The sequence below is a fragment of the Pyxicephalus adspersus genome, chromosome 5 (assembly GCF_032062135.1).
Source record: "Pyxicephalus adspersus chromosome 5, UCB_Pads_2.0, whole genome shotgun sequence".
NCBI lineage: Eukaryota > Metazoa > Chordata > Amphibia > Anura > Pyxicephalidae > Pyxicephalus > Pyxicephalus adspersus.
The window spans coordinates 130,829,422-130,973,600 of record NC_092862.1 but is presented as its reverse complement, the minus strand read 5'-3'; the positions used below and the strand labels follow the sequence as shown (position 1 = coordinate 130,973,600).

The window sequence follows — 144,179 nt, the reverse complement described above, 5'->3', positions numbered from 1 at the left end:
GCATGCATTTTGAGATGAATGTCTAAATGTAACACAGTAGTGTGCACACCAGGATGCAGGAGGGACTTCAATATCTGTATTGTCCATTAAAAATTGCAATGTGGTTTCCCGATGGAAGCCAGATTTATTGGGACTTTCAAGGTCATACAAGGTCATATGGCAGATACAGATTTATTGGGACTTTTCAAGATAATACAAAATATAAAAACAACACTTGCTACATAGGAGAAGCATGTATAATCTTTGTATTATCTTTTAAAATGTTGGTAAATAAAATGTGATATGTTTTATATTTTGATAGTTATAACATCTGACCTTAAGAGACCCAATAAATCTGGCTTCCTTCGGGAAACAGCATCGCAATTTTTAATTTACGATATTCTGGGATGTGGTCAGAGTAAATTTAAAGTCCTGAAGGGTAATAATGTTCTGTATTGTCTTTGTGGGAGATTATTGGCCAGGTGACCAAAAAACGAAATGCTCCTTTGGATCTATGCACGCCCCTTGAAGGCAGCCTTTTCAAATTATTGGGCTGTTGATGCACCCCAATGTGCAAAAAGGAAAAAGCACAAGACACTTTTTTTCTAATTTAACAAGCTACTGTGCACTGCTATACATTTTGTGTGTTGCAAAACAGGTACATGACCTTAGTGCATTGTGCCATTTGAAATGAATGGGTGTGCAAGTGGCAATGCAACGTATTAGCTGCAGTAACATTTGGCTAATATAAAGACCTTAATGGCCCTTAAAGCTTAGTACATACACTCAAATCATCTTCCAATTAGCTGGTGGCTGTGCATGGTGGAGTCCTCATTTGAGTCATTCATGCTGTATACCTTATTAACAGGATCTAGGCTGATGTTTCACTGCCGGTATACAGTGGGAAACCTTTGCCAACTTGAATTTCTGCATAATTTTACAGAAACTAAAGTTTAAATTGAATCTATTGTGGGATTGAACTTGAACCTCATCCATACTTTCCTAATGGTGTATTATAAAGTATATTATACCCTAATAATGTCAAATATAACATCAGATTTTTTTTAATATAAGACTGCACTTATATATTTACATATACCAGGGTCACCAATCAGAATTAATGTTTCTGTAATCTAATTGATCTTCAAAGTGCCTTTTTCTTTTTTCTAACTATGTGTACCTTTATGGTAAATTGTTATAATAATAAGCTTGTTCCAGGAAGCTGTATGGTATAAATTAACTCACATTCAAATCTTCTTATATGTGTTTATTACCTGGCATTCATCTGTTCGTATAAACCATGGATTTAGAGTCATATTTCTTTGGATGTACTACAGCCAAGATAAAGCAAACAGTTGGCTGAAGACAACGCTACTGTATCTGCACCATATAAATAAGCATTTAAACTGTCTCTAAAATGGTCTGAACAACCAACATTCACCTGTGTCCCCATATCTGTTGGACATGCCTATCAGTGAGGCCAGCCAAATCAGTTACTTGAAGCCAAGAGTTTGGACCCTATAGTAAACTGTTCTGACCAGAATGTAATGCCAATGAATTAGGATCAGTATGCTGAGTGCATAGAATTATTATAAAGGTGCTACGTGGGGTGGAATCGTGTTTAGAATGATGTGTGCAGTAAGGAAAAATGGGATTTAACTTATTGTGTGCAGTGGCTAGAACTTTACTCATGGTGCTGTTTGTAAGATTGTGACCAATATGCAGTGTAAAATGGCTAGTATTGCACTCAGGTACTGTGTATGATTGGTAGGATTGTATTCAGTATTGTTTGCAGTGGGTATAATTGTGTGTGCAGAATTTTGGTTAGGGTCCTAGACCCAGCCACACATAGCCCTAATAAACTGCACCAGACCCAGCCACAGGACAGCACGTGACGCAACCACAGGGCAGAACCAGGACCAGCTACAGCTCATCACTGAATGCAACCACAAGACAGCATCAGAACCAGCCAAGGCTCAGCACCAGACCCAACCACAGCACAGCACATCCCTAAATCCAACCACAGGAAAACACCTAACCCAGCCATAGCACAAAAGACTCAGAGCCCTGGATTTATTAAAGCTCTCCAAGGCTCGAGGGAATACACCTTCATCAGTGAAGTTTGGTGATTCAGCAAACCTGGAATTGAATTGCAAACATTTGCTTACAAATAGTCAATGACTTTTAGGAAATGAATTCCAGGTTTGCTGGATCATCCAGCTTCACCAATGAAAATGTATTCTCTCCAGACTTGAAGCGCTTTAATAAATCAGGGCCAGACACAGGACAGCATTAGACCCAACCACATGGCAGCACTCAGCTACAGCTCAGCACCAGTACCAGACCCAGCCACAGGACAGCATCAGAACCACCTATAGCTCAGCACCAGACCCAACTACAGAACATCATCAGAGCCACCCAAAGCACTGCAACCAGTCACAGGATAGCACCAGACTTATCCACATAGAAGCACCATTCCCAGCCACATTTCATTCATTTCAGGAACAGGACAGCACTAGCCCAAACCACAGCATAGCACCAGACCCAGGCACAAGGCAGCACCACAGTCAGTCATAGGTCAGAACTAGACCCAGCCATATGGCAGAACCAGACCAGCCAGAGGACATCACCAAACCCAGCCATAACTCAGAACTAGGCTCCCAGCTGCCACTGGGCAGCACTAGATGCAGCCACAGCATAGAAAAAAACCCAACTATAGCACAGAACCAGACCCATACAGACGACAGCACCACAATCAGTCATATTTCAGCACCTGACCCAGACACAGGGCAGGACCAGACCCAGCAATAACACAACACCAAACCCAAACTCATTTAAGCACCGGACCCAGACACAGGGCAGAACCAGCCCTAGCCACAAGACAGCACCAGACCCAGTGATAATACAGCACTAAACCCAAACTCATTTCATCACCAGACCCAGTAATAACACAGCACCAAACCCAAACTCATTTCACCACCGGGCCCAGACACAGGGCAGAACCAGACCCAGCCACAAGACAGCACCAAACCCAGTAACAACACAGCACTAAACCCAAACTCATTTCAGCACCAGACCCTGTCATTAGACCCAGGCATTGCATAGCACCAGCCCTAGCCCCAAAACAGCACTGGACCTAGCTATAGCAGAACACCAGAAACAGCACAATACTGGACCTAGCCAAAGCTCAGCACTTGTCCCAGCCTTAGTTTAGCCTCCAAAGACCCCTCCACTTCCCCAGCTAATAATACCAAGTTCAACTGTGACTTTTTGGAGTTGAGCTAAACTCTAATTCGATTTCTCCATACATTAGGCTCTCATTAAACACAGTAAGCCGCTTCTGTACAACTGCTTCCATCAGGCATGAAATCTCATTACACTCATTACAAAGTCAAATGTTACTTTGTTGGAGTTCATCACTCTACACGGAGGTGTTTCCCTGTGTATAAATCAGCTGGCTGAACCTCCCTTTCCCCAGCTGGCCTGAATAGTGCCCATCCCAGCACAGACAGACTCTGGGACTCACAATGGTTCTGCAATCTCCAGTATATATCAGCAGACTCACATTTCATGTTATATTGTAATAGCTATTGTAAAAGTACAAAATTAGGGGTGCCATGCATGCTGTTATTTGTAGTTCATCAGCAGCTGGAGTGCTACAGATCCCCCTCCCTAAAGTCTAAGTACAGCTGCAACATAAAAATATTATACAGTGTGCACATATTACTTGCTGCATTTCATATAAAGATAATGTAGATTTCCTTTATATTAGACAATGCATTAAACATCCTCACTGAACAACAAAATGAAATCAATGACAGACAAAGCATTCATTTTGTCCTGGTTGAATATTTTTGCCACCCAATGTCTCTGACACGAGGCTATGGTTGAATGCCCTGCTATGCCTCAAGGACAATTGTCTTCACAGCTCACCTAAGGCATGCATGCAAAATGACAGGCTGCTTTACATATTGAATAATAAACTGATACTCAGTATTACTTGTTATTAGCTATTCATGACCAATTCTTACCCAACTAGCCAAATCATTGCTCCAATTAAACACCTGACCAGTCATATAATTGCATAGATGACAGAAAGCACTGGGCACAATTACTTTGATATAAATTGGTATGTATGAATGCCCCTAAAATGCACATTAATAATAAATATACACATAAAAAAGGCCTGAATAAAAATGAATACTGTAATAAAGCCATTTATATTAGACTGATTATATTCTCATATATACATTCACATTTTAGAAAGCTATATATTTCCTATATATAGAATAAGATGGGAATTAATATGAGATTGTATTATATCTTCCCTGCCTGCCCCCAGCAAGCCAGCTATCTCAGGAGCATATGTCATAGCTTGCCATTTGCCAGTTGGTATGTTCTCCTGGGCACAGCCAGGCTGGCTTGGGTGTCAACACTATGCTATTCAATTATCCCTAATCACACTGCCAACAGAAAATATTCCTCTAGTAGGGCATTAAAAGATCAGTCACAGGGCATTCTGCTGCCACACCACAATACAAACCCTAACACTCTGCAGAGGCACCAAGTACAATCATTGTGATTACATTACAAATGTTACTGATAATGTACACTAATAATACATTGCACACAGTTTATCAAGCTGTTTCTCTTCCCATAGTAATACAATTAATAATTGTATTAAAATATATATTTATGCAATCATAAAATGAAATATATTTGTAAAAAAAGAAAAAACTGCAATGTAAAAAAATCATGCAATTAATATTTTAATGCACTAACATTTTAATTGCACATTTTGCTATTATGCACTAACATTTTAATTGCACATTCTGATATTATGCGCTAACATTTTAATTGCACATTCAGCTATTTCTTTTAGCATAGGTCATCTTGAGCTATAAACCATATAACAGTCTGCAATGGGAGCACCATATCAAGTGTTATCATAATAAACTGCTAGGTATTAGTTGGATATAATACCATGGGCAATGAATGTTTGATTCAATCTGGCTGCATTATGGAACCCTACCCCCACTCCACTTAAATCATGATGCTGCCTATAGTAACCAATAATGTTGGGGTTTACACACTGGAAATATGACAGATGGCATCTCACTGGATGCTGTTGGCAACAAGTGTAATACACAAGCTTTATAACCCACGTTAAAAAAATGAAGAATTTAAGAAAAACTAAGAAGCCACATGCAATCACCTTTAGTAGCTGTTAGTTTGTAGCTATACATAGGATTAACCCTTACATTGCATTTAAATAGCACCCTATAAATGTTTACTGCAAGAACATAAATTGGAACAACTCCATGACCTCCAATTATGGTCACTTAAGGGGCGCAGGGACTTGCATCATGTACAAAACTGCCGCACCCTCCAACATAAGGTGACCCATTCATATTATGTCACCAACAACAGCAGTGGCAATGCACTGTCCATGATTTGGCAGAGCCCTTGGCGCGGAGCTGTCAGTGCAGTGAGAAGCTGCCCCATTCTGCTTCCCATGCCTTCTAATCTGCCAATAGTGGAGGATTAATCATATAGGGTGTGAAACCTGCTAATTCCATGAACTCATCCTATTTTCATTAATGTATCGTTGTGTGGCACCGACTACCAGCTGCCAACTTGAACAAACACCAGTTGAATCCACTCTAGGAGAGAGAGGGAAAGGACAACAAGCTTTGGAGGGTAAATCTCTTCTATCCAAATGGCTTTTTCTGCTGGGGAGGGCTCTAAATAATTCTACTCTGGATATCTGGAATCAGAGGGGGTGAACCATTCCCACGGCGGTTTGTGATGTCTGGCCAACAGGTGTTCGGATCTGGCTGAACAAGATTGAGCCTGGTAGGGGCAGAGCCAGACTGGGGTGCCAGAATCACCCTACCCAGGCGCTTGTGTGCCTTTTACATGGCGTGCAATCCCTACACAATCAAAATGATATCTTTATAGCTAGGTTCATGTCCTGGGCTATAACATATCAATCCCTGTCTTTGCTGCTCTGGGATGCACCTGGTATTTCAAACTTGTCCTTTTTGTTTTATTTTCTGGATCCTGGACTGCAGCTGCCTAACAGAAAAGGGGGCCCTTACAATGTCTCCAAGAAGTGTTGGCATGGGCTGCTCCTCTTTAATGTACCATCCACCATTGTCTTGGACACAATATGGGAACTGTAAAGCATAGCGTGCGTTATAATAAAACACATTTTCAATGATACACTTAGACTGGGAGCCTGGGTAGCAAGCAAACAAACAGAGCTCCAAAAAAAGCCAAATGTTTTTTTTTTTGTCTGGCTTTGCAGCAATTAAACTTCAGAGCCTGATCAGCCAATTAAATTTTATGTGCCTTTTAATTTTTCACATAGTAAAAAAAAAAGTCTGGGTGTTTTGGAAATAGACACACATTGATTTTCCTCTGCTATCACCTGCCGTTCAGAATGTACTTCCATTTATCAAGAGCAGCAATGTCAGACGTTACTTGGAGGGACTCAACAGCAAACATAAGGCTCTCTCCATTGTCTGACCTTGTTAATAACTCATTACCAGGATTTAACAAATCAACCATTACATATGTTTTCTGTCTACATATTTTGATCCGTACGATTAAGCAGATGTTACGATTGAGATTTTGAAAAGTCCAAGGCTGTTCCAAGCTCAGAGAAGAAAAGGGAGGGCAGACTTAACAGCCAAGCTCATAATGACAAGCAAGGGGGAGAGCTCCAGAACATTTACTACCCATAAAAAAACCGACTCCAACCTGCTCCATTTCAAGCATTGTGTTGTTTTTGAATAATTAAGTTTAATAGGAAAAAAGAGGTTGGTAGACTTTGAATGTCAAGACCACAGGTGCAGGGTTGACATGCTGAATGATTCTCTTGATTTTTGCCAAGCTCAAGGGTCCTTCTCTTGGACTTTCAAGCAGATAGAAAATATTGTCATTTCTCTAATTCACAGCATTACTTTCAGCCAGAACAAAGCCAGCTGATGAAAAGCTTATGCTGTAATGAAACACACTATGTGGTGGCTAGTGGGGGCTTCCCAAAGAAAGAGCCAACTCAATGGCACAAGCGCGCTGCGTTCATGCGCAAGTACTCTCTCTTAAACCACACAAAAGTCCCCTTTCTAGCCTTTAAAGACTTCATTTTTTATCTTTTCAAGCCCATACAGCTTTATTCATGGAGCATACGGTGCTCCAGCAGCTTTCATTTGCATTGCCAAAGGCTGCAGCCCTGCTAGATGCCCGGTGAAAAAGTTTGTTGAGTTTGGCCAACTTTTCGCACCTTCTTCTGGCACAGGAGGGAACAGGAGTGCGCGCACGCGCTAGGCACTTGTTTGGCAGCCAAAAAAGGGGCTCATTTGGATATTTCATGGCTCTGACAGGGGGCCCAGGGGGTGGTTGTGACCCTTCAGGAAAATCTGACCCGGCTATTGAAAGTTTAACTGCGAACTGGTGCTTGCAGTGTCCCGAGACAAGTGTCCTGTGCAAAGTGTGCTGATTACGCATGGATAGGCTACAGGCACTTGTAGCTGCAGAGACTGGAGAGCCCTTGGGAAGAGGCAGGTAATGCTGGAACTTTAAGGGTTAACTGTTGTTGTATACTTCTCTTGTATCCTTAGGTCTCCAAAACTTTATGAAGCTATTGACCCCTTCACATACACTTAAAATTATACTTTTATTATGTGGCATGCAAAATGTATGAAAAAATATTAGCACGCATTGATCACTGATCAAACCTGCTGATATCTTGTTTCCAAATAAAAAATACACTTTTGTGTACAGGGTGGCTACATTTTATCCATCACCAGGCATAATTCTATTACAAAGGCTTGAGGAAAACTATTATATTACATTTATATTCATATTGATAAAGCATCCTGGCTCTCACTGCTTATGTAAAGAATACGTGCACCAAAATCGGTTCCTAGAAACATGTTGACTTTCTCTTTCCTATTAGGATAGCTCTAATAAACCCACTTAGCTTCATATGGCTTCTTTATTTAATACGTGCAGATAGCTATAAGGCAGTGCAAACAGCTGTAACCAATGGCAACTTTTGTCTAATAGGTGTAATGTAATGTATTAATATCTACTCAGTTGATATGGGTTGTTGCACATTGGGACCCTCATGGCTTTTTGCGCTGCTTTTCTGAATACCACTGGAAATTCTCAATTAACCCTCTGCACACTGCCATACATCCTTACCTGTTTCTTACAAGCTTTTGCATTACAACATGGACTCTTGGTTCACTTTATGGAATTAGCACCTTTGTTTTATGTTCATGAATAGCATGTATATATTAAACCATATTCATTTTTTTAAATTCATCATATATTGGTTCCAATTGCTAAATGTAAAATAGGTTGTGGTAATCTGTAATCTGAGGACAATAGCACTTCTAATAATATGAAATGCCCATTTTATAGGTGTATTTAGGCGAAAAAAAAATTATAATGTGCATTTAATGGGCTTGGTAAGCAGCACCCACTTAGATGAACTGTGTTGTTACTGTGATTTAAAGGGTTAATTTCTGCAACTTTGCTGATATTTTAATGCACATTTCAAAGCACATTTTTGTTTTTATCAAAGAAGTGTGAAGAACCACAGGGATGCCTGGAGCATAGCAAGTGTGCTGACCTTAAATGATAATCCCAATCATAAGCATCACTTGTATATATTGGGCACTTTAGGGACATCTAGGTGGCATTATCGAGCACTTGTGGTGGTCGGAGGCCCTTATTATTAAAAAAGGAATTTTTAAAATATTTTATAGTGAATGACAATCAGAAGCGCCAGGTCAAATTACAAGTGATTGAAGCAGTGATATACTTACTGTACCCACCTACATATCAGCTCAACTATGGCCACCCTAACCCATCAAACACTTGGATTTCAGGTTAACTGCAGTACTATCAGACATAAATAATATCATATCCGGGAAGGTAAGGTTTACATTTGGTTGCCAAGCCTAGAGTTGAAATCTATGTATATGGAAAGAAGGAACAAAGAGCGGTTTTTTGGAGGCAACATTCAAAACAAAGGTTTTTTTAATTGGTGAAAATGGACTCCTAACTAGACAAAGTCCACCTGTGCTAAACAGCAAGTCTTTAGGTGGAGTGATACAGAATAATAAAACATAAATCTATGCACAGCGATTTATGTTTCATTATTCTGTATCACTCCACTTAAAGACTTGCTGTTTAGCACAGGTGGACTTTGTCTAGATAGGAGTCCATTTTCACCAATTAAAAACACGTTGTTTTAACTGCAGAACTACTTTATGTGAAAAAACTCTGAAAAAATGAAAGTTGAGGTTTTGTCCATTTTGTCCAGCCAATCAAATCATTAGATTACAGGCCACACGTTTTCAGTGTAAATCACAAACAGCCAAGAGTAAATTGAAGGGGTCGGCAACTCCACATTATATTTCTATATTTTCAATATATCACCTATTTGAGTGAACATTGTCTAATATAAATTATATCTAATATATATTTATGGTATACTTCTTCCAGAATTTATCTCACTTTTATTTGAATTTTTAATGTAAAATATGAAGGATTACACAAATTTGGGTACAGTTTTTTATAGGAATAACTATTTTAAAGTAAATCTGTTATAGGAAAAAACTATAAAAGCTATAAAGCTATTAAATTTTCCATAAAATTCCTAGCCAAGTAAAGCCCCCTTCATAAAAAAAAAAAAAAACAATCATCTCTAGCTAATTGACCCAATTTGTGGAGGAACCAAGCCAAATGGTTAAATTCTTTTTGGGTTATTCATATCACTGGTTGGGACACATCCCATTGGGTACATTGGTAAGGTGCATTATGATGTCAAAGAGAACCAATGGCAAGACTAGTTGGCAACAGGTAACTAAGGGTTCCTTGGGCTGTAGCTGATGTCCTCCCATACCATAGCGCCTGCATAATTACCACCACTCCGCAGCCAGTTGCAAGAAACCATGGACCTTTATAGCTGTCTGTAAAGATGGCATTCTTCCCACTGGGATCCAATGCATATAACATTTTCCCATTGTTTGTAGCAGCGGTATCTCAACTTCTGAAATCTAATCTAAGAGTTCCTCAGGGGTAAAAAAAAGTTAAAATAGGCTGGTCTGGAATAACACTTTAGCCCAGTGTTTCTTATCCAGGGTTCCTCCAAAGGGTACTAGGAGCTCCTTGAGCAATTAGCAACCTGCGCCTTCCAGGTCAATTACCACTTTATGTAAGGATGGCCATTCTCCTCTCTAACTAACAATGTAAGAGGCATCTTCACACTGACCATCACAATACTATACTATGAGCTGTGGATACTTTTAATATTGTCGGGGTTCATTAAGACCGCACGTTATTTTATAGGTTCCTCAATGATAAAAAGTATAAGAAAGTCTGATCTAATCACTGAAGCCGGGCTAAGCACCCAATAGGCCTGATTTATTAAAGCTCTCCAAGGCTAGAGAGGATACACTTTCATCAGTGAAGCTGGGTGATCCAGCAAACCTGGAATGAATCTGGTCCAGGATTCAAAACATTTGGTAGCAAACAGCAAGTTACTTTGAAGAAATCCATTTCAGGTTTGCTGGAGCACCCAGCTTCCCTGATGAAAGTGTATCCTCTACAGCAGGGGTGCCCAACAGGTCGATCGCGATCTACCGGTAGATCGTAAAGGCAACGCGAGTAGATCCCAGAGCCCTGCATTTCAAAATAAACTCTACCGCACACAGGAGTTAAGTCCAAGTTTTTATTGTTGGTAGATCATTTTGACTTGGTCATTTTAAAAGTAGCTTGCAAACCAAAAAAGTGTGGGAACCCCTGTTCTACAGTCTTGAGAACTTTAATAAATCAGATCCAATGTGTTGCTCTCATGACAAGCTTCCTTTGCATGAAACTTTTTGCATAATTTTTTTCCTTTCTGTTTAGCTTTCTCAATTAATCATTTATTGCTACATTTTGTAAAGCAAACTGTATTTAAAATCAAACATTTGGCTATCCATCAGGAATTTACCAGTACACATAATGTCAGAAACCAATAAAAATAAATGTAATTTATTATTTCTTATATTTCTTGCTTACCCTCCATTTGTCTAGTTTAATAGGTTATTGGGTGAATTTGGAGATTATATCCTACCTAGTTATGCTCCTGAATACTAAGCTGGGTCTTGGAACAGAAGTAGCTGACCAGTGACAGTTCGAACATAATATCCTGCTGTGGAATGGATGAAAAACAGTAAAAGAGAAAAATTCCTACCATACTGTTCTATGTAATTTATAATGACCAGTCCTACATGATCTGAACAATTATACTGACTGAGTTGAGATCCCACTTTAGGCTGGGTGGCTGCTAAAAGTAAATGATCTGATCCTTTAAAATCTCAGAATAACCTGTCTGTGACATCCCTATGATTGGCAGTCAGCAGGTTGTGTATGTGCCCGGCCCACCACTAACAGCCATGGCATACTGAAATGTTAAAGACACATACAGCTTCTGATTAAATTCCACATGATTTAATGCCTGTTAGAGGCATCAGGAATCCATAGAAGGTAATATTTGTTTCTTCACCTAAAAACAAAGATTTGTATATAAGATATTATTTGCTCATGTCTCACCTTTTATCATGTATTATTTTATATTGACAACAAAGTACATATAGTATATATAGAGTTAACTATTTTTAATTTTTTTTTAAATCATAATATTCCCTATGGAGAAGCTCATTTATATATATTTATATATATGCAGAGGTCTCAAACAAGACATAGCCCCTGATTCCACTACTTGGTTTCCTCCTACTGGTTCTGCATTATATGAATCCATCTGTCAGAACCAGGCAGAGGAAGATAGAAGACTTCTGGTTCTTTTTTCAATGACGAGAGGCCAGTGAAGTTACCCTTGGCGAGCTGCTGAGGGTCTTCTCTAACAGAGGTCTGGGGGACCCCTGATGTGAATGTATGACTTTGATGTAATGGGAGGACTCAGATATGAAGATGGAACGATGTTGTAAAGAGGTCTAATGTAAAGGGAAGCTCTCATTTTTGTAAAGTTCGTGGGAATGTGAAAGGAAGTATCTGACATGAAAAGTCCCAAATGTTTAGTGTGAGGAGGAGAACACAGATGTAAAGAGACTCTCCAAAACTGAAGAATGTTGTTCTATATGGTAGGGGTCAAAACGTAGCCCTGGGGTCCATAGATCTGTACTGGTGCAGAGTTGTCATGGATCTGCCCAGATCTAAACTCCCCATCAGTGCCTATAGGTCTGTACTGTATTGTGATAATCAAGCCACGTACATTTATCAGAGAATATTCAAACACACTTTTCATGAGATGTTAGAGAACCCCTGCATGGATGGGAGCTAGTTACTCTCTTATCTATGAAAACAAGGGATGCCAGATTTTTGTTGCTTGAATGATCTTGCCTGATTCCAGTGATTGGAGAAGGAACAAGTGCTGTACACAGAGCACTGTTTGGTTCTATGGAGAGACGAAGATGAACAAGAGGCACCTGACTGTGCTCTCCCCTACAGAAGTACAGCAGTTGTTTCATTTATCAATCAGCAACAATGTCATGGGACTGCTGTACACATGCTAGATTTTTCCTAGAGACAATGGGTGAAACTGGGTGATGCCAATCGAAGGGGTGTTACCAAAATGACTGTCTAATGAGTGTAATTCAAGGACTTACCATGTGACCAGTGGGCTGTATATGTTTTATTAGCTCTGTCTATGTGCCACTTCCTGGGTCCACAACCCGTTGGGCACTGTGGCAGCCGTATGCAGCATGGTAGCTCCCCAGCAGTAAATTGGAAGCAGTATTATTGTGCAGAGAACACTATAGAAATATTTTCTCAGAATTATCTGGAAAATGGTACAGGACCAGCTGAATGGGGTTAAATAACCCTCCTATTAGACATCAGGGTGGGGTAGTGTGAGATCAATGCATTGCCATTGGTGTGGATGTGTATGTGGGGGGATTGTAAGTACTAGCCCCTATTTGTACTGGTGAGTGTTATTAACAAAGTGTTGTGCAATTCAGAATTTTAAAGTTTTCAGCAGAAAAGAGAAAAAAAAATGTTTAAATGTAAACAGCCATTCCAGTGACAAATGTGATATTTTATTCACATCATACTTTACTTTAGGGCAAGATGTAAAAGACAGCATAAATGAAATATAGAGAATGAAGTTGGTAATCATTCCATACTTAAAAAAAGACTCCAGATACACTATACTGTGTCCATAGTCTACTTTATCTGGATGTTTCCAGGTTGGGTTGGTCTGGAATGAGATCCAGTACATATAGTACAATCTGAGCCTCAGATGAATGTTGTCATGGAATAAAATGAAGGTTATAATAACTGGTTTATATGTTATGTTTTAGCCAAAATAAGGGCCCCCTTCTTCCTACCTCACAGTAACTTTTTGAGGGCAAAACTGTGTTCCCAGATATGTAAGAAAACTAGGTTGTGGAAAGGCACGCACCATCAGATGGCTACCCATACTTTTCTAAAAAACATAATTTCTCCTTACTGTGCCCCATATCTGAAAGTAAATTCCGACTTTTAAAAAGTCATTGCTCAGGCATTCTTTGATTCCCACACTTTTAGAAGAGGAGGTGATTGGGTTCAATACAGAAAAAGATTGAACACTATAGTTGGTAAATGGTGAATATTCTCCCCTTGCAGTGCTTGGGTTCCAAGTGTTCCTGGCCAAGTCATTCTCTGCATGGCGTCTGTATGTATCTGTGTGAGTTTTCTTCCACATAAAACATGTCTGTAGGTTGGAAAGTCACAGCTATACTACCTTGTATTTATGTAGAATCTTGAAAGGTAAGCAAGGTTGTATCTGTAAAGTACTCGCATGGCAGACCACCTGGGAATGTGCTGTAGGGTATGTGCTAGGGCAAAAAGCATTTCTTTTTCCAAGTGCAAAGTCTACAGAGTTTGAAGAACAAATTGTTAAAAATAGGAAAAAAACACTAACATATGGAGCCACCTAAATTTCACTGCATTCAATGCAGATTACTTTTATCATTTTAAAAAAGTCCTTAGAGACATAAAATAGTCATTGAACTTTCCAGGAATTTTGGGCTGCATTAGGTGAGAAAAATATTGTTTCCACCTAAAATAACCTGGTATTTTCTGGTTGCTTTACCTCCTACCCCTATAAAACATTACCATTAGCAGTATGATCAGACATTCTTGGGGGTTATATATTTTTTCATTTTTTTTTGCTCATCAATTTGATTTTTTTTATTTATTTTATTTTTTATAAGATTCACTTTTCCCCATTCCTTCAGTTTCCTTTTTTTTGTTTAGCCCTCCAAATTCCCCCATTGAACCTTCCTAAAGTAGATTAGTTTGGATTCATTCTGGAGGTATTTTCACTCTTTTAGACTATAGACTCCATAGACAGGTGTGCAGGTGTTTGCAAATGCTTGTGAAGGTGTTTATGGGCGTTTTTAATGCATAAAGCTTTAAAAAGAAAAAAAAAGAAAAAGCCCTCTAATAGGCTTGGGACCTTTTTTGAATAGCGAATGGGGCGGCAAGCATGTGTGCCCCCTACACTATCCCTAAAAAGGTCCTCTGGAATTTGGGTTGACAAAGAAGGAAGGGGCCAAAGAACATGAAACCTCCTTCCCTTTTGACAAAAACCAGACCCCCACCTGCCCAAACAGTGGCAAGGGCTACAGTTCGAGGGGAGAGCCTCATCCCCACAGCGTAATCCCTGTGTTGTGGGTGGCCTAGGGGTTAGGAGTTTATTGGGAAATTAAAAGCACCAATCCATTAGAAGCCCCCCAAATTTCCACTTCCTCACCCTGCAGAATGAGTACAGGGGTGTAAAATATCTATTTCTAGAAAGGATTAAGTGAGCACAATGACACACAAATGAAATAAAATCTTTATTGTTCTTTTGACAACTAATACGTACCTTTGCAGGGACCGGTGATGTGTATAGCACGTCAGCCCACAACAAATCATTCCAGCACTGAGCTGCTCCATATCCGGTGACCTTGTCCTGCTCCGTATATGCTGTTATTCAGACTGTGACAAAACCCTACCTTGTTCGAGGCTTTTGTCATATTGGCTAAATGAATCTGAACAATGATGATGTGATTTCATGTATTGCACATATGTGACGTGCAGAATACTGCTGGACTTTGCACATAGTGTAAACAAGGCATAACATTGGCAGCAACCAATTGGGAGGATCTGCCCAATTGGATATGAATGAAGGAGTTGTTAGGACAGGCTCTCCTACTACATTGTTGGTAAATCTACAGATCAGGTTGATTTGGTAATCTGATGATCAGGTTGATTAGTCTTACTTGTGATCCTTAGAGAAATGTATTGGCTATCATGTGATGTTGCTGTGCATTGAAACATGCTGCATTGTGTTGTAGATTCCATTTGGTAGATCTGAACGGCCAAATGCAGGTTGAGAACAGTTATCAAGGTAAACTGAAATCCCTGCAGTAAGTATTCCTATTGGTTGGTGGTTTTTAGGGGTGGATCGTGACATGGGCTACAGATTTTGGTTCATTTGCTCCGACAACAAGTATTTTACAGCTATCCGTGTTACATAGTTACATAGTAGGTTAGGTTGAAAAAAGACATAAGTTCATCAAGTTCAACCACTAGGGAAATAAACATATTCCAGATATAAAACCCTATAAGACATAGTTGGTCCAGAGGAAGGCAAATAAAAACCCTGGTACAATTTGCTCCAACAGGGGAAAAAATTCCTTCCTGATTCCATGAGGCAATCGGATGTTCCCTGGATCAACAGTCACTGTTATTTTTACTTTAAAGCCTTAATCCCCAGTTATATTCTGTGCTTCTGGAAAAACATCCAGCTTTTCTTTTTCATTTCAGCTTTTTCTGATTCCACATTTTCACAGACCTTACAGTGGAGAATCCTTTCCTTATCCTGAGCCTAAACGTCTTTTCCTCCAGACGCAAAGAGTGTCCTCTTGTTCTTTGTAATGATCTCACAGTGAATAATGGGGAAGAGAGTTCTCTATATGGACCTTTTATATATTTATACAGGGTGATCATATCCCCCCTTATACGTTTCTTCTCAAGGGAGAATAGATTCAGTTCAGCTAATCTCTCCTCATAGCTGAGCTCCTCCATTCCTTTTATTAATTTAGTTGCCATTCTCTGCACTCTCTCCAATTCTACAATATCCTTTCTGTGAACTGGTGCCCAAAACTGGACTGCATATTCCAGATGTGGTCTGACCAATGCTTTGTACAGGGGAAGGATTATGTGTCCATCTCTGCAGTGTATTCCTCTTTTAATACAAGAAAGTACTTTACTAGCTTTAGATATTGCAGCTTGGCATTGCATGCTGGTATTAAGTTTTGCTTTTTGGAGCTAAATCTTGCTCGAAAGCCTATGCTGCAAGCCTAGGGGTATTGCTCTACTGAACACCAGCAGAATATTCACACTGCTCTGAAGAAGCCCAACCAGGCGAAGTGCGTCAGCACTGAGGCAGTCATGTTCTGCTCTCCTTTATGTAATGCACTTGAAGAATATGTTTCTCTATAAATGTTCTCATGTGTCATACTTTATGGCAGTCTTCCTATTATGTGAGCTGTTGCCAATCATCACCTTTCTCAAATTTTGAACCTCTGAAAAAAACTTCTTTCAATATGGCACAATATACAAGTCTTATAGTTTTTTTGGCAAAAAAAAGATAATCAGTTTTATTTAGATGTTCAAAGTACACCGCAAAATAAAGCAAAGAAGTAAAGAATATTTATTTAACATATTGAATAAGACAAGACTATGTTTATGTCAATTATCTTTTCACGCAAGAAAATTTCTGCAAATTCTAATAAACTATTGATTATCCAAAACAAGCATAGCTTCACCGTATTCACTAAATTAAGTGCATATTTGTTACCCTTTGTCAGTGACAAAATTCATCAAAGCAGTAATGCACAATTTTGCTCATTACAGCAGAACTCCAGCTTTTTGATACCTTTATCATACACCTCCATCCACTAAGGCCTCCCAGTAATCTTTTATATAAAAATCATTAAAACATACTTACCTGCCTGAATCGACGATGAGCTGTGCAGGGGTTGGCTGAGGATCAGGAAACTAGGAAGAGAAGAAGAAAAGATGGCAGCATTCACAATGAAACAAAGACAGGTAAGTGTGTTTAAAAAATTGCAAACAGGTAGCTAAGTATATTTTATTGTAGAAGGGATATTGCCTGTCCATTTTCCAATAAAGGATCCACCTCGTCACAATGTTTTTATAGTTACATTTAGTTCTGCTTTAAATAAAATAAAATAAATAAAAAATCTATGGCTTATTTTAAGTAACTATATTTTAGTTTGGGAGTGTAGTTAGGATAGTGTAGTTTGTTTTCATTTAGTATTCTGTGTTATGTTGTGTATGTGATCATTATTAATGTACTTAGCTTTAGTTTTTGTGTATTTTACTTTTACTTTTTGGTTTTCTTACAAGTCCAGGATAATTGTAAGATACTTTTATAACTCCCGGAGCCATCTAAAGCCCATTTCACTTTTTAAAAAAACACCAAATCCATCATCCTCGTTTTTATTTCTCCTTGTCCTTTGATTCCAGTTCTGCTAAAATGGCAAACGTTACAGATATTTGACATTTATGAAAGTTTTTCTGGGCTTAAAAAATTTTTTGACAAAAGTGATATACTGTCTCTGGCCAGATCTTCGGAGATGGCAGAAAGATGGAGGGCACATGTGCCATTTAAAGTGGCGGCACACTCTATAGTATATCTTGGACTACGCATTGGTCGTCTGCCGTCCTCACTATATACATTAAATTACCCGCCTCTGTTAGCCAAAATACAAAAAGAGTTGAAAATGTGGGAAAAATTGCCTTTGTCATTCCTCGGCCGATGTCACCTAGTGAAAATGATGTCTTTCTCCAAATTACTTTACCTATGCAGACTTTACCTTTGTTGCTGACCCACGCGGATGTCAATATGTTGAATAAGGCCTTCGCAAAATTTCTCTGGTCCAGTAGGCGCCCAAGGATCTCTTTGTCCAAATTGTATTTACCTAAAACGGCAGGGGGTGTAAGTTTTCCTAATGTTAGACTTTATAATTTGGCTTGTCTGTTACGGCATGTGGTAGACTGGCTTAAGGGGACATTCTGCTATTCCAATGTGTACCTTGAGACTGCTATGTCGTACCCATGGGACCCTTGTGCCTTGTTACACTGTAAATTTTCAGGGATTCCAGCTCCTTTGCGTCACAATATATTAATCAGAGATACTGTGGTCACATGGAAGGTGGTTAGACAACGTTTTACGTTACCAGCCCGTCTATCTCCATATTTGCCCATTTGTGGGAACCCTATGTTTCCACAAGCGCAAGAGCATGCAGCTTTTCGATTGTGGAAAAATAAAGGTCTACTATACTTGAAAGATCTTTTCCGTACGGAGGATCTAACCAAACGGGGGGGGGGGGGACTTTTTAGAAACTGGTATTATTTGCAGGTGTAAAGAGCAAGTTAACAGGCATTGAGAGCCTTGTGCCCCCAATGGTGACAGTGTGACAGGGACAGCTGGCTGAAGGTTTTCTGTGAAAACCCCCCCTTGGTGGACCAAACATAACAACACTGACCTTTCTGCAGGGGAATGAGGGATGTGCTGTGGACTGAATTAGGCACAAAGACGTCTTGCTATGACTTTTGTTCCTCTCTAAAGTGAAGAAATATTGCGTTTAATATGAGAAGTATTGTTCCCAGCCTTGCAGTGCCCCCCAAGAAATATTACAGTGGCCATGCTTCACAGTCACTTCTCTGCAGCGGTGGCTGTAATACTCCCAATGTATCCAAAGTTAAAGTGTACTTAAACCCTAACAATGACATTCTCTTATATCCTCTATTTGGTCTGCTAAATTTACCATAGAAAGTGTTTTGCTAACGTTCAAAAACGATGATCTTGTTAAAAAACTTTTCAAATGATAACTCTTGTACTGCCTCCTCTGCATTCCTACCAGTTACATTGCTGAAAACACTACAGACAGGGAAGGCCTTTGTAGCCATGCCTTATAATAGAAATGTCATTCTTCCATAGATACAGCACAGTGATTGAGCATGGTCATACTAGGGCATTACTGGTGAATCGCCAGGTGAAAATAAAAAGACTGAGAAAGGGAAAGCCATCATATCTAAGGAACGACAAAATGCAATATGTTACATTTTCTTAGGTTTAGATTTGCTTGAATGCAAACCTGTGCTGCTGATACCCTCCATTATTTTAAATGTAATGAAACAAAGCAAAAGTGTTACTGGTAGTAGATTTTCAAAGACGGGATTGATCTAAAAACAAAATGTAGCCTGTTCACAAGGCAAAGTGAATTATCCTTTACCAAGAGTATATGTAAATGAGATGAAGATCTGTGAACTTAATAATTTTTTGTTTTTTTCCTTTTTTTCGCATGTGATTGGGTATTTTTTGGTGCAAACTGACTTTTCACCACATTCACCAAACTTAAAGATTTATTTCTTACACAATGATAATTATTCTTGGAATGTGAATAGCCTATATCCCTTCAGTAAATCAGCCTTCAAATATCAGTAATCTATTACATGTTGATAGATCTAGCCTGATTGATAAAGGCTCCATTCACTTCTGTAAACCTCCTGAGTGCTGTTTATACTCTAAATGAGAGTAGAAGGGGATTCTCAGTGTTCACAATATATTCTTAAAACTGGTGTCCTTTGGGTCCTATCATCCAATGTATTAAAAATTATTTGAGATTGTTCTAGACATGATTAGGACTGCACATTTTTCTAAAGTACAAAGATTTGCACAGCTTAGTGTATGATGCCAGGTATCCCAGTGTACTAATGGCTGGTGGGAATATATGAACATCCATAGGAATTAAATCATTCCATTCTGGCCAATCAAAATGGCCAAAGATCTAGAACCTGGAAGAGGACCGAGTGAAGATGGTAGTGCTTGTTATGCAGAAAGAACAGGTGAGTCAATCAGGCAGGTATGGTTATTTTATGGAAGGAGTGACATTGCCTGGCCTGTCTAAAAAAAACCACCTGGATTTTTTACCTATTACATTTAGACTACAGATCTATACTCATCTGTTCCCATTCCATCATGGGCTCGCCATCTTCTTTTTTTTTCTTAGTTAAAAGTATACCTAAAGGCAAACCTTTGTTTTCATTTTGATAGCATGTGATAGGTTAAGGTGCGTACACACTTCCAATTTTTATCGTTCCAATCGAACGACGAACGATCGATTGGGCAAAAAATCGTTCGTAAAAAAGTAACCAACGACGCCGACGAACGAGGAAAGTCGCTGGAAACGAACGACCGGACCGGCGGATCGGATGACGATCGTTGAACATCGTTCGTGTGTACGGTCGTTCGTTGATCGTCCATGGTCAGAGCATGCGTGATGAACGAACGTCCGTTCACTTTCCTGTCGTGCACATAGTTCCTCTATCGCTTAAACGATCGTATCTATTGTGTGTACAATATCTACGAACGATCGTGTCGTTACCTCTATGTGCAGGATCGGTGCTATACGATCGTTCGTGTATATCATGCAGGAACGTTCGTCGTTCGTTTTCCGACGATAATAATTGGAAGTGTGTACGTAGCTTTAGACCTACAGTCCGGTTTTTATTGTTGTCTTGAATGTCCCCTCACTCTTTTATTGTCCTCATCACCAAGAATGAAAGTTAGGATAAATCCAAAAATTTGAGTTACAAGAATTGAGTGAAAGTAGTCCAATGAAGACAATTGTTCCTGTGACAACTGTAAAGGAGGGGATTTCTCCTACATATGAATGCTAAATGAAATCTGACACAGATATATTTTAACACCCCCCCCCCCCTTCCCAACTGCACACACTTTCTAAAATTATAATAAACAAAAGTTTTAGTTTTAGATAAATTTTAATAGCCGGCTAATTGCATGCCTGTCCCCAGCTGCTTTCAGGACCCTGGCTAACATCAAGGCTAGGGAGGGGAATTGTTGCCTATTGCTAATATTTACATAAAAGTACCATTTTAAGGACAGAGGAATGTCAAGGAAAGGTAGACATTCTTACTGCTGTGTGAATACACTTTTCTGCTATGTATGACTTGTGTCCTTCATTTGGCAAATTTCCTTTTACATCCTGGAAATGAGTGGAGGGATTTCCCTCTTGGACAGTCATCACTAGAACAGGTGTACAGGTGCATTTCTTGGGTGACAACTGAAAAATTTAGAATTTTTATTTACTCTCTTAATTAGTGATAATTGTCACCAGAACCAGTAATGGGAGGTGAATTTCCCCAGGGGGTAGACGAATATAAAAACTTTAACAAGGCTCTAATGGCTCTCTACAATATCCCAAACTAATACAAATGCATGGGGCCCTTCTTCAAATGTGCTCCAATGGTGGGGTCTTCTCATCACTGGCCATCATTGTAAGAGTGGATGATGAAGATGATTTTTATTCTCCTGATGTATAAAACATGAAAATTGAAAGGGTTATACTTTTCTCACATGTTTCTCATATGATTGTATAGCCAAACCTTGAGAGACACCAGAATATCACATTCCCCCTAAATGGCCAAAAGATTGTGGACATGACTAAAATCTATTAACTACATTATTAAACTACAACTACAACAAGTTTAGACAATTGTGTGCTTTCAAAATTCTTTTTCAATTCAGGCATCACTCCAATACCGAACACAAAGTTATCAACATATGGGTTGATAAGTTTGGTGTGGAAGAACTTTAATAGCTCTGACATTAACTCCATTGAACAACTTTTGGATTTATTTGGAATGTAGATTGCAAGTCAGGTCTTCTCCTCCAACATCAGTACTTGCAGTACAAATGCTTTTTTTTGGCTAAATGAACAAACTTCAATTGCCAAACTCTAAAATCTTTTACCAAGCCCTCATCGAAGAGTGCAAAATGTGGGAATGTGGCCCCATAATAATACCAATGGTTGTTACATAGGATGTCCAACAAGCTCATATTGGTGTGATGGTCAGGTGTCAACAAACCTTTGTACATATAGCACACAAACACTTTGAAAAGCTCCTTTGATGCTTATTTAAACCTCTTCCTATAACACTAAAGGACCTAAAAACTCTGTGAGTGAGAAAAATTAAGTAAGTAGGAACTTTTTCCTTTGGGACAATTGCCCTTTTGGATTTTTTCTTAACATTTTTTAAGTAGAACTTCATAGGCATGTCGGTTATTTAGCTGAAATAAGCAAGCCACTCTGAGCACATTTAACCATTTTTGTGCAGCATTATCTCTTAATATGTATTTATAATATACTTATACTTATAATATACTTATCATAAATCAACTGGGTTAATAATACTCAGATTTACCAAAAAAAAGAAAGAGTAACAATAAGCCTCTTTAAATGAAAAAAGTAACTTTGAGAAGCATTTACTCCATTGATAAATTCATCAGAACTCTCCACAAAGACAGACTCGCCCCGTATCCTAGGTTTCTTTTTTTTGTAAACTTTTATTTACACAGCAAAAAATGATGAAGACAAATGTGATAAATTACAGATATGCAAATTTCTTTCAAGTGTGAATCTCACTGGAGCTGAATGAGACCATGCAAGTGAATGTGTGCTCACTCTGGACCCCAGGGAGCTGATCAAAGCACCCTTTCTCTTTCATGCCTAGAGTCCAAACTATCTCAATACAATATGTTTCCATCATGCACTTAATGTGCTCAGACATAGAACTGATTGCCATCGTCCTAGTCCCCCCCGACCCTCCTTTTGTTCCTGGGCTTGAAGTTAGAAAGGAGCGAGCTTTTCCTTGCTGCTGGCTTTCTCAAATGCTAAAACATGCGTCATTTTTCACCAGCTTCCTTCTTGATATTTTCAAAAGCCAAACTATAAAAACCAACCTCACATCTCTCTTTAGCATTAATTACTTTGCTGTCCAGCCAATCCTCTTTTTTTTTTTTGTCCATTATAGGCAGTTCACAGCAGGGACTTTTATACTTGCAAGCCCATTGCAGCTGGGAATGAGGGCATTTTATAACTGGAAAATTACTTGAAAATGGAACACAAGTGGAGAATTCAGGCACTTCGTCTTATCCTATAGATTGCCATAAGGCACAATGGCTATAGACATTGCATTGTGTCTGTGCATACTAAGTGATGCCTTTGGTTTAAAAAGTTTTTCAACTAGAATAAAACTTTTGCATTAGGTTGCAAAATGGGACTAAAATATATGGGAGAAGGTCATGGCGCACATCATTGCTACTGTCCACACCTAAGTTAATGCAGGTGATAAGGAATCCACTATATAGACCAGTTGTAGGTTTAGGCCATTATTGGCTATGGCTTGACGCCAGTTCTGGGAAAGATTCCAGAACTGACTCCTATTAACCCTCTCTGGTATAACTCTGCTGGAATCCGCCTCACCAGCAACTGCCATTAATCTACTTACTAATTAAGCCAATTCATTACTAAAGGGGGAAAATTCCTCTCTTTGGAAAGAAATTTGAAAGAAGTGCCAAACTGTGTAACTGTAATTAAACCAGAGACTACGAGAACAAGGTGTTGATATATAGCAGTTTGTTTAGGGGAATTTAACAGGTTTCTAGGGCAACACTGCTATGGAGATTGGGAAAGAGAGTGGAGATCTGCAAGGCTCTTCTTTCTAGGCATTCAACAATGGCTCGATGCAAGTTACATAGAACAGAAGGACTGCTTACTACCCACTACAATATAGGAAATACCCAAACTAACGTGTAGCAGAAATTTCAATCAGTAAGCTTTTTTATTGAAGCAGAATTCTAGTATTTAATAAAAATACAACAATACAAATAAACAAATAATGTGTCCACAGCATTCTTCTTCTGGGTTGGATGACAGTCAGTCAACCCACTTGCCGTGAGTCCAGACTGTTATATCTATATATTATAGTGATATAGTTATAGATATATATATATATCACTATATGAACACCCAAGACTGTTCTGCATTTATTTTAAAAGCCATATGCAAGCAGGGAAAATCTGACAAACGAGTATTTGAAGGAAATGTAGCAATTCAAAAATAAGATAATATGTTAGCACCAAGTGTGCTAGTATCTGGGTCTCTGAGTCCTAAATTACACTTAGAATGGTCCATATCATGAGATCCTAACAGTTTTCAGGATTTTGGTATGGAGAAAGTCATGAAAGTACATGAAAATCAATATAGGTAGACTAAACCAGACACCATTTCAAGGAGTTTCATTGCATGGCTAGGGTACAGCTTTAGGACTTTAGGGAGAACTACTGAGGCTGCGCTCCTTGAAGGGTTGCATGTATTCCTACAAGAGAATGCTACCTTGTCTATTATACATTAGTGAATAGTAATAGTGAATCATTGAACACAACCTTCATAAGCAGCAGTGACATATTTCTGAAAGCCATGAAAATTCTTGGTACAAACTATTAAACAAATGTTTAATGAGGAGAAGTTTGGGTATCCTTTAACTTGTCTTCTCACAAATCTTACTTGAGGTACTGAGCCTTGGCTGAGCTTCTCTAATCAGTTGAATTTGGATCTCTAAATGAGCAACTAATTTTACCAGGCAAAGAAAATGAAAAAGCACATACATTTTCTTCTATTACACTATACAGAATGTGTCAATAAGTAAGTAAATAAAAGTGATTGTAGCTGTATTAAGCTGCATACACACGTTCAATTTTTGTCGTTGGAAAGGATCTTTCACGATCCTTTCCAACGACAAAGGACTGCACAATGCATGAACGGTGCTGTACATACAGCACCTTTAATGCTCTATGGAGAGAGGAGGGGGAGAGCGACGGAGCGGCACCCTGCTGCGTGCTCTCCCCCTTCCCTTTCATTAGGATCGGTTGTCGTCCATCGTCCGTGGATCCGGCAGGTCGGTCGTCCGGACGATGGACGACACCGACTGTACACACGGCAGATTTTCGCCCGATATCTGGCCGATGACGATTATCGGGCGATAAAAATCTGACGTGTGTACGCAGCTTTAGTGTATTTGCAACAACAACAACAACAACAATAGTGTTATGCATTGTCTGTGATACTTTTGCTCTATCAGGTACATTTTCAGGACCAACATTTGTGGGTTCTACACACTTCTTAATCTAAGTAGTATGAGAGGTTATGAGGCAGTGTTAAATTGGGTAAAAACACTGTCATTTTTCCTATGCCAATTCACCAAGGTTGTTATATTTACTAGTGGCCAACTTCCAGATGCAGAAGACCATTTAAAGTGAGTTCTTGTGTCAGGTGCTGTTGAACGAAGCCAGTCTAAGCTAATCCACTGACTGTCACTTCACAGTACAGTAAAAATGCAGCTTTCCTATGCCTATTGCAGTCCTTTGCAATCTCAGTTGATGGGACCTTACCTAGGGTCCCGTTCTGCCCTAATTTATCTCTGGAGTTGGAGCTTACCAAGGTGAATATCCCCACTGTGCCCTATGGCTCCCACCATCGACCCTCTCATCAATACTTGTCTTGCACAGTGGGGACACAGGAAATTGAGACTTCTGAAAACATAATTTTCTAATGGAACTTGGTGATGGTTCCTTACCATAGCAGCGTTCAGTCCCACAGGAGAGGCATTCACTGTGTTCCTTACAGATATACATACCTGTAACTTATTTTATGTGACAGAGTCACTTTAAGAACTTATTTCAAATTTTTTGCAATGTTCCATAAACAAATTAAAGGAGCATAGTTACTTGATATACACAATTCTTCAATGTTTAATAAAGCGAAAACAAAGAATTACATTTTTAGGCAAAGAAAACAAACTTCAATGTGTTAGATTTTTTCCGACAGGCCTAAAAGTTTTTTCAACCTCGTTGTCTTTGATCATGTCAGAAGGTGGAGGCGGCAGAGGCAGAACTCCTTCCATGTCCTCATCAGTGTCTGACACCACCTGCAATTCTGAAATAACAGACAACAGTTACAAGTTGCTGCCACTGAATAATCCAACTGTCAATCTCGCTGTGCTGGGCTCTGGCGCTTTATCTGATTAGTAAAATCTCTTGTTGTGCCGGCTTTAAGTGGACATGCTCTCTCTGCATGCCTTAGTACCGGCTAAAAGGATTAACGATTTTTACACTGGGCAGAAATAAAAACTGAATAAATGATGGTCTCCTAACTGAAAGTAATCTGTAATAACACTGCTATGATTGTCACTGGTGTCTTGTTAGCGCAAGAAGTATTTGCATGTGAAACAGTCAAAAGTTCTCAATGACTGCATGTGAGGGCTCACTTCTATACAGATAACTAAGCAGGTCTTGGCTTTCAATCTCTTAACAGCAAAAGAAAATTATAAACAACAGCAAATTGTGATTGGTTGTCCATGCAGAACATACTATCACAAGAGCAAGTGCAAACTATCTCACAGACAAAAGTTCTAAGTGATGTAGTACACAGATTTTATTTATTTTATTTGATTTTTTTAATGCTGGAAACAAGTTTATAAACATTAGAAATCTTCTAATTGTAAAATGGCTGACTAGAACAGGCAATGAGTTTATGTGGCTATGTGCAGCCACAATAAACTGACATGAGCTGGTAATATGTATTTATTTCTCTATTTTTAATATTTATTATTATTATTATTCATAAACAGTATTTATATAGCGCCAACAAATTACACAGTGCTGTACATTAAATTGGGGTTGGAACAGACAGACACAGAAAGAGGAGGGGACTCTGCCCAGAAAAGCTTACAATCTAAGAGTTTGGTGAAGTGTCACACAATAGGAGGGGGGATATGGATTAGTAGGTAAGTAGTGAAGGTTTTAAGAGACAGAATAGGGGTAGCCAAGTTTGAAAAGATGGGTTTTGAGTGCTCTTTTAAATGTGCATAAAGTAGAAGCAAACCAAATAGGACAAGGAAGACCATTCCACAGAGTCTGGGCAGCTCTAGAAAATGGACAAATTTGGATTTCCCCTTAATTCTCACTACAATTTTTACTGGGTCAAATAACAAGGAATTATCCCCACACAGTTCATGTAGAACAACCCAACAATTTAAATGATCTGGAGGCTTTTATCCAAGAATAATATGGAGTTGTACCACCTGCGAAAGTCAAGGGCCTCATTCCAAAGCTATCACAAAAGTTTGCATGCAATCATTGATGCATACTGCATGCAAACTTTTGAAAAGGGGCCATTTCAATATTTTTCTTACTGCTATGTTTTGCCTAATGATTGTAAGCCTATGAGCAGAACTTTATATATTGGGGATTTATGAAAACATTGTGAGAGAAGAATGGAGGATGACATCACTGACATCTCCTTTGGGATTTGCTTGACCTACTTGTTTAGTATTGATCTGCAAGACCTAAACTCTGAAGCCAGTGGGTCAGCATATTAGTCTTATTGCTGGGGCTGAAATTCTTCACAGTCAACATGGGCCATGGCCCAGGGTTACCTGAATTGGACAAATGCAAACAGAGATAATATAACTGTTCATGAAATGCTACCGTCTATAATGAAATGTTTTCACTGCTGCTTGTTTGACACTGCCTTCTGTCAGTGTCCTCATTGTTGGTGGCACTTCATACCTCCTTGTGGAGTAGTGCACTGTGTACAGTTCCCAACACCAACAACAAGAACCATACTGTTACCAGAGAATGGCAACAGCTTACATTGCCCTTATCATTAGTAACTGATCTATGTCTCAGGGTGATGAATCTTATATTCATAATGAAAAGCCTTTATCTGGTGCATTGTTTCTTACCCAGGGTTCCCACAGAGTTTGCAAGGGTTTCCTTGAGCAATGGTATCCAAAAAACTGGTACACTTTAAGACATAGATTGGTACCCTGTAAGGCTGACATTCTTCCCAATGGCCAGCAATGTAGGGGGCATTCTTCTGATCACCACACTAATGTACTGTGAGCTGTGGCTATAGTAATTATAGCAGGGGTTCCCTTACCACCTAAAATGTAATTCAAGGGGTTTGCCCATGCTAAAAAGGTATAGAAACATTAGTCTTGAGGAAAGAGGAAATGTACTTACCTCTCTGGCAGCCAGTGCGTCCTACATTTTTTTTCCAGCGTTGAAGCCTCCCCAATGTCTTCGCCATTTGCCACAGGCGGTTTTAGATACCTGTGTGTCCTGCCGCACACCATGATTCTTTCCTACAGTGCCATCGGGACAGACTCACTAGTGATGTAGAAGTTGAAAGAAGGAGTCAAGAAAGGCACCTGACACTTTTGGAAATGAATGATGAATGCTGAAGATGTTGATGTAGGTTGCAGATATTCAACAAAGAGGAGATAGGACACATGGACTGCAAGACAGGCCCCTGCTATTCAAACTGCTCCTTTAAAAACCTTACAGGGTCTCTTTAAACTCTCAAGAAGTTGCATGGGAATTTTAGAGAGACATTGGGAAATACCCTGTCACACAAATGAATGTCTGAACGACCACAGGTTCTCTGGACAATCTTAAAAATGACTCTTTTACCAGATCACTCTTCTTTAGGTTTTTCATCTATATAGGTCAATGTGGTATTTTAAGTTAGGTCAAGGCTTCAGAACTGGCCACTACTTCACACAGATCCTAAAGAACTGGAGCAACTGATTCAAATGGTCACTAAGCAGGCGTAAAAACCTTTGATGAATTCTCTCTGAGCTTGCTTTATTGACTTAGCACTAAGGGACAATAAGCTAGCGTCTAGACATGTCTCTTGTTGTGACCAACAGGAATTGTCCAATAGATGGGGAAGAAAAAAAAGGAGAAAGAAAAATGTTTATATACACAATAAGGTAATACATATATTCATATGACAAGTAAATAAAGAAGCACCAAACAACAGTATTATTGCAGTATGTGAGCACTATTCATGTTATTTATTTTTTCAATTTGCACATATTGTCAATGTTTGTAGACACGTTTTATGCATGCTACAAGGTCACAGCAGTATTAATCCAAGGAAGTAAAACATCCTGTCAATGCCTGAGTGTTGAATTCATATAGATCTCATTGGGACCCTCTTGAGGCTGAAAATGCTTAGGGGTCCTAAAAAAGACTATTGGGAACTGCTGTGAAAGGACAGCCAAGAAACTGCGGCAACAAATCCTAACAAAATTGCCACAGTCATTAGATCAAGGTAATGTGGTAAGGTGTAATGCTGCTTGTACTTCCATTGCTGTGCAAGGTCAGCTTATTCTAAAAGGAAAGGGGCTGCCTTAATGCATTCAAAAAACACTGCACATTGACGTCTGATGGGGACCAAAAGTGTTTGTTTTAGCTTACATTACAAAGCCACTGCCCACTAATGTAACCACCAGAAAACTCATCTTATGAAATGCCACGCAATCCCTTAAGTTCTAACGTTCATACATAAAGACAAACAGATGAAAGAAAAAAGCTGCAGAAGAACAGATGCAACAAAGGATATAAAAGAACATGAAATTAGTATTTTATTTTTTTTAAATGCAAATGATCATAACAAATGTTGTGTAGCAAATTTAATGTAATTCACTTTATTTTAATGTGAATTATATGAATTGTGTGTTGAAACCTCTGCACCAGGAACAAACAAAATTATTTATTTTATATTTCATGATATAATTGCAGAACACATCTCATTCAAAGGCTGTGTTTATAATATAGAAAAGTTATTAAAGTGAACTGAGTGATGCTCAAGAAGTCTAATGACATTTCACAGGTAATGCAATTTGGGATGAAACACTCCCATGTTTTCTGTGCTAACAATGTGAATTTTTGTAAACTACTATAAATTGCAATTGAAAAGCACTAATCTTCCCGTCCCCAGTCATTTTTTATATGGATGAAATGAATGCAGATACTCCCCTTTGGGAGGGGCGACATGACACTTAGCTGGCCTCTTCTAAACAGGTCAGGGACCGTAGGAGGGAGCTCTTTGCTAAAGCGTGTAACCAAATCAAGCCAATGGTTAGCTCTTTTCAATACCACTGGAATGGCCTTCACAATGCTCATTCACATAGCAGCACACTGGCAATGAAAGGATGGTCAAGCTTATATCTAACTCCCTATTCAAAGAACTGGCTTCCAGTAGTCATTTCAAGTCTAACGTTCAAACAGACTTCAACAAACCCTAAAAAAAAGTGAAATTAAACAAATCTAAAATGCACTGATCACAATAAAAGTCAAGAGATTATTAATAATTGGAATCTTGAGAAATTGTGCTCATTATATTGCTGCAAGTGTCTTTGTTTGAATCTCAAGACACAAAGACCCAACAAGCCTGCCCTGGAGATGACCTATTGCTTTCAAGTCGCTTAAGCACATCAGAAATTCCATTGTTAGGGTTGATTAATTGAAACTGATAAGTTACCATGAATAAAGATTGTTTTTCTGTTTAATGTGCTGGGGCTGATTTGGTAAATGCTTATTCATGTAACTATGCAGTGCAGCATATGGACCAAGTGTATTCAGCATTGCAAACATATACAATTTATTATGCTTGTATGGCCACGGCCAAAAGGCCTTTTCTGCCTTTTAATGGTAAAGTGTGAATAAAAAAAAACCCATTTAAAGAGTCACTAGTATTATTACATGGACAACAATGTAGGCTTGACTGTGTCTGCGTCCCCTATGAATAAGGGACAGGGAAAGGGGTGGACAAAACCCTTAAAGTACATGTCAACAAAGAGGCCCTTGTGGATTTTAATACAGCAGACAAAGAAATTTTAAGTCAAGGGGTTCCATGGTTTATTGAGCGAAGATATGTAGGCAAACTCATGTCAAGTGTCAGATTAGTCTGATTAACTCATCGTTTATATGAAAGGAAATATTTAATTTAGGAGAGGGGTGAGTGTTAGGCCACAGATATATTTAATTATACTTTAACTACACTAATGTCTTTGGTCACACTTTGGGTTATTACTGAAGCACAGCTGGAAAGCTGGATTAGACTTCTGAAGAATATAGAGCTTGTGTTTTCTTTTCTGGTTTCTCCTGCAAGTGGACATGAAACGATATAAAATGTATAAAAATACAGCATCCATACTAAGAGGTATATTCATTTATTAGAATATGATTCCAGTTTGTCTACCACAAAGAAGTGTAGAAAGTACAGATGCTAATTTTTTGTGCAGATTTCCCCTAAAGTTGTTCAGTGATCCATTCTATTGTATGTCTAAACAACCAACAGGAATAGAGAGGATGCAGCAGGAAGCCTCTCACCCACCTACATTAAAAAACAGCAATGTTCTGTACAGCCCTCCACTTCTTCTGTCACTGTAAAGGATCATTAATGATTATTTCAAGCAATTATCATTTAGCTTCTGTAGACAGTTTAAGGACAAGTCAGGCAGCCTCACGTAATGAATAAATCCTAAATGAATTTTGCTATTTAAACCAACTTAACACATTTTAGGTTCAGCAAATCAAAAGCTGTGAAAAGTAATACCATTTTTGTTTAGAAAGAAGCCACAGTCCAAATAGAAAAGTATGTTTACTACCAGCATGCTATAGAGAAGGACCAAGCAAGAAGTGATATTCCTCTGCTGGAAACAAACGACTATCGACCGTTCGTCAGATAATTGTTAACAAAAAAAGTGCATAATGACACCGTTGAATGAGGAATGTCGCTGGAAACAAACGACTGTCCCGGCAGATCTGATTGGGCGACAATTATTCTAATACAGTATTTATATACAAAGTCCATAGTCAAGTCACTAACTGTCCCTCAAAGGAGCTCACAATATAACGTCCCTACCATAATCATATGTCATTAATGTAGTCTAAGGTCAATTTTTTTTTAGGGAGAAGCCATTCACTGCATGTTCACTGCATGTTTTTGGGATGTGGGAGGAAACCCACGCAGACACAAGTAGAACCTGCAAACTCCATGCAGATAATGTCCTGGCTGGGAATCAAAGCTGGGACCTAACGCTGCAAAGGCCGGAGTGCTAACCCCTGAGCCACCATGTTCGCTATCTATGGTGTGTACGGTCGTTCAGTTATCATGGATTGTTCTGTGATACACTTTCTCCCGCACGTCACTTCCTGCATCGTTCAAACGATCGTATCTAGCGTGTGTACATTATTGGTGGATTATATTTGAACGATCGTACCGTTTCAGCATGTACAGAATCGTGCACTATACGATTGTTCAAATTATCGTGAATAATCGTTGATTGGTTGTTAATCGTTCATTTTCAGTTATAGCTTTAAAACTACAAATTTTTTAGCAGCTGAAAGAGCTCCACAATGTTTTTGTTCAGTTTTGCTTGTACATATTTAAATAAAGAAGTCCATTGAACTGAATGCAAAGAATATCTTCACCATATGTATAGCAAACACATGTAACAGCATCTAAAATTTTTTTTCACTCTGTTCTTGATTTATTTGCAACACTGAATTATTATTACACAGTATTTATAAAGCTCTGGCATATTATGCAGTGCTGCACAAAGCCCATAGTCATGTCACTAGCTGTCCCTCAAAGGAGTTCACAATGTCCCTACCATAGTCATAGCCAATTAACCTAACTGCATGTTTCTGGAATGTGGGAGGAAACCAGAGTACCCTGGGGAAACCCACACAAACACAGGAGAACCTGCCAACTCCATGCAGATGTTCTGGATGAGATTTGAACCTGGGACCAAGCACTGCAAAGACCAGAATGCCACTGAGCCACCGTGCTTCCCAATCACAGTGGACTGATGAGGAAGGATAGAAAACTTGTCCTATTCCTTACTGTTCCTTCTCTGGTTCTCCAGGTAAAATTAAATAAATAAAAAGAAGAAATAAGGGCTTTGTAGGCTAAAAATATTGCATATATTATTTTTTAATAGTGAGTCACAAAATATTAAATTAAAGTGTTAGATCCAAACCCCATTATTAACGTCATCGGGTATGGACTGCTGAACTATACAGCAATCATCTAGCTTAGGTTTACTGTGGAATGTTTTGTAACCTGACGCGTTTCCCCTTTTGGCTTCCTCAGGGGTATGTATAAGATGTTACTTTGGAGGTTAAGCTGGATAGATAACCATCGGTGAAAATTGCAGTTTTGCATGTCCAGATACATTGAAACAGAGAGTTGGATATTAGAGTTGCTCTAGTTTAGATAGGAACAGAATCAATGGTGAGATTGCAGCAGGCACCAAGGATTAAACATGACTGACAAAGAGGGTTGTGCAGACAGCTTTCACACAGGAATGACAGCCAGAGGATTTCTAGGTAAAACCTTCTACTACCCAACACTTTTACTCATAGGAAGCACTTGAAAGTCATGTCAAGCAGTATTTATAGATCAATGGATCACTCTACCTAGACAGTTGTCCTTCTGTTTCCCCAGTGTAAACAGAAGACTCACATGGAAGCTCCATCTTAAGTGCTTATACAGACAACTTCAGGGCCAACAATGCAACAATATAATTGTCAAGAGCCTTGCAGTCATGCCTACCAGTACCTGAGTTAAAGTTCACTTGGAGATCATTTTTATGTATATTTTATTTCTTGTTATGCTTTGCAAAGCTGAAAGATTATGTTGATAGTGATGCAGGTAGCCAGAGATACCTGGGAGTGTTTTGATCGTGTAACGGAAAGCTTCAAATTTTGGAGGGCTGTTTATCTATGGTCAGTTATCAGCAAAGAACATTTTAAAGTTGTCAAAACTATGGCCACCTTAACATTCCTTCTTTTTCTTGACCTGGCCATCCACCAGATACTGATATGTGGTGCAGCTGAACTCCTATACTAAAGCAGGTGACATAGAAGGACCGCATATAAACACAGTGCAAATGCATTTTTCAACCAGGTCATATATTGTATGCGTCTATCAAATATACCTTTTGAGGGGAGCTCATCTATTATCAGGCATCAGGATAGACTATAATAGCGTGTCCACAAATTGAAATATTTTATACAGATAGAGGTTATTTACTTTAAACTATAGACTCTCTGTCCCAATGATTGGTCAAAACATAGCCATTAGCATTTGAGTGTGTAAGTTATCCCTTCTGATATCAAAGAATTGTAATAAAGATGACATCCAATGAAGGTTGCAGTAGTCATATCTACTGCTCTTCACAAAGTATGGCAGTAGCACCTAAATATATTGGATTTCCCCCCACTGTGGATATACAAAGCTGGAGAAGATTGGGCTGCTTGTGATGGAGAAGTGTCAGGCAGTCTGATTTCCCTGTGTTTTAAAAGATATGAACATTTTTGTAGCTGATAATAGCTTGCATATAGACTCCTTTAACATTTATGGCTAGCAACAGAAATGCCTTCTTCAAGACAAGTATTGTACTGCAGAACCAGTTATCTAGTTAAACTTAAGTCTATGTATTCAAGAGGACCTTTCTCACAGTCCTGTAATTTGGCACTGTTGACACAGGGATCATTAAGACTTGTCTTAATGAGCAGGGAAGACATAAATGCTTAAGATAAAGCTCCAAAGTCACAGCAATCCTTTACCTGCTTGTCAACAAAAGAAAGCTCAAACATAGGTATCTGATGCACAGAAGTCACGCATATTATCCTAACAGATTACATTGTTTTCCCTTTTCTTAGCACATTCCCTCTGATAATATGTGTGAGGCTGGGACAAACTTAGGAAACAGCAGCTGCCCAAAATGCAAGCAAACTTTTATATTTGATCATCTCTTGCAGATATCAGATTTTTTTAAATTTTCAAAATTTTCAAAAAGAGATTTTTAGGGTGGCTGTTAAATTTCACTATAAGCAGGAGTATCTGAAGGTCTGAAATTATGATCTGTCAATTAAGGACTGCAGTGGGTCAGGGTGTTGAGTAGATTGGCTGCATGACAGCTTCATGGAATTATTTGCCTGTCTATAGATATCCCAATGGTGGTTATACAGAGTCCGAACCTGGACCGATCTCAGCAATGATTGTGATGGTCAGGCAACAACATTTTCAAGACAATAATAGAGTGCATTATATGAGACATATGACAATAATAGAGTGCACTTGCATTATAATGTGCAAACAGCTATTTCATCTAGCTGATAAATCTCTGTAAAAGCAGGTGGCAATCCTTTTTTTTAGTAAATTATTTGTGATAATTGTGATTTTCTCCCTAATTTCTTCTAGTGACAACCTGGGTCACTCTATAACAGCAATCATCAACCACATCAGATATGGTCTCATTGTAGCCAGCTTTCTTCACCTTTTTATTGACTCTTGGGCCACATGTTACACTATGTGGGCAACAGGGGACTAAAGCTACATACACACTTCCAATTATTATCGTTGGAAAACGAACGACGAACGTTCATGCACGATATATACGAACGATCGTATAGCACCGATCCTGCACATAGAGTTAACGACACAATCGTTCGTAGATATTGTACACACAATAGATACGATCGTTTGAGCGATAGAGGAACTATGTGCACGACAGGAAAGTGAACGGACGTTCGTTCATCACGCATGCTCTGAACATGGACGATCAACGAACGACCGTACACACGAACGATGTTCAACGATCGTCGTCCAATCCGATCCGTCGGTCCGGTCGTTCGTTTCCAGCGACTTTCCTCGTTCGTCGGCGTCGTTGGTTACTTTTTTACGAACGATTTTTTGCCCAATCGATCGTTCGTCGTTCGATTGGAACGATAAAAATTGGAAGTGTGTACGCACCTTTAGATCATGCTAGACATTAAGCCAAATGCACGTGACAACACCTGGAACTGTCTGTAGTAATGACCTGCAGTTGTTTCAGAGCCCCGCCATAGAATTTCTTTAAACTGGAAAGGTTAATCTACATTTGAAAGAGCAAGAAAAATGTTTCCCAGTAGAAAATTGGAAATAAAGTTGTTTTGCATTCTGTGAAGTATTTGCAACATTTAATATATGCCTCTGGTGATAACTGCCACAGTTGTCAGTGTGTTTGTATCAGCTGAATTTTCCTGTCCTTGAATGGCTGTTGTCATAATCCCCCTGTGTTATTGGTGAATGCATCAATAAAATATATAATAGTTACAGTATCCAGACTGTATAGGTGTAGATTTACAATAAACATTTATATATAGAAGAGAGCTGCAAGGCACATTATTATATAATTATGAAAGCTATATCCGGTGATTAACAGTAGCAAGAGGGAATCCTTGCAGTAAGGTTACTATAATACAAAAGCACATATTCTCATACATAACTCTATTTGCATAATCTCTAGATCCCTGACAATGGCGCTCTCAAAAATCCCTGATGATGCTGCTAACAACAAATCCGAATCATCTGTATTACAGAATGTTATTGTGGGGGCTAATTGCTCAGTGAAGCAAAGAGAATTCATAAATTATTCTGCTCTAGTGCACAGTTGTTCTTTTACAGGGATACACGATATTTATTATTGCAATGTTAATGTATTATGCCAATATATTGACTAAGGTATAGTTACATAATTTAGTGCATTCCAGGAAAACTATCTAACGCGTCAATTTATAGTTAAGTAATATTACAACCAAAAGTGATATTTTAGTTTTGTTTTTTGTTTGAGAGATTCTAATATATCTAATATATTATACTTCTAATATTAATCCAATATTAACTAAAATTCTATTCCAATATTATTTTTAAATCTCTTCAATTTAATAATAAAATAATAAAACCACACATAAATAATAGCAAAAAGAACACTACAGGCTAAATATATGAGGTTTATATAAGACAGGTTTCACCTGCATAATTGAATTAAATTCCTATCATTGACATGTAAACTGTAACACCTGACTGTAATTACATGACAAATATGCATTTTATGGTAATTTATGTTATGAGAAATAATCCATTACAGAATAATCAAAGATTACTCAAATATGCTAATACTACATAAAAAAATATGGCAAAAGGCCAAACAGTAGGGTTAACTTTGTCATAGCCTTCAGACTGCATAAAAAGCACATTGTCATTTCACAACATATATTAAGTGCTAAACTTACCATTCTCTATGTATAAGTCTTGTTCAGGAGAGCCCAGGTGATCTTCAGAATTCATATGCATAGAAGAGCGTGGCTTAGTTCCTATCTGGGGCTATAAATGGTAGTTAGGTTATGTTTCACTCTAATAAATATTAGTCAAGCAATATTGATCATATGTACCTACCAGGGGCATGCTAAGGGGGTTGAAGTTATTCCGTACAGGTAGATCAGGAGGCAGTGATCCCAATGAACCATCTGTCTGTATACAAGGTGAAAACATATTATGTACTATGGATCAATACACTAAAGTTAACATCACACAGAAAGTCACAGTGAGAGATCATTCTACTTTCATAAGTTTATAATACATAGTAAAATGTAATGATGAGCTTTAAGTTAAAGGGTTAGTCCTCTGATATTTACAGTTTTGGTTCATCTTGAAAAATTACCATATTTATAGCATGAAACTATGTATTATGGTACTAGTAGTAGTATGTAAATACCAGGGAACATTCAGTGTGTCAAAGATGCTGGAAATATACTGAGGAGATCCCAACTCTGGTGTTCTTAAGAGATCTAATATCACTTTTGGCTTGACAGACTCTTTAATTCCAGTTTGAAAAACTGCCCTACTTGTATTTCTGTCTACAATTAGTTGGTTAAACTTCCTAATAAATCCCCAAAGTACATTGGATGTTTAAATTTATGCAATTTAAAAATAGATAAAATCTAAATTATTTGATTTTAACTATGGTCCTTGTAACTCACCATACTTAAGCTAGCACTGAAAAGAGCTTGTACCTACCGCTGCAAGAGATTCCCCATAACCAATATAAAACTCAGAATAATATATCACCCCCCTCCCAATAAATAAACATCTCCAAATAAAACCAAAACCAAGTAAACTCCTTCACCAAATTCCAAAATTAATGGCTTTCCCCACACATGTAAAGCAAGACCGGGCAGCATATGTTTTAGGTAAACTAAAAAACCCCCTATTGGGCAGAGCTCTTAAAAAATGGAATAGATAAATGCAGTACATACCATATAACTGACAGACACTTTATGCAGGTTTATTGCCTGGCGATGGAGGGTTTGCCTTAGAAACATCTCATCCTTAATGGCATGAAAGCTTAATGATAAACAAACACAGAAATTTGTATGCACTGCTTAGGTAACAATTTACCGTCAAATTGTAATATCTCAAACACAAAATGATCTCCAAATAACATTTTCATAAATAAATCTGGGCAACTTAAAAATAAGTAAATTAGGATGTTTAAAATAGATAAATAAAATGAAAATGTATTAGAAGTGGTTACTCAGAAAACAGAAGATTAAAATAATTAATATATCCAATTTCAGGCAGCTGAAGTCATATTAATACCACGTGGTTTCCAATAAAAGAATAGCTTTCTACCCATAGGGCTTCTGAATTGGTTGGCGAGGTTGCTCATAACATCAAAAGATCAGTGAACAGGTTTTGGAAGCAGAAAGGGGCAGGGCCAATCTCAACATTTACAGGAATTTGAGATTTGCTTTGATATTCAAGAGCAACTCCTTTGGTACGCAATTTTACTATAGACAACCTCTTCTTACCCACCATTTCATGATATGCTCAATTTGAATTGTGACATATTTATTTTAAAGTGGACCTAAACTCAAACAATGAAGATTTGCTATGGTAAAAATGCGAATTTTGCCTAATCAATGTGTTGCAAATTTTACTTGATATGTAAGGGTTCCTACAGCCTTTATAACTGCAGTGTAAGATCTAAAGCTCTGATGTTTCTGACTGATGGGAGAACTGAACCTCCTAGTCTCAGGAGATTTGGTGATGCCACTTTGATGATGCTGGAACTGAACTGAATGTATCTCCCTACATCTGCTTCAACTTGTGAATTTGTGCTTCCTCCACCTCTCCTGTGTCTTCTTGGAATTTGCCCCATCCGATCCCCACTAGGTGTCAGATGTCTAGTCATCAGAGGGGCAGCTCTGACATAAAGAAGCAAAGTCCTGCCTGTACCTTTACAGGGTAGATCAAAAAATATAAGAAAAGAGTATTACCCCCCCTTTTTCCTTTTTAGGCCATTTTTGGCGCAATAACACTAACATTACAGATACATTTTTATGTAAACCTGCACTTTATGCATACAAGGTTACAGGTTTTATTAGCCTACAACCTGTCCACCCAGCTGCTTGAATTAACCTTCTCCATCTTCCCCACTGCAGCAAAGAAAATTAAAACCCTGTGTATGATCCAAATTGGACAGGTTCAATCTTTTACGCGACTAAAGTGGCATTTGGCTGCATTGTGGGTGAAAGAGAAGAGTTGCATATTCCCCAATACCCTAAAACGTGTTGAGATAAACAAACCCTTAACTGCACTCCAAAGATGTGCCAACTCTAAAAGTAAATCCATATTACCTAGACTGCCCAACTTTTTTGTTTCTGGCACTACCAGACGCCATGGTGGACAGAGGTGACCTTAGACTTTAATGTAGAGTTATACATTATAACATTGGTTGACCACCAACCTTTGGCCATAAGTGGTCTAAAATAATGAATGATAATGTCAAATAAATAGTAAAACCTAAAATTGCTTAATTAAATTAGTAGCCGTTTTTCATAACTTAATTTTTGTAATGTTTATTGTTACATTTACAGGTTGAGATATGTAGAGATAGATTATTTAAAGCAGCGAAAAAAACAGAACCTAAAAAAAGGAGTAAAAACCGGTATTCCAGAAGCGGCATCCTTGAGTTGACACAACCAAACAATGTTTATTAAAGTCAAAGATAGTGAAAGGGAAAATATGACTCAAACGCAAACAGGCAAATCGCAGCCTATGAAATGAGAAGCAGATAAAGGACAAGTACACTCTCTCCCTTATCACACAGCAGCCACAAATCATAAACCTGTCTCTACTTATCTTTCCTCTCTCCTACTAGCTGAGGCCATACCATAAGGATGCAATTGTGGTTAATAAGCAGTCGCATTAGGCCCAAGTGTAATAATGAGTCAGTCATTTCTAATCTGAAAAAGGTCTGGGTGAGATATTAAACAATAATAAAAATGAGGCCTTACATTTAGCCTATTCATCCCTAAGGCAAACAAGTGGTTGTAAGCTTTATAACAATGCCACTTGTGTTGTAGAGCAGGCCCCTCTAGATGGGGGTATGTAGGATCTAATTGTTTGTGGAGCACCCTGGAAAAGCATGATTTGATATTTAACCATCTTTTTTTCTTACAAGTTTTGCTTCCCAATGCTGCACTGGCTCTTCTGCCCTGAAGTGTAGGATGGAAAATAGAGCAAGCAAAATGAACTACATTTGTACATATTGTACACTATTTTCCTTTATTTAGTTATCTTGCTGGCACAAAAACATACACAGATGTTGTGATGCAAAATATGTTGGTGCAATAAAAAAACAAGTTAAAATGATATTTAGTTAGATCTGATCCAGACATGTTTTCTGCTTTGAATTTGCTTACCACCAACCCTCCTTAAAAAACAAAGTGTGTTCCTGCAACCCTCCTTGAAATCTGCCTATGTTCTGTGGCAAAGCCAGCTGGATTGATCTTTTAATTTACTTTTTTATTTTTATGTAAGGTAAAATTATTCTGCTCATCTATGATATCAGAAACCAGCAGAATTATTGGCTTTTGGTTGGCTAGCATTACCATCAGTATAACTCCAGAAGAATCAAATGCTTCGACTCTTGTGGGAGGAACAGTAATGGTGCAGTAAAATAAAAGAGTTTGTGATTGTATAAATTAGTCTGCCCTTTTCTATCTGTGTTCAATATTGTAGGCCTGTAATTCTTAGGAATAACCCCTGGGTATGATAAAGTTTGAAACACAAATCATAAATTTTAATAGAATAAATATTTATAAATAATATTTATAAAAAAATAATGAAATATTATAATAACAATAAATTCAATTTATTAATTTTATTAAAAATTAAAACATTTTTAAAATTTGTCTAAACAAGGGTACAATAATAGATACACTTTTGGATTTATTATTTATTATTTGGATTTATTTTTATGACTTTAAAACTGTGATTTCCCTCCCAGCGTACTGATGCTTCACGCATCACATCGATCCAGCCAAGGCCCCTAGGCCACATTCGGGAATAGTGCCAGGGGGGTTAAGAAATCTATTCCAGGTTTGCTGGATCACTCAGGTTTATTGTTTGAAGTGTATCCTCTTCAGCCTTGGAGAGCTTTAATAAATCGACCCATACAGTAAACCAACCTGGCCTGCATTTTAATAAGGGAGTACCACCCCAGATCACTGGCAACAGATTTTTGAACTTTAAAGCGTTCTGGTAAACTACACTGTGCTTGGGAAAAAGAAAAAATGTAGACATCTAATTTCCAGTTCCTCATATGTTTAAAAAAGCCTTTTAATAAATATTTTTAATCATATATGCACATGTAGGTAGCCATAATAGCTTTAAACATGTATACTGTATTTTTTGCTTGGAAGGTAAAATGAACCTGTCAGTCATTTAAATGAACTTTATGTTTACATGGTGCCTTCTCTTACTTTTATTAGATAGAAAGACTTTATCTACATGCCTCCCTGAAATGACTTTGATATGAGGGACCTAACTTCCATGAATTCAAACCCCACTGGCAGCCATTTCCCATACTAACAAATGTGGGAAGGATAAGAGAATTTCATTTGCCAAGGCTTAGTTCAAATGTCTGAAGTTTCAGGCCCTGTGAATAATACAGCTAGTTTCAGAACGGCACAGAAAGAATCGTGTGGTGTATGCTGTTAGGATTTGCTTTATTATAAAAAGCTAAAAATGGCAGACTGTTAAAACTTAGTTAAAAGGCAGAGGTTAAAACTAGAGACTTAACTAGCTCTCTAAACAAATCAAAATGCTAGTTATACTCACCTCTAGCACTTTCCATATTTCTCACCTCTAGCACTTTCCATATTTCAAACCTCTTCTATATTCCTGTGCTGCAGCTTCCATTTATAGGCTTGGTTTAATAAAGCTCTTCAAGACTGGAGAGGATACACTTTCATCAGTGGAGCTGGGTGATCCAGAAAACCTGGAATGGATCCGGTCCAAAATCAAAAAACATTTGCTAACAAATAGCAAATGACTTCCAGGTTTAATTCCAGAAATTAATTATTGTTACATCAATACTTCTGTTACTAAAGATTTTTTAAAGGTCCCAGGAAGAAACCACAGTGTGTCGTTGAGGCATCCAATACTTCTCTTAGCTTGTAAACTCTTTTGGGCTAAATTCTCTCCTCCTCCTGTGTCATTGTTTGTAGCTTTCTGTCATTTGAAACACTTATTAAATGGTTAGAGCTGTATATTTTGTTGATGCTTTAAAAATAAAGTTTATTAATAATGGTAATAATAATATTAATAATAATAATAATAATAATAATATAAAAATAATAATAATAATGTGTTGAATATAATAAAGACTGATGGAGGTTGCAGTGATGGAACTAAGCACAGGCAGAAAGCACAGGCTGCCAGGGAAGTCATTGTAATATCCCTTCTATTGCAAGAAAATGCTTTTTTGATGTAGTTAGAGAACATACTGGATGCTTTATAACAGGTAAAGACCCACTGCTCAGTCAAGTTTATCAATCTGCTCAGACTGACAAGAATAGTACAGTTTCTAGGTGGCTTGTCTAATCTCTACATAAATTCATTTTTTAATGTTTTGGCAATTTTCCTCTAAGGTGCAAGCTACACTGTCTGACAAAGTTATAACCTGTTTAGGAGGAAACTACAAATTTGTACTACAAACAACATTATAAAGATAAAGGACAGCAAGGAAAATATAATTTATACTTCCAGGTAAGTTCTAGATAGGGAGTTAACACTTTTACTTTAAAATTAGGTAAAAAATAAGAGGGGACCGCAGAAGGACCAAATCTCATACCTTTGTTTGAGAATTTCAAACTTCTTTTCCCATGTTTTATTGAGCCGATCAAGCTCCCTCTGTAATCTAAAATATATAGTTAGTGGCAAATCATAAATGTAAAGGAATCAGAATACTTTCTTTAAGGGGTACATAGGTTTGTACCTCTCTATAGTCTTCAGATCTTCTTCTCTTACGGATAAGAGTTTTTTAATCTGGGCTTGAAGATTTTCCTTATCTGCATTTACATTCTGCAATAAATGTTGAATTTGGATGAATACCACAGGCAACACATTTTCAGGAAACATGACAACAATATGTTAAACATTTCTGCACTTATTACTGCCCCTGTTGAATGCAATAACATATGCCTACCTATTGTCTTCCTAGTCCTGTATTTATTATATTATCTTTCCTACTAACAAGTCTGGCCAAGCATGCATTATTTAGCTAAAGTTACTTATTAGGGCCCTCCGTTTTCTTGTGGTGCATAAGCTTGACACTGTTAGGTCCCTAATAAAATCAAACTGAATGCACTGCACTTCCAGCACTGCAGCCTCCATTAGAGTCCTCAGCTTTTAACAATTTATGTGCCTCATGCCAGTGTCTCCTGTCATACACCATAGTTTCTTTCACCAATGTCACTACTGTGTTCTGTAGGGTCTCAGGAAAGAACTGCTACTGAACGTATTAAATGCTGAAGACTGATAAAGGGTGCAGAGCTGGAACAGAAAGGTGGTAGAAGACATGATCAGCAGAGGTGAGTATACTAAACCACCTATGCAGAGGGGTGTTAAAGTAGTAAATAAAAAGTCTTGTCTTCACTTACCTCTATGTCCAGTTTTGTTGTCCTAGCTTTCTCATTTATTCTCCTCAGCTGCTCAGCTTCTTCCTTCAATTTATTCATCTTCTCTGTTTCTAACATCAGTTGCTCTTTTTGTCTCTGAAGCTCTCCACGCAACTTTACTTCTTGTTCTTGTTGTATGCGGGTTTGCTATAAAATTTCATAAATTTTTCTTTAATTTACATCAACAGTTAAAACAACATGGTAAAATAAATCAAATTTGTAAGATTAAAAACAATAGAAAACAATTACACAAGTACTTCTAAAACTATTTTACATTCCTACAGCAATTTTTAAAATGAAAGTTGAGTATTTCTGTTGTAGCAGAGTGGTGGATACTTTGTGTTGTGAAGAGTACACTCAATTGACTTATTCCAGTGACAAATACTCTCAGTCTACTGATGCACGAGGTGAACAAACTCCCTGCAGGATGAAACTTAATGTTTGTCTTAGAGACTACTAGAGCAGGAGGGAAAAAGATGAGGCGAGGACTGAGTCACTTAACTGAGAAGTGGGAAGATGGTGGGGTTTAGGAAAGACATAGTGGGCCTGATTTATGAAAGCTCTCCAAGACTGGAGAGGATAGGTTATCAAAGGGGGAACCTGGGTGATCCAGCAAACCTGAAATGAATCTGCTCAGAAGACAGAATTGGCCTGATTTATTAAAGCTCTCCAGGGCTGGAGAGTTGACACTTTCATCAGTGAAGCTGGGTGATCCAGCACACCTGGAATTGATTTATTAAAAGTAATTTCTCTATTTCTTGACAAATGTTTTCAATCCTGGACCAGATCCATTCCAGGTTTGCTGAATCACCCAGCTTCACTGATGAAAGTATCACCTCTCCAGCCCAGGAGAGCTGTAATAAATCAGGCCCAATAACTCAACCAATAACTAGCATGGTGAACAACCCTTCCTTAGGGGTATTGTCATATATAGTTACATTGCATATAAATGACAATGAAAAGGTAATAAAAAATAAACTATTTTTAAACCTAAATAAAATTTTTACGTTTTAAAGAATAAGTGGATTCAACAGGAATATTGTTTTAATGTTTAACAAAATAAAAGCTATAGCTAGTATCTGCCAGCAGTTTACATAGATGGGTAATTATCTATAAAATATACCTGTCAGTCATTTAAATAAGTGAACTTTATGTTTACATGGTGCCTAATCTTACTTTTATTAGATAGAAATACTTTATCTACATGCCTCCCTGAAATGACTTTAACTTTGATATTAGGGACCTAACTTCCATGAATTCTGCAACAATTTAACAAATGTGGGGAGGGATAAGAGAATTTCATTTGCCAAAGCTTAGTTCAAATGTCCTAAGATTCAGGCCCTGTGAATAATAAAGCTAGTTTCAGAAGGGCACAGAAAGAATCGTTTAACAAAATGTTTAACAAAATAAAAGCTATAGCTAGTAACTTCCAGTACAGTTTACATAGATGGGTAATTATCTATAAAATGTGATTGATGGGTAATTATCTTAACTGTAATTTTAAAGTTCTAAGGTGCTAATGATGACAGTTAGACAGACAATGTGAATGTGATAGCTATAAGCTAATACAAATAGATTTGCTTTAGACTCCAACAAGATGATTAAAAAAAAAGCACTGGTGGTACTTAAGAAGTTTTTCTGTTTCCTTTCTATTAATTATGATAATTTTAAAATCAGACCTAAGTCATTCACAAATCATAGAATTCTGCCATTAGGCTACTCTGGAGTTTGAATGTCATAAAGAATGTTGAAGAATAATAGATACAGTTTGATGGTCCTCTTCCAGCTATTACACGCGGTGGCTATGCATGTATTGCTAAAAAGAAATATGACATGTAAGGAATAGAACAGAGGGGGGTCTAGCTTGGCTTTAAGCACACTGCCCACGCTTTGCTTTTATGCAGCGGATCACATTAAGCCGTATTCCTCCAAACTGTCACTTCCCTCATCAACTGCTGACATGTCCACATTCAGGACGACACCATCCCCTGTCTATAGAGCCATCACCTTCACACGTTCAAATGCTTCACAATTAACATCATTAGGTTTAACTGCATCAGCTACAGCTGACTTGTGCTGTGAACTCTGCAGCAGGATACCATACATATTTATATTGGTCCTTGTCCCAGGCCTTAGGGTAACAAGCATTTTCAACTAATTAAAATAATAATAATAAAGTGTCTTTATAGTCAGAGTATTGTTATTAAAGGAACACTAACTAAGTACAAAAGCTCCACATCGGATATAGATTCATTATGCCTAATTCATGACCTTTACAAAGGGAAAAGGATCTCTATTTTTGATTCTCTGACAATGATTTTCAAATCTCAATGGACTCAGCTAAAAATACCTGAATCATTTTTTTTTTAATAAGGATCCTCATCCTGGTGTTTCAGCTGATTTAAATTTTAAATTGTGCTACAGCTGTTCTTTACATTAACTTCCTGTTATTTATTCTTCTTACACACTGACCTAAATCTCAAATAAGGTTTAAAGTAGGAATTCCTGCTGTAAGGAGGGCAGGAGGCCATTTAATATCTGCCCATTTTCTGCAGCAATGACAATGATTTCATAAAGTTTCATGTTTTATGTATGTATGAGAGGAAGGGGTGTTAAGGAAGTGCACAAAGTTCTGGCATATATATGTAGTGGGACGTTAACTATGTATAAAATAATTTTAGACTTTAGGACTAAAAAAAATAATATGTTCTCAAACTTTAGGCAAGGTTGAATTTTTACTCTTCAGCCAAGGTAAACTTTGGGAAAACATCTGAATTGATAGGTAAAATACAGGTACAGTTTATGAAATGATTCAACTACCAAATGGTCTGTAATCTGTAAGTCAGTCTTATTATCCAGCCAACAGGTGGAGCCCTGGGTTCATTTTCACGTTTGCCCCGCAATTATAGCATGTGTGGCTGATAAAGCCTGTTGTTTACAGAGCTCAATAGCAATAGATTATATTATACACACAGTGGAACGATCAAACGAGTGAATAACATCTCCTTCCATTCTTTACCACATAAAGTTTAAATGAGAGAAAGAAAAAAATAATAATCACAGCCACTCTGTCATGAATACACATACATACAATATAGTACTGCTGAAATGTCTTAGGCAATTTTTTTCCAAGAGGATTATTTTAAATCTTCTAAGTTTGTGTAGCAATAAAAAAGTGTGTATAGTTCCAAACACTGATTTTGTAAAAAGTGATCCAAAATAACAACAAGTATGAATAAGTATAAAATATGAGAATAAAATTAAGCTTGGGACAATCATTCTAAAAAGTTGAGGTTGCAGTAGATGTGGCATATAGTTCAACATTGCAAGTGAATCACGAGGTGTATATCTTGCATCATCAACATTTCTCCAAAGCAGAAATTTCAGGTGTTGTCAAAAAAAAAGTCAAGCTCCTTGGAAAGGCAAAAATACAAAAGAGTAAAGATTAGTTCTGTAAAAAATGTTATCAGAATAAGTCCCACAGCATTTATAGTTCAGGACGGGCAAAAACCTCTGGGATCCCGATGCATCCATCTAAAGTCCAGAGATAACTCTGAGATCCTGGTACAATAAACTAGTGCACAGGTGTCAAACACAAGGCCCATGGGCCGAATCCAGCCCATTTGGCCGTTGTCTGTGGCCTGCGGTGACTGTGCCACATCCAAGCGCCTGACATTTGCAGGCAGGAGCACCCAGTCCCACAAAAGCTAAGAGTGAAGCAGGGCGGTCTACACAAGTGCCTGACCACACTTCAGGCAGAAGGCCCCATCCCAGAAAGCTAAAGAAAGCTAGGTAGTAGCAGGGTTGTCCACACAAGTGCCTGACCTCGCTGCAGGCAGAAGGACTTCAGCTGCTTCTTCACACTCCTGCTGAGACCCAGCACTAAGCACGACTATGCCAGAGTCCCAATCCTACTGCCAGTACTATGCTGCTGCTTCAGGTATAGAATCTCAGTGGGATGCTACATTAGCAATGTCTCCAGACTCAGAGACAGGGGCCTCCACTTCAGCACAGTCAGTGGCTCTATTCCTCTGACATAGACAGGTTAGGGCAAGCCAAGATAAGTCAAGTACACCTACCTCACAAAAAGCTGCTAAGAACAAAAAAAGCAATCACTCCCAAAATGTCCAACAAGAAAAAAAGTCGATGCAGAAGGGAGACAATTTATTGAAAGATGGGAAAGCAAATATATGTTCATACTTCACGAAGACAAGCATGTTATTATTTTCAGAACATAGGTAATGGTATGTGATACGGTGTCTCAGGGTGAGGAAAAGATCTATACTTCTACTACAACTATGTATCTTAATAAAAAGTTTGGCACAAGACTTTTAAATTTCGGACCCTTTTGTGATTTGAGTTTGACACCCCTGAATTAGAGTCTATGAAACCTCTGGGATTCTGGCACATCCAACTATAGTCCAAGAAAACCTCTGGGATCTTGGTACATTCATTCACAGACCAAAGAAACATCCGGGATCCTGGTACATTAATTTACAGTGCAGAGAAACCTCTGGGATCCTGGTACATTAATTTACAGTCCAGAGAAACCTCTGGGATCCTGGTACATTAATTTACAGTCCAGAGAAACCTCTGGGATCCTGGTACATTAATTTACAGTCCAGAGAAACCTCTGGGATCCTGGTACATTTGTCTACAGTCCATAGAAACCTCTGGGATCCTAATAAGTTCACCTACAGTACAAAGAAACATCTGGGATCCTGGTACATCCATCTACAGTCCAGAGAAGTATTACCAGAAGAAAGTCAACTGAAAGCTATTCAACTGGCTTCAACAGGCTGAAACAAAGCTAAACGAATAACCCTTACATTTAAAAAATAAAAAAATGAAAAAATGAAAGAGTGAAAAACAAGGGGCAACTTTGGGCCAATAAGTTAGAATTGCAAAGGAAGTTGCTAAAATGGGCTGGAGAAGAGTCAGTGGATGAATGTCTGCTAACAGCAGTAAAACACTGGTTAGATTAGATGTTCCTTGCAAATTTTAAGGCTGGAATATAGAAAATAATTTTATCAAAAGTATTGCCCCATTTACTGAATATAGACAGACTTTTATCCCGAATGCAATATTTATTATTTTTGAAGGCATTTGATCAGTCCCTTGTTCATTCTGCTGCATTGAAATTACCCTGACAAAGCCAAAATCTTAAAAATTATTTGCAGCAAAAAAGAGGAACAGGGAATCTAGCAACAGATGGTATGGCCCCCACAAAGCCTTTATCTCAATCATTAAGCCTGCCGGGGATTACTTTGAAACAGCCTCTCAGAGGGGGTATGGTAAGTTCCCCAAAAGGATGAGGGAAAACCTACCAAGTGAGTACCTATGTGCATGCATGTTTACCTAAAAGAATTGATGCTGTGACAAACAGTTACTGTCAGTTTGTACATTAAGGGTGTTTGCCGAATACTTTACATCCCCAGCATGGATTTTACTAATCCACACTACACAGTGTCAGATGGAGCTTATTAAGGTGGATGGCATCATTGCTTATTGACTACTCAAGCTTGTGCACTGTCACATGGGGGAGGATGCATGTTCCTTATTCCTAGAAGCCGGATTCTTATAGAGCAAAGGCACAAGGACTACAACAGAGTGGCAAAGAAGTGTAAATTGTCAGGTATAAATTGGATGTAAGGGTGGGCTACTGGCAGAAACTGTTACCAAACATAACATCAGTGAATTGTGGATAGTATCCAGACCACATCATGGTTTGTACATTAGAATTTTTAGGGGAGTGGGAAAATACAACAACAAATGTACTAGCAGAAACTGTCAAATTGCTCTGCATAAAGAAAATGACATGTATATTTAAAGCAAAGGCTGTCACATTAAATACTATTTTTCAGTTAAATACATTTATGGGATGTTTTTTTAAATAATATTATTAGAAAAAATATATTATATTCATGGCATTTTTTAAAGCATTCTGCAATGTGCCTTAGACTGTTGGACAATACTGTATATAGAGAATATTTCTAATAAAGGCAAAAAAATGAAACCTTGTTGTAGTGTGTGGGGAAAGGATATGTTATCCAATGATGTTTTACCGCTGTGCTTAAATTTGGAAAATTACTACAAAGGAGAGAAGATTGCTCCCACATGGGGTACAGCATTATGAACACTTCACAAGTTCTAAGATTTCCCTGTTAAAAATGAACAAACCAATAAATGTTTTAAATGAAGCTTCATTTAGAAAAGCAGCTGTAAAACCACAAGACGAGTTTGTGGATTTTGCATGAATAAAACATTTTCTTTCTGTCTTATCAATAATAATAAAAACTTTTGTGGAATGACATGATCCTCAGTAACCCATGCCCATAACAAGGAACTATCTAGATAGAAGGGTCATTCTAAAGCTGTATTATACCACAAAATTGCACTGTGTGGTTAAGATGAAGCTTTATCCTTTACTACATCACAACAGACATCCTATTATTCAATGTATACATTTCATGTGACAACAAAAACGTGGACAGCCGCAATCCAACTCACATAAGTTAACATACACAATAGAAAAGTGATCTCTTTGTCATCCTCCTTGTAGCTTCTTTCACACACACATGGCTATTGTCTTTGACTTTATTTGTACTCCTTTTGACTTCTTCTCGGCCCATCTGCCAGCAATAAGGTGACAGGAAATTTAAGAACACTTTCCCTGTTGTTAAGGATTGGACCTAGCTCAACATTTCGCAAAAAGTCGCGGATGTGCAAATGCCTCATTGACGTTGTTTGTCAACATAAACATATAAAGATAAAGAGAGATAAATCAACAAACTGATATCAAGTATCTCCTAAGCTAGGTACACACTTGCAATAATTGTTGTTAGAAAATGAACAACTAACGATTATGCACGATTATTTTGAATGATCGTATTGTGCACAATTCTGTACATGCTGTATCGATATGATCGTTCAAATATAATCCATCAATAATGTACACACGCTAGATGCGATCATTTGACTGTACACACAATAGATTGCGAACAATCGTCACCCAATCAGATCCGCCGAGGTCGTTCGTTTCCAGCGACAATCCTCGTTCATCGGCGTGGTTGTGCACGTTTTTTGTTAACGATTATCGGATGAACGATCGTTAGTCGTACTTGTGAATGCAGTTTTAGGGACACTGGCAAAAAAATTTCCCTTCCGGATTAAGCCTACTGATGGGTGATTGGTGTAAGGCTACGTACACACGTCAGATGATTCTCATTCGATAATCGCCTCAGGGCTGATTTCAGATGAGAATCTGGTGTGTGTATAGCACTCATCGTTCAGGCCAATCCATGAACAAGCGTAATAAAAGTGAAGGGAGGAGAGCGCAGCAGGGTGCCCCTCTGTCATTCCCCCCCCTCCCCTTTCCATAGAGTAGAATGTATATTTGTCGTTGGAAAGGATCGTGAAAGAATCCTATCCAATGACAATTATTGCATGTGTGTACCCAGCCTAAGAGCAGGGAAGCCCCTGATGGGGCCTGATTGCTCTTTTTGCCTGGAAGAACAACATTTTATCAACTTTTCTCTATTATAAAGTTGGTCAGACATAGAGTAGATGGAGGAAATGTGTAATAAATATTTTTTTAGCAAGAGTCCAGTAATGTCACCTTGCAGAGGGCACTAATAATGATAACAAAGTGCTCAGAGAGCCCTGCTGTTCTCTAAGGTGATTCACTGGGTTGGAAAATTTGACACGTACTGCTGCTGTTCTGTGTCAGTTAAGCATAGCGAAAATGTTGCTGATACTTCCAAAGAGGAGGGTGGGTTAAACATTGTACATGAATGTTGCATGATAAAGGGATCTTTTGGGGCTATTACCAGGAACAGGCAATTTCCTTTATGGCTGACCCAAAAAGGGATATAATTGTAAAAGAGTGTAATCCATTCACATATAACCACATCATTTTTTTCTACTTTTAGAATAAAGATCAATGTTATAAATACACTAAACTTGTATCAACCACTCGGAACCCATTTTTTACAGTTTGGAATGCCGGCTTTTACTTATTAATATGAAATACTACACTTTATACCACACCACTGCACCCTGCACTCCTCTATTAAATAATGCCACACATTAGATTATAGCTGAAATGAGTGCTCCTAAACCCAAGGATTACCAATCTGGAGGCTTGTCTAGTATACAATAGAATAATATAAACTCCCCATCATGTAGCACCTATGATGTTTGGTAGATTCTGGATAAATGTAGTTTCTGGTTGCCTGAGAGCTTCTAATAAAATAGTACTAAAAACATTAAAATACTATTATTAAAAATCACTAGAGGCACAAAAGCGATGCAGTACAGTATATACAGAGAAGGAACAGCTACACATCCACTTACAGTCAAATAAATATAACTGTACTGTTTAATAGGAATTTCCTGCAAAAAGCACAGGACAGTATAAGGGCAGCTGTGGAAAGAAAGTCCATCCCTAATTGTGACCAGCCAGGAAAGTAGTAGAGGTCTTAAATTTGGACTCTTTAGGGTGCTGAGAACACATTGTTCTCTTTATGAGCCATTGGTTCTTCAACATATACTTCAGCATATAATAATTTAAAAACTGTCATAACTAAAAAGCTAAATATTTAGTTAAAATACATACCCAGGAAACATTTACTGTACCTACCAAAGGATCAGTAATCTGTAATTCTAACCAGTCAGTCAGGTGATTCACAGGTGAGATGAGGTCCCTCGCAGACTTTTAAAGTGGAACTGTCATCACATAAAAAAAAAAAAATACCACCTTTATCCTGACCTGGATTTTTTATTCGTGATCGGGTATGCTCAGTAGAAGCAGCCTGAAGCTCCTGGGATATATGGCGTAGGTATCCCGGGGGGCTCTGCGCTTCCATTTGGTTCAGCCAATCAGTTCAGCCGTCTTTGACAGTTTAGCACAGTGGTTCTAGACAATTGTCCTCCAGAGGTTGCTTGAGGTTCCTTAGGAAATGAGAAATCTGTTCTTCTCCAGTCAGTTTATCCTCAATGATTCTTTTGGATATCTATAAGGATAACATTCGTCCAACTGGCCAGTTTTGTAACAGGCTTTCTTCCTACTGTCCACCACACTAAAATACTGTGAAATGTGGATGAAATAACTAAAGCAGGGGTTCTATAAGACCTGAAATTTATTCTATAAGACCTGAAATTTAATTCAAGGGATCCCCATGTTAAAAAGGTTAAGAAAGTCTTGTTTAGCAGGTCTTTAAATGTGTTGTGATAAAACTGTTTGTCTGGAGTTCCATTTTTTCCTGCATGTTGATAAGAACACTTACAATAAGGTGATCTAATTTTAGTACAACTAGTCAAACACTTTACGGCAACATGGCTTTCCATTAAAAGGGACCCATTTACAGACAGGAAAATATACAAATTATACAAGTGTTTAATATCAACCATTTCTTGTCTGGCTGAGGTCTGATATTTGTATGAACAAACAGGATTGTTTTAATGCCGTCCCTTTCCTGTATAATGGACCTTATTAATCTACAATGAAGCACTGCTACTTCAATTGCCATTGAGTCAACACAACCGCTCATCACCGTAACACAAAAATGCTATTATTGCTCACACATCATGCTTTGGAGCACTGAGCAAATAAGCTTGGTAAAAATAAATATCAATCTTTACGGTGGCTCTGAATTAGCTGCAGGTGTCCAGGGCTTTTTATGTGTTTATATATGAAAACCAATTGGTGCCACAATGCAAACAGTGAACAAAATGTGCGTTAATAGTATGTGAGGATGTTTTAATGGTCAATGTGGTGGCTTCTTTATGATTATATTTATTTAATGTATCAGACCAGGAACAGGAATATTGTTAAACAAATCCTTTTGGAGTGCTGTGTTTAAACAAAGAGAGGAGTAAGATTGGTGGTCAAGATAGGAGTAGTAAGAACAATTAGAATGTAGCAGGTTATGAAATAAAAGTACACACATACACAAGTCACATTTATAAAAATGAGAAAATATGCCATTGGTTAAAGCATATATACAAGAAAAGATTGGAATTTAGAATCCTTGGTAAAAGGAACCTCATCATAGGTCACTATATTTTTAAAAGAAAGTGAGAAAAGTCAGTTGTTAAAAAGCTGTACAATGGCCAGATGCTTACTATGCCTACCTTGTCATCTATTCTGCAAGAACTGTGCAGTTGCAGGGTGGGAGCCGTATTAGTGGAGGTTCAGGTTATTGCCGGGTTGCATTTCCTGTGTCTAGACTATGCCCTTTGATGATAAAGTCCTGAAATACGCTCCTGTGAGGGTAAAAGAATATAGGAAGCCTATGCACTGTCATATGTGTTAAAGAGCTTTGGTGATTTTAATCAGGAATTATATATAAATATATATATATATATATATATATTCCAATTCCTTTCCACATTTTATCCTTTCATCACAATTAATTATGATGCTCCCAAGAAGGTAGCTGCTAGAAGGCTCTGAGAATTCCAAAACCCACAAATCTTTTTTGCCCCCACCATAATTTCACCACTAATTCCTTATAAAAAGGAGACTTAATGACAAATAGTGAAGCATGGGAGGGGGCAGGCCCTTGAATCCCCCTATGTTTCAAAACATCTGGGATAATTATCTGACTTTTTAATGTAATATAAAGACAGAGGTCTCAGTTGTGATATATGTAATACCACATGCCACATCAATAAAGGCACTGAAAGTAGGCTTATGTGAAAGCAACTTCCTTCTTTCTATTGAGAAAATGACATATGAGACCCATACTCTCACAAAGCAAATGATGTGGAAATTACCCTGTTTCTAATGTATATATGGCCATATATGTGTCAGCGTTTGTACTTTAATGGATTGGAGAAGGACCACAACACAGAGGCACCTAGACACAGCATGTGACTTCCCCATGTTGCCTATATTTGCATGCAATCAAAACTTGCATTTGTTAGAAGTTAAAAATAGGTGTAACGCATTTCCTGGCTTGGAGAATCCTGTACTATGTCCTGGGAACTTACTATGTCCAACTGTTCACCTCCCAGGCTAACAATAATTTGGCTGAATGTGCTATTCTTTTCATTTCTACTGTTGCACACATACACAATATTTATATATAAGTATTTACACAGGTATATGCATTGTTGTTGTTTTGTATAAAGTAGTGAGCAGTGTACTCTCATTGGGTAGAATCCCCTCCTCAATTTATCCTGGTGACTTTATCAGTGGGACAAAAATTGACGGGAAATCCAAATTGTTTAGGTTGTCACTGGATCAGGAAAATATAAATAGGGTTTTCAGTCTTTCCCTGCACGATTCATAACTAAAAAAGGAAATTCAACTTTCCATATACTATAAAACCAATGATAAATAATGGCGTAGGACAAGTTTTACAGAATGGCCCACATGAGATACCTTTCATAGATGTTTCAGTCCCTCAAATGTGGCCATTATTTTGCTTACATTATACCAGTTACTACATTATGCATTTCCAAGCAATGATAACCACCCTATATTTGTTCAGTCTTATCTGTCACACAGATACAATCATTGCACAATTACTGTACATTAATACTCATCACTCAAGCATCTACAAATGTTTCTTGCTGACCAAAGTAAACACCCCACACCTGTTTTGTGTGAAAGACACAATCTCGGGAAAAGAGAAAGCAACGATAAAACAATCAAAAGGAAAAGAAATAATAATGAGAGTGGGAGTTCACAATAGCACCACTTAGAGCCTATGAAAATAAAATATAAGGCACTTGGGTTTTATTGAAGTGCGGCTGCCCACACTTGTCCTAATTCCCAGCCACAGTGAAGTGGTTGGGTCTCAGCACTGCTAGCTGGTATTACCATATTCATTAGGCTGGTAGTCTGTGGAAAACAGGAGGTGTCAATGGCTGCTTCATTCTTTTAAAGGGTGTTTGATCCTGTCCCCAATTTAGCCACAATAAATTGTATTGACAAGCAGGTTGAAATCAGGCAATGACTAAGGTTTCAAAGCCAGCATGGCATGCCTGGAGATGAGAATGGAAGAATAATACCATCAAGAGTATACAATCCAAATGATTTACAAACACAACAAATCCAAAACAAGAGGATTAGGATGAATATATTAGTGGGAGATTAAGGGACAACTTAGCACCTGTGAATGTGTGAACGACTATTGCTTCCCCTGGCCCTAAATGATATTAGAATACCCTGATCTATGTTTAAAAAGGAACTCCAACTATGTACTATGACAGCCATGGCAGTCCTATGCACAATACCAGCTTACGCACCAACACTATTCCACAATAATCAAGTCTGTAATTCAATTCCATTTTTAGTGTTTACTATATTTTATGAATTTCATCCTATATCTTCCATTTAAGGTTCTTCACATAGTATAAAGCCACCCCTAACAAAGTTAGGATGAATCTTTAGTATATCTGAAAGGACACTTAGAAAGTGGTACAGGAACATTTCACTGGACAGCACAACAGTTTAACCCCACTGGTTGTCCTACAAGGAACTATGTGAACATCCCTCTAAGTAGCTCCCTGCTGTACCTTCCGTTTTTTGGCCCAGAGACTGATTGCTCAAAACTCAACTGACAGCAAACACAGCAAAACCTATTCTTATCATTAAAACAAAATTAAAGAAAAGAACATTTTAAAGTGTTCTTGAAAAAACAAATCAGTGAAATATTTAGTGTTTTCTACTAGTTCAATAAAAAGAAATTCATGTTGTTGTAATGTGTTATTTTGGGAACATTTGTTTTTATATGTACATAGGGGCAGCCATATTAGCTGATTGCAGACTCCTGTTTTGTAGTGCTATATAATGTTTTTTTTAAAAAAGTAAAATGTAAAGATTTGATTGTTAAAGTAATTTTTATATGCTAAGGATTATATCAGGTTGGTCCCAAAATTAAACCCCCCACTTTCATTAACTTAAGCCCATTCCTGGCAGAATCCTGACTGCTTGTGTGAAAACTGTGAAGAAACATAAGTGACATAGAATTGGTAGTTAGATTAGGTAGAATAAACAGTAATCAAGTTTTTTTTCCCATAATATATTTCTCACCAATATTTTATCAGTTTTTGTACTGATTTCTGCACCATTGCTGCTAAATGTCTCTTTCAGAAGGTTCCTGTTTATATACATATATGTTCAGCATGATTCTGGAACATCTTTTTGAATGCAGCAATGATAGCCTATGCCACCAGGAAAGCATAGGATAACAATACAGAAACAAAACTGGAAGATGGCTGACACCAGGCACTGGAAGTGCTTGGACTCCATTGCAGAATCACTAGATATTCGTTTAATGAAAGTTGCAGAAATGTTAAAGTGTATATTGGATTTGGTTGTTAATAGGCATTATAAACCTTAGTTTTCCAAATCCTATTGGTGATGTCTGAAAAGGTATTCATGTTTAGTTTGAATATATCTGTTTCACCAAGATTTTCAACTCTTCCCAAATATACCCATTCCCTGCCTGAGAATATTGCTTGCAACCAAACTACTAAAGTATCTTTTAAATCATTTCAGCAGATTCATAAAATTACCCCATGTGTTACATCGCTCAGCACAGGCAGAACACGCTCACCCAATATTGTTACCGATGTGTGAAGTGTGGGCTCCAGAAGGTGTAAACCACTCCTGACTAAGGATACCAAAATGCCTAACAGTATTTTTACTGTTAAGCTGTCATTGCAATAAAACAAATATATACAAAAAAGGCTTAACAAAATTAGCAAAAAAACATACATTAGCACTATCAATCTGGTTATTTATTCAGGCCCAAGGACATCTTGCTTTCTCAGCACCCTATCAGCAATCAGGGAATGCATTGTGAAATTGGGTGTTTGTTGTATCAAGTGAAAACATGCTTGTTTGACTGGAGGAGGTTTACATAAATTGCAGGGACAGTTGCTTTACACCCTGATGTATTAGCTCAGCAAATGATCAGCATATGGAAACAATTAGGCACTAAGCAGGAACAGCAAAAAAGAAAAAAAGTGTTGTTTTTAAAAAAACAAAAAACTAAATCTTAGCTAAGCTGTTATAGCCCATTCAGTGAAAAATTACAGTCTTTTGTTAGACCCCTCCCTAATTTTACTGAACCTTTTCCTTGCTCCCCCTCAAATCCATAAAGCTTTGACAAATTTTAGATTTTCCAGATGTAAAGGAGCAAGTGATTGGGGTAACCCCATGATGCATTGCCTAAAGTACAGAGCAGGTGGGATTTTTATTGCAGGTAATGTTCCTTCTGCAGTAAACATGCTTATCTGCCTGTTCACAATCTTCTTTTCTATGTACATATCAAGATGGCCGAAAATATGACACTTAGAAGAAGATGGTGGTGTCTGGGACAGGTGAATGTAAATAAAAATTTTTGATTAGGCAGGCATGTTTATAGTACAGCAGAAGAGACACTGCCTGTTACTTCTGCAATAAAGGATTTGCCTGGTCACCATCCTTTTTTTTTACATTTAGTTATGCTTTAATCCTGATTGGTCAATAACTCTGCTAAACACTGGAATGATAGGAAGGTGGTGCCTACATTACCATTGTGTAAGCTCTAACTTCATCAAATCAGAGTTCACAGTGTTTGATGCCCAGTCCTGAAGAAACAACAAAGAAGTGGGGGAAGAATGAGGAAAGTGAGTATAAATGCACTAGTGGTGTGTTAGCAAAAGACTCATTGCTCTTAGTGATGACTGAGAGTGATCAGATACACTAAAGCTGCGTACACACTTCCAATTTTTATCGTTGGTAAACGAACGACGAAGGATCCTGCACGATATCTGCGAACGATCGTATGGCACCGATCCTGTACATACAGATAACGACACGATCGTTCAAAGATATTGTACACACGATAGATGCGATCGTTTGAACGATACAGGAAGTGACGTGCACCACAGGAAGTGAGCGAACGTTCGTTCATCGCGCATGCTCAGACCATGGGCGATCACTGAACGACCGTACACACGATAGATGGTCAACGATCGTCGTCCAATCCGATCCGCCGGTCCGGTCGTTCATTTCCAACGACTATCCTTGTTCGTCGGGGTCGTTGGTTACTTTTTTTACGAACGAATTTTGGCCAATCGGTCGTTCGTCGTTCTTTTCCAACGATAAAAATTGGAAGTGTGTACGCAGCTTAAGAAGCAAAAAGGATAAAAAAGAGATAAAAACTGAAACTATTTCAAAATCTTTCCCTGTACATACAAAAAATCCAGAGGTCCTCTGGTCGGGCAGACCCTGTGTTTCTCTTTACCTTACTCTAGTGATAGAGTTGGGCAAGCTTCTATATTGAATAGCACACTTCTGACAATATAGCATCAGCGTGGTTTACGGCAGGGTTATACCTTGAATATACCAAAATATTGTCGTTCCCCCAGAAGGCAGAACAGCCTAGGTTCTCAGGAAGTGGTTGACCTTCAATCAACCCAGAAAATGACTGGCCTTCACTGTCTGGAGTAGTGAATTTGCAGGGGGCAGCACTGCTGGTAAGGTAAGTAGGTCTAATGGGCCTGATTTATTAAAAGTCTCCAAGACTGGAGAGGATACACTTTGGTCTGTGAAGCTGGGTGATCCAGCAAACCTGGAATAGATCTAATCCAGGATTCAAAACATTTGCTAGCAAATAATATGTACTGAAAGAAATGTTCCAGTAGTCAACTAAAGTTTCACAAGTACAACAAACACGTTGTATGGCAGTGCATTTACTGAATACTAATTAAAATAAACCCAGAACAAAAATGCTTCTTAAAAATGTTTTTTTTTAGTAATTGGAAATTGTCATTCAATTCTAGGTTTGCTGGTTTACCCAGGTTCTCCCAGGATAGTCTGTCTTTGCCAGTCTTGGAGAACATTATTAAATCAGACCCATTGGGGCTACTAGATTGTAAGCTTTTCGGGGCAGGGTCCTCTCCTCCTGTATCACTGTCTGTATTAGTCTCTCATTTGCAACCCCTATTTCATGTACAGCTGCGTAATATGTTGGTGCTATATAAATCCTGTTTATTATTATTAATAATAATAATAATAATAATAATAATAATAAGGCTGGAGAGGATACACTTTCATCGGTGAAGCTGAATGATCCAGCAAACCTGGACTGTATTTCTTAAAAGTAATTTGCTATTTGTTAGCAAATGTTTTCAATTCTTGACCAGATCCATTCCAAGTTTGCTGGATCACTCAGCTTCACTGATGAAAGTGTATACTCTCCAGCCTTGAAAAGCTTTAATAAATCAGGCCCAATGTAAGAATGGAATAATGCAGCTGGCCACTTTCTGCTCCGGCGTCTGTTTAAATCATAAAACTTGGAGTGAGTGCAAGATACTATTTTTATCAATTATCATCTCTAATGGGTGAATGTTTGGAATGTGTTCCCACATTTTATCAAGCTCATTAGCCTGTGAACCGGTCTCACTTTAAAGTCCAGCATTTATACGCCCACAGTCACCCTATATAAAAAAGAATGCCCCCTTCTGCTAACAAACATGCCATTTTCCTTGTACCCACTCTGACTGCACCTTACAAAAAGAAAACCTTTACATGACCTCTTGTCTCTTATAAACTTCCACCTCCACTCACCATTTCCACTTATCCTGAGCTCTGTCAATGGCTTGTTTACAGCTGATTGACCCTCTTTTCTCCTTCAATTGTCCACATGACCTCTTACAATCTGTTTTACGCCCACAGCATTCTCCTGGAACGATGCTCACAAAATTGGCCACTGACTTTCTCAAAGCTCCGCAGCCAAATTTATATTAGGCCAGCAGCCATTGAAAGGAATCAAGGACATTTTTGGCACATTTGTCCCCTTGTTCATACATACAATGATACATAAGTTCAGAATCTATTCACAACAAATTGGTCAAATGATCAAAAAATTATAATATTCTTTAGAAAGGAATGATTACAGTTACAGTTGCAGAATCTAAGTGAAATTAACCAACACTAAATATTTTTCTTGTTGTATCATTCAATGGAATCTGTGAACTCTTTTATATGGAACATGGAAATAATTATTTAGATTTTAGCCGGTATTCTGACACTGTCTTGTGTTGGGTTAAGCATGGCATTAGTGAAGTCTATTTATTTTGCAAACCACATCACTATCTAACTATACATAAAATTAATAGACCCTTACAAGCATCAGGTCAAATTTTAAATAAGCCATGCTGAGAATTTTTCCACTGAACCATTGTACAGGACTACAGAAAAAAAGACAAGATCAATACATCTACATATTTACTTCTTTATAATACAACTAAATAAAAGGTGATGCCGATGCTAATCAAACTGTGTACTCATCTAGAATTGGACCCACAATTGGACAACCTTTCTCAGCCTTTTTAACATGAGGAAACCCTTGAATTAACTTTCAGGTCTTTGGGCAAACCCTTGTATATTTACTATATCCACAGCTCACAGTATATGAGTTTGGTGGTTGATAGGAAGAAAGCCTTGCATCGCTGGTCAGTGGAAAGAATGTCACCCTTATAAATAGCCAAACAGATTATTGATGTCATTTAAACTGACCTGAGAGGCACAAATTTCTCATTTCTCAAGGAACCCCTAACAACCGTTGGAGGAATCCTAGAGCTGAGGAACACTGCACTGGTGTGTTCTGTTAAAATTGAACCCATGAATATCTGTAGAGAGAATTGGACCTGCCATTGTGTTTAAAGGGAACTGGTCCAGCCAGTGGTTTCTGGAAGCTGGATGTGTGTCAGCATTAGACCCACCAGTGTTAGAACTTCACCTACTAGTGTGTTTTGTGAAAATAATCACTGATCATTTGTTAGGATTGTGAGATCTGGACACACTAGTAGGTATTCTGAGAATTGGACCCTTTAGTAAATTTTGTAGGAACACCAATGCTGCAATGTTTTCTGTTGGGTCTGAACCTGCCAGTAAGTTTTGCTGGAACTAGACTTACCTGTGTTTCGTGCTGGAACTTGACCTGCCAGTGTGTTTTGTGGGAACTATATCCACCAGTATTCTCTGTGGGAACTGAACCTACAAGTACTTTCTGTGGGAAATGGACCCAGGTATGGGAAGACAATGAGGATACCACTATTATTGTGACCCAAGTTACATTCATAGCAGCTAAAAAAAAATACCAATTTAATTTCAAGAGCCAGCTGAATGCAAACTGTTCATCTATTAAACAGTGAATGGCTTATCCTCACATACACATCGTAGATTCTCATTAGCTGTACTCCTGCAGTTGCTGCTAGGCAAAGGATGTTTCCCTAGGAGAATGGGAAAGGGAGTCAAGGCGTACAGGTATAATACAAGGTGTCCCAACATCTAGTGGAACTAGCCATGCACTGACATAAATGTAGTCAAATGCAAGAATGTAAAATTGCATGACATTAAAAATATTGTAATATTAAATAGTATTATGTTGTATTATTATCAAATCACCTGTACATAAGAGAGACGTGCAGCAGATGTGTAGATGTATAGCTTTGACAAACATTTACAAATATTCGGCAAAATATATTTTTGTCCTTAAGATTTCTTCAAACCCCCCAAAACATAATGGGCCTAATGTATTCAAGCTCTCCAAGGCTGGAGAGGATACGCTTTCATCAGTGAAGCTGGGTGATCCTGCAAACCTAGAATGGATCTGGTCCATGATTCAAAAAATTTGCTAGCAAATAGCAAATAACTTTGAAGAAATCCATTCCAGGTTTGGTTGATCACCTAGCTTTATTGATGAAAGTGTATCCTGTCCAGCCTTGAAGAGCTTTAATAAATCAGCCTCAATGGGTCTGATTTAATAATGTTCTCCAAGACTGGCAAAGATAGACTATCATAGGAGAACAGCAAACCTAGAATGGACTGACAACATTTGCCAACTAATAGCAAATGATTTTTAAGAAACCCATTAGGTATGTTGGATCACCCAGAACAGCATGGTTACCATAGGATAGGAGTGTGTTATTGGCAGACTCATCATGTGAAAAATAAATAACACAAAAAAGGGGATATTACATCCAAGGACTGGCAAGCAATATATTGCATTTTTGTTCTGGGTTTACATTATTTTAGTATTTTGTAAATGCACTGCCACTTAACTAGTTTATTGTAGCTTTGAAAATTCAGTTGACTACTGGAGCGATTCTTTTGGTACATAATACAGGTTTCCAACTGGCTCTTAAACTATATGTTTAGTAAATGTTGCATTTGCAGAGTATAAAGCTTGCATTTAATGTTCTACGCAATGACTGTTTAAATCCTATTGGCTTTTATGCATCAACAGTATTTTAAAAGCCAGTGGATTTATAACCTCAAGTCTATCATTTGAAAAACAAATATTATCACTGTTTAGTAAATAGGACTACCAGGTGCAAACATGTAATTCTAGTGTCCTTCTGATAAGGGGCTTTTGAAGGGATACAATTTTGCCCTCCTACCTCCACCCACTAACACTTTTCTTCCCCGCAGAGCTCATGGTGTAAAAAACTGTCAATGTATTGTGATCTGATCTTGATGTCCCTTAAGCTACGTACACACTTCCAATTATTATCGTCCGAAAACGAACGACGAACGTTCCTGCACGATATACACGAACGATCGTATAGCACCGATCCTGCACATAGAGGTAACGACACGATCGTTCGTAGATATTGTACACACAATAGATACGATCGTTTAAGCGATAGAGGAACTATGTGCACGACAGGAAAGTGAACGGACGTTCGTTCATCACGCATGCTCTGAACATGGACGATCAACGAACGACCGTACACACGAACGATGTTCAACGATCGTCGCCCAATCCGATCCGCCGGTCCGGTCGTTCGTTTCCAACAATTTTCCTCGTTCGTCGGCGTCGTTGGTTACTTTTTTACGAACGATTTTTTGCCCAATCGATCGTTCGTCGTTCGATTGGAACGATAAAAATTGGAAGTGTGTACGCACCTTTAGGCTTAGTCTGCACGGACATTTTCCCCAGCGTTTAACCCGAGGCTTTAAAAGCCCATGTTTGAAATTCCCATGCATTCTAATGGCCTAATCTATACCAGGTTGTTTCCTTGAGGCATGTTTATGAGCATTATCTATAAAGTTGCTTGCAACATTTAAAAAATTAAAATGCAGGGTTAAAGCTGGAAAACGCGGGTAAACGCTTCCATTGATTTCATTGATTTAGAGGGTTTAAAAGCACTTGAAATGTATGTTAAAAACACAGGAAAATGCGGTAAAAACGAGGGAAACCCCGGTATAGACGTTTTCCAGCATTTTAAAGGTAAGCTTTAAAATGCTAATAAAAGTGCAAAAAACGCATATAAATGCAGTAGGTACGTATACATGTGTTTTTAAAAATGTCCGTGTAGACCCAGCCTTAGTGTTTTAACAGGGATTGGCCTGGTCCATTTCTATTCTGCATGTTCATGTAGCAAATGTACCAGTCCTTGTGCTAGGGAATTACTGGATTTAACACAGATAACATCTAAGACATACTTTTTAAACTGAATTTAGTTGGAAAGTTGGGTGAATCCTGGGTAAAAGTTGGGTGACTCTTAGGTGAAAATAATTATAAAAAGACTCATAAAAAACTCCAACCTGAACATAAATTTTGGATAGTTGCAGATACTTGCTAGAGATGTGGTACAGGACAGGGGAGTTTAAGACATATTTTTGTGTCATGCCAGATCCTTAAGCAGTTCTGAGTTAAGGTTAGGGACATAACAACAGTGCATGGAGTACCAAGTTCCAAATGACTCAGCCTTTTTTCTTTTACATCACAGTAGTTTTTCATTGAAAATCTATAAACGCTCAGTGGTAAGACACCTGGAAAATGCTGCTAGAGCCTGCATACCCCTTCTCTGGAGAAGTAAACCCCCCCTAACTCTAGGTCTCTGGATCAGATAGAATAATGATATTATGCACATGGAAGATCCTAAATCTTCAGTCCACAATACCAAAGAGTAATTATTTTCTATGTGGTTCTACTAGAAACAATGCCAAAGTTCTCCAGAATATGGACACCGTCTACCCTGTATTAAAACTAGAAACCTGGCAAAAGGTGCCATTTACTGTCCTATGTAACTTTTTAGCCCTCGTTTCCCTCCTCGTTCCTTCCCATCCCTTGTTTTCCTATCACTTTTTTATTAATTGGGAATGTTTTTCTAAGTCATGAAGTATCTGACACATACATTTAGTCTATGTTAACACTTGGTTACCTTGCTTACTTTTGGATATTTGTAACCCCCCTTTTTTTCCATTCATAATTTTATATTGGGCAGCACAGTGGCTGAGAGGTTATCATCCTGGTCTTTGCAGCACTATCTGCATAGAGTTTGCAGGTTCTCCCTATGTTTGCGTGGGTTTCCCCCAGGTACTCTGGTTTCCAAAATCCACATTTCAAAAACATGCAGTTAGGTTAATTGGCTTTGTGCAAAATTGGCCTTAGACTGTATTAAAGACATATGACTAGGGTAGGGTAGCCCCTTTGAGGGACAGCTAGTGACATGACTTTGGACTCTGTACAGCGCTGAGTAATATGTTGGTGCTATATAAATACTGTATAAAAATAATTATTTGTTACCTTTTCTATAAATAAAAAATTGAATTAAAAAAAATTGGTTGAATGGCAGCCAGCATAATATAACATCATTAGGAGGTTCCAGTCTGTAATTCATACCCCCTTTTCCTGAAAATGTCATCATGCCAGCCTGGGCTCATATTACTGATATACACATGTTAATTATGATTCAGTGCTTTAAGGGGCACTGTGAGCTATGCTAGAAAAAAAAGACAGTCATAAGGTAAAGGACTAATCACCAGGATTTCCTGTGGTCTCCCTAAAGTAATCACTCTTTATTCTTGATTTAATGCCTTCTTTTGCACTGTTTTTGCAAAGACGTGGTGACCTTGGTAAAAGACAGGTTTTGATTCCTAAATTCTCCAAATACCCTGAGACTATCAGTCAGAGGCAGAAGTGCTTTAGATATTAAATAACAGATACGGCGCTATGAAACTGTAGGTACAGGAGTGCCTAGGCATCCCTACATACAAGTGCTGTTTTCAGGTGAATTTCCAGACAAAAAGTGAGGTTTAGACACAAATACATTTCTAAATTTTCCCCCCTATAGTGTAGCAAATCTTCACTTTCTATGTTCTTTTGCATTTTAGGTAAGGTCCATTTACAACAGACAAAAATAAGGACCTATGACATCAAAGGTCAGGGGGAATGAAGGTATGCATTTACGCAATGAAGTAAAATATTATGGGGAAGTAAGATAATGTGTGAGAAGACTTGTGGGGTGTAGAGGAAATAGAGATGGAGCACCCATCAGCAGCAGTAAGCGAACCTAAACAAAATTTTTACCTTATATAAAAGGGTAAACAACCATTTTATATAACGTAAAAATCATCTTCTCTTTTGGGGAGGGGTTTAAAACCCTTTTAAAAAAAAAAAGAAAAAAAGGGGCAAAGCCCCTACCTTTCCTGTCTTGATTGCCACAGCAATCAAGACAGAATAAGAGCGCAGAGGCTGCTTTTTCTTCAAAGAGATACACAAAAAATGTTGATCTAACAGATGCGCTGTGAGATTAGCACTCTTTTTTTCACCATCTACGTCACCCAATCTCGCGCCTGCGCAGTGCGAGGTCACGTGATGTATGAAGACAGGCAAAGAAGAAGGCGGAGCGAAGGAAGACACCAGGACGATGTGGGCCCCAATCCAGGAGAGATCGATGGATCTGCAAAGTAAAGGTGAGTGAGTTTTTTTTCCCAGTTTACTTCTGCTTTAATGCGCTGCTTTTAGGGATTAAATACTTGCTACTTCTGAAAGGCTCTAACAATTCTGGGTAGTGCTGGAACTTGAATTCATACTGTGACACACATTTTAATTGGTCCATTACTATGATAGTCAGCCTCATTAGCCTGTAATAACATGCAGAAATTAAGAAGGAGCAAGGACAATTAAACCTTAAAAAGTACCAAAGACAGTTTTTAAAAGCTTGTTGCAAGTACTGTATGTGCACTTCTAGACCCTTTCACTCCACAGTTGACTCTCTGAGTCTCTTAGTAGCTGTATTGTTCCCTGGCTATGAAATGTTGCCCACACTTGCAACTCCTGGTTCCATTTCAACTTTGGGCTAAGTTTTCCCCCCTCAGTTTTCCTGGGTTGTTTTATGTTCCCCTGAAAATGTCTCTTATGTAATATGCATATTGCCTACATTTGAGTAAAAGTCTCAGGTTTATCCAAAACAATAACGCTGGAGTTCCACTTAAGCTGTAAGAAATTATATATTTTGCCATCTCAGTTTTTAATAAAAAATGTACATCATTTTATGCCCCCCCCCAAATCCTCCCACAATAGAAATAAGTTAAAAGGTAGTATTCCAGGATTTCCGACACACTTTAAATCCGAAATATATCTTTGGAACTGTGAATTAGTCATGAGATGACTGCTTGGATGAAACAAATTATCATAATGAGCATGAAGTGTTTTTCAAAAATATCTGTTCTAGTAACATATTTACCCGGTTATAAGTCTATTATTTGTTAGGGAAACAGTTACACGTTTGTCTTATCGCACCATGTGTCTGGTTCTCACCAAGTGTCAGGAGTTCTGGAAATAAGTGTGATTGATACAAAGAGTAAACAGCTCTACAATAAAGTACAAGTTCTAACAAACTAGAGGAATCATTCTTTTATATGCAATATGTAAATATATATGGCCAAAAGTTTGTGGACACCTCACAATTATATCTATATGAACTTATGGATCATTAAGCTCCAAAGCTATGGCCACTAATAGGAAGTTGACTTCCCCTTTGTTGCTATAATAGTCTCTAATCTTATTAGAAAGCTTTTCACAAGATTTTGGAGTGTGTCTATAGGAATTTGTGCCAATTAGGCCAAGGGAGCATGTGGGAGGTCAGACACAGATGATAGACAAGAAGACTTGGCTCACAATAATTCAAATGTAATTCAACCAAAGGTGTTCATTAGGGTTAAGCTCAGACTTCTGAATGGCCTTTGATGACTGAAGTCATCAAAACATGTCTTTATGGACTGAAGAAGCAATATTTTGACCTGGTGACGTGGTATATAAATATATATGTATGTGTGTATAAATATATATAATTTTATATATGCGCATTGTTATATATATTTGCACTTTTTATTAATGTACCTCTTTTTCTTTTTCCTTTAGCTTCGATTTCAGAACATTTTCCATTTCTTCCTTTTGCTGCTGTAGCTGTAAATGAAAATATTGGTTTCATGAATAGTTGAATAAATGATATCCTTTAAATTAATCAGACCATGGGTCTGATGTACCAAAGGAATTTAGACTGTTCCCTTACCAAGGTTCGTTTATAGGATACCCAATCACGTGCAAGGAAATCTAGGAAACTGTAAATTTTACTTGCACGTGATTGGATGGTTAAAGTAAGAAGAGCTTCATCTCATTAGCTGAGCTAAGTCATATTTCCCTGCATGAAATTATTTGACTTTGCTAAGCGAACAGCCTATATTCCTTTGGCAAAGTGGCCCCACTAATTGGAAATGCGATTTGAATGATTGTGGCACTAACCATATTTAAGGTATATTTAAGCCACTCTGTTTTATTTTGTTTTAAATAAATTGATGAAGGATTAAAGCCCTTATTGAGGAATATGACCATGCTAAGGAAATATGTCCTTTTGTTGTTTGTGATTTCTGTTACTTTCTGGCCTAAGGTAAGCAGTGACCAAGACAGAAAATTCAATAGAATTAAAAAAAAAAAGAATAAATAATTTGTACTGGTGAAAACTATCTAGAATAGGACCCTTAATATAGGAATGTAGCATAAGATTCACTTTTTGTTAAAACAATCAAAAACTTAAAAACACTATTTTATTACAATCAATTTCTGAAATATGCTAAAAAAAACTATTGTATGGAATGGAATCATTTTTTTGTGTCACAGTCAATACTTCAGTTTGATATATTGGTAAAAACAATCGTAAAACTGACTGAATATCAAACTGGATGGTACACCAAATACTTGAAATCCATGAGAAAAAATAATTAAAATTGATCATAAATACCATTGGGAGAAAATTAAAAACTTTACAAAGGGCTACTTTTTTAAAACAGGGAACCAGATATTCCCTCGTGGGAATTCTCTGTGTTTATGTGTTTCAATGGCAGTAATTTATTCCCACCTGGGAATGTTTGAGGCAATGTCAGATTCTCTGTTTTATAACAACAGCCCAAAGTTTATGCTTTGGCCAAAGTGTACCTAGCTTTCATAACCAAAATACTGATGCAATTAGGACCAGCATAAATGAGAAATATTAAAGCAAAACAATCTAAGCATTTGCTTCAGAAATTATGATATAATATGATTATAAAATAACTATAATTTAAAATGCAGATTTTCATATTTATAACGAGTTGTAACACAGTTTCTGAAAACATATTGCTTATTTCTTTGCCAACAAAAGAATTTAAGCTTCTGCAAGGATTCAACATGCCAACAGCCTTCTCATTATTGAGCTCAATAAGATGTTACAGAACCATTTATGCTTGCTGGTATGCCCTCACCAGTTTCATATAAAAGCCCTATTGTAGTGGTGAAGTGTCGTTTTTCATGAATTTCTAAACCTGACAATGCACAAGGCAGAGTCTAGCAGAATCAAATAGTTGCTATGACTTGGCACAGAGTTTGACAAGTGGCAGGGAAGTAACTCTTTACATATCTAAAGACGTTGGGATTTGCTGACAACGGTGTCATATTCTTATGCCGAACATGCATGAATGTTGGGACCAAGCTGTGTTTTATTCCATGATAAACAAGGCAGGCTGCTCATGTAACAAAAGCAGTTTTATTGATGCTGTAAGGAAAAGCGAGATGCAGACTGCCCAGATAATGGAGCAGTAGGATGGGAAGCTGTGATATCAATAGGCACATTGCTTTCTCCTTGTGAAAAGTTATGAATTATTACTCTGAGCTCACCCGCTCTAACTGGGACAAGCTGACTGCATAAAACAAGGATCTCTTGTTCATGTAGAGACTAAAACACATGGCAGTCAAAACAGTGTGCTTGGACTCTTTTTTACAGCCCCTGATGATTGTTCTATGTCTCCAGGGGCAGAAAAAGATTGGACGGACTATTACATTATACAGGAATGTGGGTGCTGTATAAAGGTGCCTTGGTGCTTTAATTTTAAATCATTTCAAAGTTGGCTTGAATGGGCCACCCAAACACTAATGCATGCTTGCATGAGCCCATCAATCAAACCTGTATTTTGGTAATGAATGAAGCAAAGGGCTTACCTTAATGACACCCACAGCTAGTTACAGTATACTTGCTATATCTTCAATACTACACTGCTTTATTTATTTGCAAGGTGAAAAAGCCCTGTGTAAGCTCTTGGGCTGATGATTCTATCCCCACTTCCACATGTAACAGTGCTGGGTGGGTAAGTGGTCATTTGCGGCATTCTCCAATACCTAAAATTACTAGGTATGTCACTTTGCTTGGAGATCGAAGGGAGTAAATGGAATGTAAGGGAAAGTTAGCTCTGTGAAACAGGTTTTAAGTGTGAACTTAGCTTTGTAATATATAAACAAGTTCACCTTAAAGCAGAACTTTTTTCTCTAAACTGTATTCAGCTAAAACAATCTTACCTTAATGCTAAATATGACAAATATTTTTGCAATTAAAAACCAGCAGAGCATCCTGTGCAACTGCTGAGAAAATACAGCCCTTAACATTATGTATGCACCTTGAACTGTTAATTTTCTGAAAAGTCAGAATCAGGAAAGCAATATAAGCTGACATTAGTACAAAATACAGAAGGATAAGCCTAACAAATGAGGCACATAAGAATGTCATTACATTTAGGTGGAAAAAGGTCTAAAATTTTACGAAAAAGAAAGCAAGAAACATTCTTATATGGCATGCGCTAAGACGGTGATCGAAGCAGGAAGTGGAGCACAATGACCATAGGGTGCAAAATTCTGAATGTTAGGTGTTGAAGTGGAAAATTAGGGAGGGTTTTCCTAAAAAAAGGTCTAACTATGAGGACTTTGGAACCATGAATGCAGTTCCACTTTTAAGATCTTTGTTAAGGCAAGATATCTAGAATTCAATCTTTTTTTAGATACAGTTGTATTGAAGACCCTCCTCACTATCACATCACTAACTAGACACATATTATTAGGAACAGTATAGTACATTCATGAGCCTGTAAATTATATAGGCATGCTTGAACTAATAGTCTCTTAATCATTCCAGGCAAAGAGAGAAAGAGAAACATATAAAGGGTTTAGAACATACAAACATAGACAAGTAAAGCACAAAATGTACATGTCTTACCAAAGCAATAGCAGCAGATTTTTCATTTTCCAGCTCAATTTTCAATTGCTCCTGAGAAAGAGACAGCTGTAAAATAAAAAGAAAAAAAAACATTATTATATTTTACAATAGCAATAAAGAAATACTGTAAAATAACTGACTGATGAATGCACCAATGTCTCCAATCAGGGCTGTTTTTTACTATTGGGCCCTCATGGGGCAGGGTCTTGGATTGGAGGGGGTAGCAGCAAACCTAAAGATTTACAAACTGTAATAATTTGTTCCTGTTTTCTCACCATTGGACATTGTGGACTAAAATCTGCAAATGCTTAAAGTAAACCTAAAACATATTTCTAAGAAACAACATGGTAGAATGTTGCTCCAAGAAGTATCTGAACTTCAGCAGGTCATCTTGAAAATGTCTACATGCCTAAGTGAATTACGAGAAAATCCAATCTCTAAAATTACATATAAGCTTTAAAATGTAAAGCTAATATCAAAAGGCTAGTTTCCAAACTTTTTAAAGCTGTAACTTTTTATTTCTTTAATATCTTGTAATACTGTTATAGTATGACAACTTTCTGTCCCCAATGGTGTTCCTGCATTGTTACCCTGTCCTTGTGCACTCACAATAGGGACTACAAAGGACACACATATTACAGGTAAAGTCCAATGTTGCCATCTCCGAGAATGCCCCTTAAAAAATGCCATGAAGCCATCGCTGGATTGAATATAGCCTTCTCCAGTTCCTTCCTCCCTGTTATCAACATGTGAAGTAAAACCTTTCTGTTTTCACTACATACCTTTTACTACTTTACTACTTTTACTACCACACCTGTTTTTACTACATTACCATGGCTGGTAGGAGGGACTTGCAGAGTTCTTTACATAGCTTCCTTAATACATCACAGCACCTTGCCTAAGCCCTAATACAAAGACTGGGCTAGCTCCTGAGTGTAGTGTCAGTCTGGAGGAATGAGTTTTCCTAGGCAAACTGTATTTGCACGTAGGCTGTCATAACTAATGCCCAAATGTGATGATGATTCCCTATGATTGTAATAACTGAAAACCAATAAATGGATATTGGAGGTCAGGGACAGACAGTCAGGGAAGAAAAAAGCTAAATAATGCTACATATCCTACAGCCTGAGAATAAGGTGTCCTGATGTGGCTGCAGTAATATAATCAGGATAGGAGACTGTACTACCATGCAGGACTAGTGGCGAAGCTGGTGTTTAGTTTTAAAAAAAGACATTTATTTCAGACACAAAGTGATTTATGAATATTGTGGTCAACATTTGTGTGTACTTTAGTTTTGTGTGTAGTTTAGTTTTAAAAATAAAATATCAGTTTCAGTGGAGTAACCTTTAGGTAAAATAAATGAATAGTTAAACAAAATATACTGTTTGGATTCAACATATAGCTGCCAATAAATATATGGCTGACACATTCTAATTGCTTTAGAAGTTTTAAATCAGAACATTTCAAGCTAGCTAGCTAGCCTAAAAATTGAGCGCCAGGCATGTTTTTAGCTTCTGTACTTTGTAGTTAATTGCCCCTTCCTGCTTCCATTTGCTGAATAAAATGTGATTAGGTGGCCGTTTTATTGTTTAGGCTGCTAAATGATATTCCATTGCTAATAATGTAATAATTTCATTTAAAGAGCAGTTTCCCTGGTTTAGCTGATGACATAATGTCGCTGTAGTTAGCTCTGTGATAAACCAGTTCTCAATGCACAGTGCTTTAATAGGCCGCTTGTCAACTTTTCATCTCCTTCAAATAAGCCATCAATCTGAACATACAAAACGGTTTTGTTCGTTGGCCCTTCTTTTTTTGGCCTGTTTTGTAACAGATTGAGATAATGCTACAGGCTGGCTATTAACATAAGTAAAAAAGCCATCATTTAATGTCAAAAGTCACACCTTCTCAATGGTCTTTTGGTCTTCTTCCATTCTCACTTTCATGGCGCCCACATCCTGATCTGGAACAAAAGAACAAAATAGCAGAGCGTGAAATCTCATTCCTGTGGCCGAGCATTGAAAGCTCGCTGCGGAGGTCAGCACAGAAGACCCGGTCATTTCTCAGTGGCCGAGTGTCCTGGCATCACTCTGACCCTCACAACCGCCCTTGACATTCGAGGTCCTTTCCCTGCTGTTCAGCCGGCTGCTTGCAAGGAATTAAGAAGTAAGTTCATGAGCCAAGTGTGGCTCAGAAGACCTCCTGCTTTTCATCAATACCAATACTGGACATCCTTGCTGTTAGTCACAGCAAATACGAAGGACTTTAGCAGGTGGTTCTCTGCAGATGAATAGCTCTGGCATGAAAAGATAAGAAGCCCCATTAAGTCATACGACAAACATGTGGGTAGAATATGGTTCTTGTCCCATTTCACAGATTAATGATCTCATCTAACAAAAGTCAGTAACATGAATCCTAATTGTTTTTTTAAAGGTAGCTTTATTACAGTAGAAGCATCTAGATTTTGTGGAATCCTGGACATGTTGGTTGCTTGAGCTAAAATAATGATTACACCATGCATGGAACATTCTCTACGGCAAGTTTACTGGTCACACAAGGATTCTCACCAGTAAAATAAAGCAATGCTAACTAATTTTTACATTCAAAGCAATGCAATGTAAGGCACTTTATGTGTCTCATTTTACTGTTCTCACAGCCTAAAATGGAAAACCTTGCTGATGAAGGGCAACGAGGAAGCACTGCCACAATTAATTATTAAAGTAATTTAAAAAGCTCTTCCCAAAGATTCAGAGAGCACTTTTGTTTGCACAACTGCTTTTTTAGGGACAACATTAAATAAAAAAGCTATTTGTTATTAAAAATAAAAATAATAGCATGGTAGCTCACTGGATAGCACTCTGGCCTTTGCAGTGCTGGGTTCCAGGTTTAAATCTTGGCCAGGACACTATCCGCATAGAATTTGTATGGTCTCTCCATGTTTGCATGGGTTTCCTCTGGGTACATCCAAAAACATGTAGTTAGGTTACCCCCAAAACTGGCCTTAGACATTGTAAATTACATATGACTTTGGTATTCAATATGACATTCAATTGTGAGCCCCTTTGAGGAACATAACTATAGATTTTGTAAAGCGCTGTGTAATATGTTGGCACTATATTAATACAAGTAATAATAAAAGATCTTATGTAAATGTAAATTTAAAGTGGAAATACATATATAGGTTGAAAATTCCACATATCTACTGCCAGTTTGTATGTACAGTTTAGGCCAGGGTTACTCCAGAGGTTGCTAGGGGTTACTTGAGCAATGGGAAATTTGTGACTCTTAGGTCATTTTAACTGATACAAACATGCTTTTTGGCTATCTGTAAGGGTGTCAATCTTCCCAGTAATGTTAGATACATTCTTCCCACTGACCACCACACTGTGCATTGAGCTGTGGATAAAGTAATTATAAAAGGGGTTCCCTAAGACCTGAAAGGACTGCATTAGGATACCAGGGGCGATAAGAACCCCTCACCTTTCTCTTCATGTCACCTTTGGGCAAACAACCAACATCAATGACAGTCAATATATACCCTGAGGAAGCCAAATGTGTGAAACACGTCAGGATATGAGACTAATCCTCACTACTTTGAAACATAACAGTATGTGACATGAAAACACTGGTCTCATGCTAGAATTTATTGAGCCTATTAGGTTCTGTTATATCTTACCAATTTGAATGTACGTATGTATCTCTTTATTAATAAAATTTTATTGTTTTATCTGCTTTAGCAATTGCCCAAAAAGCCTCCCTTTGTTTTCCTCTATTTGCATTGCTAATAATATGAGGCTTGGCAAAAAGAAGATTACCTTCTATTTGTTGATTACCCCTACCTCCTTTGCTACCTAACACATAAAGAGGTATGATATGATATTTACTAGTTTATATACATACTGTATATTAAGTTTATGGAATTTTAAATCATGAAAATATGAGTATAGATGGTTAACAAACACGTTCTGCTGATATGCAAAAATTAACAAGTATGTAGGAACAATCATTATTCTGAATTCACATATTTGTGTGTTTTTGCATGCATAGTAATGCAAATTTATGGTACACATACCATGCAATGTAGTACAGTAGTCCCTTATATTTTTATTTTTTTCAAGTATATCATATTATTGAGATGGTTCACTTCTGTACATTGTGGTGCGCTAAATAAGTGTTGTTTTGGCAATGTGCATAAAACTATTCAAAAGGAATGATACTGTAATGCACTGAACCATGGTTTGTGAGTTACTGCAATGCAAAGTTGTGAATCTGAAACTCGCCCATCTGTCCAATAATCAGCTAATGTTCAGGGCTAGTATCACTTGTAAAAATTACAAAATTACAGCCAGAGTTAATATAACAAGAGCTTAATAGAACAAGATCTCAGCACTATTATACCTAATGAGTGGATGCGTTTCTCTTTCTCCTTTAGGACTAGTTCCAGCTGGAGGACCTTGTCCTGCAGAGCGTCCATCTCCCCTCTCATCTCCTTGTTTTCTTCCAGCAGCCGCTCTTTCTCCGGGTCATCTTCTGATTGGTAAATGATCTGCAATATTACAGACTCTTTTTATCTTAAAATGCAAAGAACAAAAGGGCTTTCTAGCATGCTGCTGAGCTGTAATAATTATCCAGGATGCTCGTCATATTGTTTCTTGCATACTGCTGAATATTTAAAATATGAATAGGAAAAGAGGACGAAGGCTGAGGGAGAGGAAAAAAAGGGGTTCTTGAAAGCCTAGAGTACATTACATTCAAAGACTATAAACACATGGGGGGATTTTTATTGACAGGGATAATGCCTATCATACTGTTTTGCATGGCCTCATCATTCAGGTCAATTTATTATGGAGGCTGAGTCCAGGACGGCAGCTGGGCCTAGCACACCCACACTTTCCCTATGAGCTTTTTTTTTTATTAAGGAAAATATAGCCTGTAACTAGGGTAAAGCTGGGAGTTTTGTGGTGCGGGCAGTGCTGGGGGGTTGTGAAGTGCTCTTGTTGAGAGGGGGCTTGTTGTCTTTGTAACGTTTCTCTGTGACAGCGCAGCTAGTGTCACAAGGAGCACATCACATGTCAAAGCACTGAAGTTTTCAGCCTGGAAGCCGCATGGAGTCCATCAGGCCCACTGATAGCAGCACAGTTGGCTCTCTCCTTGGTGCTGCTGCATCCACCCGCAGGTCATTCATATTCTGAACATTAACGTGGCTTTGCATGCTTGTCACACAGAGGGCTGTGCAGGCGTCTTGTGCTATTGAGCCCTTTCCCTTTAAATCTCTGAGCCAACGGTGATTACCTTGTAAGGCGGCTTCGGGATATCGCCCAACAAAAGCCTTTAAAGTTATCATTTTCGGAAAGCAAGGCCATTTGCATTTTTATTATGCATGCCCCTTTTGTTTAAACCTTGCCACTTGTATTATGAAAAAGTCTTTTTCCAAGGCGGCGAAGGCTCATTGCCACTGATAACATTCATGTGTCTAATTCAAAGGCTTTCAGAGCATTTGAAGACACTGGGTGATGGCTGTCTAGACTAAAACATATACTGTAAATATGCAGCAAATTGACAACACAAACTATTGGGAAGGATCCCTAAGCCAGGCAGGAATTGTATGCTAAAAAGTAAGACGTCAGCAGACCTGAAGCAATTAGACTTTTAGATAAAAAGAGAGCAAAGCATAATAAACACATTTACAGTAATAACTGCTCTAAACTCATGACATTTTTGCTATGGGATACTAAACTTTATTTTAATATCCAAATCAGTAACAGTCTATACTTTGAATGCAGAAATCAACACATTATACCTAATATTCCAATGAGATAGTTATAATCACTTACACATACAAACAATGTGTGATTTACAAAACACAGAAATGAGAATACCTGAGCAAAAGTGAAAAAGTTAACACAAGCATTCACTTAAGTTCCATCAATTAGATGAGACAAGAAAACTGGTATTGTGGTAAGTGGTACCTGATACCTGTTACCCAAATTTTTTATGTAATTAATATGCTTGTTGTATTAACACACAGCACACAAGAAGATCTAGTCTCCGGTTTTGGGAACATCTACCACTGTTATTAGACAATTTATGATATATATATATATATATATATATATATATATATATATAAAACACAAAAAACATAAAAACGCTCTTTTTAAAATTCAGCAAATAAAAATTGATACTATAGCATAGAGTCTGCATAGAGTATAGATGGAAAGATTAAGGTAAAAATTACAAATTACAACATTTTTGAAACTACTTTTCAGGCGGGTAGATATATGTTAGGGGGTGCCCAATAATGGAGAACACAGTTAGAAAAGGTGCCGTGCAAACAAAAAACAAAAAAAGTCACATCACATCATAAAATAGTTTTTGGTTGCAATTTCCAACATAGCGCCAACATATTACGCAGTCCTTTACAAAGTCCATAATCATGTCACTAGCTGTCCCTCAAAGGGGCTCACTATCTAATGTCCCTACCTCAGTCATATGTCTTTAAAATATGTCTTTTCTCAAACAAATCTCCTAAATCTGGTTGGTAAAAGAAACAGTACACAAGTATGCATTTATTCAGACCAGTCTCAAGCTAGGTAAGATCCTCCTGTTTCTTTTTTCCACCTCTAGGAGGTTCTCAATGATGCGCTGGTATTGTCAAAGAGGAAGCTATATTTGTATTTTTTTAAAAGTGGAGATTTTGGGTTTTAATAATAGAAGGGTTAACCAGTGTTAAAAAAATGTGTTCTTCTTCAGTCAATTTGTTTGCTCAATCTCAAAGAAGTTTTCAAAATTCGATCAAAGTTAAGGAAAACTGTCTGAAATTTTTTAGAAACATGTTCGACTAGGGTGAGCTACAGAACAAGATATTTCAGGCTGGAAATGTTCAAGCATGTTGTTAAAGGTTTATGGTGTAGAGAAGGATTCTTATTCCAGTCAATGTTTTATATTTCCATTTTTCAATTAAAACTTAAAATGAATCAGTTGATAATTGCAATTTTTAATCTACATGCGATTAGAAAATGTAAAGCATACAACTTAACACAAAGCCGATTTTTGTGTGCGTTAGCTTTTCTGAACAAGAAATTTTCAAATTGGTGGTTAGAAAGAAGTATTTTATTACAACTGGTAGTATGGATAGCGGTAACTGTGTCTTGTTTAGGATTGCACAGAAGCCTTATTCACTTCAAGGAAATATTACCAACAAACAAAGGCAATTACGTGATGAGAGATACTCCAACTGAAACACAAACATAGCCAGAGAAATATATAGGTAATTTTGTGCATATTTTAAGATGGTAATTCTTGAGGACAGGTGCACTTCAAAGGCTTGGCGACGTATACGGATTCCAAACAAACACAATGCATGGATATGGTGGGAAAAGAGAACTTGGCTCACAAAAGCATACTGCGTGAATGGGACTGAAGCATAAAGTGTACTTTCCTCAATGGTGGCTACACTCATTTGCATGGCTTTATTGAGGAGTAGAAGTGATCATCCTATGAGGCATCATGAGAACCTATTCTCGATGGCAAAATCCCAGTGGGGGAAGAGATACCTCTGGCCCACAAACTTAATGGTACCCATGAAAAAAAAAATCTATAAGTCATTTATTAGTAAATGATGCCACTGTGGAAAACTGCTCAGTACACAAGACATACAAACAATTGTTTTTAGCCAAGAGGCCTTGTAATTGATTCGTCTGAAGGAAAAACGTTTTCGTTGTCCTGTTTCAACCAATCACGCCCATAGAACTATATGAGTGAAAGAGCCTTTCAATAAAAATATTGCATACATCAATTAGATGAGTTGGGTAGTAAATTGAGGTGTAATCGGGAGAAAGATTTATTAGGAATGCATAGAAATCTCATTACTTATTGAACTCAATAGGTTATTTTAGAAGGACCATCTATAAACTGCCAACATTGGATTAGAAATCTACATAAAAATTTGCCAAAAACAACAGTCACAGCATTTAAGGCAAAAAACAACCGCTTAAAGCTACATACACACTTCCAATTATTATCGTTGGAAAACGAACGACGAACGTTCATGCACGATATATATGAACGATCGTATAGCACCGATCCTGCACATAGAGATAACGACACGATCGTTCGTAGATATTGTACACACAATAGATACGATCGTTTGAGCGATAGAGGAACTATGTGCACGACAGGAAAGTGAACGGACGTTCGTTCATCACGCATGCTCAGACCATGGACGATCAACGAACGACCGTACACACGAACGATGTTCAACGATCGTCGCCCAATCCGATCCGTCGGTCCGGTCGTTCGTTTCCAGCGACTTTCCTCGTTCGTCGGCGTCGTTGGGTACTTTTTTACGAACGATTTTTTGCCCAATCGATCGTTCGTCGTTCGATTGGAACGATAAAAATTGGAAGTGTGTACGCACCTTAAGACTGAAAGATGATATCAGTCAGTGATTTTCCAGCTTGTTTGATAACCCTTGTCTGCAGATAATTGTTTTCAGCAAATGTTATCAGTGCAAACATACCAGTACAGGGCAATAACAACAGTGACATCTGCTACTGTTTCCAGAGTAAATTAAAAAATACGACCACCACCAACTACCTCAAAATTGTTGCATAAATACAAATCATAATATAACTTCTTATAACTACTTATTCTAATATTTCATCATTTGGCATCCCTGATTTGTATAAAGATTTTTCATTGATTTTTCATCCAATTAAAACTGTCACATGCATGGCTACCATTATGCTTATGGATTCATGATTAATTAGTTTTTAAATATAATGTCTTAGAGAGAATGTGATCAGTTGTTTTTCTAACCAATCAGCTCCTTCCTTTTGTCTCAGTGCTCCAGGATGAAAAGAAAATATCAGGTCATTAAACGTTTTAAGGAACAAGATCGTGTGTTCTACTGGTGCATAAGGTGAATTCTGTATCCTTGGGGCTTTACTTCATCAGCACATTAGTTTAGAAGAATTATTTTACTGCACTTGTACCCTGAAGTTTTAAGTTGCAACTATGTGTACCCTATGCATTATACAGCCATTATATACATTTATAAGCCCTAATATTGCATAGCTGTAAATTAACCTATATAAAAACCTTATAGAGGCAATAAAGGCTATATTTTTAGCAAGCCATTTTATATTAAAGCAGTGCAGACAGTATTCTTGCTATACTATGCAATAAGTCTCGATCCTGAATTGGGTTAACAGCTGCTATAGACTGTAGTTGTGGTACCATAATAAATGGAAACAATTCCACCACTTCCTTTGGTACAGCTTCAAGCATTGGCTGAAGTTAGTTCCTTGCAGTTTCATCAGTTCATCTAAAAAAATCAACCCACAGAGGCTGAAAGTACTTTCCCGAATCAGCATTGGTTTTGTTTGCAGTGTAAAAGGTAAGTTTACAACTCACCGGAAAAAGATATAATCAGATCCATGGTGCAGATCATTTTTTCTCAACCTTTTTGCCCCTGAGGAACCTAAAATTAAAATATTTACAGGCCTTGGGGAATCCCTGCTAAAACCACAGGAGGTCAACAGAAAAAATACACCTTACATTGATGGTCAGTGGAAAGAATGTCTCCCTTATAGGTAACTGAAACAAGTTTGATATCATACTTTTGGTGAAGTAATAAATAATAATTTTGGATTAAAACACATAGGATGTTTGGTGTAAGTGTGGTAACCATGTTGGTTTGTTGATGGTAAACAAAGTTTTTTTTCTTTGGGGAATGTAGCTAGAGAATATAGGAGCGACCAGCCTTGTGAATATTCATAGGAGTCCCAGTTTGTTGCGGCATCCCCTGATGCTTTGTTCCACTGTTCTACAAATTTCTCTGTCTGAGGGGAGTTGTGAAAAACTGGTAATTATTGAATGTGCTGCAAAAATTGCATTGTTTATATAAAATTCTTCTTTGTTTGATGCGAATATTCTATATTATGGGATATATGTGTATTTTCTAATTGAAGAACCAATCCCTCACGAAGAAGTGGGCTAGTCCCATGAAATGCATTGAGGTCATGTGGTCATGCTTTTAGCCATATATTCTGTTTGTATTAGTAACTATATATATATAACTTATTGTTTTTGAGCATTTTGTATTAAAAGTAAACAAATTTGCCTCCACTGTTTTTTTCTGTTGTTTAATAATTGATATCATACTACTAACTGACAAGTAGCACAAAACTTTGGAGGGCACCATCCCATTGGAGGGCAGTCAGTCGAAGTTCAAGGAACTCCCAGCAACTTCTGGAGGAACCCTGGTTGAGAATGGCTGGTGCAGATGATGAGCTCACATATTTTGGCCAAAATACAAATCGGTACTTTGGAAAATCAACCATTTGACTTGAATTCCTCAAGAAGCAATGCACTCTGACATGTGATAATGCCTAAGCATCCCTATACTCTGTCATCTACTTTCTCTTGATTGTTGGTGCATCACCCTGAGCACTGGAGGTTTGCAAGTGAGGAAGTGGTATCTACAGAAGAGCAGTGCAAGTATCTATTGGCTTTAAAGTTTGTCTATATTTTATGTCTTCCCCGGTGCTCCTTCTGTGTATTGGTCAGCAGGTTCACCCTCACAAATCATAATTTCACCTATCATTTACTCAGTACATTAGGTTATTCTCTCATTGTGGTAAAGGAGCAGATTTGATATTGGAATGCAATGCCCTGCTTATATACATGAGTTAGGAAGGCAATCTCTAAAATAGGTTCACTTCTGCATTTTGAGAATTGTGCTAAGGTTCCATGATGAATGATGATTTCTAATGCCCTTTCATTTAGTTTTGGGTAAGGCTTAGGCTCAGATGAAACCTAAATGGGGGGGATAACATGATTTAGGTTGTAGTTTTCCACAATTATATTTGAGTGGAAAACTTACCTGTAGTTTGACAATTGTGGTAACATCAACTTTCTGACCTCAAAAAACATCTTTTTGAGTGTGCCACTATTAATTTCTATTGTTTGACACTGTTATGGACTCTTAGGAGTTGGGAAACAGTGGGTATAAACAGTGTGGGGACAAGGCAAGGATGCCATAGTGCCCCCCCCCCCCCAAGAATACTCTAAGGGAAGGGAATCGGTGAGTTAGTAAAAAATAATTATGGGTGTTACAATCACCAGCTGTTTACTTTAAATACTGGGTAAAAGCGGATTTTACAAAAAGCATAGGAGTACCACTGGTTACACAATATATAATGCAGGTCTAACAGTGTTCTCCCTATCTCCTTTAAGCCGGGTGTTGCACTTTTCAGTAACCATTTGGCTGTTTCTGGATGGTTACTGAATAGTTGGGACAAAATAAATGGGCCATCACCCGCCTACAGCTTCTCCCCACCCAGCTTTAGGAAAATTATGGGGAGAATACTGAACCTGAATCGGTGTTTATTCAGCCTGAGCCAGCAAGCACTACATCCAAAGAGATTTTTATTTGACTACAGAGTGCTAAGGTGCCTTTAGCCACCTTTATTTTGTTATTTATGATCTCTGCATACACCTATCTAGAGACAGTAAGCTTTCAGTGTGATGTTTGTAAATGGAATCATCTATCCACTTAGCTAGTTAGTTATCCAGTTAGTTGAAAAACAACTCACTCCAGATCGACTGCAATAGTTTGGATTTTAATTGTTGTACTATATTTTCACAAAAAGTTGGTATGTCTTGATCCTAAACATTTGAGGTCAATCCTTTCATAGGTAATACGTTAATAAATTAATTAACACCCAGTTGTACTCTGGCAGTGTGTTATTGTACTGTTTGCATGTTCAGTTTTCTAGTAAAGCCCATAACTTACTGCTACTGGTTTGTCTGTGGCTTTTAGGGTTCAGTTTCTGGGAGGTCCAACACTGGTATGGTAGAAGAAACCCATAAAAAATATCAACCAGATTGATGAAAACATTGATGAAAAACCCTCAGAGCCCTGTACCTATCCTTGAGTGATAGAATACCATTTCTGTCTTTTTCAAGCCTTAGAAGGTCTTCCTTATGTAGACACAGTTGTGATTCCATAGAGAATTTGTTTCTTGCAACCTGGCAGGATTGATTTAGTTGATTCAACCCAGCTGTGCAAAAAACATAATGAGCCAGTACAATCAAGATACATATAATTGTCAGGCGTCCAGCTTAGGCATGCAGATATGCCTGTTGTATCTATTGCTAAGATGGGGGGCCTTCCAGCTTGTTTCTGTAGTGTGAATTCACAGCTGACAACTGAGTTTAAAGCTCATTGTGCCCACCAGTCCAATGGATCCACTCACGCAGTGTCAAGCGTGGACTCTATCCTCACCAGTAGACTTCCCCGGATACTATCCCACCTTCTTTAACCAATGTGGGAAGACTAGTTAAAAAACTTTGTGAGAACAGGAGACCATGCTAATTATCAGAAAAAATACCCATCGCAGCAGGGGAAGAAGACATGGATATACCAGGCCTCCCAAGCCCTAGTAGAAAAATATGTCGCTAAGATTCAGAAAAATCAAAAAAATAACATACAGCTTAAAATGACCAGCTGATAGGTGCATGGAGGAGTTGAAAAGCTTCCTGATTGAATTTACATAGCAACTAATGTCAAGAAGAGAAATGGTTTGACTGTATATTGTTTGAGTAGATAAGAAATAAGATAATTTACATGAAAGGGAATAACCTCCTAAATGCTGGGGAAGTATTAATTCTGCAGAGAAACACCAGTTCAAGGTTCTGAAGGCTCCAGTGACACATATATCCTAGGTTAGTGAAAAATATTAGAGAAAGAAGATCTGTTGAAGAAGATCAAGCAAAGGTTTTGAACCATGCTACTGAGATGGTTGAAATATTTCCTGAGAAAAATAACTTAAAGGAAAATGCAGAAAAATCTGGTTTAGAATCATGATATAACAATTATGATCAAATATGGTTCAGTTTGGATGCCAAAGAAGGGATGGCAAGAAAAACATCTACAAGTAACCCCGATGACCCAGTCACATTCTCTACTGCAACATGTAATTACAAAAACTTATAAGTAAGCCCAGGCTAAGATATAGCGCATACTAATGCTGAGAAAGCAGTAGTTGCTTTGGCCACCATGGAGAAGGCAATTTGTTTTTAAGGCTATGGAGAAGTTGGACACTTCAAGGCACAGTACATAAAGAGGAGATTACCAGCTGGAGATGAATGCTACAGTTATGGTGAAACTAGCTTTTATGAAATCAGATACCCAAAACCCAGGTGCTCTTGGTTTCCAATGGAAGTTCACCATACTTTACAAGATTTACCACCAGCAAAACACAGAATGCCGAACAAAGAAGACAAAAAGTTCTTTACATCAGCTTGTGAAGTTAGTTGGTATCCATTTAAATAATAGGCATTTTTCACACAGATACTTGGGTAATCTTGTTGTTATATCAGGACTTTTATGATAAACCTGGCAATTCAGACTCTACAAGAGATGAAAGGTTCAGAGAGAGACAACATTGGGAAAAAGAAAATCTCCAATGACCCTTATCTTCAGATCAAACTATCATTCGATCACCTGATCAGTAAAATTGTGGCACCTTTACAATCTTAGTTATGTGTTCCTGACTACAAAATTCTGAGATAGATTGTGGTAATCAACAGATCTGTTGAAAAGAATCCTAGCCCTCAAAGCTGTGATCTGCCCTCAGAGAGAGTGTTTTGATCAGGAAAAGGCCTAAAAAAAAAAAAAAGTAATAATCATGAAAAAAGGGTAACAGACACTTCTTGGATATATAAAGTCGGATACCCCGATTTTCTTCTTTTTTAGTGGGTGGAGGAAGAGATTGAACAAGCAGGGAAACTAAAGCTCCAAAGTTTAGTGGAGACACCTTCCTCACCACCTCTTAAAGTCACAAATGAGCATCCTGAAATGATCAACACCATCATTAATGCATCATTAATGTAAATTATATCTCTCTTCTTCATACCCAAATACCCTGATGGGGCATTCCATTGCTTTAAAGTATGCTAAGTTAAGTCTATTTAATATTTTGTAATAATTCTGCTTTCCATTGGCCAAAAAATACTTTCAGTAGGTAGAGTGTGTAATGCAATGGGTCATTATTACCGTCTTTGCTCCTTGACTGGTAACCTGCAGGTAACCATACAGCTGATTTGTCATCACATATTGGAGCGAGAGAAATTGCCACCTATCTCAAGTAATCTAGTCTGGACCAGCATTTTCAATATTCAGAGGGACTTTTTTCTGTCAAAGTATTACTTAATGGTCCAAGCCACCTTTATTTTGGGTCAATCTCTGCAAATATCTATTGGAAGACACCACTGATTTGAATGGCACTTTATTAAAAAAATATATTTATTCATCTGCCTGTTAGGAATTCTGGAGTCACCATTTGTGGAATCTTTTCCATTGTGGATAACAAACACTTTTTTCAAAGGAGCATGCTTCAAGGAACCCAATGCTAGTGGTAATGGATTTTTTTTTTTGTTAGGCAGGATTCAATAAAAGCTAGTTAAGCCGCTAAATTGCAAACCAGTCACCTCAGTTTGTTTTAAATTGTAATGCTTCAAAGTATTTCTTATCAGGGTTGTCCCTCATTCTCCCATTGCATTTAAGGTCAGGCCTTCCATTAATGATACTAGGGGTAAAAAAAATTGGATTCAGCCAGTTTATTACTGTGCTGCTTGCCTTGGCCAAACTGTTTGCATATCCCCCTGTGAGCCATTCTAACAAATATTGTTAGGGTTTGCATGTTCTGTTTTCTAATAAAGCCCAATGTTTGTTTTAGTGTCTTGTTGAGTTTCTGCTAAGAAAACCCCAACATGACCTGGAGGGAGTGGTGCTACATATTGCTTTTAATTTATCTGAACTAACTGACTTGCAGAAGAAAATGGAAACAGGGAATTGACAAATTCCAAATTATAAACAGCTGTAAATCACAGCGGACTGACAATTAGCTGTATGTGCCTGTTATCAAAGAGTTATGTCAATTAACAATTTGACATTATAACATGCGAGTTTTCATAGCAACAAGAGCACACTAAGGCTGCATACACACATTCAATAATTGTTGTTGGAAAGGATCTTTCATGATCTTTTCCAACAACAAAAGACTGCCCGATTCATGAATGTGCACTGTACATACAGCGCTGTTCTGCTCTATGGAGAGGGGAGGGGAGAACGCCCCGCTACTCTCTCCCCTTCACTTGTGTTATGATTGTTCATCTTTCGTGGATCCACCAGGATGGATCCATGAATGACGTCAAACGAGCGCTGTACACACGCCAAATTCTTCTCGGATACCAGCCCGGAGGTGATTATCTACGAGAATCATCTGACATGTGTACGTAGTCTTACAGAGATGTAAATAGGCCAAATAGTGCAGGTGCATCAGTCAAAAACACTGCAAGATCAAAAAATATGTCTCAAAAATACCAACCACATATAATAAATAAAAAAAATAAAATAATAATAAAATAAAAAATATTCAGGTCTAATAAGTGACAGGTTAAAAAATGTACGTAATGCCAAACCTTTTACTTTCTGGTTTGGGGCATAGTAGTGGGGAATTATAAAGTAATGTAACTGGGGAAATTTACACTCTCTAATAATCCTGGAGGTCACTGTCACAGAAACAAGAAATGATGAGAAAAACAAAGTAGGGATGTGGGGAATGTTCCTATGGATGCACTATTTCTGGTAATGGCTACCTAATAGGAAATACAGTATATCCTTATTTCCTGGAGCTCTCTCCTTCATGTTGTCATCTCTAGGGCAGGAACTGAAAGGTAATTTCCCACAAGACAGACAACAAATGGAAAATGGTATGGTAGATTCATAAAGTTAGACTCATACTTTCATTAATATAATTATTCTCATGAATTCATATTGTTCCCAGCAGTTAGCAGCTCACACTGAGCTTTAGTTGTGCTGCTCTTTTCCCATGCATACTATAAACAATTTCTTAGAATACCAATTACCCTAACTGCATGCTTTTGGAGGCGTTGGGGTAATAGTAGTGCACAGAGGAAACCCAGGCAAACACATAGAAACGTGCAAATTCTTTGCAGATAGCATCCTGCCCGGAATTTGAACCAAGAACCCAGAACTAACTGCAGAGGTGAGAGTTCTGAGCCACCAGATAAGTGTTTTTTGACAGTAAAAGCCCAGAAAGGCTAACTGTGTAGTTCACATTTATCCATCTAAATTCAGCATATCAGTCTATTAGAGTCACCTTGTGGAAGTATTTTGCTTCAATCACTGTTTTGCAAGGTGGACATTATACTGGACATAAAATAGGGGCCCATGTCTCCCATGACCTGAAACTGAACTGGGAGCTAGGGTCTTCCATGGCCTCCTTAATAACCTAATGACATTTAGGAAAACATAATTGAAGTTTATGCAGAATTGAAAATTAGATGTCCATAGTCCTTTTCTCTCAAACAGCTATGATATTTCTGCATGAAAAATAGTGCAGTATGTCTGCTGTATGAACTTTAGGGACTCATGGTATAAAATTTCAAGATTGCTTTTAAGGAGGCCGAAAGGCTGACCAAAAGGAGAGATGAATGAGGACTGCAAAAGTGAAGAGGAGAAAAAGCAAGACCTAATGGGTCTGATTTATTATAAGCTCTTCAAGGTTGGGGAGGATATACATTCATCATAGAAGCTGGGTGATCCAGCAAACCTAAAATGGATTTCTTCAAAGTCATTTGCTAGCAAATGTTTTTTTTCCTGGACCAGATACATTACAGGTTTGCTGGATCATCCAGCTTCACTGATGAAAGTGTATCCTCTCCAGCCTTTGAGAGCTTTAATAAATCAGGCCCAATGTGTCACAGACCAAACTAATCATTTTTAAAAATGGAAGAATAAAAACAAACAGCAAAAAGTACTAGTGTCTAGGGTTGGACCTACATGTACAAGTGCTATGTCCCCAATTTAATTTGACTAGCAAACAGTTGATGGAAAAGTAGGCATGTCATGGGACAAGTCTGGAGACTGCAAAAGTCGTCTTCCTAAAAATAAGAGCTGCCAGCTTTTAATATTTTGCATCACCAACCCAGCACAAATATGCTGTACATAAGTGTCCAAATTTTTTAATTTCATATTTGTGTAGATCAGTGGCTCGGAAAGTATTGAAGCTACGATGGCCAGACAACTAACATTTTCAGATTAAAGGTCAGCAACAGCAACCCACATAATTCTCCAGAAACAGATGTACTTTAAGCCCTGCACTCACCACTTAAGAATATCGTCCACAAGTAGCCTGATTTATAAGTATGAGTAACGGATATCCTTACAATGAAACCCTGAGAGTATAATCTTATTTTCTAGATTTGGGATCCAACACAGGGCAGACAATTGTATCCTGAGCATCTAATCTTTATCACTGGCACCATCATCTGTCTGAAACCAGAACTGCAAGTGAATCGCTATTCAGTTTGCCGTCACTATGAAGATGCTCATTAGCAAGATGAACAAAGAGACAGTCCTCTGTAGCTACAGTCATCTGTTACACTTTAATTTTCGGGTTTTGTTATAGTATTCTTTGTGCCATCTGTCCACAGCAGTAGACCTTGACTTACTAAATCCGGGAGCCAATCAGGTTAAAGGAAACCACATGGTGTACTGTAAGCCGACTGCAGCCAAGGCACTGGCAGCGTTATGATTTATGTGACCCTTTTTCTCAATACAAATCTAAATGGAATTCATTGTCTAAGAGAAGGTGAAAGTATTAATGTAGCTTGTCTATAATTCATTCTGTTATGTTTATATCTATATCATAGAAATATGAGACAAATGTCATAGGTATAGATATGCTATTAACTTTTTTACCTATTAAACTTTTATTTGTTTGAACTTATTTATGAAAAGTGAAAGCTATCTCCACTCAATGGAATACAACTGCATCAGTTTCCATTGAGATCTTATGAAATTAACAGGTGGCCAAAATGTCACCTCCGAAATGTATTTATTACAAACATACTTGGGATGGTAAAAATGATAGAATTTATTAAAGGGGAAGCAAGGATTCCTAAAACCTTAATTCAGACACATTAAAATAAAAAAATTGCTTCTATGCCTCCTTAGCATGAAGAATCTCTTGGTTCTGTTGTAGGCAATGTTACCTGTGTCACTCCAAGGCTGGAGAGGACACACTTTCATCAGTGAAGTTGGGTGATCCAGAAACCTGAAATGGATCTGGTGCAGAATTTAAAATATTTGCTAGAAAATCACTTTTAATAGATCCATTCCAGGTTTGCTGGTTCAGATTCACTGATGAAAATATATCCTCTGCAGCCTTGGAGATCTTTCAGTGTTTGTATTAATCTGAACTGATAGAATGTAATAAACATTCCAGGTTTGCTGGATAACCCAGGTTATTTTATGATAGTCTATCTTCTCCACGATTGAAAGTCCTTACTGCTGCACACTGATTGGTGTTCATGTAATGACATGGAGTGTTATTTACTGTGGTAATAAAAACATCCTGCTGTGTGATGATGCGATAGGGGACAGATTCATGACAGCCTGGGCTCTGAGGAAGATCTTTGAATGATGCTGGCTATCATTAAACCCAGATTGAAGGTCAGTTTGCAGCAAAAGCTCCTCTCTTTACTTTAAATTCCTTCAATGGACTTATAATTCTACTTTTACGTTTCAAAATTCATAAGCAAAAAGATTGTACAGTGTGTGGCCAGCGTCTGAGACACCTCAATCTCACAAGTTAGGTCTGACCATTATTACTAAACAGAGCCATTTAGTTGTACATTTCTCATACCAATGGGACACTCAGGTGCTGTCAAACTGCATTTAAAGATGAACTTTTATTGTTTTTGTAGGAATTAGTCCTTTATAAAGGCCAATATATTTAACTACTCATTCGCCTTATTTAAAACTGACGAGTTACTAAACTCATAAAGCTCAAATCCCTTCCCTGTGGAGGTCCATTGTAAATATTTTACATTTTTTTTCTTTCAGGTAAAAAAGAACACTTCAGCTCTACTCCAACATAAGATGTTCCTGAAAAAAAAAAGCAGAGAGCGGCGTGGTCATATCAGCACCATTTTCTGCCTCATTGTACTGTAAGTGCTTGTTGGTCCCAAGCCCATGACACCCCGTGTGGGGAGGCAGCGAGAGCTGCTTTAAAAACTTTATTATGTATGAATTTTTTTTTACAAGAATTGTGAACAGCTCTGTACCTGATACTTCTAAGTATTTTTCACACAGCAATGCTTTAAAAACTAGCTTTTCTGTGGTTCAGAATTAAAAATTTGTGAAAAGGGGAAATACATATATGGTATTTGTTTTATATGCCAAAGATTTGTAATTCAGTTCTTCTTGTAATAGAATACAGCCAAATCTGCCAGACTGTTTTGCCAGGTCCCCAAATCCAGTTAATGAGCACAGGTAAGTATGTGCTCCTTGTGTCTGCATGGGTTTCCTCCAGGTACTCTGGTTTCCTCCCACATTCCAAAAACATGCAGTTAAGTTAAATGGCTTCCCCTAAAATTGACTTTAGAGTGTATTAAAGACATATGACTATGGTAGGAAAATTAGATTGCGAGCCCTAGCCCTAGACAGCTAGTACCATGACTATGGACTTTGTAAAGCAATGTAAAATATGTTGGCGTTATATAAATACTGTGTAATAATGATTATATTAATAAGTTCAGGACTGTATGCAGCAAAGCCAGTCTGACTCTAGCTGCGGACTCTCCTTATTCTAGTAGGCACCTGATATGCAGGTGCAACTTAAACACAGACTCTGCTGCTTATGCTACGTGCCTTTAAATAAATACGTGCCTTTAAATAAATAGTATAGCTTCAATTTCTAAATTACTGCAGAAAGAATCAAGCACTAGGTTGTCAAGTAATAAAATATATTAATTTGATCCAATAAAATGGAGTTTAACATGGCCATTGTGTAGTTTTAGGATCACATTGGTGCAGTTTTACCTGTTCACCACATGAGGGAGCAATTGTATAAGCCAAAAGTTTACACTACCTTGTCATCCATCTATGGTAAAGGAAATGAAGTTACAGGACTCATGCTTCAGAAAGATTCATTATCAGACCAGTAAAATTGAAAAACATATGTAGTGATCATAGGAGGGAAGTAACATAAGCTCAGTCATTGTAAAGCTTTTATTAAGCAACAACTGAATTTGTAAAAATTTTACTTATTAATAAAGTTTGTGAAGCAGAGTTTAACTTCAGACCAGGCTTCCTCCCCTGGCTCAGAACATTTAACAAGTGTGTAAATGTGACTTTAGGATAGTTTAGCAATAGCTATAGCTTCCTGGGTTTGTAACTGAAAGAAATGAAGTCCAATTAATTAAATGATGAGCCAGAGACAATAAGGACAGGGAAGAAATATTAACTGGTGCTTGATGTCAACCAGCCAGGAAATCGCATGCTACATCTGAATGCTATGAGAGGCTTACAGTGTGTGCTACAAGACAGTAATTTCAGTCCTGGAAGAAGCCTGTACAATTGTGAAGAATGGTATGATAGGGACATTTTTTGTTGCTTAGAATCAGTTTCTAAATTTATTCGTACATAAGGAGCTTTAAATAAAACAAATGCTCTATCTGGTTCATGGGAGTAACAACAAATCTTCTTTTTAGTCTATTATTCAACCATACCAAGTGCTGTGTTAGCGCAAAAAGATACCAAAAAGAATGGTGCACAGCAGAAAGGCTGCCAATTTATTAGAATAAGTTTAATATCCCTGTACCAATGAAAAGTTGTATGTATTCCTGTCCAATCACTTTTTTGCTGAAGACAGTAAAATTGGATGTTGTAAATTTTTTAGATTTTACAATATGTAAATTTGGCAGCCATTTATCTGGTGGTAAATACCTAAATGAAAGGTTGCAATTTATTTACTTATATTGTTATTTTTTGATGCTCACACATATGTGTAAGCCTATACATTATGTCTATGCAGAAGGATCTGTGCAAGCTGAATTGCTTAGCCAGTACCCAACCAAAGGATAAAAAAGGCCATCTAAACCTTAGAAATAGGGTGTACTTTTTTCTCTCTTCCACATGACTGTTCACAGTATGTTCTGTATATTGTACACAGCATAATATATATATATATATATATAAATATACACAGCAGACAGCAACATATGATGCCAATTCAGGGGATATTTGGCATAATGTACCTTATTGTTCCTTGGGAAAAGGGGATTAAAGGGCCTAGGTAGGACCAGAAGTATATTAGTTGCTGCAGATTTGGCCTTTTTTAGGGGGGATCCAGATCTGGAGTGTCATGGAATAAATGGGTGGGCCATCCCGCTCTCAGCCCAGAAATTGCTGGTAGCTTGGAAGCACCTGGCTTGTAATAAGAGGAAGCAGGTATTTCAGACTAGGGAAAGGTGCAGCCTGAGGCCAGGTGGATAAGCTGTGTGCAGCTCAGGTTGAGTGCGAGCTCTCACAAAGTTGAGGTCTGTGGGACCTGTAGGGAAAGCCAGGAGGCCCCATTTTGTATTTTGCTGTTATACTGTGAGTGACTTTGATCTCCTGCGAGGAGATCAAAAACCCTGGAAGATTGCTTATTTTTGTTGATGTTTTGTAAATAAAAGTGGGCAGAGTGCCCTGAAATTGAAACAAGAGTCTGAAGTACCTCTCAGCAGTGAGTGAGTTTGAAGCTAATCTCCCACATTACACACACACCTGTTTCGGCTGTTCGGTTTCCTCCAGCTGTGCTATCTGTGCTTCCAATGACTGAATAAGTAGATCTTTCTCATCAAGCTTTCTTCGCAATGCTTGGATTTTTGCAGAATCTGCTTCATGTGTTTCATGGTTTTTCTGAGTTTTTGAAGTCCCATTATAATGAGTCTGGAAAACATATTTCATCATAAACAAAAGAATTAGGATTACCATTTTTTTAAATTTAATAATACTGTTTTATAACCATTTATGTTCCATCTGCAGTTTGAAACACAAGCTTTAGAATGTTGGGAGAAGACATAGGCCTAAGCATTAACTAATACTGACTTTCAGAAATTTGCATAAGACTGGGAAAAGAATGTGTAAGGATGGTGTTCTGAGAATTTTCCAAATCTAATCCATTATTGTGGGCCACTTACAGCTGGATAGTGACATGGAAGTCAGGAGAGCGAATACCATGCATGGAGGATGAAAGAGGCAAGGGGGTATGTATTAACACACCCCACAGTGTGTGAATATCTGTAACAGCTGAGAAGCATGGAAGCAATGGTGTTGGCATGGGCTGCCAAAAGGTAATTATAGATGTCCTTCTTTACAGGGCTTGGGCTTTTGTGATCAGTGACAATCTGGTGATACTTAGATTTCTTCTTTATGGCTTAAAGTACAACTAAAGGCTCCTGTATAACAGTGCAAACCAGTATCAGTGACTGTTTGCATAAACCTCATAAAGTAAATGGGATTAAAAAATGTCCTTTAGCTTCCCTGCATAAGCCTAATTCTTCTTCATGTGTTCCACATGCTCCCCCTCCCAGACACTGCAGACAAAAGTGTGAGGACTTCAGTAACAAGTGCTGTCAATCCAGAAAACAGTGGGCAGGGCTAGGCGTGCCCAAGTGCAGATTAACAAACATCCTACCTCCATTGCAGGCTTGGAGGGACATAAGACAGCATTCATATTGGACTGAATTTTCTTTGGAGGAAGTTTATATAAATGGTTGTTATATTTCTGGTGTATTTATCTAAATGGGTAAAATAGTTGAATTTGCTTGTTTTGGTTGAATTGCAAAAAAAGCCTGAGGGGCTCACACATTCATGGAACTGACCATTCTACCATAAATTCTCTCTTATCTTTCCTCCTGATGAAGCGGACTGTTTCCACTAAATGCATCGAGGAATGAACAAGAGATCAATTAGGGATACAGAGAGATTTATGTATATGATTTTAAATAATTTTAATGTTTGTGTACAATTGATGTGATATGTCAATCAATAAATGTTTTAATCAATTGAAAAAATTAAAGTCCCTATTTTTTTGAATAATAAAATAAACATATACAGCTCCTTGGGGATGAGGCAAAATTGTGTTGAAAGCACGTAAATGGAGTGTATTTAACTATTAAGATATTGATTCAGGTTAACAAACTGCATTGCTGATAGCCACATTTCCTGCAACAGTTTCATCCTTCTTTGGTCCTTAGTGAAAACTCTCCTCTGAATTTGTGTGCAATTGCAGATACTGCAATAATTAGGTGCTAAAGAATATATATTTATAAATATTACAGCAGCTGGTATATTGATGCAGGCCAAGGTTTGGGAGTTCCTAAACAGGAAAAAGGTGCCTTTCTCAGACTTACCTGGGCATACTAATGTCATTGAACATGACAATATGATTGAACTCGGAGAAAAAGTGTATGTTAAACCCTACAGCATACCAGAGGCCTTGCGGAAAGCAGTCTCAGAGGAGATCAAGAGAATGTTAGAGCTAGGGATTACTTGAGGCATTGAGAAATGTATATGTATATATATGAAGCTAAGTCATTATTAAATAACTACCAAAAATGATTATTTCATAGTACAAGTAGTGAAATAACAGCTGTAAAGCTGACTTACAAAGTATCATTGGGAATATTCTATACTTCACTGTGTACAATATGCTCACCTCATAGCTTGATCTTATTACAGCCAGAGCGTCAGACAGCTGTTGCTGGAAACTTTTTCTAAGGGTGAATATTTTCTGTAAAGAACACAAATAGAATATTAAAAAGCAGTTTCAACAGATGACATAATACTGTCAGAAAATTACAACTTTTGCTGTCATAGTTTGTTGCAAAATACCTGAAATATATACGCAGACAATTATCACAGTGAATCACTTGTGTTTAGATGTTGGTGGATTACAGGTATATTTACATCATACAAAATAAACATAGATTACCTGTTACAATATAAGGGATAATAGAAACTGTGACACTTGCCTAGGGTTCTATTTTTATAGAAGTAAAAACCTAAACATTCACTTTAATGTAAAATATATTCCCTAACTTGTAAAAGTGGCACAGAATTACTACTTGCCATTTAGGCCTTTTTGATACTTCTATTGCGGTGCAGTACATGTACAATACTTTTTGGAGTAAAGTGAAACTATGTCTTATAATAAAAATTAGGATATTATTTTTTGCAGAAGGGACAGACGATGTCTTTTCTGCAAACAAATAAACTTAACTGCCTGTTTGCTATAATGTTTTCTATGATGTACACTCAGTTGCATATCCCAGCATATCTGGCATTCTAGGCTGCGGGGAATAAATTCCGGCATGCATTGGAGTTACTTCATACTAAACTGGCCAATCAAGATGGCCAAGGAAAAGTACCGGTTCAACATGCCGGTGTCAGCAACTGACCGAGAACAAGTAGGTGTAATTCTGAACAGACAGGGAATTTTATTCATTTACAGAAGGGAGGTCACCTGTCCTTTCTGCATTTTGCAATCTGTCTGCTCCCATTTTTTATTTTTATAGTAAAGTTCGGCTTTAAGAAAGCCTAATAATTTACAAATTACTGCCACAAGGGTACATTTGTTTTTGTACACCCAATTTATAAAAATGTCAATAAGCAGAAAAGAGACTACAAGTCTGTTTAAAATGTTATAAATATGCCATCAATAGTCTTAGTGCTGGTAAAGAGTTAGATTGCCAGTTTCTAAAAGCGATGAGCACGTGTTTTTATGAATGAGGCAATTACCATAGTGCTATTATTTTACTACTTATAATACATATAATGTGCACCTAAGCCACTTTTTTCCCTCATGTTCCTGTTGCATTCTGGAATATATAAGATACAGTTTTGGGAACAAGGGCACAAAGTGATGGATTCTGCTTTGTAAGCAGTGTTTGTACTTTAATCTATTCTGCCATAAATTGGGACATTTTTAAAGAGAAACTGTACTAAGGAAATGTGTATGCTGTCATTGCTGTTCTCACCTTTTCATTATCTTAGGTAAAGCCTCACTTGAAACAACACCTTATGCTAAATTTAACTTTTAATTTAATCTTTACTGTGTAAAGTTAGGTTCAGACAGGTGACGAGTACAATACCTTTTTATGGACGGTTTCAATGTCTTTTATGGTATGATTCATACGATTATAAAGCTCCAAAGCATGAGCTTCAATCTTCTGTTCATATTCCCCTTGTAGAAGAGTCTTCTGGATCACAATTTCCTTCTTCAGTGTTTCAAGAGACTTTAGAAAGACAAAGCAGACAGTTGTCATGAGTTAAGTGTTGTATAAAGTAGAAGGAAATATTTTAGTCATTAGATTGATAGTATTGTAACTGGCCATTAGACTTTTGTAACATAATTGTAGGGTTACGCTAAGAGAAGGTGAGAAGGACCAGGGGTGTGTGTGGGTTTTCTGGATCACCCAGCTTCAACAGCTTCACAACTGTCTTTAGGGTTTTATATCTAGGATTTGATTATTTCCCTAGTGGTTGAACTTGTTGGACTTTTTTCAACCTGACTTACTATGTAATTATGAAAGTGTATCCTCTCTAGCCTTGGAGAGCTTTAATAAATCAGGCCTATTGTTTCATAAATAGACCCCCTAGGTATCCTTTTGAACACTGTCACCAGGACTGAAAGTGAATAAAAATCTAAAATAAAACAAAAATAATGTGTCCCAATGGGGACACTTCTAGTGACAACTGGAGAGACAACTAAAGAGATGTTTTCCCTTACTTCCTTTTGTGTCTGCAGAACAGGATATCAAATCTTTATTCGGGACACAGATGCCAAACTCTCTAACTCTAAACCTAACAGAAGCAAAAAAGTTTACAGTTCAGATATTCTTTAAATTTGACAAATACCTTACCTGGGTCAGAGTTTGGATCACATTTCGTAGCTCCTTGATTTCCCAAACTTCTGTGACGTCTGTCTGTGTTGCATGATCAGATTCTAAGTTCCCCACTCTGAGCTGTGCTGAGATTGTGTGACTACAAATACAGAAATATTGGTAGTTTAATGGAGAAAAATCAATAATACCATTGTCAGTGCTCTGGCCTGGTTCTGATGGGCAAATCAATGGCCTGGTATAGAATAGCAGGAGGTTTAACTGCTCTAAAAAAGGAATGAACTCTGTAAGTCAGTGTTTCCTAACCATAGGTCCTCCAGAGGTTGCTAGGAATTCCTTGAGCAATAAGGAATTTGTGACTCTCAGGTCAGTTAACTGGCACCAATGAGCTTTTTGGCTATCTGTAAGGGTGGTATTGTTTCCAATGGCCAGCAATGTAAAAGACATTTTCCCACTGACCACAATGTTAATGTGCTGTGAGCTGTGGATATATTAATTAGACAGCTCAACAAAAAATACAGTTTTTCCCCAAGTTCCTGAGTTATGAGTACTAATATAGTTAACATTGTACCTGCATGTATTTTGTACTAAAACGTAAGCTCCATTGAAGTGAATGTTAACACATCTTCAGTGTGAAGTAAAATAAGGCACACTGTGGTAAAGATCTACTGAACTGTGTCAGGTACCATTGTTTCTTCAGAACTGCTTTTCTCCTTGTCTGGATTATTGCGGTACAGCATCCAGCAGTAGTCGGCCCTCATACTTTAATTTCAGAAACCTCGGTAGCGGTGCTCCATTAACTGAATGTCCTGGTGAAAATGTTTTCCTTGTTCGTCACTCACCATACCAAGATTTTCCGGGAAGAATTCTAGATGTGAGTCCAAGAAATGTATTTTTAATTACATGCGACAACCCAGTTTCTGGTAGGAATGAAGCAGATTCTGAACTCCTTCATTGTATGCAGGAGACTTATGGTTGCCCAGGATATTTTCACACAGCCACTTGAATGCATCCCAAGCTTCTAGCTCAGCTGCTGAGAGAGAGATTGTTTGAAAACATCATCCTGCAAAACAGACTTAATCTGTGGCCCTATAAATGTCCCTTCCTTCATTTTTGCAGTGCTTATGTTTGGAAACTTCTCAAGAAGGTTCTGAAAACCAATGGAGTTTGATTTACCTATGGTCTTTACAAGGTTCCGCATCAAGCCTAACTTGATATGGAGAGGTGTCAGAAATATTTTATGCGGATCAACCAGAGGCAGAAACTTGACATTGCTTGTTCCGGGCTTATAGTTATCTCTTGGTAGCCAATAACGCTTGACATAATGGTCTCCCGTAGATCGGCTGTCCCACAGGCATAGGAAACAGCAATATTTTGTGAATCCCCCTTGCATTCCCATCAGCAAGCCAATGACCTTTAGATCCCCACAGATTTTCCACTGGTGTGTTTTATACTAGATTGCTTCATGTTGTCATAGGACTCCTTTAGGTTAACGTAATGGGCAATCGGTAAACTCAGTTTGGATTTACCATTATGCCGTAAGACTGCTTTCAAGCTTCTTTTGGAGGAATTAATGAAGATATGCCATTCAGAAGAAACATGCTCTTGTGACAAACTGTTAAAGAGTCGATTTATATCACGACAGTAGCAAAGTGAGCCATCACTAGTGAAGAACGTTGTCCTGATCATGATTTCCTTTTCTGTAGTGAGCCTTAAGCAAGAAGTTCTGCTTTGTCTTTGGAGAGATTTAGATCAGGAATAAGATCATTCATCTCTGCTTGTGTAAAGGTCTCTGGTTCTGAATCTTCATCGGCCAAGTAGTCAGGATCAGATGATTTGGGGTTGTACTGGCTGCAACTCCAGCGCATTCCACATGATTTTCTACAGAAGCAAGTCCATCATGTGGGGGTACCGGAACTGGCAATAAATCATCATGGGGAACAGGCCTAATTGCAGAATCGATGCTGGGATATACAATTTTGTGCTTAGTTTTACCTGAGAATCAACTTTTGTTGACGCAGCAAAAATAGCAATCAATTAGATGGTCCCGCGGTTCTCTTCACAACATCGGGATTGCAAATGCCATTGCTGCTTTACGCCGATTTAGCCAGTCAGGCAGTCTGTTGGAACAACTGGTACAGATAACATGTGGAGCCCAAGATTTATCCTGGTCACCAAGTGGACAGCCGAAATAAAATTTGTATATCTTTTTAAGTTGTGTGGTAATTTGGCAACGTTGTGAATGAACCACACATGTAACAAAAACTGTTTGGATCATTAAGGCAATTTCTAGGCATGATGAAAAATTAAATTAGTCACAGTTAGTGTGGACTCTAGCTTTAAAAAAAGAAAACTTTAGGTCAATGTTGTAATATGTTAAGGCTATTTATAACAAATTTCACACAATATATTATTAGCTGCATCACAAAAACTTGCTAGAGAAAAACTGAACACAGATTTGAAATCCGCATCAAAAATACTACAAAGCCCACATAAAATTATATCTGTGTAATTATAACCTGTGTTATAGAAGAGGTTTCCCCGAAGACCCTAAAAGTTTTTTAAAGAGTTGCCTCATGTTAAGAAGATCATGAAAGGCTGATGTGAGCTGTAAGCCTCCCCCCCAGTATTGCCTGTTATTTCCCTGCAGCTGATCTTTTCTCCTTTACTGACTTACCATTCCTTGTATGGTGACCATCTTGGTGTAGGCAAGAATTTGCTTCCTCATGTCAAAGCCTCCAGCAAGGAGAACAAAGTCAGAGGCTACAGTGCCTTGTGATACAGTGCCTTGTGAACAAAGCCTATTTCTGCTTGGGCACAAGCCTCAAAATTTCAGACCCAGCAGCTGTAAAAAATAAGAAAGTACTCTTGCTATACTCTCCTCATTTCTGGAGCTGTTCTCTCCGGAGATGCCACACTGCTGCTATTCCAGGCTTAAGAAATTGCAACTCACACCTAGGTGTTACAGCAATGGCCTGATTTTTTAAAGCTCTCCAAGTGTGGAGAAGGTAGACTTTCATGTGTGAAGCATGGTAATCCAGCAAACCTGGAATGGATTTCATAAAATCATTTGCAATGTTTTCAGTCCTTGACCAGATCCATTCTAAATTTGCTGGATTACCCAGGTTCCCCCATGACAGTCTATCTCTTCCAGTCTTGGAGAAGTTTAAAAAATCAGGCGCAACGATAGGTCTGACTGGACCTGCTGGACTGCTTACATCCTGGCATCTTGTGTTCTCACCCTGCTACAAAAAACTATACAAATGACAGATTACGCCGACATGGTCAGCTGTTGTGATTGCTGGGAAACCCTGAAGTGTGGCCATTGCTGTATCAGGTTCATGTGGGCTGGAAATGGCTGCAAAGAAACTGCAGAAGGTCAGCAAATAAAGAAGAAAAAACATTTTATTGATGAAATTGGAGAATTGTTGTAATTACATGTTGTGCTATTGTGCATTGTAAACACACTGCATGACCTGTATGTTCCAATGAAGGACAATATACATGAACACGTGACACAGTATGCACTACCTGCCCTTGTCACAGGCCTGTATTCAGATTTCTCTCCCCTTTTTCATCAGAATACAGTATGATACAACTCATGTAAACAAATAAAGTCTGACAAGCAGTCGTAAAAATGCAGCAGCTAGTCTGTCATTGCTAACACCCGAATACCTGCGCTGTATCTCCCGCACATAGGGTGCCACAGCCTCCTCATCCCAGGAGATGCCCTCCGTCGTCCCTTCCATCCTGATAGAACTTTCCCAGCACGAGTTATCAGCGTTCTATCTCCATGACAACCATGGTCCCGGAGGAAGAGCACTGTGAGGAATCAGTCGCAGCCATCTTTAGTGTGGGAAAACAAAATAACTTCCCGTTCTGTTATTGTTCACGCTTTGTTGTCAGGGCCATATAGAGATTAAATGTTTGTTTGTCTCATAAGATTCTCCATAAATTGGGACTCTTTAAACTTTAAAAGACAAATGGGATATAGTATTACACAAGTAGCAAAATCTAGGTTGCCCATACCTGTTGCCCAACTCAAATTGTATTTGCAAATTAGAAAATGTAAAAAATAATAATAGTGTCCAAAAAAAAAAAAAAAAAAATTCCCATTTCCTAATCAAAAAATCCTATGAACTACCGGTGTGTTATGAATTTTTGGGTTGATTTTTATCCAATTACGATTAATCATTAACCACCTGAGCGTTACACTGATTTCTAGATTTCTGTGTTCATTTCCAACGACTTTCCTCGTTCGTCGGCGTCGTTGGTTACTTTTTTTACGAACGATTTTTGCCCAATCGATCGTTCGTCGTTCGTTCGTCGTTCATTTTGAACGATAAAAATTGGAAGTGTGTACGCAGCTTAACTTCATACTAAGATCACAATCTGCATATTTACTAAATTGTGTGTGAGGGTTTAATTTAAAACTAAGACATAGTGCCTGATTTAACAAAGCTCTCCAAGGCTGGACAGGATACACTTTCATCAGTGAAGCTGGGTGATCCAGCAAACCTGGAATGAATTTCTTCAAAATCATTTGCTAGCAAATATTTTGAATTCTGGACCAGATCCAATCCAGGTTTGCTGGATCGCCCAGCTTCTCTGATTAAAATGCATTCTCTCCAGCCTTAGAGAGCTTTAATAAATCAGGCCCATACTCAGAAAAATATGAAAGCTGTCAGTGCTGAGCCCCTAGCTGTTTGGCTTGTCATGTTGGTTTTCTGGCTTTAATTTTTACATACAGCCACATTTTCCATGCAAACTGTGTAATGGACAGGTCCTCCTCCAACAGCACCAGTCCTGTGATTACTGCTCATATTACAGCTAATGGGCGACATGCTTCTATTCAGCATCATTCAACCTGGAAGAGGACTGGTCATCAGAATTGGAAATACACCAATCACTTGTGATACTGTCTCTGAAGACCTTGGACCCCCTAATTTCCTGTATTGCCAATCCCTGTAAGAGCAGCTGTTTGTACCGATTGACTCCAGGAACTCCCACAGACTTGCAGAACTGTCTTTTTGTAATTTTTCTGTACAATCCAACACACACAGGAGAGAGGTTATGGATAGCAGAGCAATAAGTTGGTCAGTCCAACATGTTTTAGCATGCAAAATCCTATTACAAATGGCATTTAAAAGCAGATCAAAGGCAATGATAACACCTCCAAGCAGAGTGAGGAAAACCCCTAAAGTCCCCATCACAAAATGAGAGCTTGTGCAGGCTTCAATTCCTAAGGTTTATAGCTTTAAGCAAACTGCCCAGATCTCTCTTCCTATCAATGTGCCATGGCTCCAAGTGGGTCAACACTGCATGCCTAAATACAATAGGGCAGTGATTGGTTGTCATCTCTGCCCACACAGGTACCACCTATACAGCAACAGAGATCCAACCATCAATCCCCTTCATAATACCAAGTCCTAGAACAGTTTAGTAATCCTGCATTTAACCCTATAACTCTATAAGTGACCTTACCATACTAAAGCGGTGCTGCATTACCATTATGTTATATCTCCATATTTGTTAATACGAACATGGACTTTTCCTCAAGTAGCCAAAGTAACAGATATACTTAATATTTATAAGATACATTGTTTTTCTAAATTCCATTGCCACTATCAATCTTCAGGGTTCGACTATCACAAAGGTTATGTTTTCACAGCACTGTGGGAAGAAGGAGGGGGTGACATGTTTATCCATACCTGGAGGAACTGGACTTTGATGTGCTATAACATCATGTAAGGAAAGTATTAATTGCTTTTGCTGCATGCATAAAACAGAACATAATGTATTTTTCAGTATCTCACACCTGTTTGGATAGTTGTAACTTGTCATGACCAAGGCTCCTCATACTGGAGGTATCTAATGAACTCTCAAATCATTCTTAGTCTTGTCTTTGCAACCCTAGGATCACAGACTTGTATCCTTTCCACTGTATTCCCTTCTTGGTTGCATGGGTTTCCTTTGGACACCTCAGTTTGCTCCCATATTTCAAAAGTATGCAGTTAGGTTTATTAGTTGCCTCTCAAAATTGGTCTTGGATTAAGGACATATGACTATGGTAGGGACATTAAATTGTGAGTCCTTTTGAGGGACAGTTAGTGACATGACTATGGATTTTGCAAAGTGCTGCACAATATGTTAGTGCTAAAAAATACACAATTCTAATATTAATTTGTGGGACATGACACAGGAGCTCTTCCTTACCTTCAAAAGTTGGGTAATACACAAAGCTGGTACTGCTTCCGAAGTTAAGCAACTCCAACATTGAATTGGATCCTTAGCAGTGACAGAAAAGCAGTTTTAGAGGATAAAACTATGATTCTGTAAGTAAGTAACAGCTCAGATTGTTTAATTTAAGATTCACACCAGAACACAATGATCTACAACTAGATGATCAACTCTGCAGATTACTGATCTACCCAGGTCAATCTGATCACCAAGGTTGTAAACTGGTAAATGGGTTATTTAGACCACTTACCATCTCAATTTATAACTGGTCTAGAAAAGATGGTCAGCCAGGATTTTATTTGCACACCACAGTGCTCCAGGAATCCCATGATACATTAACAGTTTAGCTGTAAAAATTGCTTCATGATGGAAATTAAGTATAGACTGCAAAAAAAATAAGATAAACTATAGTACATTTGGTCAGTTCTAAAACCCATGGCCATTTTACGTGGATCTTTCCTTGCAAAAGAAGAAATGGTTAAGAACTATATTTTCCCCATACAGACACAGGTACCATCTCACAGGTATTTTATTTACACAGTACATTATTTCAATCATTACATTGGTTGAATGCTTCATTTTAAACCTTGTGTATAATAAACCCTGCCACCCAGATCTGATTTCAAAATCTGTAGAACATTTGATTTCCAGAAAGCCAAAACTTGCACAGGAATCTTAGAGAAATCTGGCAGGGCAGGGTCAGAAACTACATGATGGTGTATGTATTGCAACAACACTACTGCTGTGTCTGATTACCTAGTAAGATTTCAGGAGCAATGTCTATTTAGACCTGAAAAATTCCAAAGGAAGGAAAAAGTACAGTGATAAGTTCTTTTTTGTAGTTTTGCTTTCTCTTGCTCCTATATGATCTTTTAATATAATAAACTAACTGAGTCAAATCTCTGCATTACATGGAGCGCAAGTGGCCAATACCAGGTGACCTTTAGGAACTTAAAATGCTAAAGGTAAAGTATTGCTCATAGAAGGCACTTAGTACTTGTATTTGTCTTCCACACTTACATTCTTGAAATATTTGGGAGCAGTTGTACTACAGATATTTAAATCCATGTCTGAATATCATAACTTCCTGGCTCCAGCTGACATTCTTTTTTATGAATCAGAAGCCCTATGGACTCTAAATAGAAAGTATCTCAGTCATGAAATGTCACACTGTGCTGAAAGCCAAGCCACATGCTCTGAAATCCTTCTTCTGGAAAGGACCATGTAAATGAATGAGATCAAGGACAAGACAGCAAAGCCATCACATAGCATGGTGCAGACGTCTTGGATCTATATATAGATGATGTTCTCAGAGCTTTGGTGGCTTGAACACTTTTGACATTTTTTATAGCTTTGCTCATGCATACGTCATCTGGTATTTTTCCAACTAAGAGATGGAAATATAGAAAGATTCAAAAAGGTATAAAAGACATAACAAAAAGATATAACATACACACATTTTTAATTCATAGTCAATATTTGGCCCTGCTTGGCCTGCAGTTTGACCTCAGAATGTTACCTCTTGCTTTTTTTTATTATTATTATTATTATTATGAATATTTTTAATAAAGAAGATTTATACAACACCAACATATTACACACTGCTGTACATTAAATAAGGGTTAAATGACAGACAGATTTAGACAGTGACACAGGAGGAGGAGTTGAACCCTTCCCTGAAGAGCTTACAATCACTATTGCTTTATCAGTATTTACTATTTCCAAAATATATGGCTTTATTTATTAACCACCTGAGCGTTACACTGAGGTCTAGATTTCTGTACCAAAAGTGTTCCACTGTTTTTCATGACATTTTTTTTTTAAATTGTAGACCTGTAACTTACAGAAATATGTCTTGGATACACGAGTTTGTATCCAATCCAATACAAAATATGAATTTGAATTTACCAGTTATATACTTTGTATTTATTTTGTATTATTTTGTATTGGATTGGATAGAGGAGTTTGTATTCAATCCAATACAAAATGAATGAATGAGTTTGAATTTGAATTTCCCCCACACGCGCACGCAGGGAGAAGCCGAGCGGCTTTTTTTTCTCCGCCAGACGGCTTCTCGTTTCAGAAGGCACCCGGCGCTGGACGGAGAACGACACAGGACGATCAGCAGGACCAGGTAAGGAACACAAGATGCCGGCCGGTGGGACACAAGATGCCGGCCGGCTTCTTACCGGTCCCGCTGGTATAGGAGAAGGCACCCGATGCTGGAGAGGGAGATCGACGGAGGACGACGCTGGAACAGGAACACGACGCTGGATGAGCACAGCAGGACCAGGTAAGTGGGGATTTTAATGTAGGGAAAATCTCGGGGTTAACCAAAATAGCACTTTTTTTTAGCCCGTACCAAGGTCGGGCTTAACGGTCGGCAGGTTAAACAGGATAAGTGGCATTCCCTAAAACATTCCTTCATGGGAATCCTCTGGGCCCATGTGTTTCAATGGCAGTAATTGATTTCCACCAGGGAATATTTGAGGGAATATCAGAGTCCATAGAGACTGAGCGCTCAATGTTGCTTTAGATGTGATTAGAAAAACTTAGGCAGCATACACATGTAAAATCTTTGAAGCTGGAAACAGAGAGTGACAGAGGAACAAATGTTCTGTTCTATGAAGTGCAGAGGGATGAGGACCAGCGAGTGGCACCCCACTGTGCTCTCCTTCCTTGGCTAGTATATCAGCCGTATATTATGGATCCTTTAACAAGGTTGGGCGATCACTGAACATGTCAGATTCTTATCAAAGAGCAGGACTGCTTGTCTTTGGCGATAATCATTTGATGTGTGTACATAGCCTTAAGTTGCCTTGCTAAACAAAAAAATTTGCACATTTAAAGAAAGCCTCCATCTCTCCCTGTTCTGTACTTTTTATGGAGCTCAGGTGACTGTCACACAAGAAGAAACTATTGCTGTGATCTCTTTAGAAAACCTAGAAGGCTTGGCAAAGCCAACTTCTTTGGTATAGACTAAGAAAAATCTATATAGGGATATCGCCGTTATTGCTTGTCGGTTTGCACTTACCCTCATCATGACCTCTTGGTTTGCTTTGAGGCCCTATATACATTTGAATGAAGATGACAAGATACTGTAATGTATAATATATGCTATAAGTAATTATCTCCCAACTTTATTATCATGATGAAGCAGCCATGACCCTGAAACACAAAACTAATGTTGATGCTATACTGTTAGCTGGTAAATCATTTGATATACTATGATCCAATTTATAGGCAATATTGATGTTCAGATCGTGCCGTCTTGGATGTTAAGACAAATGGCATAATCTTTATTGGTGTTTTAATATTTTCTATATAAAAAGTTTTTGTTATTTTATTTTATATATGTGCCAATTAGGTCCCCTGTTTTTCTGCAAATTTTAAATAGCCAGAATCCTGGAAAGGGTTTAAAATGCTTACCTTGGCTGTCCCTAGCAGTAATTCATTTTTGTTACTAGATTCAGTCTTCCATGTTATAATGGCACTCAGGGCATAGTGTGGAGATCATGTATTTTCCCTCTAAGAGTGCATTACTATGGAAAAGTGACACTGGCATCTTGTTGGTGCAGACTATCACTGATGAATGCGCAGCACTGGAAGAAAATAAAAAGGGGACTCTGCACCATGTTATTGGCCTGCAGACATCTAAGCATGGTAAATATGTAAAACAAAACTGAAAATTACAGTAGATGGTAAAGAAGGGTGAAGCACTTGGGATGGAGGGGCCCTCCTAGAATTAAGCTTCTAAATTCTAAATTGAATTCTAAAATTGTAAATTCAATAAAATCCAATATAGAGAAAACTGATCCAATACCAGCATAGTATATCATCGTATGCAGACAAATTTTTTTCGCTTTTTGACAAAATGTGTAAAGTAGGAAGTGTATGACATATAACACCAATTAAATTCTTCCTTTAATTATTTAATACAAAAAACAAAAACGTTGCTTATTTCCATAATATTAAGATCCGCTTTTCCTCCAGATGCCTTTATAAATAAGTCCTACTTAATAAATGAAAACCAAGTTTTAAGAACTGTCTGCGGTGTCTTTTCTAATAAGTAACAAGCTTGTGGTGTTCCCGTCAGATGATAAACCGGCATTTTAATTCACAGCTATTGTTCTTGATGTATTCGAGTAAATTGCACCGGACGTCTGTTGGATAAACACATTATTTAAGGCAAGTACACACTAGAAACCCAAAGCAATTAATGCTGCATTAAATGTCAACACTATTTCAGGGTATTTGAGTTTGAGGACCTATGCGCAAAACATGCCATCTGCGATAAAGTGGAATAACAAGGCTCTCAGAGAAAGGAACAGAGCTCAAAGATTCCCCAGACTGGCAGAAAAAGTCGTTCTTATGGTTTAGAGGTTTGCACAGCTGTTGTATATTGCTAATACAACCTCACTACATGTTTTACACTTAATTAATATGAAATGGAGAATGAATGCAGAACGCAGATAATTAATCTCCTGAGCGCCAGAAGACCCCTAATCTCATTATATCGCAGACAGCCTTATGGTGTGGTCTGTCTCTTAACAAGGGGTTAACCCCTAAAAAAGAGGGAGAACTATTTATGCTGTGAAGCCCTGTAATCTTGTTATAGCAGGCACACTGTTGCTGAATTTAGAGGTTCAAGCTATAATGATGTGAATAATAAAGTGAAACACTTTGTCTGATCCATAGTTCTTAATTAAAATTTCTAGACTTGTGCTGTCACTATCTGATGACATGAACACCAGCTGTTTTGGAGCAGTCTTAAGGCTGATGTTGTCCAGAATTTCAAGTGTTTTTAAAGTGGATATAAACTCTTAAAGAAGTGTATTTCTGGGTATGTAAGCACATTTAGGTATTCCTGCGACTTCTAATGCGGCGCTCCCCAACCTGTGGTTCGCAAAAACATTTTGGTGGTCAGCGGCTCTGGCAGGTGCACCCCCCAGCAGGGTCAGAAAAAGCACCCTGCTTGTGGGGGTCACACCGGCCAGATCTACAGACCATGTCTCCAGTATGCATGGCAGGCTCAGGGCGGTGGGAGGGTTGTGTCTCTGGAGTTCTGCCATCATGACATCACTCTGGGGGAAGTTTCTTCCCCTTTGAGTGACACATGGCTCCCCTCGTATGGACGGTTCGGAGTCCCTAAATTTAGTTATAAGTGATGTCCAAAAGGTTGGGGACCACTGATCTAATGCATTGCTGCATTAGCCTTTTTTTCAATTACTTTTGTATTTCTTCTACTATGTCATTGTAATCCACAGGAATTTATTATGTGAATAGTTCATGTATAAAACAGGCTTCAAGGCAATTGGGATACAACTGGCCACAGTAGATCAATCATTCAGCCTTAGTTAGCTTTGTACATAGATATGTCAAGTAACGTAGGCTTGAATGTCTATGCTGAAAAGTTGTAAAGAGACTTTGCAAGCACCAGCTTGGAAACACAAGCAATTGGACAATGTTTTGAAACCCACACCTTTAAGATCAGTCATACACTGACATAGATCATATCTAGAGCCATAGGCTTAAGATTGTAACAAATGCAAAAAATATGACCATATCGGTAATGTCTTAAATTGTTAAAACCCTAATGCAAAGAAATTGCTGTTGTCCCATGTATAACTCTAGATGGCCATATTGAAATTAAAAAAAATAACTACCAGACATGAAATGAGTTAGTACATTTCTGCCTATCTAAAAAGCACGCTTTTATCATGACATGCATTTGTGGGGGTATCATTTCACTAAGCTTATGCAATATTATTTCTGCCCTTGAGTGCGTTTCTTTTTTACCAGCATCTTGTATTGATGATGGGAGTGTTGGACCACTGTAAAAAGTCCTCTTGTCTACATCTGAAAGATTCTCATTTGGGTTATGGTCTGGACTCTGTGGTGGCCAATCCATGGTGGCTTTTCCCAAATTATACCCAATAAATCCTGACTTTGTCACCTTAGAATATACCTGTGCCATCAGGGAAGAAAAAATCCACTTATGGAAAAAACCTGGTATTTCATTATATTCAGTTGGTCAGCTGACATCAGTGTTCGGGTACACAATGTTGCTGAAACTAGACCTGACCAACTCAATCATTCTTAGATCATCAGGCTTGGGGACATTTCCGTTCAGCGGTTTGGGTGGAAACAGAAAGGATAAATCTTCCTGAGACAAAATGTTCCCAGTGTACCGTAGACAGCTTGTACACTGTGTTCATAATAGGCCTATAACACTAGCTAAGATCACATCACACTCAGCTTTGAGTATCATCTTTTTAATGACATTGTGAGTTTAAAACATTCAGAAAAATTGAGTTTGTATAACAGAGACATTGGGGACTTACAGATTTAACAATGTGTATGGTAAAATTATCAGCCTTTAAATTAGGAACCTTAGGGTAAACCTAGTCTAGTAGAATTACTTTTTTTATCTTTTATTGCTACATGAGCCTGCAGATCAGTAATCAGACCTCAAGGCTCATGAGAACTACCCTTCTTACCCAATCACACCTATTGAGACAACCTAAAAATTTTAAAGGGACTCACAATGTATAAAGTGCATTATTACAGACATACAGCACCCCACAGTTTATACTGTTCAAATCTGTGTGATTTAGCTCAGAGTTATGTTTTTTACTTGTGTTTTGTATGTTTTTTTACCAGGTGTTTCACTTGTATAGGGGAAGAGATATAATAGTGCATTTTGGAAACCACATTACCTCAACATGAAAACCCAACTTCACATTGCAAACAGATATAAGTTAGAAAACCCATCTATATACAAAAACTTTTTTTACCAGGTGTCATCGGTCCAGTGACATCACAGGTTTCTCTTATCCCCCTTTTCTTTTTCTGGCAGTTACCAGATTCTAAATGATGCAGAATGTGGCATCTATAGCTACTGTTCCCCCCATCCTTTTATCCTTTCCTTACAAATAACAATGAAGAATTCTCCAATTTTTGGCTCTACGAGTGTGTATACATAAACTTTGGTAGAAGTATTTCTGACACCCCCCCCCCCCCCCCCCCCCTTGTTGCCTCTTCCATACGCTGTTCTGTGCAGTATTAACATTATTCCCCCAAATCCTGCATTGTGAATGCAAGATGCCTAGAACCCATTCCCAATGCAGAGGTTGGATGAAGGAAGAACTGTGCCAGTGGTAGAGTGAACAGGGTGAGTATGTATTAGGAATGAATGTTTCAGGGATCGGGGGCAGGATGATGGACCCTCTGTTTCACCATTTACAAGGCGCAGAGTCTATGGGCCTGATTAATGAAAGCTCTCCAAGGCTGGAGAGAATACACTTTCAGATGTGAAGCTGGGTGATCAAAAAAAAATGGAATGGATTTTTTAAATACATTTGCTTTTTGCTAGCAAATGTTTGGAATCCTGGACCAGATCCATTCCAGGTTTGCTGGATCGCCCAGCTTCACTGATGAAAGTGTATTCTCTCCAGCTTTGGGGAGCTTTCATAAATCAGGGCCTTTGACACAACCCTCCGGCTTCACCAGCACATGTCACAAGGAGTGATGGACTTTAGGAGGTGAGTAGCAAGCAGATTCTTCAAGCACCAGCTTGGAAACACAAGCAATTGGACAATGTTTTCCCCACTCCCCCAAGATCAGTTACCTACCCAAAGCGATAGACTTGAGTTTGTTACAGATGCAACAACTGTGGCCATATCATGCAATCCCTACAGTCATTAAATTGTTGAAGACTTAATGTGATAAAGCTGCTGATATCCCACTAAATGCCCATATCTACATAGATAATGAAAAAAAAATCTTACTACTAGTATGAAAATGAACTAGTACATACACTGCTTACCCAAAAAAAAGCCCCACATTTAGCTTTGATTATGGTAGACTTTTGTTTAGGTATTGCTTTGATATGCTTATGCAATGCTACAGCACTTATTTCTGAATTTCTTTTCCACCAAGGTATTGCTAATGGGAGAGTTGGACCACTGTGTAAGGTCTGCTCTAACACATCCCAAAGATTCTCAATGAAGTAATGGTATCCTATCCATGAGAAACCTAATCCTTCAGTATATTCAATTTCTCAGCAGACCCAATTTTTGGGGGCAAATACCAGTGCTGAACCTCAACCTGACCAACTAAAGCAACCCAGACTATAACACTGCCCTCATAGGCTTGGGGACTTATTTTTTTGGCCAGGCAATGCATTTTCCACCTACATCCAGTGGTTTGGGTTAAAACAAAATGCATAAATTGTCTTGTGAACGAATGTTCCTATTGCATTGTGGACAGCTTGTACATTGGGCCTGAATAAATAAAGCTCTCCAAGGCTGGAGAAGATACACATTCATCAGTGAAGCTGGGTGATCCAGAAAACCTGGAATGGATTTGGTACAGAATTGAGAACAATTGCTAACAAATAGCTAATGACTTTTAGGAAATCCATTCCAGGTTTGATCCACCCAGCTTCACTGATGAAAGTGTATATTCTCCAGCCTTGGAGAGCTTTAATAAATCAGACCCAGTGTGCCCAAAATAAACCTATAACATTAGCTAAGATCATGGCATATGCAGCTTCAAATATCAACTTTGGTGTTGCAAATTCAAAATATTCTGAACATACATCATCTATGCTTCACTAATCTAATAACTTATTTAAAACGTATTCAATAAAATTAATTTAATGAAAAAACGTTTGTGGAATTAAAGGAGGGATTTCAGCCAGGACGGATCGTGGCTTTTTTATTGTATGGCTCAGACATCCTGAAATGACATGAGTAATACCGACCATATACACACATCTAGTTTTCAGATCATATATAAAGTAAGAAGTGAAAGTGATCATTTCACAGCTAGTGAGATGTTCTATGCAGCACAATGTCATCTTGAAGACCTCAACTTCTATTCATTTCTGCAAGAAATCCATCAAAATGCAGTTAAAATTATTGCTACATTTAATCAGGATGTCATGATAATCACCTTAAAAAAAGAAACAATTATTTATGGCCATCATTATCTATCCTTTGAGCTGGAGTGATGCTGGGACAAACTCAGGCATGAAAATGGTTAATTTCCCAAAGACTAAAGGGATCCAAAGCACAGTGAAATCTAAAAATTCCGGACAGATCTGAAACAACCCTTCAAACTATCAGATTGATGAGTACAATGAGTATGTAAGTATAAGTTACTGTACTGCAGTACTGACCATACAAATATAATGATTCCATATGATGGGGCTTTTAAAGAACTACATCTTTGGAAATAAAGTAATTGCATTACTTGAATAAACCCCCTACACTATGTAGATAATAGGTAATTTCCTTCTGCATGATTCATTCTATTTAAATCTTGTGTTAATACAAAGATATTAGTTTATAGTTTATAGCACAGAAAAGGGTTTAACCCTCCAAAAGGTTATTTTTGTGTTGTCTACACCCCACTAGGGAGATTTTTTATTTATTTCCTGTACTAAACATGCAACAGGAAACAAGAGAAAATCTCTCAAAAGTCAACATATTGGGCCTGATTTATAAAAACTTTCAATGGCTGGAGAGGATACACTTTCATCAGTGAAGCTGGGTGAGCCTGCAAACCTCGAATATCTAGTCCAGGATTTAAAACATTTGCATAACAAACATAGAAAATAGCAAATAACTTTGAAGAAATCCATTCTAGGTTTGCTGGATCACCCAGCTTCACAGAAAAAAGTGTATCCTCTCCAGCCTTGGAGAGCTTTTTTAAATCAGGCCCATTGTCTAGGATCAGTGTTTATAATTATTTTTTAACATGGAGGAACCCTTGAAATTCCTTCGGGTCTTCAGTGAACCCCTTCCATATTACTATAGATACAGCATACATTAGTGTTGTTTTTTTATATTTTGTGACAGTGCTTTTACATTTAAGCAAGAACCCTGTACTTTGGAGTGCTGGTGACTTTGTCCTCTGTTTAAACGAATTGAAAGACAGCCTCTGACATTGCTGGTCAGTGGGAATAATGTCACCCTTACAGATTGGGGTCACTTAAACTGACCCGCGAGGCCCAAATTATTCATTGCTTATACCAGGGAATAACCCCGGTGGAGAAACACTGCTCTAGACAGTTGTCCTCAGAATGGGTTTCCCCATTGAAAGATTTTCTCTGATGATCAGTAAAAATATTGTGTTTTCCTTCTTTTTCCTAACCACGGCACTTACCAGAATGAAAACTGGAAGGAAGCTCCCAAGCAGGTACACAGAAAGCAAAAAAACATTAGCAGAAGGCTCCAACCCTTTCCTAGTTTTCCCCAAACTGAAAAATATTGCCTTTAACTGTGTTTATTATAATTGTAAATTTGATTCTGTTAGTTTTCCATTAAGAGCGAGGTTTTAGCTTTGGGGTGACTACCTCTGTCATCCTTTCTTTTCTTTACGTTTATATTTGACGCTGCTTTTTAACTTTTTATTAAACCTCCTTCTATTCTCCTAGCTGGCAAGTGGTACCATCAACTATCAAAGCTCCCATGTTTAACAGCCACTAGGCATCAACATTCTTCAGGTTACAGGGAACTTGTGGTCATATCACCCTATACAAAGTTGTTAAAACAAAAAAAATATTACATTTTTTATCATTTTACTATTGTTAGGAGGAAGGCTCTCAGGTATTCACCTGTACCCAGGAGGCTTTGGGCTGTTCCTGCAAGATCGGGCATGCACAGACGTTTTCCTTTCAATATAAAAAAAGTGTCGATCTCAACCATGCACAGTGAGATCTGCAGTTTTTTTTTTTAGCATTTTCAGGTGTAAACATCACCCGATCTCACACCTGTGTGGTGCAGGTGACATTAAAAGAAGAGACGAAAATGGCGCTGTTCGCTGGTTCCTTTGTGCCAGAAAAGGGTCCAGGGTGGCACAAGAGGCTTGTAGAGGGATTGAGGGCTCTGCAGAAGTAAAGGTAAGTGTTACTGTTTAACAAAAGTTCTGCTTTAAACTGACCTGAGAGGCCCAAATTGCTAATTGCTCAGGAACCCCTAACAACCTCTGGAGAAACACATTTATAGGTCACAGGTTTGAAGCCCGGCAGGTCGCTCTCTGCATGGAGTTATTATTATTATTATTACACTGTATTTATATAGCGCTGACATTTTGCTCAGCACTGTACAAAGTCCATAGTCATGTCACTAGCTGTCTCCCAAAGGTGTTCACAATCTAATGTCCCTACTATAGTCATATGTCATTACCACAGTGTAAGGTCAATTTTGGGGGGAAGCCAATTAACCTAACTGCATGTTTTTGGAATGTGGGAAGTAAACCAGAGTACCCGGAGGAAACCCACACAAACAGGGGGAGAACCTGCAAACTCCATGCAAAAAAGACCCTGGCTGAGAGTTACACCTGGGACCTAGCACTGTGCAGCACGTTGGCTCTGGCCTTTGCAGCGCTAGGTCCCAGGTTCGAATCTCTTGGCCAGGACACTATCTGCATGGAGTTTGCAGGTTCTCCCTGTGTTTCTGTGGGTTTATTCCCACATTCCAAAAACATGCAGTTAGGTTAATTGGCTACCCCCCAAAATTGACTAGACTGTAATAATGAGATATGACTATGGTAGGGACATTAAATTGTGAGCTCCTTTGAGTGACAGCTAGTGACATGACTATGGACTTTGTACAGCGCTGCGTAATATGATGGTGCTATATAAATACTGTGTCATAATAACCTCTGAGCCACCATGCTGCCTATAATGTTTGTATTTTCTCCCTTTATCTGCGTGGCTTTCCTTCCGCATCAAAAACATGCATGGCCCTAGACTGTAATAATGACATATGACTATGATAGTGACATTAGATTGTGAGCTTTAAGGGACAGCTAGTGACATGACTATAGACGTTGTACAGCGCTGCGTAATATGTGGGCACTATATAAATACTGTATAATTTTATTATTAGAGAAATCACTGACATCCCAGAGATTTAAAGCAACTGCTGCCAACCACACCTGAGACATCATTTCTCCTTGAATGAGATAAGCTGATGACTTCAGTGAAGTGACTGCAGCAATTTCTAATATTAGGTTCATCTCTGCACACACAGCCATGTACATTTCCCCCACAGCTGCCATACAACACATACAGATCACATGACTCATCCTCCTGTACACAGCCATTACATCATCACAGGGCGGTGCCACAACTGTCACTCAAACCAATGGGCGGCGCTTACAGCTAAACAGTAAACAAAGGGGAATCACCAGAACGGGGCGGTGGAGCACGCTGTTTGCGTGATGACGTAGACAATCTGAATGTAAACAAGAACAGAGAGCAGTAGAAGCAGCTCGAGCTTTCTGGATTGGGCAGAGATGACGTCATAATAGAGGCGGGGAACTCCTGGTTTGTAAATTGTTACAATGTAACCATGGCTTCCCTATTACTTCCTATAGGGATTCGTTGGGATTGAGCGCAATATAGTAATATAAAATGCCAGGAATGACAATATTGAGAGTATTTCCAACAGATAACTAGCACTGTAATGAGAACTAATGAGTAGTGAGAACTATAATTTTACACCTGTCTATCTTCAGCAATGCGGCTATTCCTGGCCATGATCTCATAGATGGATTACTTATTCCAGACAACAGCTGAATGTGGCAAAGTAAACAAAGTTCAAAACAAAGTAAACAGTTTAGAGTGACACTTCCCACTGTGAAAATTTTCCTTTGATGTATTTAAATGATGTGACGATTGTTATTATTATTATTAATAGTAATAAACAGGATTTATATACCACCGACATATTACTCAGCGCTGTACATTAAATAGGGGTTGCAAATGACTGACAGTGACTAAGGAGGAGGAGAGGATCGATCAATAGAACTATGGTTTGAGTAAATCTTCAGATATTTGATGAACCTACCCACTTGTTCCCTGACTGATCTGAATTACGATTGATTTTATCATTATAAAAAAAGTGGTCTCCAAATCAACGTGATGAATTAACAAGGAAAAAGAAAAAAAAAGTCTGATAGCCATTCTGCCCAAACATAGATCAGCAATGCACATTTTTGATCAATCCCATTTTTTTGTCCAATCTTAGTGTTTCTTCAGACTTTATCAACCTGTTTCACTCTGGGGAACCCTCATGTCTTCAGGGAACCCCTGCTTTAATTAATATATACACAGCATTCAGTATATTAGCATGGTGGTCAGTAGGAGGAATGCCTCTTACATTGCTGCCAGTGGGATGAATGTCACCCTTACAGATAACCAAAATGATCATTGGTGCTAAAACAAATGATCAAGGTGATAAGAATGGTCTATATGTTATATATGATATATGATCAGGGTGAATGGAAGGTTTCCTTATCACATACATGGGAAGATGATCATACATGACATATTATCAGTTTTAATTGAATGGTCTATATGTGATATATGATATAAGGCTGACATACATGACATATCATCAGGGTGATATGAATGGTCTATATGTTATATATAATATATGATCACGGTGAATGGAAGGCTTCCTTATCACATACATGATATCATACACGACATATGATCAGGGTGATATGAAAGGTCTATATGTTATATATAATGTATGATCAGGGTGATATGAAAGGTCTATATGTTATATATAATATATGATCAAGGTGATATGAAAGGTCTATATGTTATACATAATGTATGATCAGGGTGAATGGAAGGCTTCCTTATCACATACATGATATCATACATGACATATGATCAGGGTGAATGGAAGGTCTATATGGTATATATAATGTATGATCAGGGTGATACAAATGGTCTATATGTTATGCATATGATCAGGGTGATATGAAAGGTATATATGGTATAAATAAAGTATGATTAGGGTGATATGAATGGTCTATATGTTATATATAATGTATGATCAAGGTGATATGAAAGGTCTATATGTTATATATAATGTATGATCAGGGTGAATGGAAGGTCTATATGGTATATATAATGTTTGATCAGGGTGAATGGAAGGCTTCCTTATCACATACATGATATCATACATGTCTATATGTTATATATAATGTATGATCAGGGTGTTATAAATGGTCTATATGTTATACATGACATGTGATCGGGGTGAATGGAAGGTTTCCTTATCCCATACATGATATCATACATGACATGTGATCAGGGTGAATGGAAGGCTTCCTTATCTCATACATGACATGTGATATGATGACGGTGCAGGGCGGTCGGGTCTGATGGGTTATTTTTACCCCCGGGCCGGGTATATAGGGTGTCAGGTCCCAGTGATCCCTCATCCTCCTCCTCCTCCTCCATCTCACACGCCGCCTCTTCCTCCCGCCATGCCCGCCTTCTCCTTCCTCCCCCCGGCTCCCTCCAGCGCTCACACCCACCACAGACCCATGTGCAGCCCGGAGAGGATCGTACCGATCCGCCTCGTATTTCCAGGCCCCGGGCGGCTCTCGGGGCTCAGCATGCAGCTATCGGCAGCCCAGCTCCAGAAGGCCCAGGAGCAGCCGTCCTCCCCGCCCGAGCTCCGGGTCTGGCTGAACGATGTGGGCGAGCAGGAAGCTATCAGGCCCGAGCGGCCATCGTCTCCCCGGGATCAGAGCAGCAATGGCAGCCCGGGATACTGGGACCATCAGGAGGGCAGCAATGCCAGCCCTGCTCACTGGCACACTGAGGAGAACAGCGGCAGCAATGCCAACTCCGGATACTGGCAACCGGAGGAGAACAGCGGTGCCAACCACATATACTGGCCCTCAGATGAGAACAGAAGTGCCAGCCCTGTCTCATGGCACCCCATTGCCAGCACCATCCAGCAGCCCAATGCCAGGACTGAGGCCCACCAAGAGCGCCTGGCACTCCATCTGGCCGAACTGGAAAAGCAGGACAAGTACCTGCGAGAGAAGGACCGCTACCGGTTCCATATCATCCCAGATGGGAATTGTCTATACCGAGCCATCAGCAAGGCCATGTACGGCGACCAGAGCCTACACTCTGAACTACGGGAACGCACCGTGCACCATGTGGCTGACCACCTGGACACCTTCAACCTCATCATCGAGGGCGATATCGGTGAATTCTTGATTAATGCCGCCCAGGACGGTGCCTGGGCTGGGTACCCAGAGTTACTGGCCATGAGTCAGATGCTGAACATCAACATCCACCTGACCACTGGAGGAAGACCGGAATCCCCCACTGTGTCCACCATGGTCCACTATCTGGGAGAAGAAGACCCCTGTAGACCCTACATCTGGCTCAGCTGGCTCAGCAACGGTCACTACGACGCCGTGCTCGATGTACCCTTGCCCAACCCAGAGTATGAAAACTGGAGCAAGCAGAACCAGGCCCAACGGCAACGAGACCAAGAATTGGCCAAGTCCATGGCAATTTCCCTCTCCAAAATGTACATTGAGCAGAACGCTTGTTCTTGAGATGACACCCTAGATGTGGACTCTCATTGAGGAATCCTTAAGATGGCCGTAGACCACAGTGTTCAACCCATAAGGTGGGTGGCAGCACCAGTATTGTGACCCAACTCTTTAGTAACCACCCAAAAACAGCCGGGTGGTTACTGAAAAGTTCCGGGTGGTGCGCCCAGTTAAAAATGGGAGAAGACTGGACCAAATGTTACCAGATACAAAAGATTTCAGCCCCTTCGTATGTTAGTGAATATGATGGGGACGATGGTCGTAAATGAAAAAAAAACTTTTTGTGCAGGCCATTCCTTGCAAGTTGGGGTCAAAGGATGTCCAGGACTATGGTATCTGGTAAAAAAGAAGAACTCCAAAAGCCGATTCGGCCATCAGATGGTTCCCCCAGGACCCAAAATGTTTTGCCTGGCCATCTTTAGGCACCACCACCCAGGGAGAAGAAGTGACACCACGCCAGTCTACGCTTTCAGCACTTTAAACTTTCACACTGACCGCAGACTTGATGCCTTAACTGTTACTTGGATTTGTGTAGCTGCCCTGCAAGCTCAGGCTACCCCTTGTCCCTGGATAATAAAAAGGATATGTTTGCTATTTATACTCTTTGTCAGGTTTATGACTCTTGTATATCACAAAACTGATTTCTAAGTAAGTATTTTTGCTATGGTTTTGTTTACTACATTGCTGGACTTTCAGTATCATTCTTGGTGTGGAGCCAGTGACCAATGGGGGTGGGGCGGCACGGTCAGAGATTGTTTTCTGTTGCAGCTCGGTATTTATTAATGCTATTTCCTATTTTTCCAGTTTTGTAATTATGGGGGATTTGTATATATGTTTATAGTGACATTCCCAGCTTAGTACAGAAGAAATAAAGTTTTCTTATGTTTTTCAGTTGGCTTGTTTATGTTGTTTTTGTGGCTTCTTTGTCTCATACCTGATTGAGGCCTAAGCAGCTAAGGTCCTGCTGTGCCATGTACAACCCCTTCCTGCTACAATCATGGTTGTAAGTCTCATCTCAGATCAACAGAATATCTAAACATTTCAATATTTATTCAGTCATTAATAATATTTTGTGTTTTAAAGGGAGGGCTGACCTATTTCCATTGTATTTCTTTAGTATGTTTGGTTTATTTTTTGTTTTATACAATTATTATTATTTGGAAAAGGAAGGCATAATAACTACTAATAAGTCATTATGTTATGTTTTCATAACAGCAGAATGAATTCTGATTGGTGCTTTACACACGCAGGACTACAGATACCAGCATTCTTAGCTTTCTGCACTTATAACTGCAATGTTACAATAGATTGCAAGAATAATATAATCTAATGTACAGATATTTTACTAGTTTCCATAAACTGTTATTTATAGAAAAAACTATAACATTATTATTAATAAACAGGAATTATACAGTGCAAACAAATTACATGAAATAGGGAGGAACATTGAGGAAGTGCATTCAAGTAACCATTTACATTCCACCTTGTAGCAGTATGCAGCCATAGAATACATTGTTGGATTGCTGCTGGCTTCTAGGTGAACTTGTAACTAAATGTCATATATACAGATTTATCTTTGCATTTAGTAGTTCTGTCCTGTTTGGGCTTCATTATCAATGCATTGTGTAATAGGAATGCACAAGGTACACATTCATGTGACTTATTTATTCCACTGCCCTTATATCCATTATTTTATTATTTAACAGGATTTATATAGCGCCAACATATTACGCAGCGCTGTACATTAAATAGGGGTTGCAAATGATAGACGAATACAGACAGTGACACAGAAGGGGAGGACCCTGTCCCGAAAAGCTTGCAGTCTAGGGGACATTAAAAAAAGTATTTCTGATTGCCTGCAATGCCATACTGCAAACTTTGCACCTTTTACTATTTTGGATTTTCCTGTATATCTCTGATATGTTACAGACACCTGGGATTGTGTGATAAGACAGTACAAGGTGCAAAGCTTGTATGTGCTGTAACACCCAGCATTCCAGATGGCTGAAGGCCAGAAAGATCACAGGTGCATTAGCACGTCACATTGGCATTTATATTGAAGGACATGCAAATGCATTAAATAATTTCAGCTCTGACATTTATCATTACAATACAATACATGCATGTATGATGCACTAGCATCACACTATACAACACACATATATAACACAACTAACTGCAGCAGGAAGGTGTTAATTGGACCTCAAAGATGAATTTTGATTTATGTGATTACTGCACTATGTCCATATTGAATTAGCCCTTGCACATACTCCATGCATATACACTTGGCCTGTAGGTAGTTGTGCAGTCATTATTCATAGGTATGTTTGACCTGTCTATCAGCTATCATGTATATAATACATCTGTAGCTTTATTTAATAACACAATTAAAGCTGCAGAGCACTTGTGGGCTGTAACCAATCACAGATCCTTATAATCTAAGAATGCAGCTTAGTTTTTGTGAGTTGCATTCAGCATTACTCTTAGTATCATGTTATTGATTTATTTTTAGGATTATAATTAAAGAGCATCAGAAATCAGTGTGGGGTGTCATGCATTTACAGTACAGATTCTACAACCATATGGCTTGCAACATACAATTGGCATTATGAATTTAAATTCAGAAATACATGTGCAGCTGCAGTGCATCCGAAATCTCAGTATGGCCAACTTTTGCTGTTTTTAAAGTTTTCTTGTTTGGAAAAACCTTTGCAAAAGCCTCCAGCTACAGCCATTTTCTGGTCAGTACTTGCTGATTGTGTCAGAGCTTGTTGTTAAGCTGCGTACACACTGCCAATTTTTGTCGTTGGAAAGGATCTTTCACGATCCTTTCCAACGAGAATGACTGCACGATGCATGAACAGTGCTGTACATACAGCACCGTTCATGCTCTATGGAGAGGGGAGGGGGAGAGCGACGGAGCGGCACCCTGCTGCGCGCTCTCATCTTCACTTTCATTACGATCGGCTGTCGTCCATCGTCCGTGGATCCGGCAGGTCGGTCGTCCGGACGATGGACGACACCGACTGTACACACGGCAGATTTTTGCCCGATAATTGGCCGATGCCGATTATCGGGCGATAAAAATCTGACATGTGTACGAGGCTTCACTCTTGCACTTCTTTTAGGCCATTATTATATTGAGCCACCATGCTGAAGAATAGTAATGCATAGGAGACAATGAGGTTGGAGCGTTGGCTAATTAGCAGTTTAGGCTGCTGCAGGTATTTGTGGCCGTCTCCAGGTACATGCACTATATACATGCAATATTTTTTTCCCTACAGAAATAATCTACTAGTCTAAAAAACAATAATTAATAATATTCAGTGCTCAACCCAATTTTTTTTTTTTTTTTGAGCTGGGTGGTAAGAAATTGTAGGTGGGTGACAACCCCTGTATTTTGATTCATCTCTTCAGTAACCACCCAAAAACAGCTTAATGGTTACTGAAAAGTGCCGGGTGGTGCAGCTGGCTAAAAGGGCCCGGGGAGAACACTGATTATTGTTTATAAATAATAATAATATTCATGTGCCAAGATCACATTTGCATATTTCCCATCAAAGAATTTTGTAAGATCACAGGTTTTGCATTCGTGTCTAGGCCCTGCTTGTAGGGTTGGACTGGGTATTACTCCATCACTGATCTGTGGAAAACTAAAACAGAATCTTTTCTTATACATGATTGGCATGAACACAGTTTTGTCTCATTTTCTATGTTCAATTACCTTTCACTTTGCTTAATAAATAGTGTCTGCTCCTTGATTGTTCACGCAGATAGGTTTGCAGTATTTACAGGGCGGCTGCACTGTCTGCCAGGTGCCAACCTACATCTACCCCTAAAAAAGAGTTTACAGTTCTCGGATGCATGCTGAAACATCTGTCAGTCCAGTGTTCTCCCCAGCCCCTTTTAGCTGGGCGCACCACCCAGCAATTTTCAGTAACCACCCAGCTATTTTTGGGAGGTTACTGAAGAGTTACAATACAGGGGCTGATACCCGCCTACAAGTTCTTCCCACCCAGCTTAAAAAAAATTCAACACTGCAGTCCACACATTTGCCCTTTGAACCCATTCCCTAAACAAACACTTGTGTCTGTACCCCCTTTAAAGTGCTATAGACAAATACCAAGAAAACTGAAGGCAATTGAATATACATGGTGCTATAAAGCCATTGCAGAACAACTTAACAACTGTCCATGACAGCAACTATGAATGAACTCAATCTCACCATTTCCCAGCTCCTGAGAGCGCATAATTGTACCAAATAATTGAGCTCCGTAGTTGGGAGGGATGGAAGCTACAGAGCTATATATTTTGTCGCAGTTGTGCTGTCTTATGAGTTATATGAGCTCAAAGTGAACACACCTGGATCAGTATACTTACATTTTTGGGTTATTTTTGGCGTGTGTCTGGTGCAAAAACTTATAAAAATAACAGTCAGTGTTCAACCCAGAATGGTAGGTGGGTGGCAGCCCCTGTATTATAACCTATCTCTTCAGTAACCACCCAAAAAAAGATGGGTGGTCACTGAAAAGTGCCGGGTGCTGCGCCCAGCTAAAAGGGTCTGGGGGGAACACTGACAGTCCTATGGTAATATAGAATGCCTTATATATAGCTGTGTGCACTGAGACTTTTGTATTAGATGAGGCAGTAAGAAGTAACAATTAATAGGAGTGCCAAGTTTTTTTATTAGTTTGCAGAATTCTTTACATTTAAAACTGAATATTCAGACTCAGGTATTGCAGTTATGACTACTTACAATATTTGATTTTAACATTCAGAAGCCAGGCCGAGGCAGTGTTCATCTGTGGCACCTTATAATACAGGAAGGGATGGGTTTTCCTTTAAATAGTAAATTAAATTGAGAAATAATTCGAGTAGACATCCATAAGCTACCTGGAGAATCTCAGCTGTCAACGAGACAGAAGAACATTACACACACCTATGATTACAGAGTTTACCAATCCATTTACAGGACAAATCATTCATCACACCGTTCTTCATTACTGATATCATTTGTTTGGTATTTGACTTTTTTTAAAAATGTAAATAAATTTCCATGAGCAAAAATCATTTCTTGCAGTCTGGGGAATTTCTATTGACATTCCATCTGCCTGCTGTCTTCGGCAGCTGTGGGATATTGATAAGCAGGGGATAAACTGGTCATGTAGCCTTATAACAGATGTCAGTCAGTGCACAGCTATCAGGTGAGAAATATAAGGGGTTGTCATTGCTGACCTTCTAAAAATGCTGGTGGTCTGGCTGTTAGAATAATGCTACATACACGCTTGCAATAATTGTTATTGGAAATGATCTTTCATGATACTTTCCAACGACAAAAAACTGCACAATGCATGAACGAGCGCTGTACATACAGCACCATTCTGCTCCATGGAGAGAGAGGGGAGAATGAGCAAGCGCCACCCCACTGTGCTCTCTCCCCTTCACTTTTATTACGATTGTCCCTCATCCATGGATCTGCTAGGATGGTCATCCGAATTGAGACGATTATCGGACAAGAATCATCTGATGTGTGTGCGTATCCTTCTATAATATATATTGTTCCATTCTGCTATTGAACAAGCTAGTCAATTGGAAAATTCAGAGAAAAGTCCCAAGTCCTTATCTGCATCTAGGTTCATTAAAAGTCATTGTTGTTGTTATCATGGATTTCATTTTAGCCACCTGTCTTGGACCAACAATGACAGACATAAATGCACGAGAGTGACTCCTGGTGAGAGATCAAGTGGTGGGTGCGTAAATATGATACAACGTCCAGGCTGAGTGCCATGCTTTTTAAGGCAGCATTTGTAGATGCTGCCAACATTTCTATGTCATTGAATGAACAGGAGTTATTGGTATGGGTTTCATAGTCTGCCTATTCATTGCAGACAGCCAAGGAACCTAATGCCTCCTCCAGGCAAGGGAAAACATGGCAGTTGTCACTTTTATACCTATGGATCTCTGTATGGTGGCCCAAGATCACCCACCAACAACAAAGACTTCCTCCCAACAACAAATCTGACTATCCTCAAGTGAGCTGTAATGAAAAGACGACACACAACACATAGAAGAGGGGAGGATTGGACACCATGACCACGGAAGGTCATCAGTGCAGTTTGTAACCAGATGCATGTCACAGTGTGACAACACAAGAGCACAATTTATAGACAATTGTCACCCTATAACATGAGGTACAAGAACCCATTTATTGCAGGTTTATCAGGTATGTAGATTGGTGTGTTAAGGTGATGCATAGTAAAATATAAGTTGCCATTTATTGTAAATAGCACCCCAATGCACTGTACAGTAACATCCAGCACACTGCAGCACACAGCAATACATATGTTGTACACTGTGCTGGAAGGAAGGAACATGTCTGGATTGTTGTAAATTTTAAGGGTTGCCCAAATTAAACAATACTTGGAACATAGGTTTAAAGAAAGCTGCTGATAAAATAGACTTTCCTCTAGAAGTACTGCACTGTATGGGGGGTCACAGGCATTTGACATTTCCAGAATTGAGAATGTTGAAGACTTTGCTAAAGGTTGCAACACTGGAAGAAAGAAGTTCAGACTTGATTCCTGCCTAGAGGTAAGTCGTCCATTGCAGGATTCAACTGTACATTTCTCAAGGGAAACAAAGGAGTCACTTCAAAAAGACTGAACACAACTTTAGGAATAATAATGCATATGGGGCAGCACTGTGCCTCAGTGGTTAGCACTCCAGCCTTTGCAGCGCTGGATCCCAGGTTTGAATCTCCTTGGACACTATCTGCATGGAGTTTGCAGGTTCTCCCCCTGTTTGTGTGGGTTTCCTCCGGGTACTCCAGTTTCCTCCCACATCCCAAAAACATGCAGTTAGGTTAATTGACTTCCCCCCAAAATTGACCTTAGGCTACAATAATGACATATGACTATGGTAGGGACTTTAGATTGTGAGCTCCTTTGAAGGACAGCTTGTGACATGACTATAGACTTTGTACAGCACTGTGTAATATGATGGCACTATATAAATACTGTGTAGTATAAATAATTTAATCTCTCACAAAAAATAAAAAAACACAAACAAATGCAGCACTGTAATGAATATTACTTTAATAAATGTATTTTTAATCACAAGATCTTGTATTTTACCTTTTTGGAGACCCCAAACAACAATGCAGGAGTGTGGGAGAAAGAACTAGTGCAAGGGTTCAATCAGTTTATGAGCTGAGACATAGTTATAATTGTGATTGGAGAAGAAAACAGAATGACAGGCAGATGAGCTGCTTCTGCATTCACTGTTCATTCACAAGTTGGTAACAAGAAGGGTAACATGGGCACAGAAAAAGTAAGTTTAGTAATGCTGGCTGGGGACATCCGGTGGGAAAAAAAAAAAAAAATGTTCAGCAAACAAAATCTTTGAAATAAAGCTGAATATTTCAGCCTGTTGCAATTATTTTTTGAAGGGGTTTTTATTTTCTCAATTAATTTTTTTGGGTGTTCGGTTTATACATCTAAGATTTTAGTGCAGTGTTTCTCAACCAGGGTTCCTTAAGAGTTAGCAAGGGGTTCCTTGGGTAATAAGCAATTTGTGATTGCGGTCAGTTTAACTGACATGTTCTTTTTGGCTTTATGTAGGGGGGATATTCTTCCCATTAGCCAGCATTGTAAGAGGCATTCTTCCTACTGACTACCACACTAATATACTGTGAGCTGTGGATCTAGGAGAAGACCTAAAGGTTATTTCAAGAGTTCTCTCATGTTAAAAAGGTCGGGGAAGGCTGTTTTAGTGATTGGACCAATCAGGTCCTTTATTGCAAATTAGACCGGTGTCTTTGTCCCTTCTGCAATATGAAACCCTTACTCGTCTAATCATAATTTTTTAAAAACATTCACTGGTCCCCATTCTGTCGCAGGCAACGCCATCTTTTTCTCTTCCTGGTTCCAATCTTTGGCCATCTTGGTTGGTTGGGTTGGGATGCCCGTATGCCCGCAGGAGTTCATTCAATCCACCAGGGCGCCAGGATACCCATCAGATTCCTGGCATTGTTATTTTTAAAGGAAGACAACTATCAGGCAGGTAAGTATATTTTATTGCAGAAGACACTATTTTTTTTTGTTACCGAACCATTGTTCCGCTTTAAGTGTCACTCAGAATATCTATGAATTTTACTATTGGGTACTATAAATGCTGAGCACAGTACGCTTCACCACTTACCAATGATAGGACATTTTTTTTCCTTTTGCTTTCTGCAGCTTTTCTTGTATAAATAATACAGAAATCTCATTCTGCAAAAATCTTTTCATCAATCTGTCGCCGCTGAACGTATCTTGTAAATCTCGCAGACAGGAGCAGACACAATCTGCAGGTGGGATTTATATGATCCTTTCTCACCCCAGCCAGGCTTGTCAGTTCACAGCCAGTGCGAATGGCAGATTTATCTTTACCTACTCTAAAAAATATATCTGTGCTTTTCAACTTTGAAGGGTAACATTTACAGGATTGTTCAGTACATTAAAGCAGAACAATGGCCTTCTATTAAAATAAAATATGTTCTGCAGCATTTAATTATAAGAACAGCTGAACTCACAGTTATCCCTGAGAAGCCCTGCAAAGCCCCACAAATACCTATTGATGCTGCCGGATACCTGCTAAGTCCACTTAATACAGCCTTCTGTGATGGTGTGACAACAATGCTGCATTGCTCCTGAATTCAGAGCAGCGTTGTCACTCCTATGTTGGCTCTGCCTGCTTGCACTTTAGTAGGATGGAAAACTGTTGCAAGGGGTGTGACAAGCAGCATTGTTACTGCTGATTCACCAGCCTGTGTGTTGTCAATCATAGAGTCCCACTTACTGCATTCTAGGTTGGCATATCTGACTTTGCTGCTGAAACCTTCCCACTGTGATCTGCAATGTCCAGGAGCCTAGAAGACACAAAAAAAGGAGAATTTAGGGAAAGAAAAGAAAGTTTGTTTGTTCATGAGAATTGGTAGTTTAGGTTGTCATATAGGGGACTTTATAGAGCTACATTTTAAAGTGCATTAACCCAAAGCATCCAATCAGAATACATGTTGCAGTTTTTAGGTAATTCTGGCTATACGCAAATTTTTCCTTGAGACAATTGTTCATGGCAAGATTTTCAAGAATCATTGCTGCACCTGTTTTATGGTTGGACGGGTTAGGTTATGGTGAGGAAAGTTGAAGTTGCCCCGCTGCATCCTCCCCATTAGTAAAGTAATTCCTGTTAGTGCTCATATTTTTGTAACTCACATAGTAAGGTGCTAAATATTGTTGCAGCAAATCTCTACTGATGCTAGATTTTACCAAATGGTTGTCCTGAGCATCTAATGCAGTGTTTCCTCAACCAAGGTTTTTAGGAACGCTAAAGTTTCCCCAGAGGTGCTAGGGGTCCCTGAACAATGAGCAGTTTGTGCCTCTCAGGTCAGTTAGTACTGAGACCAAGTATCAATTTGGGTGTCTGTAAGAGTGGCATTCTTCCCTTAAACAATTTAGGAGGCATTCATCTTTTAACCAACAAGCTAATATACCATAAACTGGCCATATTATAAATATTGGACCTGAACGTTATTTCCGGGGTTCCTCCATGTTGAAAAAGGCTGATTTGTAGGTATTGTATACTGTTAGTAAATACGATGTCAGACAGATTTGTGAGCTCCTGCACATCATATGTGGGCTGGCAACTTAAAGTTGAACTCCAATCAGATAAAAAAGACACAAACTAATGCAGCTCTGTATTCATGAATACATCAAAGTACCTAAATTTTACTCAGTAAAATTTCTTCTTCCTTCTTGCAACCCCTAATATAGCAGAGTTTATACCAGGAGAAGGAGAAGCAGTACAAAGAGCCAATCAGTCATGCTGCAGTGCAAGGAGCAGAACCTAATGCCCTTACATGCAATGGGCGCTGATCTATTAAAACTCTCCCAGGCTGTAGAGGATACACTTTCATTAGTGAACCTGGGTGATACAGCAAACCTGGAATGGATTTCTTAAAAGTAATTTGCTATTTGTTAGCAAATGTTTTCAAACCTAGACTAGATCCATTTCAAGTTTGCTGGATCACCCAGGGTCACTAATGAAAGTGTATCTCCTCCAGTCTTAGACAGCTTTAATATATCAGACCCAATGAGTCTAACTTTATTGACCTCTCCACTACATCAATGATTACAATGATAAAGAAAAGTTCCCGATAGGGGCTAGATTTAGACTTTATGCTGCTTTGAGCAAGGTGGAAGTATGCTGTCAATCTGTACAAGATCTGCCGTTTGTGTCATTACATTAATAAAAACAAATGTGATATTGGAGGCAACATGGCTTTTTTTTTGCAGAGCTACTTTTTATCTGTACAGACCACCAAACAAGAGAAGGGAGAGATGGATTAATGGTCCTTAAACTGCAAAGAGGCTTCTGACTCTTTTCAATGTTCACTGCATCTCCACGGTCCTTTTGCAGAATAAAGTGAAAAAGCGTTATGAGGACATGCAAAGCAAATGATGAAAATGTATTACAATGATTATATCCTGATTTATTAAACTCACCAAGGCTGGAGAGGATACATTTTCATGAGTGAAGCTGGGTGATCCAGCAAACCTAGAATGGATTTCTTAAAAGTAGTTTGCTATTTGCTAGCAAATGTTTTGAATCCTAATCCAGATCCATTCCAGTTTTGCTGGATCACCCAGCTTCACTGATGGAAGAGTCCTCTCCAGCCTTACAGAGCTTTATTAAATCAGGTCTAATGTATCACTTGGCACCACCCCATCTATCCCTGCAGCCCTGGGTAATAGCCATTACAGTAAATAACGCCACAAATATGGACACTGTTTTTTTCTGGTTCCGATATAGTAAGAGGTAGGAGTAGTCATTGGTCTTATTTTTCTGTTTCTTTCAGTTTACAGTTTTTTTTTCATATGCATGACAGCCAGATCAGACTAGATGCACCCAGGTTGCATTGTCAAGTTGTTTTAGGTATATGGAAACCTTTTCTGTAACCTGAAGTCATTTTTGATATTTTTTAATGTCAAGCAGTCACTCCATAAGCTTTTTATGGAGACTACAAATGGCCATTCACACGAAGCAGACATGGATCACCATGAGGATTCCCTCCCAATGCCATACAATGCCATACAATATTCACTGGAGTGAATGAGGACAGAACGTGGGTGCAGCAAGGCTGGAAATCAGAAGCACTGTGGGGGTAACATAAGTGAAACTGAAGCCATTGATGGGTGGTGAGCTTTTGCCATATTTATCATGATTCATCATATTCATTCATTCATGAATAGCATACTTGCCATAATCAGTATGTTTACAAGGGGTAGTGGTTTATGTATATCCAAAGTCTTTTTTGCCAAAAACATTTTCTCTGCACCTGGTGCATGTGTCATGCAGTGTTAAGGAGAAACTAAACTGAAAAGTGCATTAAAAAAAAAGGCTTTGCACCCCATTCATTCTCAATCGCCTTGGCCAGGGGTGTCAAACTCAAATACACAGAGGGCCAAAATTAAAAACTTAGACCAAGTGGGGGGCCAAACTTGAAATTTATTAAAAAAATTGAGGAAGTTTACTACTTCATCCATAACTAACAAAACCGAACCCCTCTACACACAATTTGGGGTTGAAAAGACAAATTTCTATCTATGCAGGCTGTGTGTTGTTCATCCTCACATCACAAGTTTGTCTGACACTAAACATTACACTATGCAGTCTCTAATGGATTGAAAAAAACACAATTCCCCTGGTACTCAGGCACCATGTGATCATTGCCTTGGCTTTGTGTCACATGATGGGTATACAGGAATAATGTCTATGTATTGCATGTATTGAAAATGATGATGCGAGCTGGTAACACTTGAATTCGAAATTCTTTGGGGTAGGCAAAAAAAAGGACCTTGAGGGCCAAATTAGGCCCGTGGGCCACAGTTTGACACCCCCAGCCTAGGCGATCAAGAATTGGGGGGTGGTACTGCACCCCTTTTTAAAAAAAAAAACATAAAAGGGTTGTCTACCCTTTTATGTAAAGTGAACTTTCTGAGTTTAGGTACACTTTAAGCATTACTCTTGGCACAGCCTAGAATAAACATGGATGCCAGAGGCACGGATACATCAGTGGCTGCCCAATGGCTGAAGAAGATCATGGTGGTATGGTACAGTGAGAATGGTGGAGAATTGGGGGATGCAGTGGTGACAGGGGATGCTGCAGGTTGCTAGAAAAAGGTAAATGTGTGCCATAATCGGCAAGTAAGATGTGCTCATTTGCTGATTATGGTAAAATCTCACCCACATTACCAACTTTAGTTCCGCTTCAAGAATAAACATTTTTGGATAAGTCTTAAGTACGATCAGTACTCTTTAAAAAGTGAATGTAAAAGGTCCGCCGTCTAGCTACTGTCAAGGGATATGAATCACTTCTTGTTAACAGCAAACATTCCCATGTGACACAGTGAGTGATGCATCCGGATTAGTTGTGTCATAACACAATAATGTGCTGTACACACAGCAGAGCCCCTGTGACCTTGAACAATTTGCTGGATTTGGGAAGTTCAGGTGCTGCAGTATGAACACCGACCACCAGGTGCCCTTCCATTCAAGCTGTAGATTCTTCATGTACTTTATAATCTGTAGGTTTTACAAAGGTTTTACATATTTATTAAAATCTGGCATAGTAAACCATCTGCAATGGCTGGCCGATCACCGGGATTTGCCCTATACATTTATGAAAATTGTAAATTTTCCTGATGGTGTACACAAGCAGAAATCCTGCCAAAAATGTGCCTAATGTGTGCAGTGATAAATAGAAATCAATGGCAATTCTTTAAAGAAATCAATAGTTTTCCTTCTTCAAAGGGAAGTATTTAAAAGAGAATCCCCGATCGAGGGAAAGCACAATTCAATATGGCTAAGAAAGCCAAATGAAGGGCTTTTTTCACGGCAGAAGACAATGAAGTCTCAGCCTACCTGTCAGAACATTTTTCTTTCTGTATACACTGACCCATGAAAGCAAGACAGTGAAACCACTTGGCAAAATTCTGTGCTGAAACAAAGTATGTCATCCCCATCCAGGCAATAAATATTGTCAAAGACTTTAAACTTGATCATGACCAAGTGATAGGAGATATGGCAGCAGTCACAGCACTGGAGATGGCACTTTGGCTGGTAAGTGTGCCATGGCTGGCTTACCTGCCAAAGTACCATTATGGCAAAACCTTGGGTGTTGGCCAGGCAAATACTGGTGAATGATCAGCTTAGTGAATTGAGCCTATTGTTTTTTTTATGGTGAAATAAAAATATAGCTGTGTAGCTTAGAGCAATGTCACATAGCCTATTTATTATACAGTGCTGCGTAATATGTAGGCGCTATATAAATCCTGTTTAATTATATTATTATTAGTCAACATTAAAAAACAAGTGCCTATTGAGAACAATCATGGTATTCTGAAAGGCTCTGTATACAATTACTTATAAGCTGTAAGCCTGGGTGTATCATGTGTGTAAATCCATCCAGTTGGCAGGTCAACAAACTTCACCTTAAAGTAATCGCATCTTAGTTCCAACAGTGATCTTTCAGAAAACTAAAATTTTCCTGTTAATACGTTAGATGCAAGGCAGGGGCAGGCAGTGGAGATTTCTAGGGAATGGGATTTTGCAGACACAAAATAAATATATGCAACTAGTCATACAACAGACAAATACCTTTTAGTTAAAAAACACATAAAAAAATCAGGTACACTTTAAGTTTTGTATTTATCTGTATCCTTGGATCTACTTATATTATGAGCCTGAGCTAAAGACAAAAGTGGGAAAAATTCATTTTCCTGCACCTAGATCACAGCTTCCAGTTCCAGTAGTAATAGCGCCATGCTAGATATTGATTGGTGCAGAACACGTAAAGTTGACCTTCAGCCTTACCTTCAGTCTTGCACATTTCTGCCGGCTCAGTTCCCAGTTCATTTCCTGGCTGGTGACCATCTATTATCTATACCTCTCCTCTGCAGCAATACTAACCCTGATTTAGGTCATTGGACATTTTTGCTCTTTTAATCACACTATTTTCGGTAAGCTAAGTAAAATACCTCAAATAAAAATATTTCTTCTGCATGTTCTACTCATTTCAGTAAGCTAAGTAAAGTACCTCAAATAAAAAAAAAATCTTCTGCATGTTCTATCCCAATAATTAATTAGGTTGAAGAAGAAAAAGAAAAGAAAACTTTTAAAAATACCAGGGACTTAGAAAGCATGCAAATAACCTAATGTGAACAAAACAACTTTTTTTAAAAATCAAAACAATCAACATCTTTAGATCATCGTTAGATCGCTCCATATACAAAAAGAAAAGAAAAAACATCAACACAAGGCAATAGTGCATATTAAAAAACATCAATCATTTGGTAGTCTCAATTTCTCACATATGTCTTAAAAAAAGGTACAACGCGTTTCTCAGACCATAATGTCTGCTTCTTCAGAAGCAAAATAGTGCATATCAGACCAATGAGACAAATGATTGACATTATTAAAATTCAATAAAATACAAATCCATCCATAATTGACCCATAGCTGACAGAAGAGGCACACCACTTGACATGGAACAGATTGAGGGAATCATTAGTGTTTATGGAGTGGACCTATGCAGACACATGATATATGCAGCTAACTTTTGATTAAGGTGCAATTAAGCTTTGCACGTGCTGAATTGTGTTTAACCTAAAATGTAGCACTAATAATGCACTTCACTGGTGCTGTGATTGGATCAAGTCACCAACAACCATGTTCTCAATCATTGACAAACTTCTGTAAAATGCACATACTCTCTGATCATATCCCTCAGTAGTCCCTCATAATATTCTGTAACAATATATTTGATAAAAAATTATATATGGGCTTTTGGTGATGTCAATGGCTGCACTTGAGGCCTCATTTATCAAGAAGTGTCCACCAATGGTTTAGAGGCTGGATGACATGTTTGGTGCCAAAAGCACTAATTGTTAGTCCCATAGTACATTTTTATACAGGTGGATATATGTAAAGAAGGGACAATCGAGGAGGAAAAAAGAACAGAGGGAATTAGTTCTGAAAAAGGAGAGTTTCTCTCAATTTAGGAACAGTTGGAAGATATATTTTGGCCAATTACTCATCCCACCCTGTAATACTTGCCCTGTTCTTGCTGTAATAAAAAAGTGAATGGGTTAGCCAACTGATTTGCCCCACTTGCATATTAGTAGGTATTCAGCAGTGGGTTTAGTTGGATATGATTGTGGGAGACAGAAGAAAGTAACCCAGAAGAAAACAATCTAGTATGGTAATTTTTCCTCCACCTAATTTTGCACCCAACCTTTAGAATAATCTCTACGGCTTCGCCCTGGCACACCCTACCCAATAAAACCCTGATGATATCAACACATTATAATTTATAGGTGGACAAGACATGACACAATCTGATTGTTGCTACTACTGCAGGCACATAAATTCCAATACAGCCTCTGTATATAGGAGCATTGCAGTGCCATCTGCTGCTTAGAACTTTTTATATTAGTAGTATATTACAGGAAACCTCTATAGCCACTGTCAGATGATGCTTTATGATTTCTTTTGATTCTTTTTGACCTGTGTATTGGTCAACAGTTAATTAAAATGCTTCAGGTACTTCTTCATAGATTTTAGGGATTTATCCTAAATATCCTGCCATCTTTCAACAAGTTTCTTTAAGTCTGAGCTAAAACTTTAGCTGGATTGAATTCAAATACACAGACTTTATGAATAGATAGCTATACATGAATCTACTTTGATCAATTTTCATTAACTTGATTTACTTGTTTGATATAAATGAAACTGAATCTTTTGTAATACTATACACTGCAAATGACAGTTGATTCCTAACTTTGACTCTATGTAACTGAATGCAAACCAATCACTATTTTTACTCAATAAATCTCTAAATATTATGTGTATGTGCACATTCTCCACAATGTGACCAATAGGTATTAATTGCAAAGTCCTGAAACTCATCAGACACATACATTTATTACAAATTTTCCTACCTGACTAGTCAAGGTTATTTTGATTCTACACTGAATATTATTCACTTTTGTTCAGTCGAGTTCAGAGATAAATACCTGATTACAACATAAATGCCAGAGCTTCCTAGAGTTCCATGGTCCTTGGAGATCTTCAGCTAGTATTGAAGAACCCTAAAACAGTATTACCAGCACATATGACTGTTGTGCAATCTTATTCCTCCCTGCACTTATTTTTAATGAAGCCTTGCTGTATATTCACCTTATCAGTATTTAAATACTCTATTCCAGTGGTCGCCAGCCAGTGGTCAATGGACCACTGGTGGTGCGGGAGTAAATTTTGGTGGTCCACAGATAAATTTGGATAATATTTGCAATTTTTATGTTTTGTCAATAATACAACAAAAATAATATTCTAATAAATTTTTATATTCTTAATGACAATTTTCACATTTATTTTGCACTAAATTCATGAACTGTACTAGAAATGGAAAAACAAGCGAGGCGCAGCGTGACGTCAGTGTAGTCTCAAGTTGTATGAGGCAACTGTTACCGAGCCGTACGCTTCAGTATTGTTTCCACCATTACAACAATCACCCCGCTCCGCAAATACCGATTCTCATACGATTGTTTTATTTTATTTGTTTATTTCTCAGATGCTCTTTTAGGTAAGTATGACCATAACTATATATTTTCTTTAACTGTTATATTTAAAGGCATCAACTAGTTTGACTTTGATAACTATCATTTCTTGTTTGGTCTTAGATTCAAATTAAATAAACCCATAACGAGTGAGAAAAAGCAAACAAATATTTTGCATTTCTTTAGTAATACCAAAGATAAAGCAACTAATGATAATAGTAACAATAGTAATACTTCACTTTCACTTCGCTGATCAATGAATCAGAGCCTCAACAGTCCTTGTCAGGCACCATTAGGAAGATCATTATTTTACAAAATTTTATTTTCCAAAAAAATTCATGTTTATGGTCCGCAGGATTTAAAAGTATGAATTTAGTGGTCCGAGAGGTCCGAAAGGTTGTCAACCACTGCTCTCTTCTATACTACTTTATTTCTTCTTTCATGGACATGACAGCAGCCATAATAAACCAGGCAACAGCTATGGGGCCCAAACATATGGGGACCCTGAGCTGTATGACTACACATTGATTAATGCAATCCCCTAAAAATGGGGGGAAGGAAGAAAAAGAAAAAAGGCACCATTTAATAAACTTAAATTTAATAGATTGTTTTGAACTAGAAACCTAAATCTCCAGTTTACCTTCCAATGTTAATAATATGATCTTGCTGCTGTCTTATCAGTAAGGAAAAAAAGGAAAAGGGAGAAAGAAAGAATAAAGCATCACAAGGCAAATGCTGCACTTCAGTGGACATTTTGATTTTTTCACAGCTGAAAACTGGAAAGGATTATCAGCTCAATGATTAATTTTATTTGTTCCCTGGGGCTGTTCCTTAAGGCCCTGGCACTCATTGCACCCCTGTGCCTTCCCCAGTTCTTTGTGCCTGTGTAATCAGCGTGAGCTTGTTCTGCTTTGATCTGCCTTACTGCAGCGATGAGAAGCCTTGCTTTATCTGAAACATTATTTTTCATGATCTAAAAAGCTGATTTTTATTTTATACTTCCTTCAGTACACGCTGTCTATATTTTTTATAGTTACATGGATTGAGGTGGATGTTAAACTCTTTGGAGCTTTATTAGTTTAGAGAAATATAGTACATACTCATCTATAAAACCTATAACAGGTATCCTTTTTTGTGCATCACATAATGGGCCCTAATTTTTTAACGCTCTCCAAGGCTGGAGAAAATACACTTTCAATCATGAACTTGGGTGATCCAACAAACCTGGAATGAAGGATTGAAGATCCAGGATTGAAAACTTTTGCTACCAAATATCAAATGACTTTGAAGAAATCCATTCCAGGTTTGCTGGATCACCCAGCTTCACTGACGAACGTGTATCCTCCCCAACCTTGGAGAGCTTTAATAAAGCAGGCCCATTAGGTCTTGCCTCTTCTCCATCTGGTCCAGGAATGAAAACTTTTGCTAACAAATGACTCTTAAGAAATTCATTGTAGTTTTGCTGGTTTACTAATGAAAGTGTATCCTCTCCAGCCTTGAAAGCTTTATTAAATCAGGCCCAAAATATAGGCATGTATATTCCTAATCCCTGATTTATATGTAATTTTTTTTAACCAATCCATTATGAAAAAATGCTGAAATATATTAAAACAATAAACAATTTTTATGAATCTAGAATGTGTTTTTTTTTTAGCAACTAGGTTAATAATTTCCATAAGGTAACGTGAGATCTATATGGTATATGAGCCGTCTTCTGAAATCAGTGGTACAAAAATGGACTTGATGTTGGAGGAGTTACTGCCATAGAGAATTATAGAACTATAAAGGTTATGACAAATTATTATTTGAATTTAATTGCACTTGCCTATTCAGGGAAAGATACTTATTAATTCATGTAATTTAAGTAAAAGTCCAACAAGCATGCATAAACCATGAAAAAAAGTTACCATATTTTTAAAACAAACTCTTTGATCTCATTAAACATTAAATAGTTGAGGATTACTCAGCATCCAATGACTTTTCAGACAATAAAGACTTTGACCAGGAATATGTAAAGTGTAGCACAGCTTGCAGTTATGTAATGCATGTTGCAGTATGTAATGTAATACTCCTTACATTTCTGGGTAGTGGGAGAAAAAGTACCCAGACAATGTAGTTGAATAGGAGGAATAAAAACAGTAGTTAGCAGAATTTAAAAAATGCCCTAGGACTGGGTTTGAATGCAACTAATTTAGTGAAACTGGGGTTAGTGGACAGTGAGAAGAATGCCTAAGGTTTGTGGCCAATTGGCAGAATTCCTTGGGTTAGGCAGTCAGTGGGAAGAATGCCCTGGGTTTGTGGTCAGTAGGAAGAATGCCCTGGGTTGGTGGTCAATGGGAAGAATGCCCCAAGGTTTGTTATCAATTGCTAGAAGGATGCCATAAGGTGGGTGGTCAGTAGGTAGAAGAATGCTCTAAGGCTCTAAGGTCAGTGGGAAAAATTCTCTAGGATTGGTGGTCAGTGGGTAGGGTGTCAAGGGATTGACAGACAGGAAAGATGCCCAATGGTTTGTGGTCAGTGGGTGGAAGAATGTCCCTGGGTTGGTGGTCAGGAAGTAGATGAACGCCTCAGGGTTGGTGGTCAATGGGAAGAATGCCCCAAGGTTTGTTATCAATCGCTAGAAGGATGCCCTAAGGTGGGTGGTCAGTAGGTAGAAGAATGCTCTAAGGCTGGTGGTGAGTAGGTAGAAGAATGCTACAAGGCTGGTGGTAAGTGGGAAAAATTCTCTAGGATTGGTGGTCAGTGGGTAGGGTGTCCAGGGATTGACAGACAGGAAAGATTCCCAATGGTTTGTGGTCAGTGGGTGGAAGAATGTTCCAGGGTTGGTAGTCAGGAAGTAGAAGAACGCCTCAGGGTTGGTGGTCAATGGGAAGAATTTCTTGCCAGGTTGGTGGTCATTGTGAAGAATGCCCCGAGGTTCAAGATCAATGGGTGGAATGACCCTGGGTTGGTGATATATGGGCAGAGGAATGCTCCAGGATTGGTAGCACGGTGAATGAATGATCATGTAATCTTCTCGCTTATACCAAAGATACAGGGCTTAGCCTTCATCAATCAATAGCTAGGCCCAAACCCTGTAACCCAGGGAAAGAAGGTCATGGGGATAAAAGGGCGTAATGTATTGAGTCCTTTTAAAATGAAGTTCTTTTGATTGAATACAGCAGAAGTAGCTAAAGGGAATATAGTTTAGTATATTTTTGTAGTTATGTTGTCCTTATTGTTATTGTATGTTTTGAGTCTGTTTCTTAAACGGCTGGAGGCAAAAGAAGTAGAAGGAAATTGTTAACTGAGAGCGTCGTGAGATGGTTGTTTGTTCTTTCTTTTTTTTTTTAATTAAAGTGATTTTTCACCATTTCTGCAGAGAGATGCGTATGTTTATACAGAACCTGAGAAAGGCAGCTTTTGTTCCGGAGTGTTCCAAGAATCTTGTTACAGCAATAAGCAGCGAATCACACTGGATCAGTCGGGACAATTCTGTGACTTTGTGACAACAGATATTTGGATGATATTAATAAGAGAGAAAATCCGAGCATTACTGGAGTCTGCAGCTGCTGTCACTGCGCAATATCTGACATAATACAGGGACCTAGACTGGAGCTGCTGGATTTAACACATTTCTCCTACAAATTAAGTGAGAATTGATAGCTGGTAATGAAGAAAAAGAAATGTGATTAAAAAAAAGGTACATTTAAGCTTCATACACTTACCAAATGAAATTTAGATAGGATAAAAAAAACCAAAATCTTATCAACAGCTGTGTCAACTTTGCAGAAAAAAGAACATTTAGTAAAAAAATAATGACTGGATGGAGAGAGTAAAGAGAGATGGAAGTGAGAGAGTGAGAATGCTAAAAAGAAACAAAAGAGAGTTAATAAAGGAGAGGTAGGAAAGATAAAGTAGAAAAAGGAAATAAGAGGAAGGAATAAGAAATGACAAATAGAGAAAAGGGAATACAGAAGGAATAGAAGAATAGAAGGAAATAAACAATAGGAACCAGGAAGGAACAGAAAAAGGACAGAAAAAATGGAAAATAAGTGAGGAAGGAATAGCAGAATTGACAATAATTACAGCATATGAAGAAAAATAGGGAACCGGAATTAGGAAGGAAAGATAAGACAATATAGGAAAAAGAAGAAAGAGAGAAAACTAAAAAGAAACAGAAGAGAAATGAAAGGACAGAAGAAGGAAATGAATAAAGGAGAACTAGGAAAGAAAAAGTAGAGAAAGGAAATGAGAGGAAGAAATAAGTAATGACAAATAGGGAAAAAGGAATACAGAAGAAATAGAAGAATAAAAGGAAAGGAACAATGGGAGTAGGAAGGAACAGAAAACGAGAAGAAAAAATGGAAAAGAAGTGAGGAAGGAATAGCAGAATTGAAAAGAATAACAGCACAGGAAGAAGAACAGGGAACTGGAATTAAGGAAGGAAAGATAAGACAATATAGGAAAAAGCAAGAAAAGAAAGAGAGAAAGCTAAAAAGAAACAGAAGAGAAATGAAAGGACAGAAGAAGAAAATGAATAAAGGAGAGGTAGGAAAGAAAACGTAGAGAAAGGAAATGAGAGGAAGGAATAAGAAATGACAAATAAGAAAAAAAATATATAGAAGTAATAGAAGAATAGAAAGAAAGGGTCAATATGAAGAATAGAAAGAAAGGATCAATATGAAGAATGGAAAAAAAAGGAACAATATGAAACAGAAGAGAAAAGAAAGGACAGAAGAGGGAAATTAATAAAGGAGAGGTAGGAAAGAAAAAGTAGGGAAAGGAAATGAGAGGAAGGAATAAGAAATGACAAATAGGAAAAAAGGAATATAAAAGTAATAGAAGAATAGAAAGAAAGGACCAATACGAAGTAGGAAGAAACAGAAAACTGGAAAGAAAAATTGAAAAATTGTGAAGAATAACAGAAGAGAAAGAATGAGCATTAGAGCTGAGGAAGGAAAGAAGAGACAATATGGGAACAAGAAGAAAGATGGGAGGATCAAATGGTGCACAATAGAAAGGAAGTAAAGAAGGTAAAATATTAAAGGAAGGAAGGGTGCTATATCACCACCACAGTCCCCCACTGAATGCATACTTCTTTTAGGCTCACAGACTGCTCCTGCACAGTGTGAAGATCAGTGCCAGAGCTAATGAGAGCAGAGAGGCAGATGCTGACATATTGTGCAATTAAGCAGTTGCTGGGTCTGCGAGCTCTGAACAAGTAAGTAATCAATGTGCATCCAAGTGATTAGCGGAGAGATGAAAATACTTGCCAGTATGGTATCTGTGGGGATCTCTCCATCCCTAATGTGGTGTTATGATAAAATAAAACAAGAGTTACACAGCTGCATGTTCCTGTAATGCACACAAAGTGGAAGGCAATGTTGCAAAATTACTAATCATTAAAACAGGAGGAGGGTTCTGGTCAGAGACAAAAGAACAGGAATCCTGATTTCTGATGAGGGGACATAGCTCATAAAATCTGTGACCCATCTGATTTCATGCATGCATGCCCACAGAAATGCCCACCAACCACTGACAGGCCACCAAATGCTTCTACAAATCCTGGAGCCATTCTGCCTCTGCAAAAAAGGAAAGAGTTAACCTTTCTCTCTTTATGCCTATTACAGAATGTATAACTCTGCCTGCCAGTGTTCATTTCAAGACTTAATTTCCAATGTTTGTGCAGATGAAGATAACAGGAACAGCTGCCAGGCAGGGGTATTTTTAACACAGGTCATAATCAACAATTTCCAGCTTGGCTAGCTTTCAGTGCTAGACTGGACATCTCTAGGTCTGTTGCATGGAGGGGCTACTTCTCTTTGGTTCTATATTGGTTAGGTACAAACAGACCTGGAATTACACTCCTGTTGTATCCCTCCCACTCACTGATTCAGCAGTATTGCCTATGGAGGACCTCTATGGGTTTGAGGACTCTTTCACTTCTCCCATTGAACCACTTATTTTGGGATAGCTAGTCTGGATGTTCTGATACCCCCTTAACAAAATTTTGAATCAATATAGCAATGTTTGCCCTGCATATATCTTGTTGAGGTTCCCCATTAAAATCAATGTGTAATATTAAGCAGTTTAAAACAGTTTCAGGCAGCTGAAAAGAAAAAAAGTAAAATACAGGTCAAAAGAAAGTCAACTGCAGATCCAACAGACATACAGTTTTCTATAAATGACCCTTGAAATATCTCATATTAATTTCAGAAGCAAGTGGAATGCATGTTGCATGTTGCATTTGTCCATAGATCCACGTTCCTGCACTGGTGTTGATTTACTAAAGGAATTTAAGTTGTAAAGGACAAATTATTTGGGGAATGAGATGAGGTTTTGCTGAGTTTGGCCTTCTAATCATATGGAAGCAAAATAAACAAACATCTTTGCATGTGATTTGGTATTCTCTCACTTTGCTAGTAAACTGCCTATATGTCATAAGGCCTGGCAAGCAGCTAGGAAATCCTTCCTTGTTCAGGGCTGCAAAGCACTGCCCTGGCCAAGGCCTTCATCTGCCCTGGCCCTGGCCCAGATCTCCTTCAATCAATTGGTAGAAGACAACCCAGGTATCACCAAGCAAAGCACTCAATGATAGCCAAGATAACAGGCAAGGATTGCTAACCACAAGGCAGGCAGTGTACATGAATTGATGGGAAAGGTGATCCAGGAAACCTGGAATAAATTTAATCAAAGTCGTTTGCTATTTGCTAGCAAATGTTTCGAATCCTGGACCAGATCCATTTCATGTTTGCTGGATCACCCAGCTTCACTGAGGAAAGTGTATTCTCTCCAACCTTGGAGAGCTTTAATAAATCAGGCTCTTTGAGCTTATTCCCCTTTTCTTGCAGCCAAATAAAGGAAGGGAAGCAGTTAGGTTTTCTTGTTACTAGCCCAGTTCCACTTTAATTCCAGAATCAGTCATAAATGAGTTATTGGGCTGCCAACCAAACTGGTCCCGGGGTGCGTACTTGTGACTGAGGGTTAGATTGTAATTGTCTCCATGTAAGCGGTGACTTGAGTGTCCCATAGACATGGTAAAACTGTGCAGAATTTGTTTACCTTGCCAAATAAAGGAACCAAAATATTTATTAAAAGTATTGAAAAAAATATTGCTAGCCTATTGTTCTTAAACAAAGTTGCAAAGTTTTTCTTTCCACTGAAGTTCACACTTTCTTTAGAGCAGCTTGTTTGCTCCTTGAAGAATTGACATCAGTCACTTCCCAAACACTTCGACTGATCACAGTTTTGCACAGATTAAATCTTTATACGTTATTTATCTCCCTCCATTCCCCAAGAGCGTCTTCTAGGACAGCTGCTACTGTGAAATCGCGGGCTTTCCATCCAGCGACCCTGCAGACTGATTCATCTAGAAAAATACAAAAAGATAATATTTCTGGCACTGTGAGCAGCCAAACCACACAGGCCTTTGGTCAAATTCTGTGCAGCTGCCCCTGTGGATTGCTTGCAGATTAGCAATCACAAACCGCCGGCTGTGCTTGTCTTGGCACGGGATACTTATGAACTGCAAGCGCTTTGTGCCAACACAAACTCACAGATAAATATGTTGTAGAATTTAACTTTTTTCTGGCTACTTCCAGAAGCCCTGCCAACATACACTGCACAGACACCAAACTGCTCTTATCTCCTGTGTATCGCAGTGGAGTTGCAGTCAAAAGAATAATTTGACCCAAAAGGCAGAAGGGACGCAGTCAAAGTAGCAGTTTTTACATTGCTCGGTGTAGTTGATATTTAAACAAAACACATGCAGTTTAGTCTGAATACTTATGCGTGTCTTGCCTGCCAAAGGATTTGTAATTCTGTAAAGCCAATTTTGTGATTTATACCAGAAGACCAGTAAGATGGCTTTGCTCTGTCCTGGTTCAGCTTTGCTGCTGTCTGGATCATCTCCATGGACAAAGGTCCTGATGCTGATTCATCATCCAATGACCAGGATGGAAGCAGAGAAATGACAGAAAGCAGAAATGCTAAACCAGAAAAAAACTTTATGTGTGTTGGTTGCCAGACATAGACATGTGGATGTGAAATAGTCATGTAAACTACAAAATGAGCAGCATCACTAAACCTTTGGCATATAGACTGGTAAAACGGATAAGGTATGTGTGCCTGGAGTTGCACTTTAAGATAAATGCCGTAGAGGTTAAAAAAATTTTTTTTTAGATATGAATAAATCAAAAACATTAAAATGCAACAATTGTTGGGAAGATTGTTGTTTAGGCAATTGATAGTGTATGGAAAAGTAACAGGGAGCATTGTAGACACCTCTCTCATCTGTATATTGTATTGTATTACAACTAAAATAATGAACATGAAGAAAAGAGCAGTGTGAGGGGTGTTGCAATAAACAAGCATTATTCATAAAACACAATTCAATGTATGGAAAAAAATTCAACAAAGTACAAAAAAAAAAGAAAGTCATTCATTGGTTAAATCTCCAGGGTATATTTAAGCAGTCTATACTAGACAAGGATATTTCCCCTATATATATAAAATTGCTGGTTAGGGTCACCATAGCCAGAATTGAGTAAAATACTAAAATAACTGTGTAATGTCTTTTTTCTGATGGCTTCTTCAGGGGTAAAACCCAGAGTGATTACATTCGATACCAGCAGTCGCCAACCAGTGGACCGTGAAAAAAATGTGGTGGTCCGCGGCTTTGGCCAGTGCGCCCCCCAGCAAGATCGGGAGAAGGACCCTGCTGGATGGGCGCATGGGCCAGAGCCGAAGACCACGTCCCCTGTACGAATCCCAGGCTCAGGGAAGTCCAGAGACACAACAGTAGGCAGGTTCTGGCATCATGACATCACTAAAGGGTAAGTTTCTTTCCATACATACAAGATATATACATACATATTTTGTGTGTATATATCTACTCACCAGTATAGAATGTAATCGCTCTCTATGTATAACCCCCGAAGAAGCCACATGGCAAAATGCGTCGGGCAAAGAGGCGTTACACAGATATTTTACCCTTTTCCTCAATACTGGCTATGGTGACCCTAACCAGCCCTTATATATACAGAGAATTTGCTTGTCTAGTATAGACTGGTGAAATATACCCTGGGGATTGAACCAGGGAATGACTTTCTTTCTTTTTTGTACTTTGTTGAATTTATTCCATATATTGAAATGTATTTTATGAATAATACTTAATACTAACATAA

The 144,179-nt window shown here is 38.3% G+C and overlaps 2 protein-coding genes across 2 annotated transcripts; one reads left to right on the top strand and one right to left on the bottom strand.

The window, feature by feature from the left end:
* Window positions 1–25,707: 25,707 nt before the first annotated feature.
* Window positions 25,708–100,517, bottom strand: C5H10orf67 (chromosome 5 C10orf67 homolog). The gene is made up of 16 exons (XM_072413465.1): window positions 100,400–100,517; window positions 96,746–96,866; window positions 95,975–96,118; window positions 94,540–94,614; window positions 92,604–92,768; window positions 75,353–75,500; window positions 72,859–72,917; window positions 70,958–71,023; window positions 67,783–67,848; window positions 43,622–43,786; window positions 42,958–43,043; window positions 42,814–42,879; window positions 37,928–38,015; window positions 37,068–37,142; window positions 36,905–36,995; window positions 25,708–25,919 (listed from the first exon to the last, which is right to left on the bottom strand). The coding sequence occupies exons 1-16, from the start codon at window positions 100,471–100,473 to the stop codon at window positions 25,786–25,788; spliced, it is 1,623 nt and encodes a 540-aa protein (XP_072269566.1). The 5' UTR covers window positions 100,474–100,517; the 3' UTR covers window positions 25,708–25,785.
* A 16,633-nt stretch (window positions 100,518–117,150) lies between these two features.
* OTUD1 (OTU deubiquitinase 1) lies at window positions 117,151–119,245 on the top strand. The gene has a single exon (XM_072412733.1). It carries the CDS (start codon window positions 117,158–117,160, stop codon window positions 118,355–118,357), a length of 1,200 nt encoding a protein of 399 aa, XP_072268834.1. The 5' UTR covers window positions 117,151–117,157; the 3' UTR covers window positions 118,358–119,245.
* Window positions 119,246–144,179: the final 24,934 nt, after the last annotated feature.

What these genes read in the sequence shown, in the direction of transcription:
- C5H10orf67 (XM_072413465.1), bottom strand. Translation starts at nt 100,473, where the DNA reads ATGGAAGGGACGACGGAGGGCATCTCCTGGGATGAGGAGGCTGTGGCA. An exon ending in TTGAAACCGTCCATAAAAAG is followed by an intron (nt 94,615 to 95,974) that starts GTATTGTACTCG and finishes TGTTCTTTACAG; the next exon opens with AAAATATTCACCCTTAGAAA. An exon ending in AATCTGCTGCTATTGCTTTG is followed by an intron (nt 67,849 to 70,957) that starts GTAAGACATGTA and finishes TTTCATTTACAG; the next exon opens with CTACAGCAGCAAAAGGAAGA.
- OTUD1 (XM_072412733.1), top strand. Translation starts at nt 117,158, where the DNA reads ATGGGTTATTTTTACCCCCGGGCCGGGTATATAGGGTGTCAGGTCCCA.